Below are 144,179 nucleotides of genomic sequence, written 5' to 3' on the forward strand. Positions count from 1 at the left end.
TTCCAGTTTGTATTTGTCCCATGCACTACATGAGGCTTACTTACTAAGTACACTTGGTACATTCCTACTGAAGTTATTTGTTGTTTATCGAAAATGCAAATATAGCCAGGTGTCCCATATTTTATCTCGCAACTCTATGAAATTTACATATCCCCTTGGTAGCACTGGAATATTAATAAAACCAAATTATGGGACTATGAGAGTCCACAGGCTATTTAGATACATTAACAAGAGATCTCTAAGAATTACCTTGTTATACAGGGGTGGGCAAAAGTGAGGTTACAGTTGTTCAAATGGAAAATGACATGCAAGTTATGATTATCACACAGCTTTACTAACTCAAAAGACAGCGCACTTTGGTACAGTCTCATAAGAGTTCGAATTGCCGGCCTGCATTATTTACACATTCCTGCAAGTCTACTTGTTGTACTCAAGCACACTTGGGCACTGTCATCAATTTCTTGACATGGTTCTCTTAGGCAGTGGATCCTATCACCCAGCATGTGTGGTTTTTAGGAAAAGACTTCATCTTTGACAACACACCGAAAGAAGTCATCCAAGGGCTGAGGTCTGGTGACGGTGGTGGCCCTTCCACCAGCCCTCGTCGACCTATCCACCTGTTAGACAATTGTTCATCAAGAAACTCATACACTGTTAATGGTAATAATGTGGAGGAATTCTGTCTCATCCAAAAAACAAGTCATTGTTATCATGCTGTCTCTGTAATTGTGGTAAAATGGTGTCCCTTGGCATGGTGACATATAGGTCATGTGTAACAGCTGTATGGGAAAAATAGGTCCAGGTAGCCCTTTACATGAAAGACGGACCCAAAGTCTAATTCCCCAGCTGATTCAACTGCCCTTCTATCATTACATGAGGATTTTCTCTTGAGTAGCAGACACAGTTGCGCCAATTTATAGCACCAGAAAGTTTAAAATGAGTTTCATCGGGCCACGTAATTTGTTTCTTCATTCAGAACCACTTTGCAGAATTGTAAACATCCACATCATCCTCTGATAACTCATGATACAACACTGGCAGATATATTGTCCAACCTAAACATTGCATTAGATGACTCAAAGATCTACAGGATGTGCCTAACTCAATAGAAGCTCTGTTTGTTTGGTGGGGGACCCTCTTCATAAATGCCCGACGCACTGACATTTCATTTTCCTGGGTGGTAATACTAACTGGTCAACCACTTTTTGGAGCATTACAGATGGACCCAGTTTCATCAAATTTATCATGTGTTCTGTACATTGTCTACTTAGTGAAGATGTATCAAATTCTTTAGCCCATTTCTGTTGAATATTTTTGGCATTCTCTGTTTCGGTATTTTTTAAATGACTTAGATTTAATCATTGGAAGCAAACTAAAAGGAAAGCTTACAACTGAGCAGAATTGTGTGTCAGTGCCTTTTGCAAACAGAGCTAGGACAGAAAGGGACCGGTGCTGCCCTCTACCTGTGTCCGTGGTGATCTCAGGAAGGGGAAGAAGGTGGCTCTGTGTGTTGAGGTCGCCTTGCCCACCACTCACTCCTGACCAGCACCAGGAGCCCCACCCTGCCAGCCCTGATCATGACCCTTCTTTTTGTGGCCTGAGACCATGTCATCAATCCCCAGCAGCAGCACTGCCTTCTCCACTGCTGTCTTACATGTTTGCAGTTTCACAGCCAATGACTCCCAGATGCCCATTTCTTTCATGCCCGCCGAAGTATCTGTCTCACCATTTACACACCAGGTCCCAGTTCTCCCAGGTGTGCTTGGCCTGAAGGGAGGTCAATAGACAGATGGTGCTCATCCCACTGTTCTGCATGAAGAGTACTAGAGATGACCTCTGGGGCCTGGTCAACAGCCCTATGTGGCCACTGCTCCACACCGGCTATGGCCTTGGATGTTTCTGTCAAGGCGTGGACTACAGCCATCTCACAGCCCCCCACACTGACACCAGCTGAGAATCCAGGGGAACACTGTGGCACACTTGCGTGGCATCCTGGAGGTTGCCTTCTATTTCCAAGAGAATCTCTTTGTTGCCCTCCCCTCCCCTGTCCCGAAGCAAATAGTACAGGCCTTGGGGTCTTTACACTCAGTGATAAATGGAAAGTAGTTATCTCCAGTTTTCTTGATTTCTACCAGGCCCATTCCTGTCTCAACATCTTCTCTCACTTCCTCTGGCTGGCTGACTCTCTGGGCCCCACACATTAGAGCAATACGATGACTGTCTATCTTCTGGATTCTGCAGGTGGCTGTGGTGTCAGTCTGCAAGAGGCAGTGCTGAGGGCTGTGGTGTCAGTCTGCAGGAGGCAGTGCTGAGCTAAATCTGAGATGCCCTTTCCAGTGCTGACAACATCGGGCTTCAGATTGGAAATGCCGTCACAGAGGTGCTGGATGGAGCCCCAAATACTTTCAAATATACAATTCCTAGTGAGTACCCACTACTCCATAGAGTAATACTATAGAGTCACCATTCTATTTGTTGCCCATTTCCAATTATCTATACTAATAAAATCAGCAGTCATGTGCGGATATCTTTATTTACATTAACATAATTTCCCATATGACAAGTTCCAAGAAAAGGGGTTACTAGATAGAACGATTGTCAGATTCCTTTCTTGATATATTATACTAATTTACATTCCCACTATTACTGAAAATATATTGGAGGCCTACTTTTATAAGCCCCACACCTCCCTGTCAGACTTCTTGCAATTTTAAAGGAACAATTAATTTATGGTTATTTGGAGAGCATGAGATAACCTGTCTTTACCCCTATCCCCAGGATGATCTTGGCCTTTGCAGAATAGCACAGAGGAGAGACCACCATGACTTCACCAGTAAAAGGCAAGTGTCTGCTCTCCACCCTCTGGTAGCCTACATAGTTCTGTGGATGTCAAGTATAGCTATAATGAAACATTATTGGACTCACTCTCTGGAGCTGAAAGTCAACATCTAATCAAGAGTGTGAGAGTATGGCCAGCAATATAGTGAAAAACAGGAGAGAGAGCAGTGCTGGGTAGCCATACTGTGTGCTCAGATACTGGAGTTCCAATAAAACATCACCACATGGCCCATTCGTATTGCACTGTGTCCACTGAAGGATGGGCTCTAGGTAAACATGAACAGCATGGAGTTCAGACAGACAAAAATATAAGAGCGTTGATTCAGACTGGAATTATGAGAATCCACACGTAGGTCATGGGAAGAACCGAAGTTGTTTTGTTTTGTTTTGTTTTTGAATTGCAATGCAGCAGGCATATTTTAGTCTACAACTAATTCATTGTGTCTGACCAGCCAGCAACAAGGAGACATGTGGATTCGTTTGAAGGACAGGCTATATAACCTTCTATTGTAGAATGAAAAGAAACAACTGGTTTTAGTTAGAAAAGACTTGTTTAAAAAGTCCTTAGGACCAAACTAACTTTAAGACAAGAATCATGGGTCCTGGCAGTTATAGAAGGACCTTGGCACAGGATAAAGTGTCTTAAAGAAAATATACGCAGTTACTTCTACAACATTTGAGCTCTAAGAATAAAGGGAATGCCATATGCAAATGCTGAGATACAATTACTCAGAAGTCTAAGGAAGACGGTAAATGCTGGGGGGAGAAAGGACAAAGCCTTTTGGTTGATTCAGGAAGGTACAACTATCCCATGTAGTTACATAGCAGCATCCTATAACAAGGCAGGCATTTGCCTCACTGTGGAGTATTCTATAGCCTTCAACCTACCCCACAGCACACTGAGCTCTCACTAGGATCAAACAAGCTGTACAGCAAGGTGAAGCAGCCAGCCGGAAGAAAAAAGTCTACAAGACTGAAGTTTGACATCTGTCATTTTCATTTTCTACTTTGGGTTCCAACAAATGGATTCAAAAAGAGAGTAACAAATCACACAAACATCTGGTCATTGTGTTGTCTATTGATGCTTTCACCCAGCCTCCAGGATGTTGGAAGGAGAGACTCAAAAGTTTTGGCATAAATAAACCTTTTTATTTTCCATGATCAAACTGCCTATCCAGAAAGGCATCCAAGCCACAGGGCCTTCAGAGTAAGGGATAAATCCACCCCAGGATCACAGAAGGGTCACCTCGGCCATTTCTTTCCTTAACTTAGGAGAGGGGCAGGTGAGAAAAATAAGAAGACTACAAAACTTGACTGGCAAACAGAAAATGACACCACTAGAAGTTGTAGGATCATCAGACAACAGAAAATGATATATTAGAAATCAATTACGACTCTACAACTCAAATTGGGTCCATGGCCCAACACCAGTATCACCCAGGAGCTTGCTGGAAATACAAATTCTCAGACCGTACCCCAGACCCACAAAACCTGAGGCTGGAGCCCAGGAGTTCAGTGTAATGAACCCTCCAGGTGATTCTTATGCACAACCTCAAGGATGAGAAGCACTAACCAAACATCCCTACAGCATCCACAGTAGAACATACAGGACTCCAGGAGACCTGAAAGGCCCACACCTGGTCTTCTCCCATGGGCCTAGGGTTACTGCTACTTACATAAGCAAGGCAAGTTCACCAGCAAAACTGATCTCATACAGGAAGAGCCTGCTCATGAAAACAGAATGTTATAGTCTAAGAATTGACCATAGAAAAAACTGACCACTTCAATCTTCTTTCACAATTAAACCTTCACCTGTAGAATTTTTGTTCAAAAGTGGATTAAGCCATGGCTGGTGCAGCTCAGTGGATTGACCATAGGCCTACAAACCAAAGGGTCACTGGTTCAATTCCCAGTCAGGGCACATGCCTGGGTTTTGGGCCAGGTACCCCGTAGAGGGCGCGTGATAGGCAACCACACATTGATGTTTCTCTCCCTCTCCTTCTCCCTCCCTTCTCCTCTCTAAAAATAAATAAAGTATTTTTAAAAAGAGGGGATTAACAGTCTTTTTGAGTCCGGCTGCAACTCAGATCAGAGACCTAGTCCAGAATTTTAGGAGGTGGAAGAGCAAAGATGAGACTGAACTCTCTTTCAGGCATAGTCCATCTCCCCCATCACCATAGTTCTATCTCACTGACTGCCTAAAACCTGAGGCTATAGGGTGGGGTGCACTTGAATTTGTTATGTAAGTCTACAAAGAGCCACAATTACAAAAGCTACATACAATCATGAACATAATACTGGTTACTAAATCCCCTATTATACTGGGACACCCAGAAGAATTTAAATTGCTCATTATGTGCAGAGGCATTTAATTAATTTCCCTATTTAGAGATGAAATGACCAGGGCCCAGAGTAATAGCCCTACTTGACAAAAGCCTCAGACCTCAACAGCAGCCTCAGTGTAGAATCCAGGCTTCCTGACTACTAGAGGCCCCACACTTCCCGAGACGATTTGTTAGTGCTGCCCAGCTGATATTAAGAACTATTATCACCTTTTTCAATATATCTGAGGGATACCATATTTGTGAGACATAAGACTCACTGGCACAGAGCAGGAAAACCTCAAATTCTTAACAACAAGCAATGGGAAAAACTCAGCGAAGGCAAGGCAACAACACCAGGGTAAGCACAGGGTCACAAATATGGAGCTAAGCAAGAGGTAGATGCCCAGATGTGGGAAGCAAACTTTCCTTCTGGTATTCATCTTTCAGAAGGAACTGAGCAAGGGAAAGCAAAATATCCTAGCCCCAAAGGAAACAGTGAAACCAGTAAGGAATCCAGGAACTTACAACATATGGGAGCTGGAACACTGAGTGAAGTCCCACGTGCGCAACTCACGTTAAATCAGCAGTAAAGTTACGTGGTACTGAGTCAACTAAAGGTCTTCTATTTCTTCCTACGTATGGGGCAGCATCAATTCCTGTGACTTAAGTGGTTATAGCTGTGAAAATTGGCAAATAGTGGTAGGCACATTGCTAGAACAATAAGTCTCAAAGTGCGGCCCCATATCGGCAGTGTGAGCATCACCTGGGAAACTGTTAAAAAATATACAATTCTCAGCCCCACTCCAAGCCTACTGAATCAGGATCTCTGAGGATGGAGCCAGCAGTCTGCATTTTAACAAGTGCTTCTGATGCATACACAGAAGCACGAGACGCACTGCAGCGGTGTCTATTGAAAGTGTAAATAGAGAGACAAGGCCAGTGGAGTAAAAGCAAGTCATTATAAGTAGCCTTAATAACGGTACTTGGAAAGAGCAATGAAGACTGAAGCCATGTTACGTAATGGAAGAAAACACAGTCGAGATCATGTGAAAGAATTGTTAATAAAATGTGGCCAAGGATCAACAAAGATAGCAATGATATTCAACGGTGGAGTTTTAGCAATGTTGAAGAATGACCAATCGTGTGTATGATACTCATATTCTGATTCTGATAATGAGAGAAATTATGAGTGTCAAGAGGGGTCAACTCATACTATCTGTTTGAAACTTTTCTCACGCTGTCAAGACACTCACCTGAAAGAAGTACTATTTGGTGCCAATGCTTATGAAGATACCGTCTCAAAAATGGAAAAACAAACTTAAGCAAGTGAACACAGTGGTCTAATGCAGCGATTTCCAACCAGTATGACCCAAGAAGTTTTAAAATGTGCAATACCTGATATTTAGTCAGGGCCACTGACCTCTTTTCCCTTAGACTGTCAAATAAAAACATGACAAGAGCCAACACAACGATGGCCATCCAGTGTGGATGCCCTGTCAGGAACCATAAATACATAAGTCATATAATAGAGTTGCATCTTATTGGTCACTTCACATAATAAGGTTGCATCTGATTGGTTAATTCTTGGTATCAGAAATCCTATATTCAAGTATAAGCACCTGATTTTTAAAAAAAGTCACTTTCCTGGCTGGCATAGCTCCGTGGATTGAGCGCAGGCTGCGAACCAAAGTGTCGCAGGTTCGATTCCCAGCCAGGGTACATGCCTGGGTTGCAGTGTATAACCCCCAGCAACCGCACATTGATGTTTCTCTGTCTCTATCTCCCTCCCTTCCCACTCTAAAAATAAATAAATAAAATATTAAAAAAAAAATAAAAAAATAAAAAAGTCACTTTGACACAAAAAAGAGTAGGTAATTACTATTATGATTTTCTTTGTAAATCAATCAAAATTATACTTGTATTTGTCATATTGGTGAAAAATACATTTTTTGGTGTGCTGCCAAATTTTAGTAATTAGTTTATGTGTGCCATGAGATGAAGAAGGTTGAAAAATCACTGGTTTAATGTGATCTAGTTGACAAAAACATTGAGAAAGAATTATGTTTGAAATATGAACACAGGTGTTGAACAAAAAAACAAAATATGTGCAGGTTTTTAATTATATGGATTCATTCAGCAAATATGTGTTCAACGTCTACTCTATTTAGACACTAAGGATGCAAAACCGAATAAAACAAAATCTCATTCAAAATATTTTTAGTGTAGTAATAATGTTGGGATGGAGAAGACGGTAAATTAACAATTGACACAGCTATAGCAGATTCACCTAAGGAGTTTTGGGAGCATAGAGTTTCTTCAGAAAGTATGCCAGAACTCTTTTCAAAAGGGAGTAACATTTAGTTTGGCTCTGAAGAACAATGGACTGAAAAAACATCCTCGCAGAAGAAACGATTTGTGGGAAGATGTGGAGGCAGAAACTGACTTCAGGGAAATTCTAGAGGCTTCGCATGGCTGGGGCTGAAGCCCACAAAGCTAGACAACAAGTAGACAGTTCATGGTGGCCCTGAGTGCCATCCTGGTAATTTCGCAAGCCAGGGAGGATCAGGAATGGGCATGATCTTCAGATAGACCACTCTGTCTCAGTCATACAATGAATGGTTGGAAGAGAGAGCCAGAAAGGAGGCTGGTAAGATGAGTAAGGAAAAGGTCACAATTCAAGTGATTGGACTGGGTTCCAGGGGAATCCAAACTTTTTGTGTCTCTGGGCCACACTGGAAGAAGAGTTGTCTTGGGCCACACATTAAATACATTGGGACACGTAATCACAAAAAAATCTCATAATGTTGTAAGTAAATTTACAATTTTGTGTTGGGCCACATTCATAGCCATCCTGGGCTTCATGCAGCCCACAGGCTGTGGGTTGGACACCCCTGGCTAGGACATGAGAGCTCAGGAATGCAGAAATTATGTAGTTGTAAGGATGAGGCCTATGGTATGACAAAATTGAGACACACTGATACACCAGGATCAATTGGGGGATGGACCCCAGCAATTTGTAATAATATTAGCAACAAGCTGGCAATCAATTTTATTATTTTTATAAACCAGAGGTGATTTAAGGTGATCCCTGTAACGATGGCAGTTAAACATTTCAATCTGAATTTTGGAGTGGGAGAAGAAGGGCTCAAGGAGCCCACAATAATTGCTGAACATCCTCTCTGAACAAGACATTAGAGCACAGAGCGGCAACAGGGTGTGAATGCACACCCTCCCTCCTGGAGCTCACAGGATGGTGGAGGGGCAGGAGAGGGTGTATACCTCTCTTGGGCCAGGAATCAAGTCTGTGGTGACCGCCCACCCTCCCTCCTGTGTTCCAGCACACCACGGAAGGGAAAGAAAGGCAAGCCACGGCCCTCTGTTCTTCCCGGTAATCTCAAGGGGGAGAACTCTGGAGGCATCAGGAAAGTCAGTTAGGATCCAGCAGACCAGTGCTCTGGCTGTAGAGGCTTCCCAGAGAGGAATGACATAGGTGACCTTTTTCTTTCTGCTGCTGGATCCCTTGCCCTTGATGGGTTTACTATCAACATAAGGAAACTATGGGTGACTCTGGCTTAGGAGGGGGGTATCCTTAACCTTGGAAGGCCAAGCAGGGCCATGGAAGGGCTCTTAGGAAAAAAATATCAGCTTGGGGCTGGCCCTGCCCTGCGTCTCAGAGAAGAGCAGGGGTGGGGGCAGGATAGAAACAGACCTACTGAGATTTTGGCAAATGCCAGATCAGGTGACCAGTTAGGGAAGATGAGCATTTCAACACAGAGGTGTGGACCACGAAACTGGAATGAGCATATGACTCCGGTTCCTTTGTTCATATCTTAGGCCCACAAGCACAGGACACAGACACTCTGACTCTGCTCCCAAGAGATATGAGTCACACCAATAAGATCTAGAGAACAGACAATTTAATACTGAGGACCAAAAAAGTTTAAACATTATAAAGGCCCTGGAGGAATTAACAATAAAATATTAAATAGCAGTTTTTCCTATGTGGCAGGATTTCAGGTAATTTAAAAATTTTCTTCTCTTTGATCATCAGCAACTCCTATAATGAATACAATTTCCATAAGTAATAATAGAAATTAAAATTATATACAATATTATTATCATATTAGACAAAGAACTCACTATTTACAACATCAATATCATCCCACATATGTAAGACATGTATATGAGTACTTAAGATGTGAAAGCGATAATAGAAGTGCAGGTTTTAAAATAAGTGGTCATAATTTAAAACACTGTCCATCCTATAGCTCAAACATATGTAAAACCTACCTAAATGCCACTAAAAAGATTACTATCCACAGCTGAAAATATGTTGCAATGTAAAGTCTCATATGTAAACTCAGATATGTCAGAATCCCAATTCAAAGACTGAATTAGCTTCCTTAGGTGTAGAAGCTATAGTAGAAAATCAGCACCTCAAGGAGAGCAAAGCTAAGTTCAAAAATGGGAGAGGGTAGACTAATAATCATTAAATAAACTGGTCTATCCATACAGTGGAATATTACTCAGAAATACAAACATACAAACTATTGACATGTATTAATAACTTAGATCTGAAGGGCATTACAGTTCATGAAAAAAAACCACTCTGGAAAGGCTACCTAGTGTACGGTTTCATTTACACAATATTCTCAACATGATAAACCTGTAGAGAGACAGCAGATCAGTTGCTAGGACAGGCACATTTAAAGCGGCAGCACAAAGCTACTTCGTGGCGATGGAACAGTTCTGAATCCTGATTGTGATGGTGGTCACATGAATCTACACATGCAGTAAAACTGAGTTGAAATGTGCACATATACAAACACAGGCATGTACACAAATGGGGGCATGTAAAGAGGATGAAAATTGAAAACAATCTGTAGTGTAGTTAATGGTGTTGTACTAACGTCAATGTCCTCGTGTGATACTATGTGATATGTCACCATTGTGGGAAGCGACTTTCTGGGACTCTGTCATTATTTCAAGATAAAAATTTAAAAAAGCATGTCTGAATAGGTATGTGAATAACATGGACACATTTTATCTTTCTTCTTTAGCAAATGGGAAATTTCTCATAAAATATTTAATATTAAACTACTACAGTATAGTGATGACCAGCATACTAACTTTAGTACTCATAGCATAAGAAATGCCCCTTTAAGAATTGGTATGTGAGAACAAACATGAGAATACAAGAAACTGACACAAAATGCACCCACAGTAGAAATGGCCAAACACAAATAAAACTAACCATATATTTTTAAAATTATATAGTACATCAATCCTTCCTATTTTCAAAGTGTCCAGGTATGAAATCCTTATAGTTGTGGTTTTATCTCTGTACACAGAAACACAGTATACTATAGGTATCACCCTTCCTAGGAGAGGGTGGGTAGCAAGAAATATATGTTCTTTTAAAGAGAAAACTTGAGGTTGCAAAGAGAACAAAGAATTAAAGTGGATGGCAGACCAGGAGTGGAGGGCTGTGCAGGGAAGCTGGGGATAGATAAGGTAAACTGAGGGGAGGAAGACCTGGGCCCTCCAGAAGCATCTAGGAAGGAGGGAGCAGAGACATGCTTAGCTGCCTGGCCGGCAATCAGTTCTCAGGACTGTCTGTGGGACCACAATGGGGTCTTGAAGGAGTCAGAGAGGCAGCAAGCATTTCGGTGAAGAATCTGCATATTAGCCTGCGCTCTCCTCAATGGAAAGACAGACATCTTATTGAAAATGAAGTTCCACCTCAGAAGCAGTCCCTTACCGCAACTCTACACGCAGTTTTCCTGTGGTTCTCACTTTGGCCCTTCGCACACACCCTGGGAAGGGGAAGCGAGGTGGTGTGGCTGGGGCAGAAAGGCACGTCTCCTAGGAGACTGCAGGGCTCCTCTGGGAAAGTTCTCGGAAACAATACAGGGGGCCCTTGGCCCATCATTTCAAAGTGCTTTACCCTTAGTGGACAATAAATTCTGCTTCTCAACTTGAATCCCTGGTTTCTAAACATTATAAGAATTCTTAGCAGTAACCGTGGCCCTACTTTAATTTCATTTTTAAATGAAGGAGGCCCTGATTCGTTTTAAATTAATCTTGCCAGAACCCATTGGTCTTCAGCCTCAACATAATCCAGAAAGGAAACAAAAGGCACACAAGGAAGAATGAGACATTTAAAGGGTATGATGGGAAAAAATAATACAGGAACATTTATTTAGCACTTACTAGGTTCTGATTCTAGTGCTTCCATGTGTTAACTCAATCATCACAACAACCCTGTGATATAAGTATTATTATTACCACCATCTTCAGATTGTACAGATAAGGAAACTGAAGCACTGAGAAGATAAGCCACTTACCCTAAGTCACACAATAGTGAATGGAAAGGTTTGATTTAAAATCATGTCTCAATAAAAAGGAAATGGAAAAGCAACAAAGAAATAAGAAATGAAGATTCTCCCCTCAAACAGATATGGTCTTCAATCAAGTATTTGTCTCTGTTCTGGCACTGACATTTCCTACTTAATCCCAGATCTTGAATTCATAAGAGCAGTTCTGAAAATGTTTTCTGCTCAGAAAGCAACTTCAAAGAAAATAAGTGCAATAAACCAAAGATATAGGTCATGGGCAAGGTAACCAACATGAAAAAGAGGTATCAAATTGTATTTTTCCACTTTGAGTAATTCAGCTCCAAACAAGCCATACTCTCTTGAAATCTGGTATCCCGCAGCACACCCTATTCCCCAGTCCAGAAAGAAAACTTAAGAAATAGCCGACACACGTCAGATGGCATCCAGTGACACAGTGTGGCGTTGGTCCACAGCAGAGGTCCTCACCCTCAAGCTTGTGCCCAAATGCCCTGCAGACCTGATGAAGACCACAAGGCCCAATTTTGTTGAAGTGAGGCAGGGTATGCGCTTTGTTATTTTACCAGGTTCTGGGTGATTCTCACACCCACTGAAGTTTGAGAACCATTGATTTGCAAGGTTCTGGGTCCTGGTAGCTGGTAGAAAATAGCCTGGGATGGCAAAACTGCTCTTTTAGCAGATATAAGCTTCAAGCGTCACAGCTACATCCCACTTTCTCAGTGTGAGTGTTCATCTCGGCTTTCATCAGCCCTACATAATTGCAGCTTACTCTGTGCACCTCCCAACGTAAGCTCTGTCTTGCCTGGGGTTGTCTCCGGAACGGAACCCAATTGTCTACACATAATAATTACAAAATAAATATATGTTGAATGAATTAGCTGATGGAAATCTACCAGTATTAAAATTATAGAATGGGAGTGTTGCGGTTAGTGTTGAATTGTCTGTAAATCTAACTCCAAAGAGCATATGGTTCAAGTATTGAAATAGTTTTGTAATGTATGCAGCTACTCCAGGGGTTACTTTCTATCAGTACCAAGGAACTGGTTAGTGATGCTGTATTCTGAGCCTGCATTATCACTTTCAGTGGGGAACCTGGGTACATATTAACCTCCTAGGAGCTCTTTAGCTTCTCCCTATATAGATTATGCTATTACCCATTACAAAAAGGGTATGTAAACTAATCACTTAATGACCTGGCCATTTTTTAATATACCAAATGCTTTTCAGACTGCTTCAGGAATTTCTTTAATTATATATTGTCCAAATGTAAAAGAATGATCTTTTCATCATGAAACAAATGAATTGCTATCGACTGAACAAGAGCAATTTCTCACAGCCTGAAATAATCCAGTCTAAATAACCAAAAAAATACAAGGGATGCATAGAAAAATGGTAACACACTCATGCTGAACATGGTTTCTACTGAACTACAGGGAAGCTCCCAGCTCTGGTGCCACAATGGCCTCGTTATCGGCTAATAGTCGCGCTGTGGAGGGGGTGGTTTAAGGGCAAGGGATTAGAAGCAACAAGATCTGTGCTTGCTTCCAGCTTGGAAAGTCAATGAACTGAAGAAGTTTCAGTTTCTTCATCTTTAAAATGGAGGAAATAATCATCTTCCTTAATAGGGTTATCAGAAGAGATCATGTGTAAGAAGTGTTGAATCCAATGCCTTGCACAAAATACGTGTTTAGTAAATGTTGCACTATTGTTACCCTTGTTCTTTCCATGTCAATTGGTGTCTTGGGCTTGGATGGAATAACCACACCATCTCTCCGCCTTTTAGGTCGGTCCCATCATACTCATATATATCACAACCCCATCTACGTCAGTGCTATCCTAATACCATAAACTGTTAGGAAAAGATTTCTGTAAATGATAACCCTGGAACTAGATCTTAAAACATGAGGCCAAAAGGGTCCCCAATTTCCCACTCACACATGGTTTAGCCAGCTGCGGCCTAGGGGACACAGCCCCCTAGGTAAGTTTCCTTCAAACGAGGATGGTGTCGTTCAGGGGATATCTTAGTTATAGCACTGACCTGTCCAGAATGCCCCGCTGAGCCACCCTGACATTCTTAACAGTCTTTAAGCTTAGCTTTCCGTATTTCCTTGGACATTTGTGTACATGTGTGTGTAATGAACTGAAAATCCAGGTAGCCTATCCTTTTGTGTTTTACACAGACCCAAGGACCTTCTTTGAACCCTCAGCAGCAGGAAATGTTTCCATTTTCACTACTGGCCTGCAACCGGCCCAAAGGCTAGTAGCTTCTGGAGCACCACCTTTTCTCCACTGCTCTTTTCCACCACAGAGGTACACTGTCAGCAGTGTGCCTCACAGCACCATGAGCCGTAATAATTGCTATTTGCTGGGTACCTATTGTCAACCAGGCAGCTGACACACAATCTCTTAAGACACATATAGTTATCCCATTTTACAGATGAAGAGGATATTATAAACATTATAAAGCTTCCGTGTCCCTACTTAGGTCTCCAGAACAGAGCCCAATGTCCAGTTCCATTTCCATTGAATTGAGACAGGGTTTGAATCAAAGGTTTCCATTCACTATTGTGACTTAGGGGAAGTTGCTTAACCTTTGTGTGCTGCTGCACAATGAGGAGGAGGATGATAATAATACCTTGAGGTTAGGTAACTTGCCCAAGGTCAGACATCCTGTAAAGCTGAGCTGGGGTTTGAACCCAGATCTACTTGACAGTAAGCAAGGTCCCTAGTGCTCGAGGTGGGATAGCGAAAGGACATTTTGCTTTGAGTCACGCTTAAAGCAGTTTTTCAGCCTGCCATGTTGTGCTCATGTCACTTTGTTTCACCATAGCCACATAAGCAGAAATTGCTTCCGAGCCTGCTGTCCCTGGACTGGGCTGACATCCAGCTCTGAGCTACACTGGGAGAAGCAGTGCTTCTATTAAATTAATGTGCTCCAACACTAGTGCATCATTCCAGTCGCCTGAGAATAGGGAAAGCCTTATCGAGAACTCGCTATTCATTTTAAGCCACTTTAATCCCCTTTGGTTTGATGCAAATTCATTTCATTAATAATTAACAGCACTTGGCAACGCTTTCTCTCCATCTCAGTTCTCAGTCGGCATTCCACTTTGCTGAACCTGAGAGAAATCAGGGTCAAACCAAGGGAGAAAAGAAAATGAGAGAGCCAGGATCTAGCATTAACTCACCCACCCCGACCCTTTACGGAAAAGGCAAGCTAACTATTGAAGCAAGAGATATTGGCATTATCTGTGAGGCGGTTTTTGAATGATCCTTGTAATTCATCTTCTTAATATTACATCTTTAATGAGCTCATCCATGCTTTGATAGTGTGGCTTTAAACCTTCCTTTTGGGTGGATATTATAGATCAGTGGTTCTCAGCCTTGGCCAGGAATCAGAATCACCTCTAGAGCACAAAAAAAATACACATAAAATCTACTAAAGCTGAACATCCACATACCTTAGGACCCAGCAAGTCCACTCTGAGGCGTATGTCCAACAGAAATACACAGTAGCCCCAACCTGGAAGCCACTCAAATGCCCATCAACAACAGAATGGGAACTATATTTGCACACAGTGAAATAATATACACATTGTAAATGAATAATAGACAACTGCACATAACAATATGGAGGAATCCCATACATAATACTGATGAAAAAAAAAACAAACACAAAGGAGTATATACTGTATAATTTTACCTAAGAAACAACCAAAACATGCAAAAGTAATGTATGGTGTTAGAAGCCAGGACAGTAACGAACTAGAGTTGAAGACCTAGTGACTTGAAAGGGCTCCTGGGCAGCTGGTTATGTTCTGTTTCTTGGTCTGGGTGTTGGTTGCTTGGGTATGTTTGCTCGTGAAAATTCAATCTGTACACTTATGATGTGTAAGCGCCTTGCTATGTATATATTCTCCTCCTGTACAAAGTTTAAAATATAGAGATATGTGAAGAGGTCTGCCCAGAAAACGTCCAGCCATTGTTAATACAACAGGAACGGTTTACACTTAGATGTAACCAGCAGCGAAGGAGAGTGGACTGGAATGCGCATGCGTGAACAATGATGACTTCACTGTATTAGTCAGTGGGGGTGGTAGACATCATTGAGTAAGTGTGTGCACTGCGAGGCCGTCAAATTCAAAATGACTGAGCAAGTAGAGCAACGAATCTGCTCAAATTTTGCGTTAAGCTTAAACATTCCTCTGTGGGAACTATTCAGATGATTCAGAAGGCTGCAGCTATGGGCAACTGGTGATTGGCAGCTTCAGCAACACAACATGCCTGCCCATGCATCACATCTTGTGCAGAGATTTTGGTGAAACATCAAATCATCCAGGTGATTCAGTCCCCCTCCAGCAGAGATTTGGTGCCCTGCAACTTCTGCCTTTCCCCAAAACTAAAACCCCTTTGAAAAGGAAGAGATTTCAGACTGTCCACGAGATTCAGGAAAATACAACAGGGCAGCAGATAGCGACTGGGAGAACTGTGTGAGGTCCCAAGGTGCCTATTTTGCAGGGGACTGAGGCATCATTGTCCTATGTACAATGTTTTTTGTATCTTATATCTTCTTCAATAAATGTCTCTATTTTTCATACTACATAGCTGGATATCTTCTGGACAAGACTCGTAAAGCCCAGCAGCTTCCACACCAGCCCCAAACACACACATATGCAAACACCCACTGACTTCCCCTGAGGAGCCTAATTCCGCAGCCTTGGGGCCCACCCACACAGGTTCAGTTTGGGGTGTTTTTTTTTAGCTTTTCAAATATTTTCACACTATCACCATCATCTCAGTATCCTTAGTTTCAGTTGGCCTTCCAGCATTTGCAGTAAACTGGTAGGAAAACAATAGAATTCCATTACCATCTATCTGCACGATATTAAAATGTGGAAACTGAAAACCATCAAATCAACTTCTTGAGCACAAGTATAAGCTGAGAATCCTGTGAAGCTCCTTGTGCTCAATGTACAACAGAGGAGCCGTGGAAGAATTGAGCATTTTTGCTCTGTGGGCCTGATGAACATGACATAAGCCTGCCCTTCTTTCTCGTAACAGTCACAAAATAATAGCTAACACCCAAGGAAGGCATCGCTGTAAAGGATTTGCATATATTTACTCATTTACATTTCATAACATTATTTGAGGTAGGAATCATATCCCCATCTTATAAATGAAGAAAGTGAAGCTCAGAGAAGTTAAGTGACTGGCACGTTGCTATTCACCTAGTGAAATCTATAACCATGATTTGAATCCTAACAGTTTGCCTGCAGAATCTGTGCTCTTAAGCACTTGGCTATATTCCTGTTTACTTTATGTGGTTTAGAATCTTGTTGCCATTCTAAATGGATGATATTTAATATATTCATAGTAAGAGGTGAGCAACATGCACTTGAATAGTGGTGTGTCTGCTGAAAATTACCTGTGAGATGACTGGAATCGATAATATAGGTTTTACATCAATTCCTTTTTTCCAGCTTTATTGAGGTACTACTTACATAGGACATATGTAGTTTAAGGTGTACAACATCACAATTTGATACACATCTATTTTTCTAAATGTTCACCGCAATAAGGTGAGTTAACACTTCCTTCCCTTCACATAATTATCATTTTATTGTGGTGATAACATTTAAGATCTACTCTCTTAATGGCTCTCAAATATATAAATAATACGGTATTATGGATTATAATCAACATATACTATACATTAGATCCCCAGAACTGTTTCATCTCAGAGCTGGAAGTTTGTACACTTTGACCAATAAATATCTTCCCATTTCCCCACCCCCAATCCCCTAGTAACCAACCACCACTCTACTGTCTGTTTTTACAAATTCACCTTAATTAGATCCCCACATGTAAGTGAAAACATACAGTATTTGTCTTTCTCTGTCTGAACTATTTCACTGAACATACTGCCCTCAAGGGCCATGCATGTTGCCCCAAAAGGCAGGATTTCCTCCCTTTTTATGGCCAAATAAAAATTGATCTATTCTTCTGTTGATGAACATTTAGGTTGTTTCCACGTGTTGACTATTTTGAATAATGCTGCAATGAATATGGGTGTGCAGATAAATGTTCACAACAGTGATTTCACTTCTTTTGAATATATAGCCAGAAGTATAATTGCTGGATCTTATGGTAGTTCTACTTTTTATTTTTTAAGGACCCTCCACACTGTTTTCCACTATGACTACACCAAGTTCCAACCCCACCAAGGGCTCCCTTTACTCTGGAGCCTCACCAGTACTTTTTCCTCTTGTCTTTTTGACAATAGCCACTCTAACAGGTGTGAGGTGATATCTCATTGTGGTTTTCATTGGCATTTCCTTGATGATTAGTGGTGTTGAGCATTGTTTCATGTACCTGTTGACCATTTGCATGTCTTCTTTGGAAAAATGTCTATTCAAATCCTTTGCCCATTTATTAATCAGATTGCTTTGGGTTTTTTGCTATTAAGCTGTATGCATTCTTTATATAATTTGGATATTGACCCCTTATCAAATAGATGCTTATAAATATTCTCCCAGGATTTTCCTAGGATTTCTATTGGGGTTTTTTTTCATGATTTCCATTTCTTTACTAAACTTCTCATTTGTTCATGAACTGTTTTCCTAATTTCATTCAGTTGTCTGTGTTCTCTTGTAGTTCACTGAATTTCTTTAGGAGAATAATTCTGAATTCTTTGTCAGACAGTTCATAGACCCCCCTTTCTCAAGAATCAGTCCTTGGAGTTTTATTAGTTTCCTTTGGTGATATCATGTTTACTCAATTATCCATGATCCCTGCGGCCTCACATTGCTGTCTGTACATTTGAGGGAGTGAACAACAACTTTTCTCACCTTTACAGACTGGTTTGGTGGGAGAAGCCCTTCACTGGTCAGCCTATCCAGCGATTCTGTGTGAGCCGTCTGGTGGTGTCAGTAAGCAGGCTTGCTACTGGAGTCCTTGGAGCAGACAGGTCTGGTGTCTGGGTCAGCAGGAGGACAGGCCTGGTGTGGTTCCTGGACACACAGGGAGCAGCCTAAAGATTGGGTCTGTGGGGTGGGCCTGGTACTAGGCCTGCCCAGAAGCCTGGGTTCACAGGTGCTTACCTGGATTCTGGGTTCATAAGGACTGATTGGGAACCTAAGGCCAGAAAAACCATCCAGGGCCATAGGAGCTAGCTGATGCTGGAATATGTTAGGAGTCTGGTGGCATGGAAGCTACCAGGGGTCACAGCAGCCAGCTGGCACTAGGGTGATCTGGGAGCCAGGGTATATAGGAATCCACTGGGAGCCCAGTATCACAGGGGTTGCCTGGGAGGCTGAGTCTGCAAGAGCCCATCAGGAGCCTGGGGCCACTGGAGTCTATAGGAACTGGAGTGAGCTGGGGGACTGGGTGTGTAGGAGCCTGGTGCCAAGGACACCACCTAAGGCCGAGGGAACCACCTGGGCCCACAACAGTGGCCTGGGGCTGCTGGAGTCAGCATACACTAGGATGAGATGGGGCATGGTACCCCGGGAACCTGCTGGAAGCCTACATCAGTTCTTCAAATGGTAAGAAAAATAAGCACGTCAACCATGAAAAACAGTCCCCTGACCCCAAGGATGTTCATGTAAGTGTAGTTATTCGTTCATTAGCAAACATTGAGTGAAAGCCTCCAGCAACCACCCCATCCCACCCAACAGGCAAACACTGGAGGAATAGCAAAGGAATTAGAGTAAGTGATCACAGCACCACAAAAGCACATAAGACAGGGAAGCATCCTAGGGAGGTCAGGAAAGGTGTCCCTGAAGAAGTAATGATGACGTAAAACCTTAAGGATGAGTAGGAGGCAAAAGGGAAGGTGGGTGGGGCTGTAGAAATAATTTAATGTGCTTTCGTAAATAACTGTAATGCAAACCACAGTGAACAAGTACTATAATAGACACACAAAAAACGTACAATAGAACCTCAGGATCTTTTTCCTTTTTCATTATATAAATCACCTCAAATTATCATATTTCAAGCATGAACCCAGAAACCCTTATATTAGATTTGTAGTTGGTCTCAAAAGCCTGGAACACAATAAGAAAAAAACCCTGCAGGACGGGAATTTGAAATAGTACTTTTAATTCAACATACGTTGAAGGAGTCAAGACATCAAAGTGAAAAAGGAAATAATGGTGTTTACCCTTTCCGGAGAAAACTAGCAACAAAGAAGGGAAAAGAAAGGACCCTAAGATGCTAAACTCAGCAGTCATGGAAGGTATTTCTATAACACTGTGGGCCAGAACCTCCCCATTCCCCACCCACCTCTGCTGTACTTAGCTCCATCAGAAAACTAAGGGCAACCCATCAGACCAAAACAATGCAATATATGAAGAATATGGTTAAGTGTAAGTTCAGAGACTGCCCAACAGGCTCACACTAAAGAATGAACAGTCTTTGCAAATCTTAAACCAGCTCCATCGCACCTACCGAGATAATCACCTTCCAAACTGGCCCCTACTCACCGCAATCAACCAATCTGATCTTTTGAAAATGTAATTCTGTCATCAGCTGTGCAACCTTCCCCAAGAAACCTTCAGTGGCACACTTTGCTGGTCACGTGAAAACACAGTTCCTTCAAGTAGCCTGCAGGTGTCACCTGGTCTAGCTTCTGCCAACCTCTCCAATCCTATCTTGCACCCCACTGACTTTCTCTCTGTGTGTTTCCCAACACAGCCTGCTTTCCATCCCTCACATTTACCATGTTCCGTGTTACCTTAGGGCCTTTGCACATGCTTCTCCTTCTAACTAAAATGCTCTTTTCTGGCTCTTGGCTCCTATTTGAGACAAGCCATCCCTGGTCTTCCTCACTGAACTGTAACTCTTCCTATTACAAGCTCCAGTACCCCTCCTCCATGGCACCTGCTACAGATGCAATTGTATGTATATTGCCTTGATTCTTAGATTAGTATCTTTCAGCTCCCTAAACATGAGGGCTGGAAACTTGTCTGGTTTTGCTGACATGGTATACACAGTCCCAAGCACACTGGTTGACTCCCAGTAGGGGCTTCAGAAATATCTGTGGCATGAATACAGGGGTTTCACGAAGTCCTCCATTCCTGTGCCTCTTTGGTTAGGTATCACTATGCTTCCAGGTCACTCTCATTAAAACCATGTATAGAGAAATTGTACTTTTAAATAACGGTATTTTTATTCCTACAAGAGGCACAAAGGAAGGCAAATGAAAGTTGAGGGGAGTTTGCTACTCTCATCAAAAGGCATATTCTAATTATCTTGCTTACTCAGAAGGAAAGCACAGTCCAAAGGCTTACACTGGGAATGAGCAGGAAATAAATATTTAGCTGTTTTAACCTAATGTTAGTCAAACAATATTCTATCTATAACCAGATGTGGTAGTTCTTTCATGTAATGAGAAAACACTAAGTTCTCGCTGTAAAGGACAAAGAAAGCAAAAGAAGACAACTGGGATTCCAGAAGGCCCTTCGCTGCTAGTAATTTACATTTTAGACTAGTGTTTGTTTTCCTCTTTTATAAAATTAAACATAATTATCTGCACTCCCTACCTGTCCCATTGGGAGTTGGGAGGAATTAATGAGATGATGCTTGTGCAGTGCTCGGAGCCCCTTGGAAACACTATTATTACAACTGATAAGTAAAACATCGCTTCTGGTAACTTGAGGGAGACTTCCAGACAATGAAGGCTGATGCCAGAAAAAAACAGTCAAGTGAAACATGAAGGACAAAACACTGCTCTTTGGTGATTTTTCAGTGATGAAAATCTTCCTTTCTTTCTGAACTCCTAACAGTACTCCCTAAACCAGGAACCACTGGCCACATATGGCCATTGAATTTAATCTGAGGAACTGATTTTTACATGAAGTCCAATTTTAAGTTATTCCAACTTGAATACCCTCACGTGGCCAGTGGCCTCCTCACTGAATAGTGCAGATATAGAACATTTCTATTATCAAAGAAAATTCTAGGGGAGGGTCTGTTCCTTTCAACTCTTTCCATGTGAATCCTATTATTTGACACTTTTAAAACCTCACCCAGAGTGGGGATTTCAGAGTTTATCAGCTAGATGAGACATCGCTTATAGAGCTGAAGAGAAGTTGTTCTTCCAAGACAAATGGTTTCTTTTTAAACTCATTTGTTTTGCCTTTTCTGTGCTGCCTTCGCCTGGTTAGCACTAAGAACACGTGCAGTGTAGAATGGGGTCACGGTTCCCCATGTTTCCCCCTCTCATTTCTCTTAGCATCCTATCTGCATAGAAGCACGGAAGTCTGGGCAGGAAGTAAACTATCTGACTGACTGTACCAACAGAGTTCCACAGCTAAAAACTGCTGTATCTGGTTGTCCATAGGTAATTAATATATGCTCAGAGACAATAAATCCCCTCTTGTAGGAAATGCTGCTGCATCTCATTTTTCTCTTTATACTATTTTAATCTCATTGGATTGGGGGTGGGGTGAGGAACAGAAACGAGCCCAATGCATTCTAACTTTTGTGTGGGTGTCTCCCTGGCTTGGTTACCAAAGAAACCATTCTGTTCCACGCTATTCAAATAATGGCTCCACTAGTGCTCTAAATACTTCCTTCTTTTTTAACCTGACTGCACTGCAGATTTAGAGCCACCATCTGTTGGCCAGCAAAAACAAAGGGTTTCTGGAAGTGCCACGGCCCTTCCCACACTGTGTAAGCCTTGGTGTCAAGATTCCAACCTGAAAGGTCTGCTTCCACGGCCAATATTTTCCAAGCAAACCCAGGATGCTGTCTCTCTGCACCACTGTACTGCCAAACTGCGTAAGTGGAAGGTATTCACGGGCATCCCGTAAGGCTGCCAAGCCTCCTGCACCCGTGCTGGGAGGCTCAGCTCTTGTGGCAGTGGGTAGGGCACTGCTGCTCCAGCCCCAAAGAGTGGGGGATCCAGCCCCAGTGAATGTCTGCCTGTCACCCAGGGCATTGGAGGCAGTCATGTCACTCTGGATGCCCACCGCTGATCTCTAAAACAATGAATGCGGCAGTGGGGATCACCTGTTTCCATGACTGCGTGTCCTCCAGAACCTCTCACGAACCCTATGAGAGATTTTCTGCAAAAGGACTTGACTTTTACTCCCTATTGATGTTTGCCTCTCCCACCCACTTTTTTCCAGCTTTACTGAAATATAATTGACATGTAACATATGTAAGTTTAAGGTGTATAATGTGATGACTTTATGTGTCATCACACATATATTGTACACACACACACACACACACACACACACATATATTGCAAAATGATTACCACAGTTTAAGGTTCCTCCATCACCTCACAAAAAATATATATTTTTTGGTGAAAGCATTTAAGATCTACTCTCTCAGCAACTTGCAAATATACAATATAGTATTGTTAACTATAGTCACCATGCTGTACAAGAGATCCTCAGAACTTACTCATGTTATAACTGGAAGTTTGTACCCTATGACCAACTCTTTATGTGCACTGAGGCACGATGCACCTGGCAAATGCACTATGAATCTGAGGCAGCCAGGAACTAAGGAATGAAATCTTCTTGTAAACCTCCAGGTCTCTGTAACAAAGGCTTCTGAGCTACTCTCCCCCAAGCAGTGAGGCCATGCTTTTGGAGTTTTCACATAGATGCTAAAGCGTGTCCAAATTTCTTTCTTTTGAGCATTTAAGTATAAATCTGGTGAAATTTTACAATCTATTTAACCACAACATTGTTACTGATTACAACTTAAGAAAAAACAATTATTAAAGCTAGTAGTTGCTTCCACTAAGACAAATCCACAAATACACACACCCTTCCTAAAAGAATACTTTAAGCTAGGGATCCCCGAACTATTTGGGTCAAGCATCCCACCCATGCAAAAAATTTTTGCACACCCTCAAGTATATGTACCTTTATTATCTTACACTAATATATTATTACATTATAAAATATGTTCCCAAGATTGAAATCTTGAAAACATTAAAAGTGAAAATGCACCTAGCTGATGTGGCTGAGTAGACTGTGCACCAGCCTGTGAACTAAAGGGTCACTGGTTCAATCCCCAGTCAGAGCACATGCCTGGGTTGCGGGCCGGGTCCGCAGTGGGGGGTGCATGAGGGGCAACACTGTTAACCCTTCTCCCGACTGGATACATGCTAGGTGACCAAGTAACTTATAGACGGAGTGTGGGCATCTGTGTCTATATGCATATTAAAATACTAGCAGAGTTGCCATATTTTAAAAATAAAATTACTGGATGCTCCATTAAATTTGCATTTCAGATAAACAACAAATATTATTTTAGTATAAATATACTTACTGGGACATACTTAAATTAAAAAAAATGTTGTTTATCTGAAATTCAAATTTAACTGACAATCCTGCATTTTATCCAGCAACACTAACATACTAGAAAAGCTTAAATTGTTTCTTCTCTTTTTTTCCTTTCTTTAGCCAAAAATAAATATAAATAGCAGTTCTATTTTTTTTTCCCTCATGAGTAGCAATGGAGACCCCACCTAAGAAGCCACCAGCACAATCCCTGGACAAACCAGCATGCTCCTCCAATAGCTAACACTGTCAAATGCTAAAAAGGAAACCATCCCCCTTTCACTTAAGTTCCTGAAACTACTCCCACCCCAAACCCCTCACAATACTTCAGTAACATCCTTGATCAATATTATGACTGATAAGAAAGCTTCATTTTTTTGCTCTGGCCATTAAGTCTATTCGAGGAGAGAGAGAAAATTACAAGTAAAGCAGAAAGAGGCTTGAGCCACACGTGTGGGTGCATGTGTTGACTCACCCATTCCTGTTCCACGTCTGGTTTACAGGGGTAGCAGCAGGCACACGACCTTTTCCACTCCTAGCACTGGCACCCAGGAGGCTGAGCAAAGTCAAAGGAGTTCACATTACAGGAATGCAGTGACTGTGGCCTAAAGAATTCAAGGGCACACATGGTTGGAAGATGTGTCTTTGTACATTTATACTATGAAATTCTGAAAGGTAAATATAACATGCCCAGAAAATGACTTCTCATTCACACTTTCCTGTACGCTGTCACTGAGACAGCCCAGCACCAGCAAAGCATGGTAAACAACCTCTGGGGAGAATCGCTGGAAGCCAGGATTCATGGCAGCATGACAGCTGTGTCATGGGATGTGAAATAGACAGCATTACGTGAAGGGTTCTCGGGAACTGTAGGGCAAGAAGATCTGTGTTGTTCCAACATAAACAGGTTCCAAGGAACCACGGTCTTCCTCTTTCTCATGGAGGGAGCGAGGGGCAAGGTGATATCATCCAGGAATGGTGTGTTTGGCAATAAAGAGCACTAATGAATGACAGCTAAACCTGAACGAGACAAGATGATGGCTGGACACAACGAAGATTCTTCATGTGTATTGATTTGGCAATAAATAAATATGTAAATACCACATCTCGACCCACTGTCCTAAATCTTCATTGAAATGTTATACCTCATACGCATTCAGGAATAGAGTTTTCATTTAATTGCTTACATAGAGGCCCCACACAAAGTATTTTTCAGGAGCCCCACACACTTCAGCAGTGGCCCTGGGGCCAAGCGCTCCCAGAATTCTGTGCTGCTCCAATATGCAATTTCAAAATGGTGCATAACCTCCCCTGGAGCAACATCATCCTGCACATTAAAAGAAATAACAGTTATTGAGTACCAACTCTGTGCCTGGCACTGTACTCAGAGCTCTGCATGTATTATCTCATTTTATAGCCACATGAAACCATGAGAAATAATAAGTTACTTGGTTTTGAGCCACTACATCTGAGAACAATGTGTTAAGTGGCAATGTTATTGAAAGAGGTTAATTTGAGTTTTCATTTTATTCATTTCCCCAAACTGCTGTGGAGCAGGCAGATCTCAGACCTTTTCAGCTCCCTTTTACAACTGTACAAATTGGGTCCTAGAAAGAAACAGGAGGAAGAGTGGCAAAAGCAGGCCAATAGATTTCTCTCAAGGAGGAGGGAAGGCTGCAGAAACAGAACAATAGGCTTTGGCATCGCGGACCAGATCCAGGTCTCTGAACCATCTTGCATCACTAACAAAAGGGGGAAGTTCGAAAGTGACCTGGACTGTCTGGGGCTCTGCAATGCCCTAAACACACCATGCCTGGAGCAGGAAAGCACATCTTCCTTTCCCAGGAGCCAGAGACGGACAGTGCCCTGCCTGGGGTCATTTGTGATCTTTGAAATGCCCCTTGTACTATCAAACAAACCTTCATTCTTGTTGTTTAAACTCATGCCGTACAGAGGCAAGAGTAACAGAGAGAGCAGGCACTGAAAACACATCTGGGCCAGCTAACACAAGGTTGGGGGCAGGTGATGTGAATGAACAGCAAGATTCTTGCATGTTTCTCCATTGATTTCAGGCCAACATATCAGCCCCGCTTACTGCCAGCTCTCTTCAGATAGAGAATGACAAAGAACCTTTCTTCCCTCAGTATTTGATCTCTACCAGGGCAATCCAGGGAGGCCATCATCAGTGCCTGGCTCAGGAAAATAGGGACCATTTCCCTACAAGTTCACATCACACAAAGAGCTCCAGTGTGACAAGAGACAAGAGAATATCAGAAACTTTGTCTTTTCTCTTCCTCGCCAATTAATTTTTAACCTTTATTTCTAAGGTGTGTTTTAATACAGTGAGACACGGGCCAAAGAGAATGGAAGTCAACTTATAACAATATACACGCATAATGCATGTGTTTGTGTGCATGTGACAATAAGAGACAGAGGATGAGTGAGTGAATGAATGAATGAATGAATACAGGCTAAAAGAGGCGTGTAAGTGTCTCTGTCACTGTTGGCCTCACTATTCATTTATCTACAAGCTAAATAGCTTGGGAGGAATCAGAAGACTGGAAGATACAGCAGTAAATGAAACAGACAATTCTCATAATGCTTACTTTAAATTATCGGGAGAAAGCAGAAACAGGCAGTAAATACAAATACATTAAGTCATATGGTATGTTAGATAACGATAAGTGACATGGATATAGCATGCAGCAGTTACAAACTTGGCTGTCACACAGCAGCTCACAGAAGTTACAAGATGCTGTTTTAAGAAGTAGTTTCAGCCCTGGCTGGGTGGCTCAGTTGGTTGAAACACAACCAAAAGGTCAATCCCTGGTTGGGGCACATATGGGAGGCAACCAGTCGATGTTTGTCCCTTGCATTGATATTTCTCTCTCTCTCTGTCTGAGTTCCTGAGTTCAGGCTCAAGCTTACTTCAGGCCAAGACCATTGCTCTGTCTCCAGCCATCACACTTGTGTTCCAAGCAGAACCCTCCCTCTAACAGAGTCTTCTTATAGGTCCCACCCAACATGCTTTGCCTACATCTCACCCCTAGCAATAAGAAAAGCTAGTATTGTATTTTAGCCAGAATGTGACTTCCCATAATAAGATTAGCACTTTTTTTAACTGAGGAAAAAGAATGGCAATTAGCCATATGACTCAAGAAAGGAGGGAGGGTAAGGTGGAAGGAGTATTCCAGTGTACAAAACAACAGCTTCCTATTTTAACACAGTGGACAAAGCACCCTCCCACACATCAGTACCGCAGCTGCAGAGCCACGGTACCTACAGAAGCCTGTGGTTAAAATTTCATGGGACAGAGCCTCCAACAGCGAGACCACCAGGCTCCCATCACTTGGGTCAATGCCCCACCCAGCCCGTTTGGTCTTTCATTAAATCACTGGCCCTTGCGTTTTAAGGAACTTTATTTTTTTAATATTTTATTTATTTATTTATTTTTTAGAGAGGGAAGGGAGGGAGAAAGAGAGAGAAACATCAATGTGCGGTTGCTGAGGGTCATGGCCTGCAACCCAGGTATGTACCCTGACTGGGAATCGAACCTGCGACACTTTGGTTCGCAGTCCGCGCTCAATCCACTGAGCTACGCCAGCTAGGGCGCGTTTTAAGGAACTTTAAAAGTTTATGTGGACAAACCCTTACCAAACACTTGAATCCTCCCCTCCACATTCCAGAAAGATTTCCACCCAGTAGTTCAAACCAAAAACCTAAGAGTCACCTGCATTCATTCCTGTTTGTCTAATAACACCCTCCTGGCGCAACCAACTTCCCCCCCGCCCCAAAATCCATCCAGTTCTGTTGCCTTCTAACTGCTACCAATTTCTATAAGCTCCATCATCCTTCAGCTGCTGGTTAGCAGCCCATAACTAGTCTCTCTAGTTCCACAATTGCACCCCTACATGCCATTCACCACAGAGCAGCCAGAATCCCATTTTAAACATGTAAACCCAGCCATGGCACTTTCCTATGTAAAACTCTCTGGTAGTTTCTCATCACACTGAGAGTAAAATCCAAACACCTTGATGTGGCGACCACTCTTCCTCTTTGCTCAAGCACTCCAGCCACACTGGCCTTTTTGTTCCTTGAACACACCAAAGGCCTTCTCACTTTAGGGCTTTGATCTGGAATGCTCTTTCCCACATAGCTGGATTCTCCTAATCATTCAGATCTCCACTAAAATATACCACCTCCTCAGAAAGACCTTCTCTGATTTACCCAGTCTAATGACGTTCCATCCCCATTAGATACTCCCTAGTACGTCACTGTATTTTCTTCAGGCATTTGTAGCTAGTTAACTTTAACACACTCATGCATGTGTTACCTTGTTTAGTACTACCATCATTAATTCCAAAAAGGCACAAAGCCTGCTGCTCTTATTCTCCCTGTACCTCCCTCCAGTACCACAGTGAATGGCACGTGCTAGACCCTCAATACTGGTGAATGAATTGTGTGTTTGAAATGCCCTCACTCTCCTAGTCACTCTTCTCTGAACAGTCACCCCAGTTTGCTATAAGCCTTCTTAAAAGGCTCCAAAAAATACTCAATTCTTAGAATTGTATCATTAGCAAAGAACAGCATGACGCTTTTGAGAGTTATATAAAGTCCTCAGCCATGATTCAGTGGCCGATTCAGAAAATGAGTTTTTGCATGTGGATTTATGGATACATTTTGACAATTTTCAGGGGTCCTGACCCAGGTCATGAACCACTGGCCCATATCAAGCCACATCAAGGCCCCCACAGCCCAGCAGCTGTAAGAGTCTCCTGAAAACCAGACTGAGATGCATCAGTGTTACTGGACATGCCTCAAAGCCGAAATTCTTACCACATAACCATTCTTCTGATTTCAGTGGTGACTTTCTATCTTAAGAAATGATCCATACAATTTTAGACATTTTATTGAATATTATTCCAATTTTTTCAGGTGACAGATTTCTGTGCATTCACAAAACATCGTTTTTAATTCCACCTGGGCACACAGCTGGGTTACAATTAGGAGGGGCCGTGTCATTGAGTTCTGGCCAATGGAATGTGGGTGGAAGTGATTTATATCACATGATGGAAGGGGACTGGATCCCTGAATGATTGAGTGGAGTCGAGTCACCTACACCGCCTACGGAGTTGCAATGAGACATGAGTAACAAGTAAACTCTCTTTGTACGAAGCCACTGAGATTTTTTTGAAGGGTTTGTTATGACACGTATCCTAACCTTATTTATAAAGAGGAATAAAATAAAGACCCTTTGATAATAATCATGTTAAATGTTCAAAGAGAAGACAATTCAACTTTCTGCAATCTCAGCCATTTGAGGCTGTTACAAATTCTGTAGTTTAACATCAGTGGGTGACAAGCAAAGAGCTCTCAGCTTCTTAGATGACATAAACATACTGTATTTGCTTTTCAAGTGCTGGAAATGTTTCTAAGTAAAACATGAAAGAAATATTTGAACAGGCTGACTTGGGGAAAATGCTCAACACGAAGAGACCAAAATGTTTTCCCAAAAGGGAAACAACTCAATATGGTCCCACAGCTTTAATAGAGGAACATCCGAAGTAAAATAAAATTGCTGAACGTATTCAGAAATTTAAGAAAGATTTTCTCAAGAGGGTAGGATGCTATGTAGTTTTTATTGAATTTAACATGTGTTTCTCTAAAGTAATATTTTAAATTAAGGAAACTGTCCAAAGTCCTTTTCCTAACTTCCTTGGGATTCAAAGGATAAAACGGAAACACTCTTCAACATGACCACCCTGCAGATAGTTCTTGTTAACAAGGTCCATTCAGGCCATTAAATGTTCCTAAGAACCAGAACACATTTTTCCATGTAATTTTAGTTTTTCCTACATTGACTTCCTCTCCATGTATTTAGTAAGAATAATAGCTACTTCCATGTATATAGTAATAATAATAGCATTTGCAGCATACATTAGAATTGACAAAAAACATTCATGTCCATTATCAAGTTATAATACTTGATAATACTTTAATCTCTTTCTGTATTTCATATGTGGCGTTTGTAAAATTCTAATTTCCCAACTTCCTAATGTTTCCTGGACTTACATAGTCTGACTTACTAATTCTATACAGTAGTTAGTACGCACCTTATTTTGTTCATAAATAGGGATGTATTTTACCAGAAAAGCAGAAGTATCAATTATCTCTAAAAAAAATTTAACTTGCAATATGTATTTTCAATATACTCACCGCAATTCTGGGTTCCTTTTTAAAATCCTTTGTTTCTCTTATCATTTTCAGTACACCCCATTCTCTTCTCCAGTAGAATAGTTTCCAGATTCCCAGCCTCACATTTGAAATCCATGGCCTGCTAATGAATTTAAATAAAGCAGAACTATAGGAAAAATATTAAATGATACAGATGAGAGGTTATCTTCGGGTGGTGTGATTACTTACTGATTTGTGTTCATTTGGATTTTCCAAGATTTTTATACTAAGCATATAATTTCATTTTATAAGTAGAGAAAAAGTAAAAAGTAAATAATTAAACATAAAGCACTTCTTTTAGCCAGTTAGCTCTTGGTACATTATTATTACATGTGAGGTTGGTCTGGGTTCCTTTTAGTCTCAGTAGTCTCTTCACATTGGAAAGGAGGGATACAGCAAAACACGCTGGTATCAAACAGAATTATTTCTCCTCCAAAGGAGACTGTTCAGCAATAAACATCTTTTTGAGGTACCTGTTTCCTTTTAATGGCGATGACAAATAAACTCTGATTAAGAGAAATGCCAATTGGGTCAGATCGATTAACTTCCTAATTTTTCTTTCCTGACAGTAAATCTCAAGTTTTACTCCTACAGTTAGCAAAATACTTTGAGAAATATCATTTGTTCAATAGAGATGATGCATTTTACCACTTCTTAGAGCATACCATTGATCCCATCACCACAGCATTGGGTAGGTCTCACAGATCATCCAGGCATCTACCCTCAGCCTCAAATCAATCACTGGCAGAGCAGTAAAGAAAAGGCAAATGCCAATCGGAACTAGAGAGTCAAGAAGAAAAGATTTTACGTTATCTCTCTTTATGGTGTTTCCTTTCTCTTCAAGACGTTGGTTATTCTCATTTCTCCTGCAGTTTCCTCTTGAGAACTTCTATCGTGAAATATATTTTTGCATAATACAAATTTTCCCAGCAGGTATTTTTGAGTTTTTGAAAAATTCTATGCAGACTCATCCAGAGTAAATTTTAAAATAATAGTTCATCCTTGGCTAGTATGGCTCCTTGGATTGAGCACCAGCCTGCAAACCAAAAGGTTGCAAATTCGATTCACGGTCAGGGTATATGCCTAAGTTGTGGGCCAGGTCACCAGTTGGGGGTGTGTGAGAGGCAACCAATCGATGTTTCCCTCCCTCTGCCTCTCTGTAAAAATAAATAAATAAATATTTGAAATAGTTCAACCAATTATAAACAAAATGTACAAACTTTATATATGTGTGTATATATACACACCAGTATTTATTGATTCAATTTTAAAATTCCTATCTTAAAAAATTATCAATTATCCAGCCTAAAAATGCTCATTTAATTGTTTACATTTGTTTTATTATTGGGGAGACCTGGGCAAAAATCTTTAAACATATATGACTCCCTTCAATCTCCTTAGGGTTATCTTGCAATTGCTATAGACTTCCTACCTAGGCAAAGTAAATTTCTCCCCCTTTTCTTCCATCTTATTCTACAGGATTTTTCTCTCCTGAGGCTGGGGGAACACTATGCTTTTTGAGCTTTCTTAACACAAAAGGAAAAAACAGAGAGGTGCTGGCTCTCAAACCTTGGACCCATGACTGGGTAGCCAGGTCAAGGTTGGTGCAGGTCTGTCTGTGTTCCCAAACATGAGGATGTTTGGCCACCGATAACTGCCATCTTCCATCTTGCTTTGATAAAGAGTTTGGCTATAGCAAAAAAGGGCTCAGAATCTGCTTAACACCTGATTCTAATAATTTAACTTAAATACAGTTATTTTCTCTTATAATATCTCCACCAAACTCCACAGTAACTTTATTCCCAGGCACAAAAAGAAAGGTGGAAAAGAGAAAAGGAAGTCAAAACATGTGATAACCACAAATCAGAAAAGAACCAAAATTCTGATTAATAAAGGGAACAGTGACCAGGTGATGGGACTCCTCCCTTCAGTGAGCTGGCAGCCCTCTTGAGGGACATGAACAAGACAATTGACATTCTAGCCACCTTCCCTGGTGTCCATTCAAGCACAAAAAAACCCCAGACTCTTGTCACGCCTAAGAGTAGGAATACTAGCTACACCTGGCAGTCTGCCTCTCAGCTATGAGTTCTCATCTCAGCCACGACACTGTGCGCCAGAATCACCATCGCAGAGCATCTGGCGCTCTGCTGGTTTGGTGGCTCAGCAATGTTGGTTCAGGAGATTTGGGGTGGGGAGGTAGAGGCAGTTCTGTCACCCTCAATCTCCTAGGAGTTGACAAGTTGAATGCCCCATAGGGAGGGGAGGGAGAAGGGATGGTTAGCACTCCATGAATCTGTAATTGCCACCCCCCCCCCCAAAAAATGGCCTCATAGCCTATAGTTACATTTTACTTGACTGAGGGGGTAGCAAGCAGATGGAAGAGAGGCATCAATACCTATTGTGCTGAAAGGGTGCCTCTCAGCAGGCAGACTCTGGAGGGAGATGACTGTTCCTACAGATTGGCAGTTCTCTGAACTTGAAACACCAAGGCCTTGGTGCTTTTTGCTCTCAGATGTGAGTTCTAGTCAAAATTCCAGGAAAAAGCCTGCTTTACACTTCACACCATGACACTGAAATAATTTCTTTGTCAGTTGAAACGTTGACATTTGGAGCATTGAACTTGATTTCTGGCTGCCTAATCTGTGGGGTATCTCCAAGGGAAAAATAGCAGTTCCTTATCAAAAAAAGAAACTGCTCTGTAACAGATAATTCCTACCATCCCATCCAGGAAAACTGCTGACCTTTGGACATACAGCAACAACAACAAAAATCCAGAGCAGTTTTACTCTTGACGTTTTATCTAGGATAAACATAGAAATGGCTATGTGTAATCTGTGTAGCACATGCCTAGAAAATATCATTGAACTGAGCCAAATTATTTGAAACTGAAACTTTCGATTGTTCCATGTGATTTGACTATGAACACCTCCCCTCCCCAGTCATTTGGGAAGATACTTGCTAAAAAAATGTATATTCCTGGCTGGCGTAGCTCAGTGGATTGAGCTCGGGCTGGGAACCAAAGTGTCCCAGGTTGGATTCCCAGCCAGGGTACATTCCTGGGTTGCAGGCCATAACCCCCAGCAACCGCACATTGATGTCTCTCTCTGTCTCTCTCTCTCTCCCCCTTTCTCCCTCTCTCTCTCTCTCTCTCTCTCTCTCCCTCTCCCTCCCTAAAGATAAATAAATAAAATCTTAAAAAAAAAAAAAAAGACACCAGAAAATGTAAAAAAAAAAAATGTATATTAATACTTTGCTCCAAAATCAGGCCTAGGAAACACCAAATGAGGCTCACAATGAGGTTCTCATCGGAATTGCTTTGGGAAGTGCTCATTTTGTAGAGTAATGACAAATGGGCCGAGCATGCACACCCTCCCCGCACACACAATATATGAGTCTATATATTAATAAGAATTCTATTAAAAGGTAGAATTCTGTTATTTTTCATCTTTATTTTGTACTATTGTGTATCTTACAAATTTCTACAATCAAGATATTGGTAATGAGATGAACTCTTTTTTTAATATGAATTCTTTTTTTTAAAGATTTTATTTATTTATTTTTAGAGAGGGAAGGGGGAGATAGAGAGAGAGAGAGAAACATCAATGTGCGGTTGCTGGGGGTTACGGCCTGCAACCCAGGCATGTACCCTGGCTGGGAATCGAACCTGTGACACTTTGGTTCACAGCCTGCGCTCAATCCACTGAGCTACGCCAGCCAGGGCATGAGATGAATTCTTTTAAATTCTTACATCTGCCAATCATTGTGATATACTTCCTTATACATACTTCATTTAAACATCAAAATGGGACAATAAATTAGGAACTGTGACTAACTTCATTTTATAGATGGGAAAACGACAACTCAGAGATTTTTCACTGCCCAGCCAGAAAGATGAAACATTTCTATTATTTCCACTACACCCCGTCACATAACTGATGTGGCAGAAGCTTAGTTGGACCACCGGTCAAAAGAGGCTCAACTATGATCAATATGTCCAGGTTTATTCTCGTGCAGTAGGATGTGACATGGTGCTCTCCATCTGAAGGCAAAATAGGAGATAAGCAGAAGAGACACAAACCAAGTTTCTGAAAAGATGGCTTTGTTTCCCCTACAAATCACATAAAACAATGTGGAGTGAAGGGGGGGTGAATAATTTGGGTACATACTCAAGACTATACTAATGCACTTCTGTGGATGGCAGGCCAACAATCCAGGAAAATCTCACCTGCGGAGGTCCAGCTCACAGTAGCCTCAACCGGTTGTAACCCAGGGGACTCCAAACTTAGTAAGGACTTTTGTGCAGCACAGATGCCTCCAAAAGCTATAAACTTCATAATACTAAAATATACAGAGATAGCACTGGTCCCCTCTGGGAGACTATGTGTGTAAAAAAAGGCAGTGGATTAGACAAGACCCACTAATAGCTAAAGAAAGTCCACCAGGGACCAAGAACAAGATTTGAACAGAGTAGGCATAAGTGCTCAAGCATGGCAGTTGGGTGACATTCCGTGAATAGACCACCTGTATCCTCAATGTTTCAATAGCCCCTAAAGACATCATTGTGTGGCAGTACAATAAAGAAACAATATTAGAACAAGAAAGGATAATAGAGGTCACTGGAGCTCTGACTGGTATGGCTCAGGGGGTTCACCATCATCCCACAAACCGTAAAGTTGCAGATTTGATTCCCAGTCAGGGCACATGCCCAGGTTCCAGGCCAGGTCTCCAGTAGCAGGCACGTGAGAGGCAACCACACATTGATGTTTCTCTCCCTCCCTTCCCTTCTCTCTAAAAATAAATAAATAAAATCTTTTTTTAAAGGCTCTCTTTAAAAAAAATAGAGGTCATTATAGGCCACCTAGACCCCTCCTTATTTTACAATTGGGTTGATGAAGTGACCAAACTATTGTTGCTCATAATTACAATCCAGAAGCGTTTACTGAGAGCCATCTATGTACCAGGCTCAGTGCTCAGTGGTCAGAGTGTTTCCATCTAATGATTCAGTTAACCCTCGTGGTAACATTGTGAGTAAAGCTAGTACAAGACTGACCCCCATATTCAACCAATGGTTATTAAAGAACTAATTACATGCCAGGCACTGGGCCTGCCACATGACAAATACATATATGCCTGGTCCTCCAAAAGCTCACTTGCTATGAAGAGAGACAGATCTGTAAACAATCCAATTAAGGTCTAATTAGGTAAGAGTTTTGATAGGAGACAGTGCCCTTTAAAACATTATGCAATATAAGGTATTATCACTTAGCATAGCTGTAGGTCTGAACGACCTCATCCTGTTTTCACAAGTTCATCCTAATTTATCTACAAGGAACTCTGTGACACTGAGTAGATCTGAAGCAAATGAGAAGGAGGCATATCCTGACCCCAAACAATATGCCACCACTATTTCTATCTTCCTGAGAAAATCTGATTAAAAGAGAGGGGGGGAAAGCAGTATCTTGCCAGCCCAGCAGATAAGTGACAACCTTTGGAGATCTGAGTGAAGACTGAAGAAATATATGTGCCAAGGACAGGGAATTAAAAAAAAAAACAAGTAATATTTCAAAAAATCCCCAACATTGAGATAACGCAGGGCATGAGTCTGAAAAAGGAAAGTAGAGCAGGAAATGACCTTATCTGGGCATTGATTCTAATTTCCTTGATGTAAAAACTATGTCTGTGAGTTCCAGACTGAAAAAAAGAGTTTATCAGCTCTAGCACTTCACAAGCACTTGTTGAAACAAATAATCAACCCAGATATTTATCCTTCTCCCTATAAACTTCGAGACTTGTTTCCTTCCTTCCCCAAATATTTCCTAAGGTAAATCATGCTAATTGCTGGAAAGCACAGGATGATATCAGCCAGTGAGCCAGCTTATCTTATCAAAAACTTTCACGGACAAACAGAAAATGGTTTTAATAAAGCACATACCCTTGTATATACAAGGCGTTATTTATCACAAATTTAAAATCCCTGTAAAGCCCAATCACTGGTGATTAGAGATGTTACTTAGAATATCAGTGCCACAATCTCAGTACTGCTTTCATTAAATGACTTTGCCAAAGTTATGAAACCTTCATAATTCCATGAAAAATGGATGTCTCTAACAATACCATTTATAATTAAGCATATACTGCTTTGCAGTTGGAAAATTCCATTGTCACCTGCATCAGCCTCAAAGATCAATTTGCATACATGGACCAAAGGGAACCTTGCAGACTGCTGGTTCATTTAAAAGCGAACCAGGAAGATTTTAAGACCTTATTAAATCCCTCAAATAAATAGGAATAGGAATTTTTTAAAATATTTTATTTATTTATTTTTAGAGAGATGAGAAGGGAAGGAAAAAGAGAAGGAGACAAACAACAATGTGTGGTGGTCTCTCACGTGGCCCCCACTGGGGACCTGGCCCACAACCCAGGCATGTGCCCTGACTGGGAATCGAACTGGTGAGTGACCCTTTGGTTCGCAGGCTGGCACTCAACCCACTGAGCCACACCAGCCGGGGCAAGAATCCTTTGACTTACAAACAGTGAAGTATTTTATAAGAGATTATGAAGGAGATGTATTTATCTATTGCTTAAGTTAAACTTTTCCAATGTGTTCATTTTCTTTCCTCATTTTTCTCCAGCCTCAGTATTCTTGAATATTGTTGAAATTAATGATATATTTTAAAGTCAAATCAAAATTACATTATTCCATTCAATTAAATATGCAAGGCTTCAGCATGTCCTGAGAAGTGCAGCCATGGAGAAGACATTGCTGACATTAAGTAGAAACCAAAGCTCCCCCATCTTCGTTTGATGCAACAGCCTTCCCCCATCAGCGGGTGACATGCAAGGAACAGGATAGGCTGGGGAGTTCTTTGTGGCCAGGATAGAGGAAAGGAGTGGAAAGCACAGACCAGGGTAAAGGACAAAGGCCCACTGCTGTTGGTGACAGAGGATCACTGCGACTCTTTAATCTGTTGTCTCTCAGCTCTAAACAAACCTTTCTGTGAACCTGGAGCTGGGACTGTACAAGGCACATTTCCCGGGCCCCCATGCTAGCTGGCTTCCTCATGGGTTCCGCCAGTGAGAGACTGAACTTGGAGGATCTCTTGCAGGAAAGCAGAACATTGGAAGAGAGGAAAAAGGACTTCCTACGTCTTTCCTAGTTTCTGTCGGCATCACTCCAGAGGTGCCAGCAGTGGTTGGAGGGTCAGCCATCTGTGCTCTCTCACTCACTGGGTCACACCATGGAGACCGTAGAGCACCCACTGGACCAGCCCCTGGTGGGCCCCAGTGCCAACAGCAGGGAACCTGCTCCGCAGAGGTCCAGGCCTGGAAGGATCCTTTTCCAAGCTCCTGGGTTCAAAGATACCACTTCTTCTTATTTTCCCAGCCCAGGGTAGTAACTGCTTCCTGCAACTAGACATCCCTGGCTTCCCTAGGATTCCCCTTTTGCTCTCTAGCCCCCCAACACCTGTATAACCAATTCCTGTATTAAATCTCTTCCATTTAAATTCCTAGCGTAGTTTCTCTTTTCTTAACTGGATCGTGATAGTCTCAGCCAACCAGTAACTAACTATCAACGAAGGAAGAAAGTGGATTTTTCCATTACCAGTGAGGGAAAGATCGACGTTATTTTTAGAGGCTGTCGAGGTGATCCTAATAATAATATCACCATCCCCCACTTGTATTCTTTCTACCTTTCTTCCTCCTTCAATTGTAATGTGGTTTCCAGGGCATCTTACAAGGACCTATCGGCTACATATAAAGGTGACACCAATGAACGAGGTCTGTGGGAGTCCTCAAAGAGTTCCTTTATGCGTGAACCCCATAGGTAAATGCACCTATCCTACATGTCAACAGTGGTGATTTGTAATGACGCCAGGCCACGGACAATCATCCTTTCCCTCCCTACGCCTTTCCAATGCTGCCCTCACCTGCCAGTCACCAGAGGGGTGTACAAGGTACCAACCCTCACAGGAATTAGAGGCCACAGAAGAAATCACGCTTACACTCGGGCATGAGGACACAGTCAACCCCACAGAGGAGAAAAGTAAACAGGACCTTCGCGCAGGGTTTACAAAAAGGTTCCCAACCCTTCATATTTAACAACCCTGTCAGTAACTACACTTTCCAAACCAAACTGAGCTCCTTCCACCCTGGCATAAACCATAACCCAGACATGAATTCAAGCTACAAGGATCATTAGAAAACTGGAAAGTCTTCAGTGTGGGTTTTTACACATGAATGCCATAATTATATCGTTATATCTGTAGGGTATCTTTATTGCTCTACTGTTTTGGTCGGGTTGTATTGTGATTAAATATTAACCAACAAATATTTCAAGAAATGTAGGAAGATGATTCCCTAAATAATTAACTTTAGTTTAAAAAAAGTCACTTCTAAAAATTATTAATGTTATTAATGCAATGAATCGAGGTGAGCACTTTAAAACTAAACTTGGGCCGATGCTGACTGTATCAGTTAGCTTTCTTTCTGAGCATCACTGAGCCCCCCTGCCCCTGGGCCCCCGGGGCCCCCAGAGCTACTCCGACCTCAAGAAAATGAAGCCAGTCTTTGGCTCAGTGATTTCAAGGCAGTGGGGGGAGTTGGGAATAAATGTTAATGGGTTTCAGTCGAACCAAAGCAAAATACAAGCCCGCCAAAGTAAATATTTTTTTTTCTTACACTTCCAGTTGACATTTGTGTGACAGGATAAGGCCTTACCTTGATAAATAATTGTTTGAGTTACCAGCAGCCTCTGCTTCAGTTTACCTTTTGCAGGGGGAACACATGAAATCCTATAAAGAAAACGAAGTCTAAGACAAACATTTCACAATGGTTCTATTTTATTGACCAATTCCTTAGGCTAGCTGCTGGCCCATCTTAAATTCTAGTCTTTACCCCCATCTAGCCTCCAGCACACATGGCACACATCCCCTTCACACATACAGAGCTCTGCAGGGCGATCTTCTCCCCATTATTTACCACTATTTTTCGCCACTCGTCTTCATTATGTGCCTTTCAAGTAGGGCTGGTATTATAAACCCTAATTTATAGGGCAACCTGCATTCAATGTAATGGCTCTTAAATCTGTATCAAACAGGCAGACAAAAATATTTTTGATAAATTTGTCGGATTAAATCCATTCATACTTTCCCTGTCAATTGTCAGAAAGTTACATGTAAGGCATATAAATGTAATTATGCACATTTTTCTGACAATCGTGTTTTGATGTCTTTGAGATTTCTTAAATCCCCCCGCTACAAATCCTACTAGTTTATCTACAGAATGGGAAAGGAATTAGTATTGACTGGTATAAATGCCAGTTTGCATAAGGGGACACATTCCTTCCTAATCTAGCTGTTTGTATTTGCTGAAGATAGCCATATATCTGAGCATTTATTGTATATATCCTAAGCATTTATTGTATATATCCTATTTATCTCCCTGAATTATCAATTTGGACTTATAGACCTCCTGCAAAATATTTAACGTTCTGCCACCCTTAGCAATGGGATACACGCACAGAGATCCCCAGTATAGCAGATATAGTAGAAGCTGTTAGTACCCTGGCCACGTCCTCTTGCCACACACTTCTTCTGAAAGCCCTCTCTAGCCAATGGAGCATGCTCTGTCCAACCATGCGGGGAGCAGGAAGGGCCAGGAGCTAACAGCCTCCCCAGTGGCTATCAACCAATGAAGAATGGGAGTGGGTGAATATGCACACCCCAGCTTTCTCACCCCTTCAATGGAACATCGAAAGCTTGTTGTACACAACCTCCCAGAGGCCCCCAGCAGGACTGAGGGGTAGTCACCCACAACAGTAATACTCTCATCAACATGTGTCCTTCCCTTTCCTGTCTTACTCCCCACTCTCCTGACAGTGCTTCCTGGGATCACTCCCAAGTAAACTACTTGTATCCATCTCTCATTTCAGGGTCTGTCTAGGAGGGGCTCTGTGCTAAAACCACCCAGCAGATGTTTCCAGTGACATGCATGGATCTGTCTACCCTACAAACTTGAAGAATGGAAAGTCCCACATTTGGGAATGAGGGGATAAAAATAACCTTGGAACTTTGTTTTCTAAATACGCCACTCATTCCTCTATAGGAATTGTAGGCAGGCCCCGAAATCATACCAGTTCTTACTATTAATATAATCTCACTTTTGATCCATAGGCCAGTGAAACATTTTGATCATGAAACACCTTGACTAAATCAGAGCCTGAGCAAATAGGGCCGAGTAAATCTCCCCACAACCCCACCACCAACACAGACAGTGGTAATACTGCCTGAATCAGTGGTCCCAGATCCTCAACCCATGTATCAATTCATGTCCAGAAACAAAAAAGCAGAAGAGTCTCCTAGAGAGAACAGTCCAAGATCCCAACCCTTTCTGTGTAGGGTTCACCATTATTAAAGTGGCCCATCAGGGCCAAATAACAGAAATATCTGGGGAGCTTTTTAAAATAATGACTCTCGGATACCCAAAACCAATCAAATCAGAAACCCAAGCAGGTGGGATATAGGCTTGAGTATTTTTTTAAAGTTCTCCAGTTGCTTTTATTTGTGGCCAGCTTTGAGAACCACACAATGTCTAAAAAAAAAAAGAGAGACTTTATTTATTTTTGGAGAGGGGAAGGGAGAAAGAGAGGAAGAGAAACATCATTGTGTGGTTGCCTCTGGAGTACCCCCTACTGAGGACCTGGCCTGCAACCCAGGCATGTGTCCTGACTGGGAATTGAACCAACAACCCTTATAAAGGGTTCACAGGCCAGCACTCAATCCACTGAGCCACACCAGCCAGGGCAAGAACCACATAATGTGTTAACATGATTTAGCTTATTGTGAATAGCTTATCCAGACTGTCACTAAACCAGGCCTTAAATAGCCAGGCAGTGGGTTGGCCAAAAAGTCTATTTAGTTTTTTTCCATAAAATAAAATACACGCTTTTCATTTTCACCAAAAATTTACTGATTTGGATATTTTGAGTATGTTGGCTGTCTCCCACATGGTATAATATTGCTGTCAACTTCAACTGGCCCCAACTGTGGAGCACCATCCAGCGAGAAATCTCCAACACAAAACTTTGCAAACCACTTTTGACACATTCAGTCACAGCACCTTCTCTATACACACTAATCTTTTTTTGCATTTCAGTGTTTTTACCTTTCTTGAAATAATAAAGCATAATATGCCAAAAATGATGCATATTTTCTTCCATCTACACTATTAAAATGGCTACACAAAAATTCACCAATTTTGATCATTTTTCTTAAATGCACACTGATGTGACAGCTGTCACCATACAATCTAACAAAATTATTTTGAATGAAGTTAATGACAACTAAGTGCTACTAGAGCCAACAATGGCTCTAGTAGCACTTAAATACAACGAACTTTTTGGCCAACCCAATGAATTGAATGGAAGTTGGAATGGGTTTGCTGAGAACCTGCTCTGGGCTAGGCACTTTTTCATCCACTGTGTTTGTTAGTCTGTATCCAAAAAACTCTATGAGGTAACTCTTTTCATTCCATTCTATAGATGAAAAACACCCGATATTCAGAGAAGCAAGTTGCCTGGGTCACACAGATAAATGAGAAGGGGAGCCAGGAGTCAAACTCTAGTCCTTTGTTCTAAACCCTGCCCTTCATCTACTACCCCCTACTGCTTTCTAAGAAAGAGGTATATGGTTACAACCCTTGAGAAGGCAAAAAGAAAATTAGATTGAGAAGGTGGAATAGTCAAAAAGGTCACCGAGGGTGTGGGGGGGGGGGGCTATGTCAGAGGACACAAGACGAATTGTACATAAGTCATCATTTTCCCCTTGCTTAGAACCATCTCCCCACATTACTGAAGAGCCACCCCTGATGCCACTCTCTCTCATACCCTTATCTAATTCATCAGTACATCCTATTGGCCACGCCTCTAAAATATTTCCAGGATCTGGCCACTTCTCACCACCTGCACCGCTACAACCCTAGTCCAAGTCACACGACTCTCCACCAGGAGACTGCATCCACCTCCTTCCCACTCTAGCCCTCACCAGTCTGTCTGCACGCACCCAGCAGACAGAGCTATGATGGGATACAGACCACAGAGAGTGCCCATAGAGAGGCTGCTCTGTCTAAAATCCTCCAGAGCCTTCTGCTTTCTACCTGACTTGCAATCCTGCCTCCTCCCTGTGACCTCCGGGGCACTCCAGGCGCTGGGCCCCCTTTCTCTTGGGCTCCACCTCCTGCAATCCTCCCTTCTCACCCACACTGGCTTTCCACCTGTCTCCCAAAGCTTGCTGCTCTCCCAGGGCATTTCCGCACATCATTTCTGCCATCTGTAGTGCTTTTACCCAGATCTTTGCGTGGCCGACTGCTTCTCCTCACTTTGTTCTCAACTCCAGCGGCACCCCTTCCGAGAGACTTTGCCTGGCCATCATAACTGTACAGGCCTCCACCCTCCACCCTTACCTTGCTCGTCATGTGCCGGGCATTCAAGAACGACTTCCTTACTGGTGCACATGCTTTTAAAAGTGTAACTAACTGCATCCACGGCCAGAAGGATTGTGATTCTTTGGTTGAAAATTCTATTCATCACACTCTGACATGCTTCTCAGCCTTGAACTCATCGCTAGTCCTCTTTCTCTGTTTGCAAAATGACAATAATGATTAACATGAGTTTTGAGGCAACCTTCTGACTGCGGGCTCAATATGTGTTAGCAATTAGGCTCCCAGTGCCATATTCAGAAAGGAGGGTGACCCAAAGCCAAATCTTTTTCTTGCCCCTTTCCTTTGCATTTGATGTTGGCTTTTCATTTACATTTAGCACACTCAGCTGACATCGCGTGAATGCTCATCAGAGCCAGTCAGGGCAGGAAGGCTGGGAGCAAACCATCACCAGAAGCCCTCACAGGTTTGGACCAGACTCCAAGTCCATTAATCTCCTGCAAGATAACCAAGTCCACTGCCAATAAAAAATTAACAGCACCATTTCCTGGACTTGGCATTATCTAAGAGCCCAAACAGACCCAGAAAATGGAGTGCAGCTTCTACACCAGCCCCTTCATGAAAGGATGGACAGTGTCCAGGACAGATGACTGAGCTGCTGCCACGGTCAGTGTCTGGTCTTCCGCCTGCCCCCCTTCACCGCAACATTAACCTGCCACTGTGTAGTCCCCTCTGTCTCCATTCTGTAGCTTTTTCTAAACCTGTGGACTCCCGTGGGATCTATGCATAGAATTCAGGGGATCCATAACTTGCATGGGAAAATTTTACCCTTCGTTTTCAATCTCTAACTGAAATTTGGCAGTTACTTCAACTCAAGATAGGTAAGAAACCTCAGCTGTACTACCAGTGCCTGTGACTTTGCAACCAATAAAATTCACAGTTGTCCCATATCACATTTCAGCTTTTGCAGATATCTCAAAATACTGTTAACACTCCTCACATCACTACTTCAAAATTACAATCACTACTTCAAAATGACAGCAGTTAATTCTACCTCTCACTAGATTTTGTTATTTAGTATGTTAATAAAGAAGTGGCCCAGGCTGGGTAACCCAGTTGGTCACAGTGTTGTCCTGATACCCAAGGTTGCGGGTTCAATCCCCAGTCAGGGCACATACAAGAAACAACCAATGAATGCATAAATAAGTGGAACCACAAATCTATGTGTCTCTCTGTCTCTCCCTTACACACTGTCTCTCTCAAATTAATAAAAAATTTTAAAAAGAAGCACATTCATTTATCACAAATCTAGTTCTTTAATAGTTTCATAACTGTATTTCAATATAATTGATTTCTTTTGTTATCCTATTCATGTGATTTTATGCATTTAAAAAACATTTTCTCCTGGCTGGTGTAGCTCAGTAGATTGCGCTCAGGCTGCGAACCAAAGTGTTGCAGGTTCGATTCCCAAGTCAGGGCACATGCCTGGGTTGCAGGCCACGGCTCCCAGCAACCGCACATTGATGTTTCTCTCCCTCCCCCCCTCCCTCCCTCTCTCTCCCTCTCTCTCCCTCCCTCTCTCTCTCTCTCTCTCTCTCTCTCTCTCTCTCTCTCTTTCTCCCTCCCTTCCCTCTCTAAAAATAAATAAATTTTAGGAAATCTTTAAAAAAATAAAATTCAGTATTCTATCAAAAGAAAAAACCTCTCTAAAAAAAAAACATTTTCTAAGAGGGGGTTCATAGGCTTCACCAGCCTCCTAAAGCTCAAAGCCTAGCTCCCGCCTTAGGTCACACATCAAAGTGAGCAAGTCCTCTCACTGATACTTCAGAGAGGTTCTTGTCTTAGGCAACTCCTCAACGTGGATCCGGTTTTTCTTACTTGTCTCCACAGGATGCCCCACTCTGTCCTGCATCACTGTCCCTAGCAGGGTTTCTCAGCCTTGTGGGCCATGCCCACTTTTGATAGTCTCTGAAATCCAAAATAAACAGTGATTAAAAAATACTCAATGGGGCAAGTGCTTTGTTTTAAACGATGATCTGTCAGCTTCAGCAAATTTTCTGATTCCCCAATCTTACCAGCAAACTTGGCTGACAATCACTTCTAAATGTACGCCCTTATAAAAGGACAGTAGAAATCACCCTTGTCCTTGGCTACCCTCTCCAAGGTATTTCCTCACTACCTGCCATGTTCTTACCAGAATCACAGGCCAGGACAGGTTGGCTCCTCCTATTCCTGGCCTGGGAGGTAAGAAAGAAGGCCTTATTGGTGTGATGTAGGCAATTCCTTTTTTCTTTTGGTTCTGAGATGACAAGTGCGGTGTTTCTGGAAAAGTTTAGCAAGACACTGAGGAGAAAGGCAAAAACCATGGAGAAAATGCATTAAGTCCAGAATTAAACTTTTCTTCAGAAAACAGATTTCTTTTCTTAACTCCAGTCCTTCCACACTGACTGGCCTGGCACAATCATCAGGCACTGAAGCCCCCTTATTTTCCTCTTCTCTGTCTGGCTGGGATATGATACTTGGCAACTGCAAACCCTACCCAGAGGGAGCTCACGACTGGCACAGTTTCTAGGCCTGGCAGGAGTCTCAAGCCCCGTCAGTGTTGGCTTCCTGACTTCTCTCCAGGTGTGGACAGTTATCCAGGTCGCCAATGACAAAATCGAAAAGAAAGCAAACATCTGAGGGGCAGAACGAGGATATGGACCCAGGGGAGTTATACAGAATCAATGATGCTGGACAGGAGTGACCCCAAATAGTCATGAAATGAAGCACTATGAGGGGCTCAGCGGCGTGGCTTTCTCTCTGGTTCCCCCTTGAGGCCGTTACTGGTACTGCACCTAGCCCTGTACCCCGGCCCAAGCTGTAAGTAGCCCTAACAACATACACACATGCACATGTGTGAGCATACACACATGCTTCTGACAGGCTGAAATCCCTAATCTCTTTCTGAACCTGTCTAAATTTTGTTTTGTGTCCATCTGCTACAGGTTTAGCCATTAACACATAAGAGAAACTCTGCAGGGATGCTTCCGCAAAAAATACTTTCCTTATTAAAGGAACAGACATAACTTTGCACCTTTTTCCTGACTAAAATGCATATCTGATGTCTAGAACTGTGACAGTCATATTTCAGTCATAAGGCAACAAACATTAAAAGAAGGCCATGAAAATGGCAGAGAAGCCATCTGCAACATTCTCGAGCCATTGAACCAGTACCCAGTGTCTACCACCAGATTTTGCATTCTGCAGGAAAAATCAGTCCTTTTTTTGTTAATGCCACTCTTAGTTGAGTTTTTGCAACTGGCAGAGAAAACCTTCATACATCATACACCAGAATTGACTCCTCCTTCCAAATCTATCCATCAACTCAAAGTAACCACACTGCTTCATTCCAAACCCACAACATGCAAGGTACACCTCTCCCTTGCAACCCCCCAGCTGATACTAATACTGTTGACACTGGTGACACCCCTTGGAAGCACCACTAGCATGTTTGTATTCAATGCAAGTCCTTTTCTGTTTTTTAATTTAAAAAATATGTTTATTGAGTTTAGAGAGAGAGGGAGGGGAAAGAAAAACAGACGAGAAACAGATGTGAGAGAAACATCAATTGGTTGCCCCCCGCCCCGTATGCAGCCAGACTGAGGATCGAACCAGCAACGTAGGTATGTGCCCTGACCAGGAATTAAACCCACAACCTTTTGGTGTACAGGAAGATGCTACAACCACCTGATCTATACCAGCCAGGGCTCAAAATCCTTTTCTTGTGGTTAATTATATCTAGCTCCAACCTCTACTACATTCCAAGCTTGTCGCATCACACTAACTCCCTACAGAGAATTTCCACAATACACAGTTGAAGAGTGGCCCAAGGTGTGCACTTTTTGACATCAACTTTCAGTTTATCTCAAACCCCACTCCTCCATGAAGTCCCTCCTCATCACCCCAGCACAAAAGGACTTCCCCCATCTTTGAATGCCCCTTACACCTGGCACCACTCGCTTACTGCGGAACACTAATGGCACTACTATGCATTGGTCTTAGTTACCTTCCACCTCCAGAAAGCCTCCCTAACTCTCTCAGTCCGAGTTAAGACACTCCACTACCAACTCTTGCAATGTCCTATGCTTTCCTCTATTAAAGTCCTTGCCATACTCCTGCCACCTTCTGCCACCTTCTCTACATTTTCCACTAAACTATAACCTTCTTGAGACAGGGATGATCTCTTACTAACAACATATACCACTTCTCAATTTGGAGCTGGCACATATTAGTTCTTAATTAATTTTTGCCGAATGCATCAAGAATCTTCTCTCCCCACCAAGATATCAAGTTTGTTGAAAGCAAGAATCTTGATTTTTGCCTCCTTGCACCTCCCTCTAATGATCCACACAGTGGATTTATAATAAATGTTTAGTCATTGATTTGTATAGAGAGAACTGTGGTTTACTTCAATCGTTTTTTTTTTTTAAGATTCTATTTATTTGTAGAGAGAGGGGAAGGGAAGGAGAAAGAGAGGGAAACATCAATGTCTGTGGTTGCCTCTAACACACCCCCTGCTGGGGACCTGGCCTGCAACCCAAGCATGTGTCCTGACTGGAAATCGAACTGGTGATCCTTTGGTTTGCAGGCCTGCGCTCAATCCTCTGAGCTACACTAGCCAGGGTTACTTCAATCGTTTTCACTTGACAAATAAGGAACATGATTTTGTTTGTATATGCACACATATAAATATCTAATCATGAAATGTGTGTGTATATATACACGTAACACTTAACAAAGAGGTACCAAAAGAAACCTTGATGGTGATGTTTTTCCCACCAAACAGTCCAGTGGTTTGATTCAATCCTCCAATTGTTCCTGCATCATACAAATGTAGCCCGTATTATTTTCTCATTAAAAGCTTTACAACAAAAATCATCAACAATCAAAAGAAGCCACTTCTGAAAAAGCTCTCAAAGAAAGCAAGATGAGAGGGTAGACCACAGGTAAGTGCAAGGTGATGTCTAAGAGCAGTTTCACACTGATGCAAATATCCTGGGACATTCCTCACCAAAAGTCTATCAGAGCATTGCTACGATGTCCTCAAGAAAGATGGCCTTGCAAAGCACAGTCCATCGCTAATGGCAGGGGCTGACCAGACAGACATGATGCGTCTAGCCTCAGTGTTCAGGATATTTAAAAAGATGACGTCTATCCCCTTTCTTCCAGGTGGGAAATGGTAGCCAAGTGATTCTCCCAGATCCAAACAGAAAGTCACATCAGGTGAGGATGGGGTGGAGATGGCCATAGTATTGGCTGAGGAAGGGGATGGGGCAGCTAACTTTGGCAACTAGAGCACATATTTTCAAATAAAGTAGAAAGGGAGACTCCTAAAGGGCATGTGTTATGTTTAAAATATAAAATACAGCCCTAGCTGGTATAGCTCAGTGGACTGAGCATAGGCTGTGAACCAAAGGGTCACCAGTTCAATTCCCAGTCAGGGTACATGCCTGAGTTGCAGGCCAGGTCCCCAGTGGGGGTCACATGAAAGGCAACCACACATTGATGTTTCTCTCCCTCCCTTTCTCCCTCCTTTCCCCTCTCTCTAAAAATAAATAAATAAAACCTTTAAAAATACAAAAATTGGAGGGAGAATGCCTCCTGTGGGAGAGAGTAATTTTATAAAAAGTGAAAAACGTGTTGGACCCCAAGATCTAAAGCAATTCTTAATCCCAGTTCTTTAAATGTATAAAGGAGGCATCAAAAGGGCATTAACTGTAAAATAGGCTGTGCCCCTAGCACCTAGTTGACAGCAGATTTCTACTTGCCCTTATCTTAACACAAAAGCATCCAGTCAAGGATGACTTTTGCCAGACTTCACAGAGACTCTGGGCCTCTGTGGAGGCGCTGTTGATCTCTTACCAGATGTTATTGGCTGAATTGTGTCCCCTCAAAATTCATATATTGAAGTTCTAACCCTCAGCACATTATGTGGAAACAGGGTAATTGCAGATGTAATTAGTTAAGATGAAATCATACTGGAATAGAGTGGACCCTTAATGCAATATAACGGATGTCCTTAGAAGGACACACACACACCCCGAGGAAGTACACCATGTGAACATGATGAGTGCAGACTAAGGAATGCTAAAAGTTGCCAGCAAACCACCAGAAACTGGGCGGGAAGGCTGGAATAGGTTACCCCTGCCAGCCCTCAGAAGGAACCAATCCTATGGATACCTTGATCTCAGACCTTCAGTCCCCAGAACCATGAGACAGTACATTTCTATTATTTAAACTACCTAGTTTTTCTGTCTTGTTATGGCAGCCCTAGGATACTACTAACACACCAGATTAATAATTGCACCCCCATTTGCACTTTCAAGTGCCACGTCTTGCACAAATTACTTACCAACACTAAAGAATTACCACTACCCCAGTTTTCAAAATCATCTTTAAATCATCTTGCTTTCTGCCTCTAGCCCCTTCTTATGTTTTTACTTCCTTTCTGCATTTTGAAAAATCTGTGTTTACTAATTTCTAAGTTGGGATTGATACAAAGCCATCTGTTAAATGAGAAAAACTCCTATATATGAAGTAATCAACAAATATGGTTCTAATTAATGATTTTTTAATTACTATTTAAATATTGACATGGACTGTGCCCATAAGATGTCAAAATAACTGATTTGCATGTGAATATTTCAGCCAGACAATTGGCTGTTGTGCCTGCATAATGCCAAATAATGTGGTTGATTGTTGTTCTATTATCAAATTGACTGGATTGATCGATGGTTTTTGGCATCATAAAGCATAGCCTACACTCCTTTATGAGTACTGGGAGACCAAGCCAGAGAATAGAAAGGTATTTCTTTTCTTTTAACTCCCAAGGGCTGCTAATAATGAAATATTACAGTGGAGGGAACTCGCAGTTAGAAAGCATCACTTAGTAACATTAGTTAATAGTCCCTCCTGTAGGATTTTGTCACCACCTTATTTCACCTTTATTGTTCTACAGGGGAGTTCATTGCCGGGGCCCCAGGTGATACTACTGCTTTGTGGAGACCAATGTGTCATTGTTTCGGGTGAGGCAAATTAAACCAAATACCTACTGAACTAATAGTAAATAGGAGGCAAACAAGTGGGGGAAGGGTCCTGTTCTCCTTTCTCTCTTTTTCCCATTTCCTACTTTTCCTCACCACCCACTGGCCAGAGTGATGGACACTGGATGGATAAAAATGTAGGCTGGAACTGGAAGGCGTCAATAGGGGAGACTAGTTTGAACGGGGATAGGGGAAGAGAGACCTGGGCAAGCTTCCAAGTGGGTCCAAACCAGGCCCACTATCATGTCTCTCACTACCGTGAAAGGTACAAATAGCATGATGTCTTTATGGCCTTCCCGCCACTCTGTCTGAGACTTTCAGCTCCTTGTGGCCTCTCCCACTTTCTCTCCCCTTCTGAGTCTAAAAACAGAGAGCATCAGGGTGGTCCTCATATTCCGTTTACTGGCCCATGGCTTAAAAGAACTCCCCCACATTGCAGATTCCACAGGTGTGGGCATACACAGCAGGGTGTGATTCTCACAACCTGAAATCCCTGTATCTCTGAACAAGAGCTTCCCACAGCTACCTAAGCAATACACTGGTCCAGTCTGGTATATCCTCCAGACAGTCTCGTTATCGTAATTCTTACCAGGATTACTAAGGGATTTTCAAGGAACATTTTTATATGTTAAAAAAAAAACATCTTTCACCACAAAGGAGAATTTAAAAGACAGACAAATCAAGAAAGGTTTTCTCAAACTAACATCTAATAATAAGTAGAGAAAAAAACTAGCATATATAATGATTCAAACAAACAAAGCACATTGTTGTTGGGAATGTAAAACGATTCAAGCTCCTTGGAAACAATTCAGTAGTGTTTCAAGATGTTCAGCACAGACTTAGCATATAACCCAGCTATTCCTCTGGTAGGTGTATACCCAAGAGAAATGAAGGCATATAGCCACACAAACCCTGGTACATGAACGTTCATAGCAGTACCATTCATCATAGGACTAAAAATATTGTATTAAAGTAGTCTCATTTTAGTGTCGCAGGTTCGATTCCCAGCCAGGGTACATGCCTGGGTTGCAGGCTATGACCCCCAGCAACCGCACATTGATGTTTCTCTCTCTCTCTCTCTCTATCTCCCTCCCTTCCCTCTCTAAAAATAAATAAATAAAATCTTTTAAAAAAAAGTAGTCTCATATTTATAGTGCCCCCACACAGGTGTCCATGAAAGAGTGTGTGTGTGATATGTACAACAATGGTGTCTGTTTTCTTCTATGTGGTTTCTAATTGTGTAAATTAAAGTATGTGCATGTGGGTGGTGTGTGTGTTTCCTAAGAGAAGTGTAAGCTGCTGCCAGGGAATGGAGGCCTGGGTGTAGTGAGTACGTCTTTGGTCATCCTCAGAGGTAGATGGGTTCTAGAGGGTCAACAGAAGGAAAACCCCCAGTGTACATTATAAAGATGAAGAGAATTAAGACAAACCAAAGAGGGAAGTTTCTGGGGAATCTCGCTCACTAAGTCCATACATTTCACTTTCCTCTCCCCCCACCCATTCATTTATCTCCTTACCTTGTCTTCCAAATGAAGCTGTCTCATTTAAGCAACTAGCCCTAAGATATAACTCAATTCCCTTGGGAGCAAGGACATTTATAAATCCCCATGAATCAGCATGTGATGGATTTAACCTAAAGGATTTTAGCCTCCACCTTGTGGACTCCTTCAGGTCACTAACCTCTCTTGTCCAGCTCTCACATCCAAACCATTACATTCAACCCTACGATGTTGTAACTTAGAGCTTAACAGAGTTCATCTTTTCTTCTTCCTCACCCTGCTAAGCTCCATTCTCCAGTAGAATTTGGCAAAAATAAACTAACATCTCTAGGGTTGGATACGGTCCAGCATAGCTCTTTGGAATGATACTATGTCTTCAGAAACCATGACGCAGAATCTCAGCTCAGTTCTTCAATCACCTCAGTCCTGCCATTGTATCTCCCGAAAAACATGAGTCCTTCCCTTTCTCTCCCTCCTACTAGCCTCTACCTTGCTTCTGGCCCTAATCTCTTCTTGTCCTAATTAGTAACATGACCTCCTAACTGGTCTCTTTGCCCCTAGCCTTGCCCTCCTTTTACCCACCTTCCGTGAGGCCGTCTGAGCAGCTTATAAAACACAAACCTGGCCGTAAACTCCCCTGCTTAAAGCCCTGAAATGGCCCCCTGTCACCTTCAGAATAAAACCCTCAGCTCTTTATCCAAGCTTACAAGACCCTTTTTAACCCAGCTCCTATCTACCTTTCCAAACTGCTGCCTATCCAATCTGGACAATTTGTAGTTCCCAAAACAAGCTAAGTTCTCTCTCCCGTCCTTATTATTTCAAATGCCATTCCCTCTGCCTGAAATATTCCTCTCCTCCATGGTGGGTTGACTCACTTTTTTTTTCCTCAAAAAGCTTTACTGAGGTATAATTTACATATCATTAAACTCACTAGGCTTCACTAACTGCTAACCTCTGAGGCTCCATCAGAATGTCATCTCCTGTTTAAGGTTGGGTTCCCCCAAAGACACACCCTGAAACAAAGATGTGGGTGCGAGTGGCTTATTTGGGAAGGGAGTCCCGGCAAACAAAGTCGGGGAGCAGAGAAGGTGGACAGAGAGGAGAGAAAAGCCAACACAGGGTGTGCTGGTGAGCAGCTCACTGCAGCGGGCAACCGAGGGACAACTCTGCTGAGAAGTCTCCGAGAGCCTTGTGAGGCACACCTCTGAGGTGTTCCACAGAGAGGCAAAGAAGTTTGGGGGTTTCTCTATTTCCCCTGCCCCTCATTAACTGAGTGTCTCTCCTAGAGGTGCGATTAGCTCCCTGACACTTCCTGCCTTCTCCGTGGCCAGAGAATCTCTCAGAGGCAGGAAACCATCACCATTTGTGGGAACTACCTAGAGTGAGCTCCTACAGGGGAACAAGAAGATAAGGAAGGAGCGCCAGATACAATCTCTACAAATCCTCTTAAAAGCTTTCCCAATCCCTACCTGTGCTTTTCAGGCTGAGTCTGGGGAAGCTTCTCACTGGCCCCACGGCACCAACGTTCTTGCCGCACTACACGATTTTGTTTTCATTGGTTGGCCTCAGTCCACTCCACTGGGGACACCTCAAAGGCAAGGTCTTTCCAAGTCTTCCAGCTACACATTTAGCCAAGGGTCTTGGCACTATCTGGCCCAATAATGGATGTGGTGGTTTCAAAGTACTTTACATTCATTAGCATGTTTTGCATCTGAAAGTCTTCTTAACGGAGAAAAACCCGTCATCGTCTTTATTATTCTGATTTTGTGAAAAGAACTCGGAAATACATGGAGGAGACTGGGCTAGAGGGGAGACCTTGTTTGCTAATGGCCTGACTAGTGACCAAACTGGTTTCTGTCACTTGGCACCCTACAGGAGGTAACAGCATTCACCTGAGGCTAAACCTTGCCACCCGTGGTGGAACATACTTTTGCAAGTGCACAATAATCCCCTTTGTTATATTCAGAAGATGCCTGAAGGTGGAAGCAAAGCAGCCCTAGAAATGCAAAGTCCTGTGCTTTGTCTGAAAAACGAACCCTGACTTTTTTTTTCTCTTTTCTCATTTAACCTCTCCTAGGAGCTGCCTCCTGATGCAACTTTCCTACAATTCTAGTATTTTTTAATACGTAAATCAGATTCTACTCCTAATTAATTCACCAACATAATGCCATTCACTAGAAGGAAGTGATCAGCCATGGGGAACAGAATGCCTTGTAGCTGTGTCATTTTTAAAAGTCAAAGCAAGAAGTACACAGCTCTAATAACAGAAGGGATGAAGTGCTTTTGTCTTAGGTTATGCTCTGGAGTACAATTTTTAAAGGGATTAGATACATAAACATCAAACAGCAACTGTCCTGAAGCTAAAAGTTTTACCAGAAAACCCCCTGCTTTCTTAGGCCCCCTATGTTCAAGCATAAGACAATGGATGGGGTGATTATAATGGTCTCTGTTCACTTTACACAGTAAAGGGAAAGAAGTAAAAAAAAAATCTCACCCTTTGCAATATAATGACTACTGTTGAACCACTAAAAAATGGAAGAATTTCAACAGGCATAAGGTCAGAGTCTATTTGGTTGCTTTTTCTGTTATGTATTTTGGAACTACTTGACAGTTTTCCATTTTAACATTTTGAGGGATTTTTTTTTCGTGGTAGAATCTAGACAAGGACTGCAGAAGTTTTGCCATCTGCAAAAAGAGTGGGTTGGATCAGATCAGCAAACACTTTGGGTTCCATAACAATCTTTTGTTGGTCCACAGCCTCCACTAAGGAATACCAACATCAGAAATGAATTCAAATACTGAAAAACTGATTAGTGGATAGGTAACAATACTGCCACTTTACAACACTATTAAATGAATAGCAAATGCAGCCCTGGCTGGTGTGGCTCAGTGGACTGACTGCTGGCTTGTGAACCAAAAGGTTGCTGGTTCAATTCCCAGTGAACTCACATGCCTGGGTTGCGGGCTGGGTCCCCAGAAGGGGACGCACGAGAGGCAACCAATGGACTATATTTCTCTCCCTCTTTCTCCCCCCTTTCCCCTCTCTCTAAAAATAAATAAATAATATCTATTTAAAAATAAATAAACGAATAGCAAATACAGAAATAACATTAAATTGTTTATAATATTTGTGGCATATTATGTTATATGATTAAAATGCTTTTGACACATTATGATATCCAGTCAAGCATTTTATAAGAGGAAACAAGTAATTTTCTGCTTAAAAGAAGAATGATTGACAGAAAACCATGGATTCTTATTTTTTTAATTAAATTTATTGGGGGACATTGGTTAATAAAATTAAATAGGTTCAGGCACACAGTTCTATAATACATCATCTGTATGTTATACTGTGTGTTCACCACCCCACGTCAAGTCCCCTTCCATCACATTTATCCCCCTTTTATCCTCTTCTGCCTCCCCCACCCTTTTCCTCTGGTAATCACCACACTGTTGTCTGTGTACACTTCTGGGCTGTAAAAAAAAGTAGTAAATCTTACCTTTTGCAACATGGATGGACCAGGAGAGCATTATACTAAGTGAAATAAGCCTGTCAGAGAAAGACAAATACCATATAGCCTCACTCATATGTGGAATCTAATGAAGAAAATAAACTAATAAATAATATAGAAACAGGCTCATAGATAGAGAACAGACTGAGAGCTGTCAGAGTGGAGTGGGGTTGGGGGGTTGGGTGAAAAAGGTGAAGTGATTAAGAAAAAGAAAGAAAAACAAAGATTCTGATATCAGATAGGCTGGGTTCTATTTATGCTTCCATTATAGGTAACTCTATACAAGATATTTAATCTCCTTAATCCCCAGTTTCTGCTCTTTAAAATGGGTTTGAAAACACTTAATAGCCTACAAAGCGGTTTTGCAAATTACATAGGCCAAGATACTTACTGTATATGAAAGTGCCTAGGGTTAAACTTAGCACATAAAACACATGAAAATGGTCTTTCCCCCTTTTTCTACCATTCCTGTAAGTCTTTGGCACAATTACTCCTAAAATTCAAGAGGTTATATTTTAGAGTCAGTTCTAACATTTACCTTTAAATGTCCTCCTCCCCCCACACACATATCACAAGGGCATAAAAGTATTGGGTGCAATTATAAATATGAACATATTGGATTTAGTGATCCACTAATCTAAATTTCTTTCCATTTTAATTGTCCTGGATTAGGCAAAGATGATTAACCCCCTGGATTGTATTAGTCTAAGTAACCTCTTTAGGTCTAAAATTTCTCTGAAACCAAGTGATGGGGGCTGGGAGGGGGAGGAGTAACTAGGTGTAAATGGCTCTGTCCCTGGTGCTGAAACTGAATAACATACCTAAACTGTCCTCATTTAGATGCAGTAGAAGAAAAACTAGTTTAACTTAATGAAAAATCTCAGTGGCACTTACTTTACTATCAAGAAAGTGACACTGCTCAGGAAATCCCAGAATGAGTTATCACGTTCTTTGGCCAAGCTCAGAACTTCAGGACTGTACCAAGGGAAGAGAGAAGGGGACCTCAACTAGTCTGGCCCAGTGATCAAAAGGCTATCCAAAAAACCCGATATGTAATATTTACATATCTTACATTTCTAGATATAGATATTTCTAGATCATATATATAAAACATCATATAACAAAGAAGTCACAAACAGCAAGTGCTAACTCTAGGCTAATGGTATTCTAAGACTAGAGAATAACCAGATATTATCTATGCCTTTTTGAGCTTTCACACATTGTTGTGACCTCTCCTCTAGCATTTCCTCTAGTTGGACTTATATTTTAATCCTCAGTACACTTATTCAACCCTATTAGAATTCAAATTCTTCGAGAGTGGGGAATCCCTTGCTCAATTTCTCCTAGTTGTCGGATACAGTAGGAACTTGCTCACTGAAATCATTCAAATAAAATCACTCACTAGAGTTAAATTAATTGATGTTGGTGTGGCAGTCAGTGAAACCTTATTAGATATGTGAGCTAGGATTTTAAGAGAACTCTGAGGGATGGAAGGATTTTGAAAGGTGGAAAGAAGGTAAAGCCATGCTTTCTGTTAGGAGAAGAAACACAAAGCAAAGATTTGGACCTGGCCACCTCGACCTACTGGTGACGTGATGAGCACAGACACCATGAAATATACCTCTCTTAGCCGAGTCTTACGTTTATTCAGGAAAATGATTTTGCATTACTTTTTTCCATATGGCATGATGGATCATTCTTCTGAAAGATTCATGATAACATTGAGAGCCACTGAGTTGGCAGAATATCCTGAAAGGCTCGGATATCCAATCAGCACACTTTTGAGTAGGAATCATCTACATGTTTCTTCATCTTAAGCAGCCTATTAACATTTCTCACACATGTGTTCGCTTTTCAATGGCAAATTGAAACTATCTTCAGTAGTCTCCTTTTGGGTAAGTTTCTGGGAGTATAGTGTTGCTCTGCATAAAACTGCCTCTTGGTCGGTCAAAAAGGGTTCAGTCCCAGTACATATTTTGTGGAAGCATCCCCACTCAAGGTAATGCTGATGTTTGTCGGGGGAGCTTCCCCACTACAAAAGAGTAATCCTTGTTATACTTTAACCTTCCCTGCATATGTTCCTATTCTCCAAAAAGATCTTACCTAGATCTTTTAGAATGTCAGAAACACTCAGCACTTTTAGAAATATTTCAGTGTTCAGAGATCAGGAACGTTTAAAGTAATGATAAACACACTATCCTGAGGGCCACGCTCAACTGCAGCTACCCAAATACTCTTTGCATGGTCCTGCTGTGCACAGGCATGTCACAGTTGACATAGATCTGTTCTGACTTAAGATATGTAGGTGAAAAATATTGTTTTGTTTTTCAGGCAGAAAATGCTGGTGGGATTGATTATGGGAAGGTAATGACAAACTTGCTAGACAAATCAGACCCTTGGTTCTAACCTTCTCTTTTGAGTTCCCCGCTCTCCACACCATGCTCGATCTCCTTGGCATCTCTGAGCAAGACTGAGTCAAGAGACTGATTCCAAATGTAACAGGGGATAGAAATCCACCCCCAAGTGAGACTACTTCATTTATTTTTGTTAACAAATGTAATCCCTGTGAAGGAATGCCCTTGTCCCTTACCATCTAACAATACTTAGAAAGGTATCTGTTAGGAGCAGTCTATTTAAAATGTAGTGCAGGATAGCTGACCCTAAGGAAATAGAGATGCAGAGATTTATGTACAGGGTGTTCAACTCAGTGTTATTTATATTAGTGAAAATTTTAAAAAACTAAACGTGCAACAATATGGTATATATTACACAAATGAAGTATCAGCCATATGATGGAATTCTATGCAGCTATGTCAAATGTTCAATAGCAATATTAATTGACATGAGAAAATGTTCATGATCTGTTTAATGATAAAAATGGCTGCCAAGCAGAATGTTTATTATGGCCTTCAATTTTAGGAAAAAGAAAGTATATAAACATGTTCTATACATTGCCAAAGCCCTCCTGCCAAAGAGTACCAAGAACACACCAGTAGCTGAACACCCTGGGTTTCTTTTTTGTTGCAGTAAAGGACAGCATGCACCATAGAGAACCGAAGGGTGTCTCCATAAAGTGTTAGAAGGGGCTTACAGGATTTGAGCTTGCCTTAAGTGATTTTAAGGGAAGGGTTTAAGGCAGCAGGGCTTGCTCTGGATTGGCTGCTGCCAGGCTACAGAGTAGTTTTATGATTGGGTGCCTTCATAAATCTTTATCTAGAGAGAAAAAAAGACTAGACCAGGACTAAAGCTGTGGTTTGTTTGTTTGTTTGTTTGTTTGTTTTGAAAAAACTACAACAGTCACTCATATTAGCCTGGATAGGGGCATGTTTGGTCATTTTTGTGGTTTGAAGGTTCTCATTTTGTCTGTGTTCAAACATGATTTTCAAGTGGTCTTTAGTCTGGACCCATCACAGTTACAGAATGACCTTATCTGACATCCGTGTTGCCATGAATGCTTTTCGTTCAATAAGAGACCAAAGCTTAGATGTGAGTCCCAGGGCAGCTCTTAGCAACACCAAGCCCCAGCTGATAATACCAGGCCAGTTTCTGGATGGCAGGGACTGATTTTCTCCTTCACAACCACACATTTAGAAAAGACGAGAATGATAGCAAATATCATTTACTAGGTGTTTATGATATTCCAGGCCATGTCCTAAGTGACTTACATCTTTTAATCTATTTAATCCTCACCACAACTCTGTGGGGTAGGTACTATTATTATTGCCATTTTCCAGAAGAGAAGAGTGTGGCATAAAGAGGTTAAGTTACTTACTCAACTCATCATAGTAAGTAGTGGAGCAAGAACTCAGCTTCAGGGCTATGGAACCAATAGGCTAACCTCTGTATTATGCTGCCTATGGATACAGTAACTTACAGAGGTTACCTTTCAAAGCGGGTGGGGGAATACAGAGGCAGGTGTCTTTTGGTTTCCTTCCTTCTCTTGATATTTTTTAATTTTTCTACACTTAGTATGCATTGATTTTTAATCGGAAAAATGAATATTTTACAAATGTGCTAATAGAAGCTCTGTTCTCAAGGTCATTGTCCCAAATGCCAACTCAAGTCCTGGGTGGTGGCAAAGCTCCCCTGAACGCCTAATCAAAACAGGAGAAACACTGGGAGGAGACAACGCCCTCTCTCCTGTCTCTCTGGCTCCAACTCAATTTTGACAATACTAACTGGACTGCAGGCAATAGAAAGTGGCAGAAAGATCAACTGGCAGGCCGTTGGGTGTCTCGGAATTAAAGCAGACAGGGTGGAAGTTTCCCCAAATACACACAAAGGCAATTAGGAAGAGTTGGGAGGGCTGGAAGCAAATGCCTCGGTCTCAACGGAAAGGCCCTTTCCGAGTGGGAGGACAACACTCCCACCCCGGCCAGCTGAGCAGTGCTGGGTTTCTCCCGCTCTGAGATTCAGCCCAGGCGCGAGAGAGGGGACGCCTGCGTGAGGGCTAACATTAAACGGCCGGAAATTCCAGGGATGAGAGAGATCCAAGGTTAGGAGGGAACCATTTGGAGGGACAAAGACTTCAGAATAAAGAGCTTCGGCGAAATGTGAAAGGCTCCCAAAGAGACCTGTGGGCTGGTTTCCTTTCTCTTACTTCTGCCGCCGGCATCAGGGCACATGAAACACCTCTGTTCGCTCCCCGCGCAGAGACCGACTTTAGGCCTCCTGAGAAGTGCCCACCCACCAGCTGCTGCCGGCTCAGCCGCAAAGAACCAGGCTCGCAGCATTTCCCACCGCCGCCGCACCCGCCCCCCTTCGGTCTTTCAGTCTGCCCCACCGAGAGCCACGCAGGGCATCCACCCTGCCATTTAGCACCTTGGCTGCAGAGTGGTGGGTGCTTTCCGAAAGCCCGTGCCATAGCAGCCACTCGCGCTCGCCTCGCCGCTGGCCGGGGCACAAGTCAATGAGGCTTTTCCCTCCGCGAGCATCGTGAATCAGCAAAGCGCTGCAGAGCAGCGGCGTATCCGCAAGCAGAAATTAAGATGCTGGGGGGGTAGGGCACAAGTCCAGTGTAGCTGGGGAATTTCTAGCCCCTCCCAATATGTACCTCCTGGGGAAGACAATACGGAGTGGTTGAGGGAGGTGTTGGCTGAAGCTGCTGGTGAACCTAAGCGCCCAAGGGGAGCCTTTGGAAGCAGTGTGGGGAACAGCGAGGGTGAACAGAGAAAGTGGACAAGACTACGGATGGATAGAAGGACCCAGGGAGCGCAGGCAGAGCAGAGCGGTTACACCCCCGGGTTGGGCCGTGCAGCAGGTTCAGGTGTTTCTGAGGGACTATAGAAAGGAGGGTCTGGTGTGGGGGAAGGGAACAGAGAAACCAAGAGGAGGATTTCCCAGCCCACGACTTCCTGTTTCCAACGTGCAAGTTCCCAAGTTCAGTTTGAGAAGTGCAGGGCCGCTTGGCTTTGGGGAGTAATACCTCCCAGAGTCCCGTTCTCCCACCCATTTCCCTCTCCCTCTCCTCCTGTTCCCCTCTCTTCCTCTTCCCCTCCTCTTCCTCTTCCTCCTCCTCCTCGCCTCATTCCATCCTCCTTCTGCTTTAATTAATATGCATGTCCACGCTCAGTAGTGCGGGCCACAGACCAGGAACCGCGCCTCTATTCCCAGCCGCCTCTGGCTTGACCCTTGGCACTAGGAGGCCAAGCAGAAGCGACCAGAGGCTTAGGAGGCGAAGGCCGAGCCCTAGCCGAGTGAAACCTGGGGACCCCTCGCCACGCCCCAGTCCCCACCCCCATGGCCGGACAGAGCGACTCAGTGGCCCAGACTCTTGAGATCCGGCTCCATCTGCGTTGCAAAGGATGGACCCCGGGGCTTGGAGAGCGCAAGGAAAGGCGCTAAATTGTACCTGTGCATGGCCGTTCCCGCCGCCGCAGGTCTATCCCGGGCCCGAAGCCGGCGCCCGCCTTCTTGGGGAATTTTCTGGAGGGGGAGTTCGAGGGGAACCACAGTGGCTGCCTGCTAGCTCAAGGCTGGCGCGCACACGTACACGCCCAACTTTGCCGAGCCCTCGGCGCCCCCGAGCTCCCCCGCGCCCCCGGCGGCTCGGCAAGCTCACAGACCAGTATCTCTCCAGGTCTGAGATAAGGTGTTCCCCACTCCCCACACTCGCGCGTTTGAGAAGGAGAGGGCGGGGTGGAAGAGAGAAGGGGAGTAACGCTCCCGACTCCCTGACCAGCTGTTCACAAGCACTCTACGCCCGCAGGGGCGCCCGCTCCAGCCCCGCCGCACCAGGTCCCCCAGACCCGCCAATGACGACAGAGGGGGGAGGGGGAGGAAGAGGAGGAGGCGGCGGCGTTGGCAGGGCAGAGAGCCGGGAGCCCGAGAGCACGGGAGCCCTGGTGACCCTCAGCTCCATCGACCTACCATCATTATCAGCACTTTTATTACTGGGGGACGGGGTGGGGAGCTTGAGGGGTGCGCAGCAGAACTGCCCAACCCGAGTCCGTCTGGAGCGATCCTAAATGAGGGCTAGTATATTCTCCACAGGCGCTTTTTGGGTGGACGCGCCCCAGACGCACACCCGGACCCCGTGGTCCCGCAGAAGCTGCAGTGTTGGGGATATTTTAAATGGCTCTTAGTTGAGAGGAGGCGTGATTTCCACGTTCGAGCGTCTTCGCTCCCCACCCCCTCTCCGCACCAGCCAGTGCGCGCCACCACCTGAGCTAGGCGAGAGCCAGGGCGCACGCAGTCTTCAGCCTCTTCCTTTCCCACTCTGGGGGGGATCGGCTCTGAGCGGGTCTGCCCGACGCCCCCCGGGAGAACGCTTTACTTTTTGTTTGGGAAATCGGGGCCATTTCTTTATTCATCTCTGGGTCTCCCCGGAGGATACAGGGGAGGAGAAGGCGTGAGCGGGCGGCGGGCCGGGGGAGGGGAGCAAGGGGAGGGGAGGGGACTGGGTGTAGCCTGGAATTCTCTGTCCTCGTGTTCCTAGGCTGGCGCGCAGAGTCTCCCCGCGATAGCGCCGCCGCCGCTCCCCGTGCTACCCCGTCGTTGGCCTTGGGGGTCGGGTGAGTGGGGTCATGACGCGCCGCGGGGGCTGCCCCGGGCCCCTTCCGCGCTGAGCCGGGACGCAGCCCAGCCGCGCAGAGCCCCTCGGGCGGGGAGGCGGCGGAGGGTGGGGAGGGCGCACGGGATAGGGCGGGGTGGGGGCGGCGCGGAGACCGCCAGGCTGGGGGGCTCTCCAAGCCGACGCGGGCAGGAGGGCGTGTCTCCGTCCCGAGGGGACCCTCCCGAAGCGCGGCGCGGGACTCCCCGATGGTGGTGCCGCGGCTCCGGGAAAGCTCCGGGTCTCGCCTTCGCCGCCGCCGCCGCCGCCGTCGCCACCGCGGGCGCCACCACCGTCGCCGCCGCCGTCGCCGCCGCCGCCCGAGCCCGCGCCGAGCGTGCGCCTCGCCCTCCTCCCGCGCCCGCTCTGCTCTAGGATGCTGCGGCAGGTCCTACACAGGGGCTTGAGGACGTGTTTCTCCCGGCTTGGCCACTTCATTGCCAGTCACCCGGTCTTCTTCGCCTCGGCGCCCGTGCTCATCTCCATCCTGCTCGGCGCCAGCTTCAGCCGCTACCAGGTCGAGGAGAGCGTGGAGCACCTGCTGGCGCCCCAGCACAGCCTCGCCAAGATCGAGCGCAACCTTGTTAACAGCCTGTTCCCGGTCAACCGCTCCAAGCACCGGCTCTACTCGGACCTGCAGACCCCCGGACGCTACGGCCGGGTCATCGTCACCTCCTTCCAGAAAGCCAACATGCTGGACCAGCATCACACCGACCTGATCTTAAAGGTGAGAAGGGGGCGGAAGCGGGCAGCCTCCACTAGCGCTGCTGCCGCTGCCACAGCCGGACTGGCTGTGCGCGGGGTCCGGGCTGAGAGCGCCGCCTCTCCTATCCCGGGCGCCTGCCGCAGGGGCTCCCCTGCACCGCGCGCCCCTCGGAGGCCGCCCAGAGCCTCCCAGCCTCCTGGGTGGGAGCGTCCCAGTCCGGGCCCGGCCCTGCCCTCGCCGCCGTCGTTGCCACCCAAGCAGCTGCTGCAACAGTTGGGGCGGCGGCATTAAGGGTGCTGTGGTCAGTGCGCTGCCTTTGGTTGCATTGGCCTTCGGGGCGGGAAGGCTTTGGGGTAAGTGGGCCAGGAACGAACAGAATAAGAAAAAAGTCCTGCTAGTTGAAAACAACATACTATGTATGACAAGATTCAGAGACCCCTCTCCCCTTCTTCTCCTTTCCCCACCCCTTCCTCTGGCCCCCACAGTGTTTTGGGAAAGGCAGTTTGGAGAGGCCGTGAGGTGGCAGAGGAATGTGAAGTGAGACGGTGGGGAAAATGCCTCCTACCTCCCAGAAAGAAGTGCGGTCCCTGACAAGGACAGGGGTTGCCCTGCCGCCCTCCTCCCGGGAGCGAGGTAGCCATCTCTGTCTTCTAGGGTAGGAAATGATATTTGTAATTCACAGTTATTTCATTTTTCACAGTATCTCCTCTCGTCCAAAATGCAAAAACTTCTTCAGGCAAAGAGGGGTTCAATTGATCCACTTTTATTTGGGTGCATTTGCGCTCCGGGGTGAGGCACAGAACCTGAGAGTGAGAACAGACGCCAAGCTGTATAGTCCTGAGAAGAACACAGGAAAGCAAGCAGCAGGTTAGAGGGTGACTCTCGCAGAAACAGGTTGTGCCATCAGCCTGAGGGGAGAATTTGATGTGAAAAGTGAGGTTAATGATGATAACTTTCAGGAAGTTCCTAAGAAAGGCAGAGGAGTAAGGACTAGAGATGGAAAAGTGGAGACCTTGGGAGAGAAGAGCAAAAATATGTGAGAATGTTCTGTCCAAGTCCCTGGTGGAGATTATGGAGTTTGTTTACTTAAAGTGCTCTTCTGGGGGTGGGGGAGGCAGACAGGAACCAGTCCCAGATGTAGCCCTGGGGCTCAGGGATGAGAGAGGTGCTGCTTTTGTGTGGGTCTTTCTGGTCTAGAGCCAGGATTGGAGGCTCATTAGATTTCTAGTCTTATTCCAAAAGGAGTCAGCCCATGAACCTGGGGAACTCTTTCTTTCTCTTTCCCTCTACAGGTAACCCTTTATCCCTAGGGGCAAGCTCATTTCCCTCCATTTGTTGACTTGTTGTCAATTAGTAATGATGGGACTCTAACTAGAGACTCAATGGAATTGGAACATTCCCACATTGGGTGGCTCATCATATTTTTAATGGCACGCACATATCACACATACTCATCACAGAACCTTGGTAACATTAATCTCGATATGTTTGCTTTTTCTCATCATTATACTTCCAACATCAAAGTGTTTTTTCCCCAATACCTCAGTGAACATATGTTGGCACACAGACAAATATTGCTCCAAATGCTTTCTCAAGAAGACACGTAGTAGTTTCATCACAGGCTTAAGGAAACTAGAATTTAGCCAGTCGTGACAGTTGGAAAGCTGCCCTGTGTTTTGATAGATGATCTACTCTATGATATTTCTCTTTGTATCCCCCACCCCCGTCCCAGGAGGTATTCCCACTAGGTTTCTTTCCCCCTAACAAACCCTAATGCCAGTGTGATGGGCAATCACCAGCTACATTCACTCAAGGTTAATGAGACATCAACAGGCACATCAGATCTCTTCTCAATTCGATTGTTTTTCTCCTGTTTGATTTTGATCTGTTCAAAACAGAAAACCGTATTATAAGGGAAAGTGGGAGGGAGAAGGAGACTGGCTTTGCCTCTGTGTCTAAAGGGCAACTTTAAAGGACAGCGGTCTCGACAGTAAGTTGTTTTAAGAAATGGGATGGTTTTCGTGTTCCAGGTGTCTGGGGAAAATCACAGCCCTGTCAAACAGTGTGGTCAGAGCTCATTTCTAGCTGTTGGCTCTCTAGTCAAATAAATTCATACAGTTTATAAGGACCCAGACTTAGGAAAGGACTGCCTTTGATTTTATGTATCCATTTTTTTTCTTTCTACATCCATCCCCTATATTTGGTAGGTATGGAGCTGGGGGACAGAAAAGTAGACCTTCAGTACTCGTGGTAATGTAAAGTGTGAGCAGGGGCACTTATTATTTTTTTCCTTTTTTCTATGAGAGACACGGTGAAGACTTGTTCTTTATAAAAGGTGTTAGGAGTGAGCATCACTATTGCTGCCCCTTACTAGTGTTATTCCGATACTTGGTTGCTGGCATCAAGGATAGTGCTGACAGTTAACATTGTACACAACACCAGCCAGCCTCTGCCGGCTTTACTACATGGCATTAGAAGTGAAGTGGACAGAGCCTGAGCAGGGCTCTAGGCTTTTTCAGGCCCTGCTAGGAAACTAGAGGAAGTAACTTACAGAGCTGTGTCCTTTACTCCTCATAGTGCTCTTGGTTGTACCTGAATATTCAATGAAGGAGATCCTTCTTGGGATATTAGTCTAGCTACTTTCTGACCAAACATAGACTGGAATAGGATGATGACAAAAAACAAAACCCCAGGCTTAGTTTTCAACAAATATACTTGAGAGTATGACAGAAGAACAATAATCCACATTTGAAAACCCAGTTGATCTGGTTTGTAGCTTTCTCAGATTTGTGCAAGGGACGGGACTGCCATTCTCTGACTCTGGAGCATAACATCTGATGCCAAACTATGAGGGGGTGACTCTCCCTCACGATGGTTTCCGCTGAAGGCTGTGTGGCAAAGATGTAATTTTTAATGAAAGTGGGTGGGGCCTCATGGTGCTGCTAGGGGATCAACCATTAATTTCCGAACCTGTTTAAATAAATGTTGATCTTCAAAAGTCTTCATTTCACTAGAAGATTAAATTTAGTTCATTATCATATTTTAATAGAAAATCCACGATGTTTCTCTCAGAGCAAATTTCCGGATAGTGTTTCATGAGCTTTTATAGATAAGATTTTTTACTTAATCACCTAAAATGAAGTGTAGGAAGGTCTTGTTGATAATTGACCAAGACAATACCCAAGCTGTGACCAAGACAATACTTGATTTACTCCAGAAGCATCTGTGTAGAGTGTATACTGAAGAAACAGTTTAACCCAGTCCTTAGAATAATGTTACCCCCTTTATGACACTGTAACATGTAAACATACAATATGTTCTAGATACAGTAAATGCCTCAGGGTGGGCAGGACAGTATTATGATCCCATTTTACAGATGAGAAAACTGCTCTTTAAAAATTAACTGACTAGTCCGTGGAGAAAAAAAAACAAAGACAGAAACCAGGACCAGGACCCAGGATTTTTGACTCCCAGCAAAGTGCTCTTTTCACTATAATTTCCTGTCTCCCATGTGACAAACTACTTGAATTATTTAAAATGTACATTTTTGTTATCCAGATGAAGCATATTTGACCAAAGTCTCATACTCATCCCATACTATTGTTCCAATAGTGATAATTAGATCATAAAAACATCCTCTTAACTGATCCTTTCTGATGTCAATGAAAATCCACATACAGGGTAGGGCAAAAGTAAGTTCACGGTTGTGAGAACGCAGAACACAAGAGTTAATTTTTCTATTATTTATGAATTAGTGTATCATGTTCCATACAAGGAATTATAAACCTACTTTTGGCCCCTCCCTTATAGAAACTCTTAAGTGCTCAAAGTAAACCATAAAATATTTGTTATTGGTAGTATACAAAGATAGAAAGATCAAATATTTTACTGAAAAAATACCTCTGGCTTTTTTTTTACTGGAAAAAAACACTCTGGAAGATTAAAGGTGGCAATTTCATGTTGGAGCGCTGTTCACTGGCCAGGTTCAAGTGGACTCAACTCCAGTGCCTCACACAGTCCCTGGCACACAGTGGACCCTCAATAAACACTTATCAAATGCACATGCCCTGGATTACTCAGACCCTGGTGTGGAGGGTAAAGAAAATTCCACAGAAACCACTTTAGAATGTATTTTCCAAATGACATTTTTATTTTTACAACTATACAAGCAGTTTCCAGGCTTGTCTTTTTCCAAGATACTGTTTTTCTTTCCTCATTAACCAATGTGGTCACATCAAAACATATTTCAGTCTTGAAACTAGGTAGGGGCCTTTCCTATGCATAATGTCCCCTTCTTCAGAGGAACCTCATAGGATTTTTTTTTCAAACCAAGGGAAGGACACATCATTGTTTTGCAGACACTCTTCCATTTACTGGGGAATCTCACTGTGTTCAAATATTCAGTTTCTATTTCATTAAACTTTTTTATGTTTAAATACATTAAGTAGAATTAACTAATAGAATTTAACTTGGAATTATTTAATTCGGGTTTTCCAGGAAGGGGAGAGTAATTGCTAGCTCAGTGTCACGAAGACCTGGTAGCTGGGTCAGGATCCCAGTTTTCCCAAATACTACCTCAGCACTTTCAGTCATTACGGGAATCAGCATCATTCCTTTCTCTACAGTGTAAGGATCAGCATATTCCGGCCTATTTTCAAGCTTGGAAGTTTGTACATTTAAAAAAAATGTATCAAAACAAAGACAAATAAGGATATGAGGCAGAGATGGTACGTGGCCCCCAAAGCCAAAAATATTTACTCTTTAGTCCTCTACATAAAGAAGTTCCTAGACTGTATTCCAAAACTTTGCTAAAGCATTCTCAGGAAGTTACTACTATTAACCTCTAAGGCAGTGGTTCTCAACCAGGGGTGACTGTACCTCCCTAGGCAACATTTGGCAATGGTTGGAGACAGTTTTGATCCTCAGAAATGGTAGTGGGTTGCTACTAACATGTCCTGGGTGGCAGGCATGGATGCTGTTACCCACCCTGTGGGCGTAGGATGGCCTCCCACAGCAAAGAATTGCCTGGCCCCAAACCCTGCTAGAAGGGGTTCCTTTGTTTGTTTCTTCTGTCTTATTAGGATTTTTTCTTGCAGCTGCATTGATTATGTAAAATGAAAAATGCCAAACTCTTAAAGAATTTTGGGGACAAATACTGCAACCTCTGAGGAAACGCTCTTTTGGGCAGTTGAGCAGAGACCAGATATTCCAGTGCGACCTTCCCCAGGATGCAGTTATCTTGCTCTCTCCTATAGCCCTGTCCGTTCTGGTCTAAGTCCTGCTGTAGAACAACCCAAGAAACTGAATGCAGTTTGACTGCATGAACAGCAAAGCTTTCGAATTGACCCTGGCCTTGAGGCTTCACGGAGTGCCCATGATCAGCAGGTCTGACTACCCTTCTGGCAGTCACCCACTAGGCTGGCCTTCTCCTGACAGTAAGACCTTACTAGGAGTAGTGACCTGCCAAGGAGGTTGGGGGCAACGCTTTGTTGCCTAGTCCAGTTGCCTTGTCTTTCTGAACATAAAATGTCAAAAGAAGAACTTGCATCCAAGGAACAGGACATGAAAGACCCTTGGGTTCGGACGGCACCTTAAAGGTCATGTCTGCAGATGCTGATGCTGGAATCTGCTCTTAGCATCTCGGTGCTTTGTCTGGGGACAGGTGCCATAGCACCTTGGGAAGCCCTGTCCCTTTGGTGAGTTTTCTGAGGCAGGTACTCTTAGGAAATGTTAAGCCCAGGCCTGAAAGGGCAACATTTGTGCATCCGCTGGATCAGCCAATTGCCTTTTAATTTTTTTTAACTTTTCAATTACAGTTGACATTTGTACTTTATTTTTGTGCAGGGGGGAAATTAAAAAGAGGTCAAGATTGCTTTTCATTCTCCTTTCATTTCATAGGAGGTACATCCAAATAATCCAAGCATAATATTCTTTTTGGGTTGTCTAGTTTCTAAGCACATTTCATTTGTGTGACTAATATCTTCAAATGCCCACCTTGCTCATCTTATTTAGATTTGGGAAGCAACCTTTTACTTCCTCGTGCAGATAAGCATTTGGGAGAAACTCTGGGTAAACTGCTAATTAAAACTGAAATTTAAATATAAAGCTGTAGTGTGAGAAGAAGCCCACCATTTTAATGACTCATAGTATCTTGATAGATGCTGTATGACAAGGATGATTTGTTTTAATTAACACAAGAAAATGAACCTCTCAGGATTCACCAGACTTAAAACCTCACGAAACAGCTGAACATTTAACTGGTGACTCCTTATGATGATTAAGAGGAGAAGTAAGGTAAAAGGAACTGTTTGGCTCCTGCCTGAGAGGTTGCGGCATCTCTTGGCACAGGAGCTAGAGAGATGCAAGGTGCTAGGGATCTGATCAGCTTTGACTTTGTGGGATGAGCCATCTGGTACCTGACTTTGGGGCTCAGTATGAGCCCCTAGTGATTCTTGAGATAGGCTTGAAGCAGCCTTTTGAAGTCACCTGCTCAGTAGCACATCACAGCAAGCAGGCCTGTCTGCAGCACTGCCCGTGCTACAGCCACATGCCCGGAAGGCCACAGAACTTCCGAGGAGTCCTGCCAGACTGATTTAATGACCAGCAGGGGAGGTGAGTAATCTCTAACCTTTAAAGGGAAAAAGAAAAAGGAAATCAACACCAGTTATTATTTCATATGGGAAGCCCTGAATATTATGCTGTGCCTTCAACTTCCAAATTCAGATTGTTGAACAAAAGAGGCAATGAGGAAACTGGGTAGCTATTTTTATCTTCTCACTCTCTAAGAAACCCTCTTGAGAATATTGTTTCTGGCATTTTAAAAGATGTCCATTGTTAGGTCTTCTACTTTAGGTTTCAATTGTGGGCTCCATGTGGAGTCGAGATGAGGATTTGAGTGCCAGCAGCTACCTTGGGAGTTAATATCCGGAAACACCAGTAAGGAAATGGGGACATGAAAGAGGGAATATTCTCAAGCAGGTGTCCACTGTGGGCACCCAGGGCTTGGTCTCCCTGGGGAACTCTGGGAGACACTGTAGAACATGTGTCCAGGTTATCCCAACTGTGGTCGAAGAAGCTAGATATTTATTCCCCAACTCTCCAGCCATCATTAGTTGATCGAGCTCCATCCGGGAGCATTAAATAAATACATGGCAATTCCAGATGCTCTCTCTGTCCCTATAATCAGAGTTGGTATTGTTGTTTTATGAAAGCCTCAGGCAACAGAGCTGCAGGGCTTTGCAGTAAGTGGCCTTGGCATGCAGAGGTGAGTATGAGCTGAAAGAATATGGGCAGGGACCCTGACAGCAGCATCGGCCTAAGGGTCTTACGCCTACCTGGAGTCACGCATCTAGAAGTTGAGAGCCCAATTCCCAGGGGATGGATGTTCATCCCTTCACTCAATAAGATGGCCTTGACCCCAGCTCCATGAAGTTTACAGGCAAGAATGATCCAGCATAGTCGTTTGGTTTATTCTTGAACTGGATAAGCAACCGCTGCCATTTTCAGTCCTGTCACTGGTTGGTGGTAAAGATGATTCCAAACAGGGCCTGGCCACCACCAGGACTTAGGGGTTTATATTGCCAAACCCGCACATCGGAGTATCCCGCCCCTCTTCCCTTTATGAATACAAAAGTCTATAGGTCCCCATTTTCACACATGTACTTTTTAAAACTCTTTTAAAAGAAATGTATTGGGGTGGCCTTGGTAAGTAAAATTATATAGGTTCCAAGTGTACAATTCTATAATATATCATCTATGTATTGCACTGGGTGCTCACCACCCAAAGTCAACTCTCCTGTCAGCATATATCTGCCCCCCTTTCCTACCCCCACACCCTCCCCTCTGATCACCACCACAGTGTTGTCTGTGTCTGTAGTTTTTGTTGTTTTCTTCATTTGTTGCTTTCAGTTTTATACCCCACATATGAGTGAAATCATATGATTCTTGACTTTTTCCATCTGAAAGGTAACAAAACATAAAGATGGTCATTTTACACATCCACTTTTGTTCTCCTCTAGAAATGCACTCACGGCTTACTCTGATGTCAAACTCACATGTCTCCTACTTTACGAGGTCCTCCCAGAATGGCTTCTTCCTTCCCTTAAATCCACCTGGCTTTCAGTCGTGTTCATATTCTTGAATGCTTAGCTATACACTATTATATAATTTGCTGTATTGCCAGGTGATAGTTTCTTCTTTTTAGCAAGATCATAAGCTCTTCAAGTGCAGGAACAATGTCTCAGACTCCCAAATCTCTCCTAGAACCTAGCATAATGTGGAGTGTGTAGTAGGTGCTTAATAAATTGTTGCCGGTCGATGGCTTATAGGATGAAAAATGTTCTCTTCCTTCCCTGTTGATTTATTTTGGTCAAATACAATTTTGTCTGGTGGCATGACCATGTGATTTCCTTAGATCTGTCTTCACTTTTAATCCTTGATAAATCTTGGTTCCAAACTTGATGATAAGCAATAATTACCCATTCTGCCTCAGAATCTTCTGACATTTACTTTGTATGTGGAGAAATTTGTAGGAAACCAAACACTTGACCACCTTCTCTGGTCCAAATACAGTTTGGAAAGGCATGAACTTGACCTCAGCCTTCATTCCCATATAGGAAGGCAGAGCACTGTGCCGTTCCCAGGGAGCACCCCAGAAGTCAGCTCTCTACTACGCATGTCCTTGTGTCCATGAAGTCTCAAAACTTTGACCACAGCCATACTCAAATGTAAACATGAAACATTTTTTCAAAAATCAAGGACAAATGGTTTTTGCCAACTGTAGCATCAGTGTTCAAGAGATCACCATCCTAATGTTGCTGAGCCTCACTCTTCTGAAGAGGGAGCCCATGGTAACAAAAAGATTTGTTCTAAGAGGTGAACTTAAAAACTGATACTGGCACAAAAATCAGTGTACCTCTGTGAAGTTTAACAGAAACATTACAACTAATTTCTCAGCATTGAAGGTGACGTTCCTTTGCCCATTATTCCATGGACTCCACACATTTGTCCAATACCATAGCTTTGTGAATTCCTTCTAATTGTGTCTCAAGAAAAAAGGCATCGTGCTGAAAAGATCTTTGTGATATTCAGTACCTTAATTTTGTGTGGTTTCTATTGCTGTCTTTTGTTTTTGTTCTCGTTTTGTTATAGCAAGTGGTCATACTGAGGGAAGATTGATTGCTCTTAGACTCTGTAGGTCCCCACAAAGCACCTGGGCATCTAGTGAAAATACAGATTCTTACTCAGCCTAGGGTGGGGCTGTGATTCTGAATTTCTAACAAGCCCCAGGTGATACTGATGCTGCTGGTCAGAGGAGCACACTTTGAGTAGCAAGGCTCCAATTCACCTGCTATGAACACAACACTAGATTTGGGGTCAGGAAATCCAAGCTCCAGCCCCAGTTCGTGTTCTCTCTCCCTCTCTCCCTCTCTCCCTCTCTCCCTCTCTCCCTCTCTCCCTCTCTCCCTCTCTCCCTCTCTCTCTCGAAAGAGGAAGGAAAGGAGAGAGGGAGAGGAACATCAATGTGTGGTTGCCCCTTGTGCGCCCCCTACTGGGGAAACCTGACCCACAACCCAGGCATGTGCCCTGACTGGGAATCCAACAGGCGACTGTTTGGTTTGTGGTCGGCACTCATTCTATTGAGCCACACCAGCCAGGGCTCAAACCCCTGTTCTTTTAAGTATGTGACCTTGGGTAAGTCAACTAACGTCCCTGAGAAGCCGGCTCCTCATCTGCACTGAATGTAATAGCATCCCCCATACCCACTTACGGTAAGGATACAATGAGATACCGTATGTGAAGGCACTGTGTAACCCTGTTCTCCCGTGGCTTGTAAGGCGTGTTATCATTATTGCTATTTGCTTTGAAAATGACTGTTACTTCCTCATATGCGCCAGCTCTTTCAGAGTCATTATTGCCTGTTGAGTAAATACACATATAGGCATTTTTTTCTTTGATCCAACAGGCAATAATGGGTGCTCAATCTGCATTCTCAATACTCAGATTGGCAATTTGTTGGTCTTTAATGACTCCATCTGAGTCATTATAGACGATTGGATTCATCCTACTGCTGAGCATGCAGCTCCTGAGTTCTTAGGCAGGCAGAGCTGTCGGTGGGGATGAGCGCATTGCATTCCAGCTCATCAAGGTGGTTTCTCCAGGCTCAGAACCTCATCTTCATGCTTGACAGTGCTTTGCACTCAAAGGCAGCCTTCATTTCCTGCCTAGAGAAGTGTCTTTGCAATTAAAAGTTCTGGGAGGCGGTGGGCTTCTGTTTCCAAGTTCTCTTCACCACTCATCACAGCAGGGCAGGCCAGAAGAGATTCTCCAGCAATGTCAGTTAGAGAGTCAATAACAGATAACTCCTCTCTCACTTAATTTACATGACCACAGTGTTTCCCTAGGAAATCTCACAGGCATAAATAGATCTGTGAGCACATGAGCACTTCAAAGGAAAGAGTGGGGTCAGAATTTGCCAGAGATCAGGAGGACCAGGCAAAGTGATAATTGTAAAGCCCCTTGAAATTCTGAAATGTAAGATTTTGCTTAATTGGGGTCTTAATCGTTTAGCTCAGTGTGTTCCCCATCTCCCTTCTAAAAGTTGTTTTCATGGGATATAAAAGAAATCTGTAATTATTTAGGATCAAAATCAAATCCACCAAAAAATCTTCCTGCCTACCTGGTTCTCTTCAAACAAAACAAACCTCTGGTGTATGTGAGGATTAGCAGTTCTTCTCAAATGTGATTGTGCTTTCAAATTCCCTGGGAATTTGATTAACATGTATATCCTCATTCAGTAGGTCTGGAATAGGCCTGAGGTCTTGCACTTCTAACAAGCTCCCAGGGCTGCTGCAGCTGCTGCTGGTCTGAGGACCACAATGAGTAAAGCCGAGAATTGGTGGGCCTCAGGAACATTTCTGTACGTTTCTGTATCCTGACTAGTTAATTACCCAGTGCCATTTAATTGCCTCCATACTGTAAAGCAGTGTTTCTCCAACTTGAGTGGATTTGTCCTGGAGGACTTGTCGAAACACAGATTTTTGGTCTCACTGGAAGAGCTTCTGATTCTGTAGGTCTGGGTTGCAGGCTGAGAATTTGCATTTCTTTTTTTTTACATTATTTTTATTGTATTTTTTCCAGAGCATTTGCAGTTCTAACAGGTTTCCAAGGTGTTCTGTTCCTGCTGGTCCAGGGGCCACACTTTGAAAGCCACTGCTATGCAACACCCTAGTAATTGGCTGCCAGCACTGATCCCCCCAAAATGCAGCCTCTCACTCTCTGTAGGACCTAAGCAACACACACAAGCAGGGCACAAAAGTTACTTGTGCAGCAGTTAATTCCGAATGGTGCTGTAATAGCTACTTGCAAAGGGTACTACATAAGTCTGAACATTTTAAGTTTGTAGTTTAAGGCAAGCATATTGGACAGAGGGGCCTGCTCTGTTGCCTGTCTCCAGGTACTGGCATTTAGGAGAAAGGGCCTGAATAGAACGATGCACACTTTAAGATGGAGGGGAGAGGCATAAGCCCCTGCCCACTCATACACACCTATACTGTGGCTATAGTTGCTGCCTTCACTGTGTGATTGCCAAAGCTTCCTTTCTTCCAAAGACTTCCCACACAGGGTCACCCGCCACTTGCCTTTACAGTAACTTTTTTTACATCAAACCAGAAGGCACAGCAGGGACAAAATAGGAGGGACATGTTGCATTGCTGAGACGAGGACCCAGCCCTGTGGTTGCCAGAGGTACGGTGTCCACCACAAGGACTCTCACAGCTAATGTTCAGTTTCAACTACTGTCTGATGTCTGTGCTGTTAGAGAGAGATGAAGCCGAACTACAGTGAAGTTCAGCAAGTGCTGGTTGTGGCATAGTGGCCTAGGGGTTCTTTCAGAGCCCCAGGGTTCTGTGTTTGAGGCTGTGAACCACATATGTCCATGATGAAGTCAGTTAACCTCTCTGGGGTCTTCATTTCCTCACTCAGAAAATGGGATCAACAATATCACTATTATGGGGTTGGAAGATAAAAGGAGATAATGCATGAACAAACTTTATAAAGCGCGGTGTGCCTACAGCCACACAAATCTCATAGTATCTGCACTGAACGAGGATATGTTGGTCTGGGGCAAGGATTCCCAGGGGAGAAGAATAAACACCTTCGTCACCCAGTTCACCTATTTCATATCACATCTTCTTCTGTTTAAAAAAAAGTGCCTTTACAGTCAGGGACTACCTTTTGCTAAACAGAAGCTTGGCTTACATGGCCTCATACTCCCAGATGATGCAGTATTACATCAGTCTGTATATTTTACTTGGAATGACCCAAGGAGAATAAATAGCATATTTGATCATCCACCGTCTACACTTGCAAAGCCTTGAGACCTGCACTATCCAATTCAGAAGCCACTAGCCATATGTAGCAATTTGATTCACATTTAAGTTCGTTAAAATTAGAAATTCATTTCCTCAGTTGCAGTAGCCACTTCTCAAGTGCTTAATGGCTACATGTGCCTGTAACAGGCGGAAGACATGAAGCACATTTTCATCATTGGAGAAAGTTCTAGTCGACAGTGCTGCTTTTCCCAGATGAAATAACTGATACATCTTAACCAGTAAGCAGTGGGATCAAGATTCAAACAGTTCTGGGTTCTAAAGCATCATTTTAAAAATAACTAGACTAGACTGCCTCCGTGAAATACAGAAATAGATGAGTGAGGCATGGCCCCTGGTGTCTGGTGGCCTTGAAGTAGTATTTCAATCAGTAACAGAGTAAGGGGGAACTTTCAGTTGCAGCTTCGACATGTAAAGACCTTGGGAGTTATCACTCCAATCTTTACAACAAGAAAAACCGAGATGAACTGAAAACCAATGACTTTTCTTGCACACATCAGAGAACTGAGGTCACGGGGCAGACTGCTATCCCAAAATCTGTATAGGCAGGCACATCTATAGGACGCAGGCACAATCTGCTTACCTGGAGCAGAAGCCTTGGGTAGAAACACTTAAAAGGTAATTTGGGCAAACTGCTAGAGGCTGAGTGTGCAGTAGCATGAGAGTTCGAGACTTCCAAGGGGCTGCAATCACTACCTTTGCAGGAGGAGGGGTCAGAGGGCTCATACTTTCTTGGGCTTCCCTTCCAGAAACCCCACCAGATTCCCAAGGTGAAGATGGGGCAGGGAAAGGTGGAAGAGTAGTCACTGTGAAATCTATCCAGTCTTCTCCACAACAAAGGCCTTCCTCTCCAGGGAAGAAGATGTGGCCAGAGCACAATTCTTAAACTTCATCCTAGGTTCCTCCCAGTAAAGCCCCCTTCCATCTTCTGAATGTAATGGAGGGGGGAAGAGTCCTCAGGTATCAGGGCTTCAAGGAAAGAGATTAGAAGTGCTGCAGCCAGGGAAGGGAGTGGGGGGCAGGGGGAACTATATCACAGGAGAAATACCTGTGAAGGTCACAGCCTCAAGGCACAGGCCCACTTAAAGACTGAGATTTCATCAGCAGATTGTAGGGCATTTCACTTCCTTATACCTTATCACTATATCAACAGGCCTCTAGTATAATAATAGTAGATTATAGGTGAAAGCTGCAAAACACAGTCTCTCTGAGGAGGAGTACTTCGAGAAGTCCAAAGTCAAAAGGAGAGACAAAAACAAGAAATGTGAAGTTTCTGGTACCTATTGCCACAACAAACATTAGATACATCCCAACTCCTAGATTAATATAAATCTTCACTGTAAAGCCTATATACCTCAGTTCCTATTAACTGATACAATATGTCCGATTGGGGGGTAGGGGATTACAAAGCATGCCAAAAGAAAAAATACATACTCTGAAGAGACAAAGGAAGCATCAAAACCACACTCAAATATGACACAGATGTTAGAACTGTTAGGCAGAAAACTTAAGATAACTATGATTAATTTGTTATGGACTTTAATGGAAAGAGTAGACAACAGCAATAACAGACAAATACTCTAAGTAGAGAGATGGGAACTCTGAGGATGCATCAAGAGGAAATTCTAGAAAAACTGTAACAGAAATGAAGAGTGGCTTTAATGGACTCATCAGTAGACTCAATGCAGTCTGAGAAAGAATCAGTGAGCTTAAATATAGGGTCACAGAAACTTCACAAACTGAAACACAAAGAGACAAAAGAGTGAAAGCACCCTAGAACATCCAATAATTGTGGGACAATATCAAAAAGCATAGCTACAGTGGTCCCCAATCTTTTTGGCACCAAAGACTGGTTTAGTGGAAGACAATCTTTGCCACAGATAGGGGGAAGGGATGAGGGAGATGGTTTGGGGATGATTCAAGTGCATTACATTCAAGCTCACCTCCTGCTGTATGGCCCAGTTCCTAACAGACCCAAACTGTTCTGCAGCCCAGAGGTTGGGGACCCCTGATATAACATACATGTAATTAGAAAATGCTAGAAGGAGAAGACAGAATGTAGCAAAATAAATGTTTGAAGTAATAATTGCCAGTAACTTTCCAAAATTAGTGACAGACACCAAACTACAGATCCAGGTAGCTCACAGAAACACCAAGGAAAATAAGTATCCATAAAACCACATTGAAGCATATCATATTCAAACTGGGAAATCAAAGACAAAGCACATCTTCAAAGAAGCTGGGGGGTAGAGGGAGACACCTTACATGTAGAAGAACAAGAATAAGAACTATATCAGACTTATCAGAAAACACAAGCAGGAAGACAATGGAGTGAAATATTTAAAGAGTTGAAAAACCTACCAACCTAAAATTCTATGCCCAGCAAAATTATGCTTCCAAGTGAAGGAGATATAAAAACTTTCTCAGAAAAACAAACACTGTGAATTCACTGCCTGCAGACCTTTCCTGCAAGAGATGTCCTTCAGGCAGAGGCAAATTATATACGTCAAAATCTCAGATCTATGTAAGAATAAATGAAGGTAAGAGAAAATCTTTTTTTGTTTTCTTATCCTTAATCTAAAATATAACTGTTTAAAATAGTAATAGTAGCAATGTATTGAGAGGTTATAACATGGATGAGTGCAATAGATGTCAGCCATGTCACCAGGGACAGGAAAGAGGAATTGGAAATAATTATAACTGTACTCCAGGTGAAGCATGCAGTATTATTTGAAGGTGAACTTAGATTAGGTGTAACTATATATTGTAATTGTAGGGCAAGCACTAAAATTAATTGAAAAGTTTAATCAGTATACCAAGAGATAAAATGGAATAATATGAAATTCTCAATTAAAACCAGACAAGGCGGGGAAAGAAGGAACAAATGCAACTAGAGAACAGTTAAAACCATGGCAAATATTAATCCAACTATATCAGCGAATACTTTAAATGTGATATATATATATATACACACACACATATACATACATGTCTGTCCATTAAAAGGCAGTGACTATCAAAGTAAATTAAGAAAAATTGAGGCTCAGTTTATGTTGTCTACCAGAAACACTTTAAATATTAAAGACTCAGGTTAAAAATAAAGTGATAGAGAAAGTCTATCAATGCTAACACTAATCAAAAGAAAGCTGAGGTAGCTATATTTCAGATACAGCTGACTTTAAAACAACAAATTATCAGGAATAAAGAGGGACTAAAGGGATCGGTTCCCCAAAAAGACATAGCAATCCTAAACATGTATGCACCTCACAACAGATCATTAAAATACATGAGAAGTGCCAGAACTAAAAGAATGAGGAGTGAAAAGTAGCCATTGGATTGACCTGCTTAGAAGTCACTGTTGAGCTTCGGTTAATGCTGGGACATGGTCTAGACTGGAGTGGTTTGAGAAGTGAGTGGGAGGTGAGGAAATGAAGTTAGCAAGCATGAATCTCTGAAGTATAGCTGGAGACAGCAAGTGGAAGGAGCTCCGTAAAGAAGGGGAGATGTGGCAGAATTGGAAGGGAAGTGGGAGCAATGAGGCCATTTTTAATATGGAAGAGACAGAGGCATATTTCAGAGCACATGGGAGAAGGGGGGATAAACAGTACCAGCAAGAAAGAAAGGAAAGGCAGAACCCAGTGGAAGGAACCGATCTTAGAGAGAGGGTGAGCCGTGTCCGTGATTTTCAGGAGGATTGAAAATACAGGTAAGGGTATTTTTATGAAGATGTTAGCAGATTAAGAGTAATTTCCGTATGATGACTTGGTGTTTTCAAGATAACAAAGTCAGTAGCTGAAAGTGAACCTTTAGCACTTGAGAGTGCTAAAAAAAAGGTGAGCACCTGTCTATCTATAGGCATGGAGGCCAATTGACAAGGGGATGGAAAGAGACCAGGTAATTAATCTATAAAGCAGTGCCTTTTGCAGAATGTGGATATGAAAGCAAAGGGATAATCTCTCCTTCCCTTCTGTGTCATTATGGACAAAGGAAGAAGACATTGAAGTGGAAGTGAGAGACAAGTGGACAGAGTTCACACTGGGTAGATTTAAATTTCAGAAGAATATGAATTATACAGAAGGAAGGATTTCTTAACTCCAGGAGCTTTTTGGCATTTGAATGGCTTGTCAGAGGAGACGGAAATTATCAAGAATGGTTCAGCTAGACGTTGGGATGGCATGACCTCCAAGGGTGACACAGACTCCAAAGTCCGTCACATATCTCAGTGGTTCTCAACCCTGGCTACAGGCAGAATCACTGGAGGAAAGAAACATACCATGCCCAGGTTTCACACCCATAGATTCTCATTCCGTTGGTCTGAAACAGGGTGGCCTGCTGCAAACGTGGCCCACAGACTGGCAGCGACGGCCCCTGAGACCTTGTTAGAACTGCAAAATCCTAGGCTCCACCCAGACCTATGAGGTCACAATCCGTATTGTTACAAGATCCCCAGTTGAGTTGTGTGCACATTAAATGTCTGAGAAATGCTGGACCAGAGGATGGTCTAGAGCAGAGCCAGACATGACTATTTTTTAAGAGCTCCTTCAGGAAATACTAATATGCAACCAGAGTTGAGAACCACCCTAAGTAGAAAAAGAGATACTTTTAAAACTGTAGTAAGCTCCTATGATTGAAATGTCATAGTATTCTACAAACACACACACACAGAGTACATGCAAAAACTGGTGAAATCCAAATAAGGCATGTAGTTGAGAGTTCATACAATGCTAAAGTCAGGTTTATGGTTTTGACCATATACTGTGGTTATGTAAGATGTTATCATTAGTGGAGCTCTGAACCATATTTATAACTTCTTGTGAGTCTTAAATTATTTTAGAATAAAAAGTTAAAAAGAAAAATGATAAACTAAATGAGGTCCTGCCTGGAATGAGGGGTAGCCATTCTCCATCATCATCATCTAAGAAGTAAACGAGCTCCATCATTCATTCGGAGGGATGCCACTGGAGAATTGAAAGCAAAGGAGTGACAGGTTTGGATTTGTGTTTTAGAAAAATAAATCTGGTGGCAGTTTGGAAGATTGACTAAAAGGAAAAAAAAAAGATGTGTTAGGAAGCTGTTTCTGTCATCCAGATAGATTATAAGGGCTAGAACCAAATCAGGAGTGATGAAAATGGAGCACAAGAGGATGGATTTAAGAGATGTTGGAGGTAAAAATCAACAGGACTGGATGAATGATTCACACATTGTCAACCTTGGCTGTGTGCATTGGCCCCCAGAAGCTTTTTAAAATACATATGCCCTGGCGTTCACCAAGAGATTCTGATTTAAAGGTGTGAGGGTGAGCCCAGAGAGTTCCACACCTGGTGCACATGGGCAGGGTTCACAGCAGCTGGCTCGGGCAGAGGGGGAGGGAAGTGCAGGGTCCACCTCACAGGTTTCCACTCCCCTCATGCCCCAAAACTCAGAGGGTAACAGGAGGAGGTAGCATAGAAACAGCCCTGATAAATTAGAGAAGTAGCCGTTTTCCACTGGTTTTATGTTGAGTAAATTTGTAAAAATTTAAGTTAAAACGTGTAAATCCATTATCCTTACAGCCTAGCTATCTTCCCATGGCTTACCTAAATATGTATTTTTAAGTGAAAATAACACAATTCAGTTGTGCCATCTAAACAAAACCTGATCTTACTAAAACAACAGCAACAACTTTCTATTAACCCCAAATTTTGAAGTATTTATTCTAACAGAAAAATCTTCAGGAAGCTGGGCTGAATGCTTTGCGAGTAAGGTGGAATTCTTTGTTTTTGCTGCTGTCAGCCCCTCCCAACCTTTCTCCTAAACCCGCCTGGATACCATTTCTGTCTTCTCCAGGGAAGTCTTCCATGTTGGGTTGGTTGGTTTTTGCTCCAGCGAGGCTGTTGTTTGGAATCCATCCAAATGCTACAATAGGTGTGGAGTGTAGTGGCTCACGCCCCTGCTCTCGTGAGTCAGCAGGGCAGCAGGCAGAGCAAAGCCTCACATCGCCACTCACCCTTAATAAACCCCCGGATTCCATGAAAAGTGTACTGGGAGCATGCACCATGCCCTCAAGAGCCTTGAGCTGGAATGGCTAATGGATTGTCTTTTACAGAGTAACCTGCCAAAGCCACCAGTCTCTCTTGTAAGAACAATCTGAGGTTTCCCCACTGAGAGTTGCTTGCTACCTATTGGAATCTCTCTTTCTAAAGTGGTGTGCAAAGCACCGTGACAATGTTTCCATTTCAAAATGGTCTGATCTTTAGCACTTCAATTTTCCCCTTAAAGGACATCTTTGTCCCTTTTTACTTAAAAAAAGAAAAGTTACAAAGCTCGCTAGTATCCATTGTTATGATGCATAAGTACCTCATAACGTAATAAGCATGGTGCAGCAAAGTATAACAATTTAACTGGTTACTGTGATGTAGAAAACATTAAAATGGCATTTAGAGGGATCATTCTGTGTTCCAGGTTCTTCTGTTACATTGTCTCAGCTTTCTATGACCTGTGTTATTTACAAGGTAACAGGGTAACACCTATGCTCATCCATTTCTTAAATGAGCCAAAACTTAGTTTGAGATCTGCAGGCTGCTTTACATTGATTTTGATAAAGCTACTTCACCTTGGAAAAGGAGAGAGGAAATGATAGACTGAAAATTTAAAAAACCCCTTTATTCCTAATTTCAAGGTCCTATTCTTTCCAGAATTGCATCTATTAATATCCACCTGTGTGTTCCCTTGAGAGCTGGGCTGGAAAGCATTATTTCTGCTGGTGTGTGTGTGAGTGTGTGCATGTGTGTTTAAATTGCCACAGCATCTTTACTTGTAGACATATAAGTAATCATCTTATCCTACATGTTCTGATTCCAATTATTTATTTGTCTTGCTTCCCCCCAGCCCTGCAAGCCTTTGAGAACTAGCTAATACTCTTGCTCGATCACTTCTCGCTATTTAACTAGGCTTCAGGGCATGCAGGTGGCAACTGTCTAATGCATGCTGGTAAAGCCTGGGTGATTGGACAAGAGCGTGCTGACTTGTGCAGAACGTTTCTGTCCTGAGTGTGTGCATGCATTGTGCTGGGAGTGGAGATATAACAAAGAATAAGATACAAAGATCTAAAAGAATATGTCCTATAATATAGCAAGTGATGAGACAGATGTATTCACACACAGGAGACCAGAGAGCGCTTCGTCTGCATTTCCAGGGCAGGCTTCCTGGAGGAGGTGGTGGCAGAGCTGAGCCCGTCAGTTCCAACAAGTCCAAACTCCTAGGAGAGAGAGCTGGGCATTGCGACTTCACTGTCACCCTGCAGCCCTTCCCGAAGCAGCCGCAGTTTCTTATTACTGCTGACCTGCAGCAGCTTCTCCCCTCACATAGAGGACAGGGCTCTATGTGCCCTACAGATCCTTCCTGCCTCACAGCAAATAAGGCACTGCAGAATGTCATGGCTGTGCTCCCCGCAACCCAGAGAAAGATAAATTCTTTATCACAAAGAATAAAACCCTCGCCCTGACTGATGTGGCTCAGTGGGTTGGGCACCATCTTGCAAAGCAAAATGTCGCTGGTTTCATTCCCAGTCAGGGCACATGCCTGCCTTGCGGGGTCAGTCCCCAGTTAGGGTGCATTCCAGAGGTGTTTCTCTCTGGCATTCATGTTTCTCTCCCCCTCCTATCTCCCTCCCTTCCCCTCTCTCTAAAAATAAATAAATAGAATATCTTTTTTAAAAAAGAATAAAATCCTCACATCATGAGACAGGCAGTTGCTCTATGGCAAGAGCACCACTTGGCAGCCAGGAAGAATATGGGATTTCTAGGCATTTGGGTTAAAACCATCATGTGCCTCACGAATAGAAACTCATGGGCAAAGGGGCCGGCCACACTTACTGATTGAAATGGGGAGAGGTTCCAACATTTACGAAGAACCTGCAATGTGCTCCTCCGCCAGGCATTGTATCTATACTCTTCCTGAAATCAACCACACCTCTGGACAGCGATCCCTTTTTGATGATAAGGAAACTGAGGCTCAAGAAGGGGGATTTTCTCAAGGCTATCACGTGGTCACTTAGTTGCATATAAACACAAGTCTGTGTGACCCCAGTGTCAGGCTCTTTCTCGCATGACAGGCCACCTCTGGAGCTCTTTTTTCTTGCAGTCTTTACAGCCAGTCTCACTTGACTTGAATTTAGATATTCCCCCACAAATCAATAATGAAAGGACAAAACAACCCAATACAATAATAAAGGGGGCGAAAGATTTCAGAGTGGGCTGTATCCTCAGAGGATACCCACGTGTCTAATGGGCGCATATGAAGTGCTGAGCTTCATGCATCATGGAAATGTGCATTAAAACCCAAATGAGATACCAGTACGTGCCCACCAGAATGGTTAAAAAATTAAGAAGATTGACGTAGGGCAACTGGAACTGTTGTACCTTGCTGGTGGAGATGTACAATGGTACAATCACTTTGGAAAAATTAAACTAAATGTATGCCTCTTCTGTGATCCTGAAATCCCACTCCTGAGTTGATATACACAGTGGTATGTTCAGGCTGGCGCCCACTGGCTCCTAAAAGCTGATTGGGCACATCTCTTCCTAACGCACATCCCCCTGGCAGTTTGAAATTGGCTGTGGAAGAGGAATTTACAAATGCTTATAAATCAGAGCTATTTTTGTTACAGAACTTATTGTTAAACATTTACCAACACATCACTGCATATACCTGAGAGAGATGAGTGTATATGTCCACCGAAAGATTTGTACAAAGAATGCCCAAAGCAGTTTTATTTATAAAAACCCAAAGCAGAAACAATGTAAAAAGACCACCAACAGGAGAATGAAGAAATAAATTATATCATCATATAATAAAACACAAACAGCAAAACTAAATAAAAATAGCAAACTACTGATAAACACAACACAGGTGAATCTCATGGGCCCTGGGTTGAGCAAAAGAAAGCAGACACACAAGGGGAAAGCTTAAGAGTAAGCCAAGCTAATCAATGCTGACAGAAGTCAATCATTTTGCTTCAGGGGTTGTGGGAAGGGTCACGAGGGGCCTTCTGGGTGCTGTAGATATTCTGTATCTTGATCTGAGCAATGTTTCTATGCACATGTACCTAGAAAATGCATTGAGCTGTACAGTTCAGATTTGTGCACTTTACTGTACAAATGTTATACCTCACTACCAAAGAGTGTGCACACACATGGGTTCTATTCGGAATCCCCATTAATAAGGTGGAAGAGTTAGACCCTCACAGCAGTGCAGAGCACAGAGCACCCAGCCATGGTGAATAACGACAAGAAGAAAGGCAGCCTGAATCTTGGCAGACAAATCGGCTCAGTTTTAGTAGCCCCAGAGCTGATGCAGGGAGAGTTTGCCTCCACCAGCACACGCTCCCTGGGCACATCACTACCTGGGAAGGAATCCAGTGAACACATCAGCTATGTCTCCCACACACCTACCGTCTTAACAGCACTAATGCAGAAACGGAAAGATAGGGACTCTCATCCCATTTCGGCAATATTCTAGCATTTGCTGTCAACAGAGAACACCGAAGCCTGAGGCCTTACCTGCCGAGATGTTCCAGGAGGATGCAAAGAGTCTTCGAGTGTTTTTTTTTTTTCAAATAAAGTAAAAGCCAAAGAAATGCCTGTCTCCTTTGTCATCAGCAAGAAGAAGGATGAGAAAGCATGCCACCTCCCAGTTCTCCACTCCTGAAAGGGTGCAGGCCTGAGCCCTTGAGGAGTCACAGCGCATTTTTGTAATCAGAACTGTAATGCATACACTGGGCTATGCCCCAAATGGGGGAGGTGTACACTCGATAACACCTGGCCATTTAGATTCATAAACTTACCAGAACCACTTGAGAAATTTCTTGTATACTTACTGTATACAAGTTGGTCTCATCAAAAGAAAAGTGTCCACCATCAAAAAACACTGAGTATGAAGAGAGGCTCCAAAGATCCTAACTTTACAACCTAAGGCTTGAGTGTTGTTTTATTTCAACCATACCATAGTTGAATATACAAGAAAGTGGGGGGTTGGTTTTCACATGGTGTAATGTTTTCAGGACACTAGGAAACTCTAATTCCAGGAGGTTTTGAGTAGCAGATATCTTAGTTGGGTTTTCCCAGAAGTGGGCCTTGAAACAAAAGGGCAAGTAAAGGCAGTTTATTTGGGATGTGACGGGCAACCGGAAGGGGAGCTGGGCAGTGAGACAAAAAGGGGAAGGAGCCTAAAAGGCAGTGTGATCAAACAGGCCATGGCTGCAGGCAACTGGAGTCCAACCCACTGGGGAAGCTCTGGGAATCATCTGAACACACACTCACCCGTGAGTAATCCCACCCATGGGGAGGGAGCTGGGTATTTATATGCTGACTCCCATCTGTCATTGGTTGAGTTGTGCTCCCAGGGCATGTTAATTCCCCAGAACTGGCTGCCAAGCAGATGGCACAGTGGGCTCTCTGACAGCGAATTGTGGGTGCTGGAATTCAAAGGCAGCCAGGTACGCTCTCAAGAGGTAAGGGCTAGAAGATAAGAGCAGGGTGCCAACTGCATCTGCTACAGACGAACTTGAGGCCACTGGCCAAGAATGACTGTACTTGTATGTTCTATAGTGCACTTTAGAAGCATACAAGTACATGCAGAGAAGTGAAAGGCCAGACACTGGTTAGATTTGCACGTCTATAAATCTACAATTGATGGGCAACGCATTAAGACCCAAACCCAGGAAATGCAGTTCAAATGTTGAACTGGTACTATGGATCGGAAAGTTTTCATCAAATTCTACTGCCTGGCTTCCTCCCTGGGCTCAACTCCCCAGACGTGTAAAAAAGCAGACATGTCAGTTGTCTCCTCCACGTCAGCGTGATCGCCATGGTTCAGATCTTCACCAATGAATTCATTATTGCATTCATGTTTTAATCCACCTCCCAGCCTCTGATCTCCACCCCTGCGGATCCAACTTCCACACTGCAGGCAGAGTGATCTTCCCCCAACATAATTCTAATCATCCCGTCCCCTGTTTGAGGTCCTTCACTGGCTGCCAGCTGCCCACAGGACAAAGCCCGCTTTCTAAGTTCAGCAGACAAAGCCTTGTGTGAGCTGGACCTTGCTTGCTTTAGCTTTCCTCTCGGTTCTCCCACCGGCCTGAATCACTTCCATGTCCCCCTGATATCTGTTCTGTGCCTCTGGGATGTTGTCTGTGCTGCAATGTCTGCCTAATATACTCTGTCCACCAGTTCATACCCCCGTGCTGAGCCTCTGCCCATGGGTGATTTCTCCTCATTCTTCAGGTGCTAATTTAGAAGTCACTTCCTCCAAGAAGTCTTCCCTTGTGCCTGCAAGGTTAGTGTAGGTGCTCTTCCCTTAATATCCAGCACATGTCCCATCTTAGAACTCCATGCAAATTTTGTAATTGCTTCATTGCTCATCTGTATCTGCCAAAGTTTCATTGTGCTGTGAAGACACAGCCATCCCTGTCATGTTCATATGGCATTTACATAAGACCAATAGTTACTAATAAATACAGGGGTGGGCAGACGTAGGTTTATGGGTGTTCAGTATGAAAATAATACAATAATTAATAAATAGTAATACAAAAATCAACTTTCACATACAATTGTGAATCTATTTTGTCCCCCCACCCTTGAATGGGAAGATCCTCCCTCATCCAGCCCTTGTCTCCTCTTCGACTTTGTATTTCCTTACACCACAAACATGCATGCGCACACGCACATACACACACGTAATAGACTAGATTCACTGTGTCCTCATTACATCCTTTAGCTACTCCTATCATAGAACTGTGACCCCTTATTTCACTTTGTTTTTTGTCTATGCGAACCAGTTCTGAAGTCCAGAATTGGTTCTGGCCTGAAGTCCACCAGACTAAGTTTCTCGAGGGTAAAACTGTATCCTAGTGTTCCTTATCTCCCCGGGGTTTGTCCAACATACTGTAGACACTTAGTACATGTTGAGTAAATGGTTCACTGCTGATGAAATGCAGAAGACTTTCTTGGCATGACCCTAACCCCCAACAGAGTAAAACTGCTCTGGCCTCTCACATGCTGCCCAAGACCCATTTCACATCAGCAAACTTTGAAAAATTGCATCTGCCGAGTTTGTGAGGCCCTGTCAGCATTAAAGCAAGATAGGATCACCCAGAGTGACATCTTTGGACATGAAAGCAACCTTTGCTCCTGGCTGGGCAGAGCCACATGTCAAGGAGACAACCAAGTGGAAACCATCTGTCAGTTCCAGCAGGGCCAGTGTGCTCAGGGCAGGTAGAGGGAATGCTATGAGGGTGCTATGAATTCCTTCCACCTCTGCAGTAGTAAAAAGAATGGGGCTCTATGAGAGCTGAATCCTACAAAACATCAGAGCCTTGGCAAGAATGCAAGTTGCAATGGAAGGAGGTTAGATGTGGTCGGAAATCATGAGACAAGTCTTTCCAGAGTCCTTTCCCCGAGGCCCATCTGATGACAGCACAGCGTCACCTGCAACAGTCAAGGTCCCTTCAGCAGTGACGGGTCTGCACAGCAAAGGACTGCCATCTCACGCCCACTGTGAGGCAGGAATGGGTGAAGTCACATCAGCGTTCCCATCCTCTGGGACACCCACAAGCAGAGAGAGCATCCTGTTTTGCTTATGATGATCCCATTCCATGCCTGGTGTCCCTGTAAATTAAGTGTCCTCTCGCACTCTCAAAGGTGTTCCCATGTGGATGATAAATTATATGGTCACCCTACCACCAACAGCATTAACAGCAGGCAAAAATCTTCACAGGGGCATGACAGGCATTTTTATATTAGTTTCTAAACTTTTCCGTGTTTTTAAAAAACTTCCCCTCCAACAAAAGAAATCCAACAAACGCACAAGAAAAAAACAAACTGCTCTATAATTAAGCATAACACATAATTATTTCAGTACCCAATCTCCTACCTAAATTGTTTTCCTGCTCTTATATTTTTAGATTATAGCCTAACCATATCCATTTGTCTAATGAGATCAGCCATTTGTCTGCAGTGTGTAAACTACAGGACTAAATTCAATGTCATCTGTTTATTTAAGATGGAAATGATATGCATGTAGCACAGTAGCCTTTGGGTACAAATGAAATATCATTCAGTATCACCAGAGAAAATATAAATCAGCAAGAAGGAATAAACATTGAAGGCTCTCAGTCAGCACATCTTTGTTGGGCTTCCTCTATGTGCCAGGGAGACAGGATGGAGTTAAACAGTCTCTGCCCTCATAGAGTGAATATGAACATTTGGGAAGGGGTGACACCCAAATCTGGTAGCAGCCCCAACTTCAATGTGCTATTTTACAATAAATCCCCAAATTGCCAGCCCTTTTCATGAGTATGTTCTATAAAGTATTTTTCTTTCCTCGCGCGCGTGTGTGTAAGAGAGAGATGGCAGGGGAGTCACACAGGAAACATGCAAGATGCAAAGGACGCTATTTGGAGTGATGAAAGTCATCTCCTTGCACATCTGTTTTCCTCATCTCCAGCTGGTTGCACGTGCTTGTCATTGGAAATGGGGTTACGGCTTCTCTCTGAGGTCTCTGTGGTAGATATCTGGCATTTTCTGGGCCTCACTATTCAGTATGGGTCAGAGCCTTACTGTTTCTCCTAGGCTGCTTTGTCATGTTTGACCCCTTGACTTTGCTATGTCATCACCACTTTTAATTCATTACTGCTGCTAACATCTCATGCTGGGGCTTAACTGTGCTAAAGCCTAATACCCCAAAACAAGTTTATCAATGTCCAGATGGCCAAAGCAGAGAGATTAGGGGGTAAAGTCTTCACTTTACCAAAAGAATCCCCATTAGGGAACAATCTTCTGAGCCCAGGATTTAAATCAGAGCTGATCCACTTATGAATTTTTTTACTATGGGCAAGTTACTTAAGCTCCTCGAGGCTCAGCTTCCTCACCTGTAAACGCAATATGACATCCACCTCCCGGAGTTGCTATGAGGATTAAATGAGATGGTAGATGCAGCATTTCTTGCACTAAGCCCCAACACTTTGAGGGTACTTAATACTTTTTAGTTTCCTTCTATCAGCCCCTTCACAGTTCCCCACCTAGTCTGAAGCACATGGTAACCTAAATGGGCAGCTAACCTGAAAAAGGTGCGCAGGTTTCGGGCTTATCTTAGACAGTGCCACGTTCTCAACACACACCAGCCAGCTGTTCTCCTCAAATATTTGTATTAGTATATACTGTTAACCCCATTTACTCTTTAGTCTCTCAGTAAAGATGTGAGCAAAAATCTTTCATCTATACATGTCATTGACTATAATTTTCAAGAATAACTGAGGAAGTTCTATGGATTAAAGAAAAAAAGTTAAGGAAAATCAGGCCAAACAGAGGGTAGAAGTGTCTTTTTGTTTGTTTGTTCACTTTGTTTTTGCTAACAACCCTCTACTGGGTACCAGTTGTGTGCCAGAGACTATACTGATCGCCTTATGTTCAATTTCTCATTTATCCTCCAACAACCCTAATGAGATAGTTACTATTATTTTCCCCCATTTTAAGATGGGGAAACTGAGGCACAGAGCAAGCTGTTAAGGAACAGCTTAGTGTCCAGGATCAAACATCTAACTGCCAAAGCTAGCAGTGGAGCCAGACAGTCTGTCTTCTCCACGCCACACTATATATCAACAGTACCACCTTGTAGAAGGTTCAAGGCCCTAAGAAGCTGAATTTGCCCTATAAGACTTCTTTTCAGATCTGGAACAGGGCAGCAGTTAAGACGCTCTTGTGACTTTTTAGGTCAGGAGCTTTGTGTGAGAACAGAAAAAAAAATATTTCCAGGGGAAACTGTACCATCAGGTAATAATAACATGAATTATATCAACTCATTCCTGTAAAGCTGGTGGTCCGTCATTCAGGAGCATCATTACCAGGTCATTAGGTGGAGCTTTTTTCTTGTTTCTTCTTTTATAAGCCTTAATTTTCATTGTTCACAAGCTCAGCACCCATTAGAAACTTAGTAAATCCACTGAAGGAAAAATAATTGCCCAGGAGCTCTTCTGATGGAGACACTTGTTCATAATTTTATGAAGTTAACATTGCTATGGATTATTTGCAGTTTCAAATACTTCATGGATGTGGTTACCTGGCACTTCTCTTTTTGTCTGAAGCTGAAGCCGTTACCGGTGTGAATGAGAGCTGCATGCAGGGGCTAATGCCCACACTATCCTCAGCCTTATTTTTGCTTGTGGAAAAGGGGATGAGTGGATATGTGAGATCTTTCCTAGCCCAAAACTGTTGTTTTATTCTTAAAAGCCTGTCTAGTACCTCCAGACTGTCCCTTGAATATCCAATTAAATTGTCCGACACCCCCCTATGAAAGCTCCAGTTCTGATGGGACTCTTGGGAAGAAGAGGCTAGGAGGGGAAAGAACAGACCCTTACTGAAGATCAGTTAGGTGAATCACATAAAATTGCCAACACTGAACCACTTTTTTACCTATAAAAATGGCAATTTCATATGGTTTAACCCAATGCTAAATGCTAGGCCAGACACCTTTTATATGTTATCACATGGGATCCTCATAATGATCCTATGAGGTCAGGTTTATCCCCATTTTACAGATAATGAAATTGAGTTAAATACCTAGAGTCATTGTCTTCATTTGGATTTCCCCAAAAGTTGACCCAAAGGCAAGGACTCAATGCAAGTAGTATATCTGGACAACAATCCCAGAAAGCACTGGTAAGAGAATGGCCACATGAGACAGGGAAGGGAAGTAGTAAGTTATAGGGACATTGTTACTCTGGAGCCTAATCCCTCTGGGGAACTCTGGGAAATGGTGCGGAACACATGCCACAGAGTCTTCCCTCTTTGGGGACAAGGAAGCTGGGCTATTTATACAGAAACTATTTTTACTTTTTTATTTATGTTTTAAAAGATTTTATTTATTTACTTTTATAGAATGGGGAAGAGAGGGAACGAAACATCGATGTGAGAGAGAAACACTGATCAGCTGCCTCTTGCCTGCCCCAACTGGGACCAAACTTGCAAAGGCAGGGATGTGCCCCAACTGGGAATTGAACCCGTGACCTTTTGGTTTGTGGAACAACACCCAACCAACTAAGCCACACCAGTCAGGGCTGCACTAATTATTTTCAGTCATTGGTTCAGGCCGATTGGTATTGAGATAGTATGTTAATGCCCCCAGTTTTCCGCGTCAGGCTAGAAGACTTAAAGCAGGTAAATGGCATGGTACGTGTTTGCTGGTGTGCACTGAAGTGTGGAGTGCCCAGGTGTGTCTGACATAGTCTGATAACCAGAACCACAGAGGCAGGGTTTGAACTTGTGGTAGTCTGACCTCATAACCCATGTCCTTCCCACTAACACACAAGATGTTGGCACAAACTGGGAAAGATCCGGGGCTCCAGGAGAATCAGGAGTCAGTTCTCGGATTGTATCTGGCCAGCTGTAAGACACAGAGGAGAGACCGTTCCATGCCCCCCTGCTCTACAACCACAGCTGTGTAGCCCTCTAGCTTACAAAATGCATGCATACCCATCACATGATTTGTTTCTCAACATGCCCCTGAGACAAACTAAAATCCATCCACTTACAAGATTATTGTAGTCACGTGTTTACTCCATAACTGTTGAGTGTATGTCCCAGGAACTGTTCTAGATAATGGAGATGTAGCAGGCCAGACACACTCTGGCAAGGCAAAACTCATGCTCCAGTGGGGGCAGCAGAATAAAGAAACAAAGAGATGGATAACGGAATGTCACAATTGGTGCCATTAGAAACCTGAAACAAGCAAAGATGATGGTGATGGCAAGAGATGCGATTTTTTTTAACTGGAGGTGGGGTCAGAGCAGAGGATTACATTTGAGCTGGGACTGGAAGGAAGTGAGGCTATCTGGAGGAAGCACATTGCAGGCAGAATGAAAAGTTGGGCAGCGTGATTAGGGCATAGTAAGACACGAATCTGGAGAGATCAGCAAGGGCAATGTACCACCTTGTGGGCTACAGTCAGGACGCGAGTTTTGCTCTAAGACCAGTGGGAAACCACTGGAGGATTTAGAGCAGGGGAGCAGCACGGTATATGTTTTCAAAGGTTGTTCACTTATATATCTCTAACCCATGTGGTCAGTAAGACCCAGAACCAGGACTCGAATTGAAGTCTTCTGACTCCCGATCCAGTGCTCTTCCCACTGAGGTCCGCGGCTGTTCTCCAGACCTGGATATCCTTGGTATCCTGTTTTTGTTTGGTTTGGCTTTTATTTTTTGTTCAATTATTTTTTAAATTGAATTGATTGGGGTGACATTGGTAAATAAAATTAGATAGCTTTCAGGTGCACAATTCTACAACACATCATCTGTATGTTGTATTCACCCCCCAAGTCAGGTCTCCTTCTATCACCACTTATCCCCCTTTTACCCGCTTATATCTCCCTGACCCCCTTCCCTCTGGTAATCAGCACACTGTTGTCTGTGTCTATGAGTTGCTTTGGGCTTTTTTGTTTGTTTTTGTTTTTTTGCTTAATCACTTCACCTTTTTCACCCAGCCCCCTTATATGTAAAATCTAATGAGCACAATAAACTAACAAACAAAAGAGAAACAGATTCATAAATTGGTATCCTGGGTTTTTTTCTGTCCATTACATAGTTATTTGTGGTTTCCTAACCAAATCTTCAAACTGTTGTTACCTGCTCCTGAGGCATTTGGCTCCTTACGACTTCTCTTTGCCTCTTGGCCAACCCACCTTTAACATTCTTCCATTTCTGAGAGCATCTTGTCCATCAAAACTTATGACCCACAAACCTGCGTGACCAGCGTTTAAACTTGACCGTGAAAGTCAGGATTGAAAAATAACCACTCTAATCCAGAAATTTAACTTCACAGATTCCCAGAGGTCTTCAAGATATCAAGGAAATTTTTTTGTGCTCAAGACCAAGTACTGGACATGTGCTTCACTGCATTCTTTCTCATCCAGACCAACGTGGAATCAGGCAAAAGTTGCAATGAGATATCATAGTTGCCTTTTCCTTCATCGTTACTACTTTTTGTTTCTAAAATCTCAGACTTATTTGCTTCAGATCCAAAGCTGCTTTGTTTTTTCAGCCAAAGCTGCAGAGACAAACAGCCCTGTTTGGGGAGTTACAGTGTGGGGTTCTCTTGGCTGCTTTTTAGTGTCAGCAGCCACAAAAACTGTGTTTACCCCCTGGTAAAGCAAGGAGAAAAACAAACACCCCACTCACCCAGACCCCCACTAGCACTACATATTGACAGAGGTACCCATTTGTCTTTTGTCACTATAGCAGGTCAGCATGACACTAGGCACAAATGTACAGAAGTGTGTGGATAGACATTCACTTGTTTGGCTACATCCACAGTTTAAATTTCGTGTCCTCCGAACATTCAACGTTTCAAAGGCAGAATGATATTTCGGTTTGCTTATTAAGGGATGACTAACTTGCTTTTGGCTGTACTACAAATGAATCACGGTAACAATCCCCAACTTGCAACTTCTGGTGTTCTGATGTAATGCATTTCTATTAAAAGAAGAGGAAGGAGAGTGGGTGAGAGTGAGATCATGCAAAGATGGAACATAACACTGAGGGAGCTAGCGTAATTGATGAACTTCAGAGACCATATCCATCCACTTCAAGGTGTTTTCTTGTGTCTTGGATCAGGATAACTTGCTGGTCAGTTCCTACACATTTATAGTTACACAATATAGACCCAGATCAAGATCTGGAATTCAGAGGGACTCAGTAAAAAAAAAAATCACTTGGGGGTAAAAAAACAGACATTCCTTGAAAGCATTTTTAAGCACTTCTCACTTAGTGTCACTTTGAAGGTAATATTAGGGAGCACATGATATAGGTTAGAAAAGCAAACCAACAACCTCCCTTTTTAAATTGTTTTAATGCTATGCAGCGTATTTGGGAGAGGCAGAAGGAGGGAGTGGGAAGGTGAGACAAAGAAGGGAAGGCAGCCTAGAAAAGATGAGGTGGTATCATCGGACTAACTGCCCCTGGGGAAGCCCCACCTCCTCTGAATCTCTCCTCACAGGTGACGTTGCTGGGGGACAGCTTGACATGTTAATTGCCCTGCCTGGCAGATTGGCCTTCCTGCCTTCCCTCTCCCCCTTTTCAACAAGAAGCAAATACAAAAAGAGCTGAAAGGTATTGTAAAAGATCCTCCTCACAACCCACAGGTATTTTTCCTATGTTAATCACCTCTCAGGAGCAGACACTTCCTTCCTCCCAGATCCCTTCTGTACTCTCCTCTACAAGGTGCCCCTGCTGTCTTCTGAGGAAGATCTGAGTGTGCCAAGGAGAGGCAGAGAGGAAATTAGACTCTGGCCTGTCGTGACCGGCAGCCCACACTGGCTTTGTCCCAGGCCCTGGCAGAAGGGGATTAGAAGAGCCAGAGTGCCTCCCCAGAACGGGAAATCACTCCTAGAAGTGAATCTTTTTTTCCCCAGTAACCCTATCTTCCCTACCCTGTAGTTTTTCTTCTGGGTTTCATTTACTATCAGATCTGTCATTGACCTAAAAAAGAACTTCAATGTGTTGTAAAAGCATACTTCAAGTAACTATAGTAAATCTCAAATTGATGTTTATGAAGTTAACTTTCTCTGTCCCAGGATCTGATTGTATAGTCTGTGGGTGTCACTCAGTTTAGAATTATGTAGTGTCAGAAGCGAAAGGATCTGTCCCTAAGATTAGCAAGAGCAACCAACCTCCTTGTTGAATTGAATAATCTGAGACCTGAAGCAGAGCGATATTCCTAGGGGCTCTGACACTCCTTCCTAAGTGGCAGAAGCAGACTTAAAGCTAAAGCTTCTCATTACCGGATTCTGTGGTGCCTGTGCACTTTTTTTTCTTGCTAAGCCTGTCTTTGAAAAGTTTTATGTGGCAACTACAGAGGCCAGATGGAAAATAAGAAAAATCAGTAATCTCAAAACCCATCCCCTTCATCGCCTGTTAATATTGCCATGTAATGTTGCTGTTTGAAGAGGAGGTTTGTGCCCTGGCCAGGTGGCTCAGTTGGTTGGAGCATCGACCTGTACCCCAAAAGGTTGTGGGTTCAATCTCCAGTCAAAGTACTTCCAGGAGGCAACTGATCAATGTTTCCCCCCCACCACCAATAAATATATCCTCGGGTGAGGGCATTTTAAAAAGTCTGGTGTTTCAGATCATTTCTGGTCTCTCTTAATGGAGCCCGGATCCCCAAGTGTGGCCATCCCACAGCTCAGCTATATCCACAGCCGACCACTGAAACAAAGTGGGCTGATGACTCTTCATTCTTCCCCAAGTCCTCTTCATCCTCACTAAAGCTCCAGAGTCGTGCTGGTCTGTGGCTAAGTGTCCCACTGTGGAGAGAGGCCTAATTGAGAACCCTGCATCTGCCCCTTCCGTACTAGGTCACATTAGGTACATTATTGACATTCTCTGCACCTCAACTACACCCACTATAAAATAGGAATAGTGATTTAACCATTCCCACAGAGTCCTGTATTGAGTAAATTTTTGAAACTATAGAAAGCACTTAGCAGACTAGTCACTATTACTGTCATCATTCTTAACCTGAAGAGTGATGAGTGCAAAGAAGCTAACAATTTAAAGAGTACATTCAGAGCCTTAGAATGAATCTCAATTTAACATTCAGTTCTGGCCTCTTTGGCAGCAAATACGATATTAGTAAAAAAAAAAAAACATTGTGATCAGGATTGACACTGGTTTGGTTTTACTAGTACCAGAACACCTGTCATCGTCTGCTATTAGGATCTTCCCATAGTTTTGTACATTGTACCTCTTAATGTGATTTTCCACTTGGTGAGTATGATGTGAGAACCCTAAACTTGGAAATTACCCCATTATTGATAACACAGTAGATTTGATGTTAACTTATTGAATGTATGTTGATGGGATAATTCAAAATCTATACATATAGAAACATGGATTATATGTTGATGCACACGACAGAGTGAAACTATATTAAGGGTCAGGACTACTATTATGTGCTGCTTTCCCCTTGTTTTCTTTTTTGAGAAGAGGGTCTCTTGCCTAGCCCAATAACAAGCTTGTGTGGATTGAGATTTTCCATTTTGTTGACTGAGGTGTCTTGGTCACCATTTCACTGTCATGCTTTAATGTTTTCCTGTCCTTCTTTCCCCCATCTATCCCCAAGAGCAAAAGCCAATTTAAAGGCAAAGATGATGTCATTGTAAGCTAACTTGTCATCATGTTTCCTCTCCTTTTCTTTTTCAATGCAGAAATTAAAAGTAAGTATTCAGCCCTGGCTAGTGCAGCTCAGTGGATTGAGTGCTGGCCTGAGAACCAAAGGGCTGCTATTCCCAGTCAGGGCACATGCCTGGATTGTGGGCCAGGTCCCCAGTAGGGGGCACAGGAGAGGCAACCACACATTGATGTTTCTCTCCCTCTCTTTCTTCTTCCTGTCCCCTGTCTCTAAGAATAAATAAACAAAATCTTTTTTTAAAAAAGTAAATATTAAGCAAATGAAATCATAACTGCAATCTGTGGTTCCTTTTTTCCCCTGTGAATTTCTAAGAACAGCCACTAATATTTCCGCTGTTCTGAGTGGGGCTCCTTTAGGAAAGGAAATCAGGGCATTTTAAAACCCTGTACAGGCTGATGTCCAAGTAGCCATGGGCAGTGTGTCTGCTCATGGCTACATGGATGGCCAAGAGTAGATCATGCCTGTACTTGCTATGTAGGCATAAGAACCGAAGATCAGAAGGGAGTCTTAATTCTCCTTTCCCATGCCTATTAGCTCTCACCTCTTATCCTGGAGACTCTCCCTGCCAGGTGGGTGGCCTCAGCCAACACCCCCTCTCTGGCTGCTTTGTCACTCAGCATCTCCATGCCACTCAGAAGCAAAAGTGACACATGTTCTACCCACCTCTCCATCAGAAATTCAAAGCAGCTGCAATTTCACAGCAGCTCTGGTACCAAGAGTTAAGAAGCCTTCGCTGTCAAACTTCAGTGAGGTTCTCATTTTCCAAGCCTCCCTCCTATGATTTGGTGGTACAGGGGTCAACAAGGTGTCTGCCTTCTTTGGTCAGTGGTCCCAGGGGTCACAGCCGTAGATCAACAGAGCTGGCAGATCACTAAATAGTTTACAACTCCCCACCAAGCAGGGCATGGTCGCCTTAGAGAATGGATGGAAAATATCCCCTTGCTATAATTGGGTTCAGCCCTGTGGCTTAACAGCATCTTATTTGGCAATCTTTTCTCTTGACATATTTAGTAATCACTCTAAGGGAGATTTATTAGACTGTTCATGGGAACAAACAATGCACTAAATATTACACATATGCATGCTTCCAATACCACTCCTTTTCTAGCCTATTCTGAATCTCTCCCCAAAGTCTTTTAACTCTTATCGAAACTCTCCCTTGTATTTAAATTCCTCTTGATTCTTCTCTTCTCTCAAATAACCTTTTACATTTTGGAATGTTTTTGTAGTTAGGAGTCCTTGTAATAAAAATTCATTGGGCCATGCTTAGGGAAAAATGGATGAAAACACATTCTCACAGTTTAAAACCAATGAAGATACTTGCTCATCATTAATCTCAAAACAAAAATTTAGCATAGGGTAAGAGTTTTGTGAAAATAGTCTCCTGGGTGTCTCTGGGAAAGAGGGAAACAGAGATAAGGAAGGAACTCAGAATGTTCCAGCCAAACGCAATACATGCATTGTTTCCTGAGCCTGAGGCTTAGGGCCCGTGAGGAGATGTGGGGCAGGGGCACACTGAGAACCAGGATTAATAACTCATGCTCTGTGCTGAGTAAAGGACTTTGACTGCTGGTACCCCCAAGACATTTTCAAAAAGCATAATAAATATCCCACCTACCCTGGCACATGCACAGCAACATGTCTCATTAAATAATCCATGTAGAAAGATTTAAGATAATACATATCAGGGTCACAGGGATGCTCAGCAGTCTACAAGTTACAATGGAATAGATACAGTGTGGCAACTCTGGATGCTCACCTTTACATATGAAATGTTCTTCAGTCATCAGATTTGCAATAATGGCTGTCTCTGCTCTTGGAAGAGCCCACTCAGGGCCAGGCCCTGTCCTACATGCGCTCATTTCATTAACACTCAGACACACCCACCACTGGCCTGATTTTGCACACTGGCCACAATTCACAGACAGAAGCCCTTATTTTATCACCTTAAACTGTAGATTACACATACTTCTACATATGTGAACTTGAGCACTTGTGATTTTTTGAGGGGCGGGACAGTGAAAGCACAAATTCAAGAATGAGTTGCTGGCAAGAACCTTCATTCACCTGCTGGCATTGCCAACCGAGAGGGGTGTTGGGAGGGGCCGGGAACACAAGTTCTGGAGCTGGACCGTCCACTCCATTCTCTGTTACTATGTTTGTGATGTTGGGCAAATGACTTGGCTTCTCTGTCAGTTTCCTCGTGTGTAAAATGAAGCTAGTTCTTGCACTTTATAGTTTCTTATGAGAATTAAATGAAATAATCTGTAGAAAGGGCCTGCAACTATGCCCGGCATGGCCTAGGGGCTGTAAAATGTGTTTGTATTCCCAGGTGCACTTGGAGCGTAGGCATGCAGACCTGGGCCTGGCAAATGGGACTGAGGGTGAGGTGTACAGAATGAATCCCACTGTGCCCCCTCAGCGTGAGTCCCAAGGACCCCAGCCTGACTGTTAGTTACAGTTATGGCTCCCTTTCTATATAAGCAGACAAGGAAAGTCAGAGAATAGGAGGGCCCTCAGGGTGAAGCACTTGTCTTTTATGGCACAGAGTGATTGAATTGGATGCGGAAATCGCTTAGCTGCCCAACAAGTCAGCGAGGGGTGGGCCTGCAGAGACCTCTGTGCGTGGAACTGCACCTCAGTTCACTTTTTCCTTGACATTTTCAAGAGGGAGAAGCTGAACAGTGGGCCTTTGTAAGATTTTCAGACATTTCTAGATCAATCAAGTCACGAATAAAGAACACCGCTTATGGAAACAGAGCTGGTATTTTAACCCAGCACTTTTCAGACTTTAGCTGTATCAGAATCGGCTGGAGAGCTTGTGAAAACAGACTTCTAGGCCCCACCCCAGAGATTCTGATTTACCAGGCCTGAGGTACAGCTTGAGAATTTTCATTTCTGGCAAGTTCTCAGGTTGTGCTGATGCTGCTGGCCCAGGGATTACACCGTGAGGAACATGAGTCCAAAGTGCATTTTGCATCCTTACTACCTATTTCTGATGTAAGGTTATAACATTTAATTGGAACTCCTCAGCTTAGAGATGGCAGGAGGGACTCCCCACCCCCCAAAACACCTATATTTGAATCTGCAGAGCGAATGGCAGTTACTAATGTCTTATTTTTGGTAATAAACGCTGACTTACATTTTCTTTCCCCATAGTTGCATGCTGCTGTGACCAGGATCCAGATTCCGAGACCTGGTTTCAATTACACGTTCGCCCATATATGTATCCTGAATAACGATAAGACTTGCATCGTGGATGACATAGTGCATGTTCTGGAGGAGCTCAAGAATGCTCGGGCCACCAACCGGACCAATTTTGCTATCACATACCCGATCACTCACTTAAAGGACGGGAGGGCCGTGTACAATGGACACCAGCTCGGAGGCGTCACCGTGCACAGTAAGGACCGGGTGAAATCCGCAGAGGCCGTCCAGCTCACCTACTACCTGCAGTCAATCAACAGTCTCAATGACATGGTAGCTGAGAGGTGGGAGTCCAGCTTCTGCGACACTGTCCGACTATTCCAGAAATCCAACAGCAAGGTCAAAATGTACCCTTACACGTCCTCCTCCCTGAGGGAAGATTTCCAGAAGACCAGCCGTGTATCAGAACGTTACCTGGTCACCAGCCTGATCCTGGTGGTCACCATGGCCATCCTCTGTTGCTCTATGCAGGACTGCGTCCGCAGCAAACCCTGGCTAGGCCTGCTCGGGTTGGTGACCATAACCCTGGCCACTCTCACCGCGGCCGGGATCATCAATCTTACTGGTGGGAAATACAATTCCACCTTCCTGGGAGTCCCTTTCGTCATGCTAGGTAATTACCACCCTTCATTTCTCTGGTTCCTTCTGCTGGGAATGGTGACTGGGTTCCAAAAAGACAAAGAGTAGCCACCTAATGACTTGGTTTCATGTATAGTGTCTTCCTTTTGCCCAGAACTACTGGGACCAATCACATAAAGTGCTGTTGGTCAACAAGAAACAACCTTATCTGGTAAATGCACCAGAAGTCCAAAGTCCTGGGTTCCAGCCCCAGCTGTCCATTAAGTAGCTGTGTGGCATTTAGCAGGTATTAATCTTTGTGCCATACTGTCTCAGGTTGAGCATCCTCAGAAACAGACCCTGAGACAAGGATTTAGATACAAGTAGTTTATTTGAGAAGTGAGCCCAGGAAGCCCCAGGGTGGGAAAGAGAACCTGAGACAGGGAAGGAAAACACTTCAGTACACGTTAATGAGCAGGTTACTGCTGTGGGCACCTGTGGCTCAATCCTATGGGAGACCTTTGGGAGACCTTGGAGAACACCCCTCGGGGAGGCCCTCCTTCAGAAGTGAGGAAGCAGGAAGCTGGGCTGTGCATGCAGAAGCCCTGCGTATGACTCACTGAGGGCTCTCCCTGGGGTCATTAACACCCCAGCACGTCCCAGAGAAGATGGGGGAGCACATTCCAGCAGCTGCAGAAATCCCTGCAGTTACCAGTATTTGCAGTCAGAAGCCTTCAGGGAGCTCCAGAATGGTGAACATGAGGGTGTATGCGTGGAGCACTGACAGTGTCCGCTACCCTCCGTTTCCCCACCCTAGAGATAGAATGGATGTGAACATCACACAAAAGGACATACGTACATGCCTGAGAGCTTTAAAAGCAACAAGCGAGACCTAAATAGAACAAAACTTCTCCTGTCCCTGCTATGAACTCAGGAAAATGTTTTAAAATGATGGTGTGACAATCCCACTATATTCTCTCTTGGGGCTGCAGGAATTTCCTGATAGAGATAATGCTCAAAACAAAGGCATAGTGGTCATACTATAGCAACAATGACTGTCCATCTGGTATTGAAAATGACATGCCCAGCAAGCCTGATGGCAGAGTTCTTCCGGGCCAAGGATTCAGATGGTTAGCTTTCCCCCCTTTTCAGCGGCAACTTCTCATCAATCCCTTTAGCAAAATTAAAATGTCATTTGGAATCAGATACTGATGTGACAAACTGTGGCCCTTTTCGTTGCTTGAGAAATAACTATGGTGGAGTTCACTAGTATGCCTTGTGCCCTGTTGGGGTAGCCAAAAGCAAAAGAATTTACTTGGGGAATCTCAGCTGTGTTCTGGTGAAGTGATAAGCAGGGCTGGCGAGGCTGCAAGGCTGCAGAATTACAGGCTGCCCTCGATGCTCTGCGGCCTATGGGAATTTAGACCTAGGCAATAAACATAGATAGCAGCCTTTGTGGGAAAGTGGGGCACTGTGCAGAGACTGAGCAAGCTGTGGATTTAGCAGGTTGGTTTACTTATCACCGCTGAACACAACAGAGAAGGAGGCTGCTATACTTCCGACTTCAATCTCTTAAGAAGGCAGCAGAATTTGCCTCTTTAAAATAATCCCAAGACAAAGCGAGTGGATTGTGGAATACAGGGGGCTCCTTGAAGAGTGAGTAAGGACTGGGTATTAGCTTCCACAGAGGCTTGAGTCAAGATTTAAATTAAGATGTTTTGCTCATCATTAGTCATAGGCTTGGGGTTGTTGGTTTTTTTTTTAGCTTTTCATTTTAAAAATAGTGTTTTTTGTTGTGATTGTTTTTGGGGGGGGCAAGGTAGAGATAAACAGAAGTAAGAAAAGGGTCGGGAACTCAAAGGAGACAGTAAGATTCTGAAGTTGAAGGAAGAAGAATGTCAGAACTAGAAAAAGGACTAAGAAAAAGAACTAGAAAAAGAACTAGAAAAAGTTCCTGGTTTTTTGACACTCCAAGTAGTTACCAGTGAGCTCAAACTATGATACAATATGTCAAACTCCCTAAAATCTGGATCAAGTAAAACAAAATTACAATCTATAGTGCTTAATATTAATTTTAAGTTAAAAAAATACTAATATTCAAAGCTTCTTAACATTAGCTTCACTAAAAAATCAATTTCACTAAAAAAATGAAATTAAGTATTCAAAACTTATTTAAATTAACTTATTAAGCAAAAGAAAGTACAATATTTAAAGTTTCAGAAAACTTATTTTTGTACTTTTTAGAAGGGTTTTAAATATTGTAAGTAAAAGTCAACCCAAAAAGAAATATACCAGGTAGTATTGGGGCCAAGAAGGACGTAAAAGATGGAAAGATGCTGTTAGCAGGGGAGAGTCTTTTAAAAAACAAATTCAGAAATAGTTGTGTCACACCCTGCAGAGGCTGAGTATCACTGAACTTGTACATCCGAGTTCAATTCAGAAAAATCTGCCACTTGCCATGAAAGAGACCAAGCACTGCGGGTGCCCAATACTCCCTTGTTGGCAATTTGTGAGGAATGTTACAGGCATTGATTTGATGGCAGTTTTCCCTGCTGACAGTCAGTATGCAACCTTTCTGTACATTTTCAGTCCAAAGAGATCACAAATTACTTAGTCACAACATGAAAGGAAGCTATGCGTTTTAGTAGCTAAGGCCCATTTGCAATAAATACTTTGCACCATGTAATGGGTGCTTAATATGTTCATAAAGCCAACAGTGCCTGGATTTAGGATGGTTGTTGCCCTTCTGTATTTCTCAGATAAACTCTTTGTTTTCAGAGTTTGATTGCAAAATAAAATATAAGCAATAGCACATTTGAAAAAGTCGCATTCAGGGCCAGTGTTAAATTCTGTTTTTTTGATGACCAGTCCTAAAATGCCAATAAATATATCAAATGACCAAGAGGAAATACTGTGCTAAGGGTTTTGCATGAAGTCAATAAACTGTCCAGTTTTTTTAATTGGCTCTCTATAACATAAAATGGCTATGCTTAAACTAAGCAGATTTAAGCAAAACTTCTTGATTTTATGTTATCTAACTACAATATCAAATAAAAATTTAAAAATATATGGCCTCATTTAGAAGGAAAAGTATCTTAGAAAAAGCTTGTAAAGCAGGCATTTCCTTAGCTGACAATAGGTCTATAATATGATAAACATTATAGATTTTAAATTCAAGAAACTAAACATTCTCAGTGTGATGCCGGTCACATAAGGCCAGCCCCAGCCAAATGCCAAAATGACAGTACATTTAGAGTGGAAAATTTTAAGACCACGTGTGTCAAGCAGTATTAACCTGACAAAATTCCAGAATAGGAAAGAATTTGGATAAACTCTTAGAATTCACCATAATGGGATGTGACTGTGTGTTTCTAGCCAAGACGATACATGACATCTCTGGCAGTAAGAATATATCCTACACAGATGAGTCATTTTGGCAATGATGTAAGCATAGATACATCATGATTTAGAGTGTTTTTAATCAGTGTCACACGTATTAGACAATCCCACTTCTGGCAAACCCCCAGTCCATATGAGTCAGATCAGTTTATTTAGAGCTGAAATCCTTAAAGGTCTACAGTATTATACATGCTCATTGACATTTTTTAGTTACTATAATTTGGAGAGGAGTTCATTGCATCCTTACCCATTATGCATAAAGTACAATAATAGCCTTTATTTTCAAACTATATTGATAGCAGGTATGAAGATATTTGAACTGCCATTTGAAAACATATCACACTCATTTTGACCCACTGTAGAATTTCCTTTAAAGGATGAGGATTTGCACCACTTCCTACAGTGGCATATGATTTAAGAATTGGCATGGGGTTTATACATGCAAGCTCTCCTTACAGGCTTAATATTTCCACAGCTTTGCTGATCAGACACAAATCAGGAAAGGAATGGAATGTTGGAGAATATAGCAGGGAACAGAGGAAGGTTTTCTTCCTTCTTCATCTGGCAAGTTTGTTGCTCCGTGTATATTCTGATCAGGTGAAAGTGAGGAATTGAAGTTGTGGTGAAAGGTAGTTTGGATATTAGTTTATATTTGGTAATCTAATTTATAAGGGTCACTCTGCATTTATCAAGATACAAGAGTCTCGAAGCATGGATACAACAAAAAATATTCTTAAGGAAAAGTATTCTTCAGCTCCTTTCAAATGTTTGGGATTTTGAGAAGGTCAAATGCCAGATCCTTTTCCTTCTGAATTATCTAGTCAGGCCACTCGTATTCAAAAATGGGAAAGGAAGAAAGGATGTGATTAAGCATGAGGAGGAAAGGAATAGCAGGGGTGTTTGGCTTCTTTCAGATATATACTCTAAGATTATCCGTATTTAAGATCAGGTTTGGTTCTCCAAGAATTTGTTCTCATTTGATGCCACCTAGAATATGATGTATTATATGGAGCTCAGGCTTGTAAAGGGGTAAAGTTTCTTGTGCAATAAAATGGGTCTAAATGAGAAATTGCAACTCAGTTATTTTTGCTCTTCAACTTAAGCAAACCTGAAAGGTTTTGTTTTCCTGATGAGTATTCTGGTATATTTTTAAACTCATGAGAAACATGGCGGGGGGGCAGGTAGTGGGATCAGCCAGATAATAATAAAATCCAAACCTTATGAAATTGCCAATATTCGGCCATTTTTTACCTAAAAAATTGATACCAATATCTGGCCGTTTTTGAACTACAAAAGCAGTACATTCTTATGGTTCAACCTAATACATTTTGTAGAAGTCCATTGTTTGCAACAATATGCCAATCTACATCAGGGGTATCAAACTCATTTTCACCATGGACCACATCAGCCTCCGTTGTCCTTAAAGGGCTGAAATAATTTTAGGACTGTATAAATGTAACTACTCCTTAACAGTTAAGGAGTTGAAATTACATTGGGAGTTGAAATTAGATTCTACATGATGAATTAGAAGTGTATTAGAGAGCTGTAGAAATACTCCGCTTAGATATAAACCTCAAAGAGGTTCAGTAGATTCTAAGGAAAAAACTGGTTTAGAGGGGCTTTGTTGTCCCCATGGTTTGTTTACATCTGATTTAAAATAAGTAATTCCATACAATATTTTCACATTTTTTTCCTTGAAAATCCTATTTGTGATGCTCTGTGGTCATTGTGGGACTAATTTACAAGATTGTTTACTCTAGTTTTGCAGATAGTTCTCATCCTCTTATTGTTATGCTCCACCAAAACAGATATCACAGTAAGGGGCGGGTGGGGAGCAATTGGTTTGGGGAGATGGAACAAAATACATTTTATTCTATTCTTAACCATAAAGGAAGCCAAGAACGGGACTAGGGTTGCAGGTCTAGAAAGCCAGAGCTCAGTTAGGTAGAGAAATGCTGGGGCACCTCCTTTTTGACCCAGGCCTCCTTGAGTACACTCTGGGTGGACTAGCCACCTACTTTAGGCAGTGGGGGAGTGACGGATTCCACGAAGGTCAGGCAGCAGGAGACAGCATCAGGACACCGAGCTAGTAAAAATCAAACCATGAGGAGAAACACCTAGTACGGTGTTGAATTTGGAGTAACATCTCAGAAAGTAAGCTGGGCCATGTAGTCTTGACCAGATGGGTCTACAGGAGTTCACAGCACAAGTAGATTCATAGTCATTGTTAAGGAAACCCTGCATTTCACCTAGGCTACCTCAGCCAAGAACCAAAAGGTAGGCTGAACTGAAGAAAGGGTAGATTCCAGCCCATTTTCTGCATTGATTGGTGTAGCAGCACTAGCATTTCTTTTCCTTACCAGTACAATAAATTTCACATCAGCCTGCTGTTCATTGTGGGTATGGATGTGCATAATCTGGTGCATAATATATATTATCACATAAGCTATTTTATATATCATATGAAATATTATATATTATGCAATAAAGTTGTGTTATATATAGATATATTTTATGTGTTTTTATAACATTTTGTAGTGTGTATGATTTAAATGTTTAAATATAAATAGTATCTATCTATTATGTAGTATATATTCTCACATTTATATGTAAATATATAAAATATATTTGAATGGGATAATCCATATATACATATATTTATATATTTCATATGCCTTCCATATGACAAGATATTCTACAATGAGCATAGCATATATTATGGGTCACATTTGTACACACCTATTTTATATAGTGCTGCACACACACACAGTATCTAAATATGTTCTCTTTAAACAAGGAAGAGCTATTAGCAAATTCATTTCTTGAACTCTTATTTGCAGCTCATTAGTAAAGGAAAATGATTTCTCAGATTAAAACCCAATACTGTGACTAGAATTACCAAAATATGACAAGACTCTGGCAGAGATAATAAGATGTGTGTGTTCTGATGTGAATATCCATCTTAACTTAAGCAGAGTACACCTTTACTCCACTCTGAACTGTGAGACAAAACAGGCTGTTATAAACCAAACAAGTCAGCACAGAAAGTAAATGTTTATAACTGGCAAAGTGTAAATGTAACCCAATTAATGAACTTCCCCCTGAAAATAGATGTTACTCAACCCAAAGATATCTACAATTTAAATGTCTTCTCCAAATAAACAAAAATCATACATTTATGTGGATGTCAGTCAAAGGAAAGCATTTTATAAACACAAGCTACTCAGTAAAGCTTGTGGAAGAATAAAATATGTTTTAAGCAGATTTTGCTCATGTAGTCGTTACACCCAATGGATTATCTGGAAGAATATAGTAATTTTCTTTCCATATATGAAATTTGGCACTGCCCAGGCTTCACTGTCACTTGATACTGTTTTCGCCTTGAAACTGAAGGATTGTCCATCAGCAAGCCATCCCATTTCACCTGCTCATCCTGTCAATCAGCAAGCCATCCCATTTCACCTACTCAACCTGCCAGCTACCTCTTAATTTCAGGAAGTCAGGGTGAGGAAACCCAACCAGTGTGGAAAGGATTAAAACGGGTGGAGTGCCTAGGGGCACCAGCCTCTGGGCCTAAAGAAAAATCTGCTTTACAACATCCAGATGTCCAAAATAGATCAAATTGCCTGTGGTTGTTCATTAACAAAAAATACTCAAGTCACTCACACTGCCTCTGATAGCAAAACCATTAAATACATTTAACATATGATTCACTTTCTGAACAACTTTCCAGCTGTGTACCTACTGGTAAAGTTAAGTTAACTCTCAAGTATTTGTTAGCAAATTCCTTTCGTTAGTGGATTATAAACAAGCCTGAAGGCTTTGCTCAGGCCCAGGCCCAGAAAAGGGTCTGGACAAGAGTGAGATTTAATTTGAGTGTTCCTGAGACTCACCCTAAATGGCTGGAGGATTAGCCAGCTGAAATTGTTCCACGATTAGTGTTATTTATCATCTGTGCCGCTTTTTCTCCTCATTGGCTCCAAAGTCTGAAAGTTAACTGTACGTAAAGATATAAAAATCTTTGGAAAAGAGGAAAAATTATTAGCCTCAATCCTTCAGTATTTGAGTTTACTAGATGACAATCCCAAAGTCCACTGCTAATAAAATTTAAATTGCACTCCCGGTACAAATTGTGTCCGAACATCTGTGAAGAGCTCTGCTATCCCCCAGGGCCTGGCTAACGGCCCGCGTGGCCTTTAAAGCGTTCACTCATGAATAATCAAAACTTGGACCCGAGCGAGCATGCGCATGCGAGCACGCTCACACGCGCGTGTGTGTGTGTGTGTGTGTGTGGGCGCGAGAGCGTTGACAAGCACTGATATGCACGTAACTCTTTAGGCAGTGAAATCAAAATAGAAACAAATATTTTGAATGTGCTTTTAGAAGACAAGTGAATACTTTAAAAGCTTCTTTTTTAATATTTTGCTTTTTTAAGATTTTATTTACTTATTTTTAGAGAGGGAAGGGAGGGAGGGGGAGAGAGAGAGAGAGAAACATCAATGTGCGGTTGCTGGGGATTATGGCCTGCAACCCAGGAATGTACCCTGGCTGGGAATCGAACCTGCAACACTTTGGTTCCCAGCCCGCGCTCAATCCACTGAGCTACGCCAGCCAGGGTAAAAGCTTCTTTATCTTCAGAGTTTGATAGTATCAGTATGTGTTGTTTAACAGTTCCCTTTGGCAACTAACTGTACAGCCTTAAGTGCTGTGACTATAAGAGGGAATGGCCTGGGATAGTGGTCTGTTCCTGGCATGCTCACTATGATACAGTCTTTTACTTCCGGATCTTGAGGTATGGACCTGCCCCTCCAGTGATGAGCCCTGGTTCCCATTACCACCGCAGGGTCTGTGGTCAGCAGGGGCTAAATCAGTTTGGAAGTTCCTGTTTAGGTAGCTTCCAACATGACTGTAGCTCCCAGGGAGTCCTCGTAAACAATGGAGATGGAAAATAATGCTTTGTGCCGATGACATAGGCCCCTTGGTCAGACTTAATAGGGAAGGTTATAGAGCTCCAACTTCATGGAGAAAATTTAATATCTAGAATTCAAAACGGACGGCAGTATTTCTGCTCTTAAGGTACCTTTTAAACATGGGGGAAACAATAGCCAAACCTCTGAAAAGTCTCTTCAATCCAAATGTAGTATCTGTTCACCTACACCTATAAGATATGGCCTGAGAGTCCTGCTTGCTGGACCCCAGCCCCGCAGTTAAGAGAGTGATGGATAGTGGTGATGCTAAAGAAGGGAGGCAGCTGCCAAGAGAGGGAGGTAGAAAGGAACAGAGCCTACTGAAATCTTTCTTCCCTGCCTTTCCTTGATTTTACTGGCCCACTTTCTGAAGTGGCTATAAAAGACAAGGCTGAAGCTGGCTGGAGGAAAAGGTAGGAAGGGGTCTGTCTCTGAAATCCACCTACCTATGATTTCCTCTTCAATTCCTCATCTCTACTCGCTGTCCCATTCCCCAGACCTAAGGGAAGCTGCTTCAGTAGATCAGTGTCCCAGCGGGGTTTGCGAGTGAAAGGACACCCTTGAAGGCCAAAACCGAAGGGAATGAGCTATCATGGGCAGAGCAGGCATCCCAGGGTGTAGGGCATTCCTCACGTCCTAAGGGCTCTGGGAATAGTCTCCCCTTGAGTACAGGCCAGGAAGCAGAGGCCCTACAGTTCAGCTCACCTTTCGGGTAATATATCAACCTCTTCAACATAAATAACCAGCTGTGCCCCAGGTCTAGTGCCAGCTGTTAACCCCTGGGAAGCACCTGCAGCTGTGTTGGCACTCATCCTTCCCTCGACTGACTGAGCTTCAGGAAGGAGGCCCAGTTATGGTGTAGGCAGTTGTCCCTGAAACCCAAAGAGCTCTTCAAAGACAGTGCACAACTCCAGTTCGGGGTTTAAGGTAAAGGTATCTGTTAGGTGTGGCTTAAGAAACAATAATCCTGGCCTATCAGGAAGGGTGGCAGGGGGTGGTGCCCAATGCTAACGAACAACAAAGGCTAAAGGATCAGTGGAACAGATTCCTTTCCAGGGCCTCCTTTTCCAGCCTCTGTGATGGTCTGCACGCACACCCCTGTAGCAATAGGAACAAAGGAAAGGCACAGTTTCCAAAAGTCCCTGAGAATAAAATCTGAATTCTGTCTGGAACTACCCCCAGAACCAAGAGCATATACGAAAAAGAGTTAAGATTCAATTAAAAAAAAGAATACATATTGATCACAGGAAGCATGTTAATTATTGAGTGATTTATTCACCTTGTATTCAGACTGACAGTTTTTCTTTTATGAAAAATGATTTTCACAGCTATAATTATTTTGATTCAGGGTATCTTCTTTATTTCAGAACAATAAAATGGAAAAATGTCAAGTTTTAGAAAATAAAGAGATATAGCTTTAAAAAAAGATTCAATAAAAATAATCAAACTATAGGACAGGGCATTTCCAGTGCAGCAACAGAACTCAATAGGCAAGCAAACAGCCTACTTCTACCTTTCCTTCTGTTTATTTTCATTCCGAACCCTCAAGCCCAACACTTTTCACCTAATAGCTCTGTTAATTCACATTTCTTTTCTCCATTAGCTTCTAAGATTATTCAACAGCAAGGTAAGAAATGGATTCTTACTGTATTTTCCAATCAGGGTCAGATAATGTCATTATAAAACACTACACTAATTTTTTTAAAGGACTGTAAAACAGATTTAATTTAAATTCTACTATATGGCTAATTCAGATCCGTCTATATGCATCCTTATTTTCTTAGCATATTTAATGATTCAGCAGTAAAGCCCTGTTTGAAAACTTTCTTGTTTCTAACACATAAATACTGTAAAAAACACTTCCATTTGCCATTTTCAGTGAAACTCTAAATTATGTTTTGCCCATCAGAACTTATTCTACATGGCTCCAGAGGAAATGGTCAACGCTGTTTCCCCAGGTGTAGATGCCTCGGAGATAGTAATCCTCCTTTTACCTTCATTGTCAAGGGATCAGTTACTTTTAACCAAAGGTCGGTTGGTCCTTCCTGACGACACAGTAGAAACAGACTTAACAGTTCTTGCTCCTGAGCCTAGATGTTAGCTGTCTAAAACATAATTAACAACAGGCTGCCAGTCAACGAGTGCATTTTTTGCTTCATCTATGGGGAGTTGGGGTGCCTCCAATTTAATAGGGGCCACAGTGCTAGTTATCAAATTGACAGTTTTGACCTGACCTCTACAAGTAGCTGTGAAATTATGCCTAGTAAATTAAGATAAATGCCAAATCTCTCTGAAGAAACAAGCCTATGTAATAACTATAAGATGGGCATTCGGGTCTGAGGCCAAGATTTCTCAATAAGGATATAAATACCAGCCTGCGCACAAAGGAAGACATGCGCTCAGTTATTGTATACACAAGATAACAGTGACTCACTTCACTCAGCATTACGCTTGGCTGGAGATTTTAAATTCCTTTTTAAAAAAACAAGACTATTGTACCACAGGGTAAGGATTTTATTACCCTCAATAATGGGATCGAATATGCCAAGGTATAGAAGCAGAAAATTAGATCTGCTGATCCCAGTGCCGAGACAGGGGTTACTGAAAGCCACGATGGGTCACTTTGGTGGGCTCTTCAATGTTGCAGGGGCCTGGAAACCCGGGGAGACCCATCGGGGAAGTGTCTGGCTCCAACCAGGAGAGGTGAGAGAAGTCAAGGTAGATCTACTGTCAGGGAGTAGAATGGAGTTACAACATGGGCATTCACAGTCCCTCTGCTATTCCGGTGGTACTGGAATACTACCCCAGGAGGCAAAGGCACTGGGCAGTTAAGAAAAGAGGTTACTGATCTGGCTCTCTCCCTCAGGGGCCATTGCCAAATAGTGCCAAGAAGCCAAAAGAGTCACTGCCTGCTTATTCGTCACCTTTCAATAACAAAAATTGGTCACACAGGTCCCTGAAGACAAAATATAAGCCATCGACCTTCAACCTGAATTTTAATTTTTACCCATCGTAGGGAGAGTTCATGTGACTCCTATCCCTTCTTTTGTTTTTCCTATTCACCCAAACTTGTTTCTACTTTTTTTTTGTTTCTGTCTGTTTCTCAGATTTATTGCTTCGTGCACTGATACTTAGGGAAGGAGAGGGGTTAAAGAGGCTGTGATTTAGGTTCCTGTCAAAGCTCAAATTACAGGGCCTCTTTCTCCCTAAAGCCCTCTGCTTAGCCAGACTTAGATGAGATGATGAGATGTAACTCAGAACCCTATGCCCGCTGCCTTCCTCTGTGCTGACCTCCAGCCAGACTTGTGGGGATGACAAGCAAAATGATGAGTGACCGGGCATCTTATGTACATAGTTCCACCAACCAAGGGAAACAGATACTCTGCAGACTACACCAACATCCTTAAAATATCGATGTTATCCAATCCCCAAGAGACATAGGCACAAGTCTACTCAGCTTTCTATAGGCAAAAGTCTGCCCAGCTTCCTTAAGCCAGGAGGGAGCATGAAGATTTTAGCTCCTCTAGCTGCCCTTTGCCTACCCATTAGCATTTATGATTTACCAAAACACGAGCTTCTCTCCCCACAGGAGAAATCACTGCATTTACCTGTCACCTGTCACACTGAGACTGGTTATATTTCCCTTGACCCGGTAGAGTTACCATGACCAAGTTGCTTCCTCTCTCTACAGAGATTAGTCTTTTAAACTTTTGATCTGGTCTTTTTCTGTCCCCTCAGGTCATGGATTATATGGGACTTTTGAAATGTTATCCTCCTGGAGGAAAACTAGAGAAGACCAACACGTTAAAGAGAGAACAGCAGCAGTGTACGCAGACTCCATGCTCTCCTTCTCTCTCACCACTGCCATGTACCTGGTCACCTTTGGCATAGGGGCCAGTCCTTTCACGAACATTGAGGCAGCCAGGATTTTCTGCTGCAATTCCTGTATTGCAATCTTCTTCAACTACCTCTATGTACTCTCCTTTTACGGTTCCAGCCTGGTATTCACTGGCTACATAGAAAACAATTACCAGCATAGTATCTTCTGTAGAAAAGTCCCAAAGCCTGAGGCATTGCAGGAGAAGCCGGCATGGTACAGGTTTCTCCTGACAGCCAGATTCAGCGAGGACGCAAGTGACGGTGAGGAAGCGAACACTTACGAGAGTCACCTATTGGTATGTTTCCTCAAACGCTATTACTGTGACTGGATAACCAACACCTATGTCAAGCCTTTTGTAGTTCTCTTTTACCTTATTTATATTTCCTTTGCCTTAATGGGCTATCTGCAGGTCAGTGAAGGGTCAGACCTTAGTAACATCGTAGCAACCGCGACACAAACAATTGAGTACACTACTGCCCAGCAAAAGTACTTTAGCAACTACAGTCCAGTGATTGGGTTTTACATATATGAGTCCATAGAGTACTGGAACACTAGTGTCCAAGAAGATGTGCTAGAATACACCAAGGGGTTTGTGCGGATATCCTGGTTTGAGAGCTACTTAAATTACCTTCGCAAACTCAATGTGTCCACTGGCTTGCCTAAGAAAAATTTCACAGACATGTTGAGAAATTCCTTCCTGAAAGCTCCCCAATTTTCGCATTTTCAAGAGGACATCATCTTCTCTAAAAAGTACAATGATGAGGTCGATGTAGTGGCCTCCAGAATGTTTTTGGTGGCCAAGACCATGGAAACGAACAGAGAAGAACTCTATGATCTCCTGGAGACCCTGAGGAGACTTTCTGTCACCTCCAAGGTGAAGTTCATTGTTTTCAACCCATCCTTTGTGTACATGGACCGATACGCCTCCTCTCTGGGAGCCCCCCTGCACAACTCCTGCATCAGTGCTTTGTTCCTGCTCTTCTTCTCAGCATTCCTGGTGGCAGATTCTCTGATTAATGTCTGGCTCACTCTAACGGTTGTGTCCGTGGAGTTTGGAGTGATAGGTTTCATGACATTATGGAAAGTAGAACTAGACTGCATTTCTGTGCTATGCTTAATTTATGGAATTAACTACACAATTGACAACTGTGCTCCACTGTTATCCACATTTGTTCTGGGCAAGGACTTCACAAGAACTAAGTGGGTAAAAAATGCCCTGGAAGTGCACGGGGTAGCAATTTTACAGAGTTACCTCTGCTATATTGTTGGTCTGATTCCTCTCGCAGCTGTGCCTTCAAATCTGACCTGTACACTGTTCAGGTGCTTGTTTTTAATAGCATTTGTCACCTTCTTTCACTGCTTTGCCATTTTACCTGTGATACTGACTTTCCTGCCACCCTCTAAGAAAAAAAGGAAAGAGAAGAAAAATCCTGAAAACCGGGAGGAAATTGAATGTGTAGAAATGGTGGATATTGATAGTACCCGAGTGGTTGACCAAATTACAACAGTGTGATAGTGTCTGCTTGTTATGTTGTCACCCTAGGTCTTATCAAGAGGAAAGAGATTATGGTAAAGAAGCAAGTTTAAAGTTTTTCTTTCTTTTCTAAGGATAAGAAACAGGCATTGATTGCCAAAAAAAAAAAAAAAGTAAAGGACAAGGGGGGGAAATGGGCATTGCATATTTTCGATCTTTAAGACAAAAGATTGTTATCAGAAAGAATTTACACACACACACACACTAGGAGACTTATAGTCTCTTAAACTAAGATCAAATAGAAGAAAGCGTATTAGCAAGCAGAATCCTATTTTATTCACACTGCAGATGTTGCTGGTATTGCGACAAAAACCTACTGATTGAAAGGTCAGCTGCCAAGGCAGAAATAGCTTTAAGCATTGTTCAAACAATAAGGCTTCCAGAACTTCCGCAGAGCAATAGCTCCAGGCAGGTTCTGTGGTTTGAGGTTTCAGCCACCTCATCTAGCTCCCCAGCTCCCCCAAAGGAGATGCTTATGAGAGTTCTGGCCAGCAAAAGCAAGCTAGAACCTTAGAAGCAGACATATGGTGGAGTGGCCATCACCATGGACTGAACTAGAGTCATCCCTAAATTCACCCAGGTGAGGCAGTTTTGTTGTCTAGAATGAATCTATCCTATCCCCCCATCAATATGCTTTTAACATTTGTATGGTTTGGTTAATATACCTTTAAACCAGTGACAGCTCTAGCATTGCAGAGTTGGGCGATTCTATTTTGGAGTATCTTGTTGCTTGTCACCAAATGGATCTGCTTTATTAGTTACAGCTCTTGGCAGGAGGCTCCGAGTACACAAAACCACAGAGCCAAACCCAAATACCTGGCACAATGGAGGAAAAGCAGGTGTCTTCTTGAACCCAGAGACACTATTTCCATTTTAATAAAAAAATGGCCAGCTGGTACAGCTGTTTGTGGTCTGGCCCTACATGCATTTTTTGCGTGGGTGCCCAGAAACAAAATCTGCTCACGCCTAGCTGAGGAAGGAGAAAGGCACACTGCAATGGTTATTTGCTGTAGCTTCCAACTTGTAGTGTCGGTCTGCCTTCGTTATGATACACGCCTTCTCACAGACACAGAGGAAAAAGGGTTCTTTGGTGGGCGCAAACGCTGAAACAGAAGCTTGGTTAAAGTGCAGGCAGGGAGATTAAGGGCTGAAAGGGAGATAGATACAATGACAGGAAGATTTACAAATCTATCAAGGACAGCGGTCAAACTTGCCTGCTAAACTGGCTGCACTTTCATCTTCCTGCCTCACCCCATGCCTTTGTTGATGCCCCTCTACTTCATTGCATGGCCCTTCTGCACGTCAATGGGCCTAGATGTTTATACTGTTGACTTGCAGTATCTGCAGGATCTAAACAGAAATGGTTTGATCTGCAGAGGCTATGTATGTTGCCCCAGACCCCTGCATTTCTTTATGTCTATAAAAATGAAGCTAACAGCTGGTCACATTTGAGGCAACTATCTACAGTATTTTCCCCTTTTAGAGATGTAGCTTTTGTAGACATCTATAGCAGTAAGCATTTCCCAAAAGCACCTTACCTTTTTGGACCTTAGCGGATGTACTGTGCAACTTTCCCATCCTCCACAGAGGAGGAAACAGACCTAGGAGGAGAAAGCGATTCACGCAGGGTCACACCACCAGAGGGTTCTATCATTGTAGCATGCCTAAGACAGGGCAGGCCATTTTTAGATTTTCTCATAAGAGGGCTATTACTCCCTTCAAAGTACATTTCCAAGGAAGGAACACAGGACTTTGTTGGCCACAGGGCAGACCTTTTTAAAAAATGTCTGGGGAATTGGGATGTAGATTTGCCATTGTCTTTCCAAACAGCAAAAATGCCCAAATGATTCAGATGTAACCACACCAAGTGCAAACCTGTGCTTTCTGTTTCATGTACTGTTGTTCACACAGTTCTAAATATGTGTCCAGTGCATTACACACTTGTTCAATCTCTCCTGCAGACACACTAAGCGATTGTCCCAACGTGGTATGTACTCAACTAGAAGATAATGAGCTTTAATCTGAGGACAAGTACAGTTCTCAAAAAAGGGCAAGTTCGCATAATGGATCTGCGATCAATTCTCTCTCCAAGGGGCCTACAACTAGGCTATTATTTATAAAACACAGCTGAAGAGGGGATTGGTTTTATTCTTAAATCATATGTTGCTAAATCATTTTCTGAACAGTGTGTTCTAAATCAGCCATTGATTTCGTGTCGGCCACATGGAGCACCTCGGGTTAAAGCGACTCCACAAAACTGATGTGACACACACACCAATTAAGTGGATTTCGTTGAGAATTTCATCATTCAATTTGGTCAGCTGGAATGACTTACTGTGGAACTTTGTTTTACGACAGAGAGTAGTTTTCCAACTTGATTGAGTCTCTGTATTCCTTGGGATATTGTATTTTTAAATGAAGGGCATTTTCAACCTTGTCAGCTTCTCTTTTCAACACTTGAAATCAAGGCTTATGAAATTCTGTCTGTGAATGATTTTTTTTACTGGGGGACTCTGCATGCCAAGATTTATTACTTATGATTTATTGTTAGATCACTATTTATCTGTTAATATTGATTATTGATTATTGATTATTGCTCTGACAGCATTGGTTTAGCCCCAGTTCAGCCCCACCATGGAGAAGACACCTTAGAAGTAACTCACAATCACATCCCTATAAAATTTGTCTTCACTTCATGAACTTTTACTTTTCCAATTGCTGTAAAGAGGGAAGGAATGGTCCTAGCAAACACTTGCAAAAGTTTTGTTTTTCAATTAATTCCAACCAAGACATTCATACTCACTTTACCAAAGAAACTTATTTGGTTGGTTTTGAGTTGGCATTTGGTGTTTGTTTACCAAAGAAAATATTACATTCATCAAAAACATTTCTCCTGGTCAACTCAAAAGAAAAAAAAGACTGTGATACTTGGGCTTTCCTGACCATTCACAAGGAAACAACAAAAAAAAAAGTCAGGGTAAGGGCGATATTCTCTCCTTGAGTGAAACTCAGCAGAAGATATAAATTCACAAGAAACTCTGGGTTTACAAGAAGGAAAATGATACTTGAAATGGGGCATCATTGTTTAGTCCTATGTCAGTGGTCCAATAAGCAGCATAAGGGCTTCTCAGGCTAAAAGGACGACATGCGTTCTACAGAAAACAGACAGATCGTCCTGAAACTCCCTCTCCACTGTTTCAGCGCCTAAGTTTCATGCTGGTTTGGTTTAGCATTTGGGGGTTTTCTGGCTTTTGTTTTGCTATGGTTCCGTTTGTGGTGTGTGCTTGTGTTTGCTTCTTTTGCTCCTGCCTTTCCTACTACTTTCACCCCTCAACTTTTGTCAAAAGTGAGATAATCTGAACCCAGCCTCTATGGCTGCAGTTCTTTGTGCAATATACTGCTCCAGACAAGACCCTTAACTCTCATTTGAACTCTCATTTGAACTAACCGCCACCCAATTGTTCTAAGTGGTATTCTGGGACCCTGACACCACCTTCCTCCACCCCCAGCTTGTCTAATCTCCAGAATGGGTGGGCTGGGCAGCCGCCTTGCAGGTTTGGCGAGAAGCAGAACCTATGGACACAAATGGTATCCTCCTCCTAATGGCTTTATTCCCTCGGATCCTATTAAAGTAGTCCTGCAACTTGCAGTAGTGTTTGACGTCTGTGAATGTCTGCTTTCTCATCTGTAAAATGGGGATAATAACAGTCACTATCTTCAAATTCAGCAAATACTTCCCGAGTGCTCAATATCACCCAGATACTCTTCTAGAGACTGGAGACAGCAGTGAACAAATCAGATACAACCGTCTGCCGTTGAGGAGTCTTCATTTGCATGACAATGCAGACTTCCTACAAGTGAGATGAGGCACTAATGGCAAGACCTGGCATAGAATTATTTGTAATTTGTCTGTACCACAGTGTACAGTCACATAGAAGTGGATTTTTTGCAGATGTGGGCCCAGGATTTGGGCTATATAAAGATGCAATCAGTTGTCCTGGTCATTTTAGGGCATTAATATTTGGCTTGATCACCACTTAGTAGGACAACTGTAAAGGGAGCACAAGCCCTGCATGCTGAGTTGGGTTTTTTTCTTTTTCTTAAGAGTTTATTTATTTTTAGAGAGAGGGGAAGGGAGGGAGAAAGAGAGGGAGAGAAATATTAATGTGTGGTTGCCTCTCACACGTCCCCTACTGGGGACCTGGCCCGCAACCCAGGCATGTGTCCTGAGTGGGAATCAAACCAGGGACCCTTTGGTTTGCAGGCTGGCACTCAACCCACTGAGCTACACCAGCCAGGGCTGAGTTGGGTTTTAATCCTTGAAAGATTGGGACACAGGCACTTAGGAATGGGGGCAGGGAGAGGAGGGCGCTTACTATTTAACTACTATGCCTGGCTTGTCTGGGGACATTTGAACAACTCCTTTGGGGTAATTTGCTTTTAAGTTTGTGCTACATAAAAAGCACCAGGTATTTGAAAATAAAGTTCCTGTTTTTAAAAAGCATGGTAAAGTTGCAACACAATGGAAAATATTGAATTAGTACTACTGCAATCTCTGGCAAAGAACTGAGAATTGGCTTTGGCCAGCACATCACAGGGTTCCTCCCTGTGGTGATTAAAACTGCTTATTTCTGTGTCGTGCCAGTCTGGGAGAAAGCAGAGAGGAGAGAGAATAAGCTAAAATCCGTGCGCCGGAATAGACAGCATCAGGATGTCCTCCGCAGCCTGCCTCTCACCTGCCCCGCTTCTGCCTGAGAGATCTGTTTGAAGTCCTCTTTGATATCTATAAAGGTGCCATGCGAGAAAGAGGAAGTTAGGTGACCAGAGAGCTGCGGCCTCTGTACAGATTTTCAAGTTAGATTAAAATGAGCACAGTGAGGATTTGCAGGAACCTACCTGGTGGGGAAAGAAAGCTTTTTTCATTTTTTCAAAATACAAAGAAAACAATGTATACCAAGGAAGCACCCACAGAGGCACCGTGGTGGAAGGAATGCTGTTTCTATGGAATGTGCTGGCCTCCCCGCCCCCACAATGTTGACGCCAGGGGAACGTCAGGCTAGGATTAAGTTTACCCACTTGTTTCTAGCATGAGGAAACTGACACCTGGAGAAATGAAAGTACATGCACAGAGCTGGTTGGAAGCAGATACAGGACTGTAACTGAAGTCACCTAGTTCCTAGTCTCAATCCTTTCTCCATCCTGCCACTTTACTGCCAAATTCTGTGTATCTAAAATCTGGGGTCTTAACCTGGGGGCCATGAATGAGTTGGTGGGAGGGTGGGACTCTGAACTCCCTAAAATTAAACTACATGCAAAAATGTGTGAATATGTTCAATACATGCACTTCCCTAAAAGAGAGAGTTCATAGTTGTCATCAGATTTCAAAAGAGGTCTGTGACCCAAAAAGGGTGAAGAACCACTGTCCTAAACAAATAAAGACCTCATTGGGAGTGTGATCCTGGTGTCCTCATTGTGGCTAGTGGGCAGTCAAGAACTTCTCAAGAATCCTTTCTCTAAGGAGACAAAACTGCTTCCAAATATTGGTTTCTTCATGCCCAGCCAAGTGCCTACTTCCCTTCATTTATTTCTCATTCAATCATTTGCTTATTTATTCTGCAAATATTTTCATTGTCCCATTTATGTTCTAGCATGAGCCAAACATGCTCTCCAGGACAGGAGTGGGAAAGGACCCCTCTGCACTGTGTTCTTGTTGGCAGAAAGAATATCAGGGTGCTACCACATTCTCGATGTTGGAACAAAGTATATGTAACTTCACAATTATAGTAACCACACCCCTCACACATACATACATGGTGGGGGGCAGCCAGCAAAGCCAACATGAAGAAGTGGGCCCTGTTAAGGAACCAGGGCAGAGCTGCCTATTTCCAAGTTACTTAAGTATATGCTGCGTGGCAGTAGCGTATCATATCTGTGGAAGGGCTGCTCCCAGGGGAGCCCTATTCTGAGACATCTGCAACAGACAGGCATGCACGCACAGCATCTGACTCTCCAAAGAACAAGGAGACAAGGTGCCTCATTCATCTTGATATTTCTAGTGGGCAAATAGGAAATCATGGCCATGGACATATGGTTATATTTTAGGGCAGGTGTGTCTTAGACACAGATATATAAACAGAAGTCCAGCTCTTTGACTCCTAGCCATAAGCGGATACAGTGTATATTGATGGAGGAAGTTGGACAATAAATGACTCCATTTATTCCTGTTTGTGGTGCTCTTTCTGGTGTAACTTTGGGCACAATGGAATGCCCCGGGGTAGTCCTAAGGGCAACACTGGGGGATCACTGCTTGGCCTTCCCTGAAGTCCAGTGGAGGCACTGGCTGCTTACTAGCGCCATTTACATAACCTTCTGCCCAGACATGACAAAGAAAACCTTCAACTGAGATGGAGAAACATTAGTCCCACTATGTAGCATGTGAGTGAAGTTCGAAGACTCTGTTCACTGAGATCTATCAAATGCTTCATTTAACTCCAAAAAAATGGCAAAGGCTTGGCCCATTTCCATTATCCATTCCCTGTTCATCCTTGGAAAGACCCGTATGATTCCGTTTGCAAAACAATGTATTTAATTTCTAGGGCAAACCTTCAACATGTTTGACTCAGACTTTCAGACCTTTACTGTTTAAATTAATATCTTGCCAAAACTGTCCTTGCTCCCTGGCCAGAATCCCCAAGGCAGAACCCACACTGTCTCCCAGGACCACGGGTAACTGTCACAACTGGTAATGACCCACTGGCTCTGCTTCACACACATGCACACATAATACATGTACATTCAATACACCTATAACACATGTACAACACAAACATACATGTATATACATAACACACACACACCCATGCACACTGCCTTTTATAACACACCTGACACATTTAAGGTGTATTTAAAATGCCTTAGCAGGCCCAGCCCTGTGGTGCTGTGGGGTCTGACAGGCGAAGGCGTCAGCTATCTGCAGGAAACCATAACAAATATTACCTTCCCTTTCTGTATGTTTCCTGTGAGCACGTCTGAGACCAGCCAACAGTACACTAAAAACAAAGACTGGGGAAGTGAATGTTTCTTGGAATTTACAAGTTGCCAATTAACAGCTTTATAGTGGGAAAGTGCATTTGATGGAGTTTTCTAAGACAAAGATGAAAATAGCAAAGGCCAAAACCACAGAGATCTCTCCACAAGGTGTGGAATTGTGGAAATGTATCTAGACTTTTTGCTCTGTGATACAAACAAGGGGAAAGAGGGCAGGAAGGGAGGAAGAAGGACATATTCGATGCTCATTCCATCTTGCCAACCTCCAGTCTTAAGGAGCGGGCATTTTCCATGTAGTCCTAGCAGTAGTTTGACAGGAAGCCAATGTCTTCTATGCACCTCAATGAAAGAAGGGGCCATCCAAGGAAGTCTGGTGACAGGAAACATCAGTTTGGAATAAAAGTCACACAAGTATCAGAACTATCCAAGACCATAAACTTATAGGTCACACACATACACACACACTTAGGGAGTGAACATTAAGAGGAATTGGGGGAAGGAGCGCTGGTGCAGTTCCGAAAATTTCAACGGTGCAACAGGAAAAAAAGTAATTAATAGGAAGGTGAATGAGTCGAATTTGTGTGAAATGACTGAAAATATGAGCTGAGAATAATGGAGTTGTTCAGGAATCTCTATGAGATAAAGATATAGGGCCCGAGTTTGTACTTTTTTGAACAAAGTAAGAGGATCCCACCTTTTCTACTGAATTCCATAATTCCTCCCTAGTAACTTGGCAAGAACATACTTAAGTTCCATTCCTTTTGCCTCTGATCCCATAATTCAACCACCCACTCTTGGTACTCTCAGTTGTGTATTCACACTCCAGCTTAGAGGTGTGAGCAGAATTATTGAATGGTAGGCACAAACAAGGAAAGTTTCATCTTGGGTTTAATCATTCCTTGGTCAAATTTCTCTCATTCCTCTAAATATGCAAGTGTTCTAATGCTATAAAAAAATGTGTCTAAATAGCCAATGCATTTAGTTTTTTTTAATATCAAAGATGACCCGTGCCAATAATGATTAACAATGAAATAGTCATAACAGTTAAGTGTTCCTTTAGTAGTTCAATTTTAGTGGGTGACAAAAGGAAAGAGTCCAAATATTTAGTGATAGCAGAAACAATCCTCACCCTTAAACATAATATAGTTTTAAATAGCAAAATATGGTCCCTCTCTTATTGTCATGGCTACTGAAAAAAATTCCTGAAATTGCATATTATTTTCTAAAGCTCTGGGCTAACTCAGAATGAATTCTTAAGTTGTATCCATGTTAGTTGATCATAAGATCATACTTTGTCACTCAGATTAATCACTAAGGCAGCATTCAGAAATTTTATCTATTCCTCCAAAAGAGATCCCAACATTATGTGTGTTTCCCAGGATTTTAGTTGGGTTTCTTCATACTAGCAAATAGGTAATTCTGGGACTAATAAATTATTTGTAAACTAAGAAAGAATATCTATATCCTAGAGCACATAATTAGTTCAGCTTGGTCAGTTCTCAGACAGGTAAGCACCCCGAGCTTCACGAAGTGTGAGTCACACCACTTTGACTCACGACGGGCAGCATCTGCTCAGGTGGAATTAATCAAAAACTTGACCAGAAATAATTCCCATAAAGAGTTAAAATGTCTGTCCATCAAGGAGCATTAATAAACTACCATATTTTTGCACTTTCTTCCCCACCCACCCCCACCAACTTTGGGAGGAATAATGGTTGTTAATGCTGCTGTTGAGTTCTGTTTACATTTACATTGGTGAAATATTACATTTTTTATGTTATTAAATATTTTACCACATTTTTTGCTTCAAAAATTTTTTTCCTATTTACCTCCTCTAAAACCTAGATATGTCTTATGGTCCAGAAAATACGGTATGTTTCTTACCTAAAGTCAAGATATTTTTAAGGTGCCTAAGGAAAATCAACATCTTACAAAATGACGAGCTCGGGAAGCAATGATGGCCTATATTTTGGACCACTTGAGTTTCTCTGACACCTTACATCATCCCACACCTATGCAAAAACAAAATCGGCCAAGAAAACCAGCCCACTGATGACAGGCAATCCCACGGCTTCACTCCCTCTGACCAGCTTTCACCAGAGGGCAGTGTTTCAGGCGTGAACATAGCATTTACAGACTGCAGAACCCCCAAGCCACTTCAGCACACTCAACCTGGAAAACGGCTCATGTCACACACAGCGAATCTCTAGTTGACTATCCTTTCACATTAAAATTCTGTATTTTAATAAAGCATCCCATTTTCAAGCTAGATGTCAAATTCCAACTGTAAAGGAGATTTCAAACTTGTTGCTTGTACTTTTTTGTACAGTTTTCCAATCTTCTGATGGAAACACACACTGAAAAGGGAAATGGCAGTGGGCCAGGGGAATAGCTTCAGTTTTACTTTTTCCCCCTTTTCTTTCTTTTTTACATTCAGATATCTTGATGCTCTTCAACAGCAATTAGCATGTGTTCTTTTTTGTTGTTCTATTTTTTCCAGATGAGCAATCAAAAAAGTTTATATGATTTCATTCCTTACAGAGAGGGATTTGGGTGTTTGTTTAGCAGCAGATGCCATTTTATAAAACCTTGCAGATGGTGCTTCTTTGGCTTAATGGTCACAGTGCTATACCTCTGTCTCTGAAGAAAGAAAACCCCATGTCCTGGCCTTAGTTTAATATGTAATCACAAACAGGGAGATAAAATTGTAGCTGGAAGCAACCGATGTACCTAATTGCCTGGGTTTAAAGAAAGTGAACAAAAGCCTAAGAAAAATATAGGTTTGGCCTCTCTTTTCTGTAGAATTCTGGTCTTCCACAGGCATTTAGGATTGAGGAGAGAGGAAATGCTAGGTGTGTTAGTGATAGGTCCATAGCTGGATGGAGAGGGAATAGGAAGGCCTGGGAGGGGAGTAACAAAGCAGTATATATGCAGGTGGTGTCCAATCAATTGTTGGGGGGGGGGTTCATTTTTAGCTTATTTCGCAAGGCTAACTGAATGGATGCATGGTTGTGACTGTCACAAAGTTTGAATCCAAAATTATATGGCACAGGTACCAAATTACAATATTGATCTCATAATGTAAAGGACTGGAATGATTTCAGATTTTGTCTCAATAGTTCTGAGCTGGGAATAGCAAAAAAGTTATACTCATACTGCTGTCTGTTAAAGTCCTTATTTAGCCTATTTCCATGGAAACTGAAATCAGATCTCAATCTCTCTCCCCCCCAACTCTCTCTCTCTCTCTCTCTCTCTCTCTCTCACACACACACACACACACACACACACACACACAGGAAAAAACTAGAGTTTGGGGGGAGATGTATATACAGCCACAAGATAATTTCTGCATGGACACTCTCTCATCAGTGATCACTCCCAAACAAATGGAAGAAAAGCCAGGTTGACTTCCTTTTTCAGAAATCAAACCAGATGAAAAACCCAGGTCAGAAAAGTAAGCATATCACACGAGGCCTTAGCTACCAATTCCTTGGAGAACTCCATTTCGTAACCACATGTTCAATTAATTTAGTTAACTAACCTGGAAATATTTTATGGTAAGAAGACATCCACAGGAACTAAATTTAGTCCCTTGGATTTTTGCACACTTTGCTTTACTCTCAAACATCGACATTTCCCTAAATAGCCCAGAAAATAAGAGCCAAGGGAAAGGAGAAAATGAATGAGTTCATTTTAATATTTCAACATATACTTAGTTAAGTTTCCATCCTAATGGCAAAATAATATGAGCACATTCCAGATTTATGGGATAGTTAGTAAATGATTTTTATTCCCTGTCTCCCTTGAAGAGAGACCAACACTCAAGTTTCTGCCTATAAAAAGGGCACCGTTAAAACCTACAGTGAATTCGGAAAGAGAATGGAGACTGCCTCTCTTTATATCCCTGAAATGATGTCATCAGGCAACCTGGATGCCTTCTAGAGACATTTTTTGATAGGCGGAAATATTTTACTTTCCAATTCTGTTCCTTTTTTCCATAAGAAAAGATCATTGGAATTCTTTTTAAAGAATTTCGCTTTAAAGTGGATTACAGATGATGATTTTGCATCTTACATTAGATTCTCGTACTATACTCCTCAGCACAGTTGGTGAGTTTTACAACTCAAGAAGTATTTGAGCTTTTTCTGGAATCCAAGACAAGATGAAGAGCTGTATGTTTCATCTGGTCGAGACCAACAGGGCAGCAGGACAAAATCATGTCTGACCTTAAACATAAGAGATTTTTTAAACCTTACTGCAGCATATTCTCCTTTGTGCTTCATTCTTGAGTGAGTAGCCTTATGTAGGGACGAGGGTGATGACAGTCTGTATTCAAAACCTTGGGGGGTGGGCAATGATTTTACTTTATAAATTGGAAAAGCCATTACTTAGGATTAAAATATCAATCAAGAGTGAGGAGTTAGGTAGGGGTAGAAAAACTAAAAGTTTTCATCACCAAGGCATGGCTCAAGATGTCAGGCCCCTCCCTCTTGGGGGCAAGTGCTATGTTCCCCAGGGTACTAAATTAAGATGACATTTCATCATCTACATGCAAATCTTCATTTCTGCAGAGAGCATCACTGATTCACAAGCATATAAAAAATGTCATTGAATCATAGCAATTAAGTCACCACATTCAAAAACACCCATTGAGAGGGAGTCCTAAAAGAATGTGTAATAAATACCCATCAAAACAGCTTGAATAGGATTATAGACGTTGAAACTGTAAGAATGCTGAGTTCCATTAATTGAAAGCCATAAAATAAAGATCCCAGACTGTTATATTTGCCTGATTATCTGAATTAAGAAATGTAAGGGTGTGAGCAAAGGGGCCCACTTAATTTTTCACTTCAGCCAACTTTGTATTGTAGAAAAATGACCCAAAAAACCTGGAAGTAGTACTAAATGTCACTAACAGGCCTTGGCAATTGACCTTCCATAGTTAAAAAGTGAATTTTAAAAAGAATGAGTACTACTAAATAATTGTTATAAATAAAAATACTGAGTCTAGTGCTAAAACTTGAAATAACTATCATTGTGGTACTCTAGATTTATACCCCTGCATGTCTTTTATGAACATGAAAAGAAAATCCTCTCTATCCCTTATTCTTTTTCTTCTTTTTAATAGTTTATTTTTATTGCATTTTCCATCACCATTTATTGTCTTTTTTTAAAGATTTCATTTATTGTCTTTATACCCTCTTCCGCCTCTACCCATGTCCCTCTCCCCCACAATTACCACACTGTTGTCTGTGTCCATGAGGTTTGTTTTTCCTTTTTACTCGATCCCTCCATCCCTTAACCTCACCCCTCCGAGCTGTCATGCCGCTCTCCATCTATGAGTCCGTCTCTATTTTGCTTGTCAGTTCAGTTTGTTCATTAGATTCCACATATGAGTGAAATCATATGTTGTTTGTCTTTCTCTGATTGGCTTATTTCACTTAGCATAATGTTCCCTAGGTCCATCCATGCTGTCACAAAGGGTAAAATTTTTTTTCTTTTTTATAGCTGAGCAGTACTGCATTGTGTAAACACACCATAGTTGTTTTATCCACTCATCTACTGATGGACACTCGGGTTGTTTCCAAATCTTGGTGATTGTAAATACTGCTGCAATGAACATAGGGGTGCTCATATTCATTTGAATTAGTGTTTGGGGGTTCTTTCAGATAAATTCCCAGAAGTAGACTCACTGGGTCATAAGACAGTTCCATTTTTAATTTTTGAGGTGTCTCCATACTGTTTTCCACAGTAGCTGTACCAGTCTACATTCCCACCGACAGTGCAAAAGGGCTCCTCTTTCTCCACATCCTCGACAGCACTTGTTGTTTGTTGATTTATTGAGGAGAACCATTCTGACGGATGTGAAATAATATCTCCTTGTGGTTTTAATTTGCATTTCTCTGATGATTAGTGGTTTTATGCATCTTTTCTTGTGGTGGTGAATACACAATTCTTTTTACTGTTTTAGATGTTTCCAAAATAGCCCTAGACTTCAACCAGCATGGCTCAAATGCTTCCCAGACAAATTTTTGCAAGTGTAAGCACTCAGGGGTTCCACTAAAAGGTGGTTGATACAACTTCTAGATGAATTGTATTTAAACAATTATAGAATTATGCACCAATAGCTAAATGACACGATTACAGGCTGAAAATATTAAGACACACTATGTAATGTCATATAACCAAATGCAATGTTTAGTAAACATACCCCTTGTCATTTTGCATTTATTTATACAGAATTAAAAATAAAGCACAGGACTAAAAACAAATACATGTGTGTCCCTTTTGATTACCTGGATGATAGCAAGGGGAAAAGTGCAATATGCACCACTTGTTGAACCACATTCTGAAAAATATCTGAATTAGAAGATTCTAGATTGGCAGATGCCAAGTTGAACATTTCTAAATATGTGCTCTTCCAACCAAGAGTCTTCAATTCAGATATTTTTCATAATATGTGCCTTCCAGTCTACTGTTGACATAAAAACAAGGGTTATGAGTGTCTGAGGCTGGGTCTCCCCCAAAGTCAGACCCAGAGACAAGGATGTATGTGCAAGTAGTTTCTTTAGGAGGTGATCCCAGGAGCACCAGCAAGGGAAAGGGAGAGTGATACAGGGAAGGGAAGGAAAACAATAGGGTATCTGCTAATGAATAGGTTACCTCTATGGGCAACTGGGATCCAGTCCCACTGGAGATGTCTGGGAAATGGTTGTGGAAAATGCATCAGAGCTGTTCCAATGGAGGGATAAGGAAGGCAGGTTACTTAACTACCAACTGCCACTAGACATCGGATAAGGGCTCCTTATGGGGCATTAATCTTCAGCCTTCCCTATCTGTGACCTGAAGAAGAGTCTTCAGGGAAAAAACTGCAGGTGTTCTGTAGATACAGTTGGCCTCTAACATGACATCACTAAAATGGTGAGTGCCAAAGGATAAGGAGAGGGCACTGGCAGTATCTGCCACAATGAGAAATATTTCTCAATATATATACAAATAATTAACTGAATCTTGCATAATTCTCTGAGACACTATGGGTGTCGGAGCTTCAGGGCCACAAGTCGGGACTGAAGGTAAGTAAACTGAGGTCTGGTTAAGGCCTCCAGCAGAGTAACACCAAGGAAAAACTAAAAGCTGGTGAAGGATATGGAAACACTTAGGCTATAGACATGGTCAATAAAGATAAAGATCATAACCCATCACGCGCTCTGGAAGCCAATTCATGCTGAGGTATAAAAAGAATTAAGAAACCAGATAACTTTAGTATTAGGACCAAAAAGAGCTCCAAGTCTAGGTTTATCTTAGTATATACAAGAAGCTTTGTATCCACTAGTGTGCTGACACACTTTGGCAACTGGCATTCTGGGGAAGAGGGGACATAGCCAACTTTAAGCTACTCACAGTTTAATGTCTGGCTCACAAAATTCCTAAAAATGTAACAATTGTCTCATAAGCTGGCATGAACCAGCTCTAGCACATCACTGCCTGGAGCTGTCCACCCAACATCCAGCCACTTTCTTGAAGTTTGAAAGGCCAGTGGCTAACAACTAAAATATTCAGTTCCTGATGTTGGAGGTTACTGTCTGTAACTACCTCGGCACCTGTGAGGGTGGATAACACTATTAATATGGGTCTCGGGGATACTAAGTGGATGCTGATTTCTTGGCACCCTCTGAACCCCCTTCATTGTTATCTTCCTTAGACCCTTTGTATCTGGAATTAAGTTTCTGGCAGAAATGCTTCTGGGCCAGACTTAAGCATTCCTTGACTCCCACTTGCACATTGCTATCTATAATGTGTCTACAAGATTGTCCAGAAAAAGTCCAATCATCAATATAACAAAAACAGTTTGTGTGACATCAATGTAACCTAGCAGCCAAGAAGAGTGGACTGCAATGCATATTCATGAACAATGACAACTTCACTGTAGTAGTTAGTGGGGGTGGTAGATGTTATTAAGTGAGCATGTGTTCTGTGTGGCCATGGCATTCAAAATGGCTGAGCAAGTAGATCAACAAATCTGCATCAAATTTTGCATGAAGCTTGAACATTCCTCCAAGGAAACTATTCATATGATTCGGACTATGGGCAATAGGTAATGAGCAGCTTCATCACAACATGCCCACTCATGCATCATGTCTCATGTAGAGTTTCTTGGTGAAACATCAAATCACCCAGGTGACTCAGCAACCCTACAGCCAAATTTGGCACCCTGCAACTTCTGGCTTTTCACAAAACTAAAATCAGCTTTGAAAGGGAAGAGATTTCAGACTGTTGATGAGATTCAGGAAAATAGGACAGGGCAGCTGATGGAGATTGGGAGAGCTGTGTGAGGTACCAAGGTGCCTGCATTGAAGGGGACCAAGGCATCATTGTCCTATGTACAATATTTCTTGTATCTTCTTCCATACATATCTATTCTCATGGTACATAGCTGGATACTTTCTGAACACACCTCATTTCTCCATTCCATGTCAATTCCAATAGCATATTCACTCACCTTTGCACCATGTATTTTTAAAATTTTTAAATTTATCTTTAGAGAGAGGTGAAGGGAGGGAGAGAAACATCAATGTGTATTTGCCTCTTTCACACCACCAGCTGAGGACCTGGCTCACAACCCAGGCATGTGCCTTGACTGGGACTCAAACTGGTGACCCTTTGGTTCACAGGCCAGCACTCAATCCACTGAGACACATCAGCCAGAGCTGCACCATATATTTATAAGTAAAATCAAATGACACTTATATCCAAACGCAGAACCTGCAACTATCATGAGTACTAAAGGTAATGAGCGCTTATGGCACCACAGCCCTGTGCTCAGCCCTCTTTTGGATGTTGTTATTAATGCTGATTTTGCCTACCTCAAACCATGAACAAAATGCTGCACATGAAATTCAACAGAGAGGAATGTTGATAAAACATCAAGCTTCCTCTTCACCCAGAGTTCAGGGATCCCTGTCTCTCCTCAATGCATCCTAAAAGAGGTCACTGTCGGTCACAGCTATACAAAGCTGCCATTTTTCTTCAAGGAATGGCACAAACAGCTGTACTACTGATTGGAATTCATAATAATCTTCATATTTTAAAAAAATTACTGCCTTCCAAGTGATTTCTACTACCTAAAACTGTGTTTCTTTAACTAAGTTCTACATTGTTATAAATTCCCTGATAGCTATACAAGTTCTACTCCAGATTCATGCTCAACTGTGTTACCATTTCTTGCTTATTTCTTCAATATTCAAAAAGAAAGATAGATCTATTTTCAAAGTGAAATATTCCCCTCTCCCTGTCTCTCTCTGGTGTTTAAAGTTACTAAGACACCTGTCACATACTCTTTATATTTCTTTGCACCTCAGTAAATTCTCCCCATACCTCTCCACTGCTAAGGTGGTAACTTGGAGTTGAATTCTTCGGTTCCCATGTTTTATGACAAAAAACTTCTTAATTATGTCTCTTGGAGTTCCGATTATGGGCACTATCTGGAAGTTCTAGTACTCAAAAGGCATCTCAAGGAAGACCTGGAAAAGAAGGAACCATCCAGCTCACCATTTTTATCTTTCTAGGGCTTCTCTTTTCAGTAGCTGCCCCTTGGCTCTGACCAAGACTATGATTTTAAACTCCCTAGTATCATTTTCTGCTCTCATCTGAAACAGAAAACAGCAATGTGAATAACAAAAACCTTTCAATATAGTTCCAACATTTCCTCAAGAAGTGCTCAAGTAGAAGCACTTCTTTACTATTCCATCGCAGAGTTTCCTTTGGAGAAATTATGATCTACAAAACACTTCATTTTCTTTTGTTTTAAGATCGTATTTATTTTTTAGAGACGGGGGAAGGGAGGGAGGAAGAGAAGGAGAGAAGCGTCAATGAGTGGTTGCCTCTTGCATGCCCCCTACTGGGGACCCGGACTGCAACCCAGGCATGTGCCCTGACTGGGAATCCAACCAGTGACCCTTTCGTTCACAGACCGGCACTCAATCCACTGAGCCACACCAGCCAGGACAAAACACTTAATTTTCTACTATATCTCTCCCATCATTGTGTCCACAGCAGCCAGATGGTACTTTTTATTAGCAGGAGAAATAATCAGACAAGAACAATTGGCTGTTGAACAATTAGGAATACTGCCTGATGCATTTTCCCCTCTTGGTTCCAGGTAGCAAGAATGTGTCAGCTTTAACATTTTCCAGAGTCTTAAGTCCCAGTGCAATGTTTCTATACCCTCAGCTTCATCTCAGAATTGAACTGGGCTCCAGAGACAGTGATAATATTCAACATGGCAGGCTGTCATTTAGGAATCACCACTGAATTAGAGTACCTGGATAGGCAAAGAGGAGATGAGATAGGGGGTGGGGGTGGAGTGGGGACAGGAAGAGTGGAGTACCTAATCTGTATATTTAAAACTTAATTTCCACCCTGGCTGGTGTGGCTCAGTGGTTGAGTGCCAGGCTGCAAATCAAGGGGTTGCCGGTTTGATTCCCAGTTTGGGGCACATGCCTGGGTTGCGTGCCAGGTCCCCCGTAGGGGAAGTGCAAGAGGCAACCACACATTGTTTCTCTCCCTCTCTTTCTCCTTCCCTTCCCCTCTGTCTAGGAATAAATAAATAAAATCTTTAAAAAAAACAAACTTAATTTCCTTAACACAGTATTTTTTACAGTGCTTTTTTCTCATCGGGTATTTGGCTGTTTGGAACTATCATTTCTAGCTATCTTATAACTTATAAATGGTGGAAATATATCTTTTTAAAAAATACATATTATTAAAAGGTCCCTAAATGGATCTGTTTGCCTGTTGAAACCCTACTGATTTATATTATCATTCCAGAAGGTTTGTTTCTTAACTTCAAATTAATTTTCTTTTCTTTTTTTTTTAGAGAGAGGGAAGGGAGGAAGAAAGAGAGAGAGAGAGAAACATCAATGTGTGGTTGCTAGGGGTTATGGCCTGCAACCCAGGCATGTACCCTGGCTGGGAATCGAACCTGCAACACTTTGGTTTGCAGTCCACGCTCAATCCACTGAGCTACCCTAGCCAGGGCTTCAAATTAATTTTCAATTGAGTTACTCTGGGGTTTAAATTGTTCTGGCCACCAGTCTTTCGACTAATGATTGCCAAATGAATCCCTTAATGAACTAGGGAACCTGCTATTTCAAGGAACCTCTTGGTTAAATGGGATCACAACATATGGTATATCACTATAAAAGAGAGGCCAGGTAGCTCATTTGGTTAGAGCATCACCTTGATTTGCCAAGGTTGTGGGTTTGATCTTCGGTCAGGGCATGTGCAAGAATCAGCCAGTGAATGTATAAGTAAATGCAACAACAAATCAATGTTTCTCTCTGTCTCTGTCTCTGTCTCTAATTAATTTATAAAAATTTAAAGAGAGGTTCTGTGGAGCAAAGTTATTTCCACCAAGTCACAGGGAGATTTTTAAAAAACATTTTAGTGACATGATTACAAATGTTATATCTTAATTGGTCCATGTGAAAAACAGTATCTCTGGCAAAGTGATCCTCTATAAAGAATGAACTTGATTAAGTTGTTGAACACAAGTCATAACTTCTGCTACTAGTAATTAACAATTCCTCTTAAATGCCTTGTATCCACTCACCTAACACACACTCCAACATCCTACACAAAAGTCAACTAAATTTCCCTTAAAATCACCCACCAAAGAAAATACAGAGGATACTCAGAATCTAAGACACGAGTAGGGAAATGTGGTGGGAAATTGGGTGGGATTTAATGTTTCTCCTGCCCATACTAGCTTCTAATTGACTCCTAAGATAGTAAGTTGCTTCAGATGATGAAAAGTGAGAAACAATTCCCTAAAATCAAAGAAGTTTTGATTTCTTATGGAAATGGATATTTGTAAAAATTGCCACTGCTTGAAAACTCCAGATGTAGCTCATTTAATTGCAGTAATGGTAGCTTTCATGTCTGCCATCATTTTTCATATATTTGTATATAGCTATGACTATAACATAAGAATTCAAAATGAATTTTAGAACAAATGAATCATTAACAATTTTAGTTAAATCTTGTATAAATGCTTTCTCTGCTGCATTTTATAAATGGTTTATCTTGTATAGAAGTAAATGTATTAAAAATTCAAACCATGCAGGGATTTTTTTTGATACCCTACATATTAAGATTTTAAATTGTTGCTTACCTCTAACCTAGTGATTCAAAAATAATTGATTACATCCATTGCGGCAATAACTTGGAGACCTACTGTGGCATCTGTTTTGGAAACAGATACTAAGTAAATTAGTAAATTTTTAAAGGTAAGTCTACTCAGATCAGCTTTCGGTTCTACATGGTGGTGGACATGACTTGTGATGGGACCCATGGTGAGGACGACAGGGTAAAAGGGGTAACAAGGGGACCCCCTTCCTCAAGAGAAACACATCTCAGTCATCTTGCTGGCAGTAAGCATGTACTGTCAGCATCGTATAGGAGCGAATGGTGTGTTATTTGTCTTGACTGGTTTTACAGAAAGGGGAAGTTCCCTGACACACTCATTCAGGAATAATGAGTATCTAGCAGAAGCAACCCTGAAAGATGAGGGGGTCAATATAGCTTGGAAAAGAACTAAAGGGGACAAGGGAATAACAAAACATTTTGGAAGCAACTGCAGCAAGAATGAAGGCTTAATTCGTGCTGCCTGCCCTTCGTCTGCTCTGTGGCACTATCTGTTTTCAGGGTCTCATAAAGGGTCATCACTCAGAATCCCAAAGATCTGCTCTTCACTAAAAACCCCAAATGACTCAGGATCCGATGGATTGTGGAAATATGGCCATGACCTCTTTGGAACACTACTAAATTAACTAAGTGAATGGAGAGGGTATACATGCTTTCTCAGTAGCATAGCATTGGTTTAATTTAATTACATTTGCTAGTCATAGAGTATCTGCTCAGTAACAGGCAGCTGTGAGGGAAACTCAGCCCACAGGGAACTTACACCTAAACAGAAAAAGATGATATCCACATCACTACTGGCATCCAAGAAACTCATGTATGCAATGCCTTGTATCCACCTCTGAATTCTACCACTCCCAAGTCGTCTCTTCTGTTAATTTGGCAGCATGGTGGAAAATTGTTGTAATTTAACTGCATGCCTCAAACCCTATTTCCACTAACTGAATTAGGATGAATTAGATTGCAAGTAACTGAAAAGCCAACTCAAAATAGTTTAAACAATAAAAGGCTTATGTAATTTGAAAATCCAATGTTAGGGCTTGCTGATTTCAAGGCAGGTTTGATTCAGTGGTTCAAAAATGAAACTGAAGTTCTAAGTTCTTTGCTCCATGGGCCAACTTTATTGTGAGGCTGCTTTCCTCCTTTCTGGTCTCAAAACAGCTCTAGTATTAGTAACTCCCATAGCTACATCCTTTTCAAGATAGGAACAGAGTCAATCTAGCCTTAAAGAGCTTAGAAGTTTCTTACCCAAGAATACCTAGTATTGTGTCACAAATCCTTCCCAGAAGCAGTATCTATGGCCAAGGAACAGGATTACTCTGAGGAGTTCAGGCCTAAGGGACAGATCTCACCCTTAGTGCCAAGGGTAGGGTCAATTCCCCCCAAAACCAATTGGGGGAATAGAACTAAAACTCAAAGTTGAGGAAAAGCTCCACAGAAGTACGCCTGTGGTTACGAAGCTGGAGAAGGACAATCTTCCCCTACGACGAGAAGCTGCCATCCACAGTTCAACCTTCCTCACTGCTCTTCTTCGTCAAGGAAGCTCAGACTCTGTTTTGTGTTTTGGAAGACAAGAAAGGTGAGGGGTGTTCACAGCTTTGCCACTCTGCCATCGATTTCTCTTTAACGCCAGCACTGCCTCTAGCTCTCCAAGCTCCAGCCAAAGGAGATGGGGGGATGGTAAGTAAGGAGGTCTCTATAGCATGGCTCCTGGAAAGCCCACTGCCCATGACAAAAGCCGCTCACAAGAGTGCACCCTCTACTGGAGAAGTGAAGAAATCTCATCGTTACAGGCCTGGTGCTGTGTCGCCCAGTGAAATTAGCCTTCATCAGAAGTCCACTGAACTTCTGGTTTACAAATTTCCCTTCCAGCAACTGGTGCAAGAAATAGCTCAGGACTTCAAAACAGATCTGCACTTCCCGAGTGCAGCTATTAGTGCTTTGCAGGGGCAAGTGAGGCCCATCTGGTTGGCCTTTTCAAGGATACCAACCGGTGCACTATCCATGCCAACGTGTAACAATTGTGCCAAAAGACATCCAACTAGCATACCACATACGTGGAGAATGTGAAGGACACATGTACAAAACCAAGGGGGAGGGTGGAAGCAAGGGAAGGAGGTGGGTTTGGGTTTGGAGGGGATGAGGGGAAGGGTGGGAAGAAAATACAGACAACTGTAATTGAACAACAATAAAATAATTTAAATTTAAAAAAAGAATCCACTATGATATAAAACATCATTTTTTAAAAAAATTCTTTTTCCTATTATTGGTAGTTCTGAACATTACATTTTTTCCCCATGGGGTCAAAAGGTACCTAAATATATGACTGTAAATGAAAAATAGAGGACAGAAATCAGTACTGGCAGTTTTTCCATATTTATTCATGTGTGGATTTTTAAAGATATAAATAAATGCAGGAACATAAAGCATTAATGCAAGTCAAAATGTTCCAGTGAACAAGTTTAAGCAGTTCGATTTATTAGTAATTATAAATAAACCTGTTAAATTTTTGTGGACAATGTCAGCATTTGGATTTTTTTAAAACAAGTAAACTTCTTAACTGATGACAACAAAAAAAGAAAAAGAAACCTGTGAGGGCATGATATATATAACCTGAGTTTTGAAATATTCCTTTCCTGTTTAACAAAATAAGCCACTTTTTAAAGCTAGATAATTATAGCCAATAGTGGGCTACAAGCTAGACCAGTGTCAGCAGGGGCTGTGGCTACCGCAGGACTATGATTAACACACCCAGCACACCAGACAATTCTATGCAGTAGTGATTTGGGAAACATGAACATGCAGAAGAGAATGGCCCAGCGGAATGGTGGTCAAAGGACTCAAGAACATAGGGCAGTTCTATACCACAGCCAAGGACAAGGGAGAGGACCCCTGATAAGTAATCATCAAAATGCACTGCTTGTGTAGGAGCCCACCGCTTTCACCTGCAGCCTGCATCTAGTCTCCACTTCCCTGCCATCCTCATCTCTTCCTGCTCCTTGTGCTTCACCTCTCAGTAGCAAGGAGGGCAAGAGCACCCTCATCAATAGAGCATGCACCATCCTACTGCTACTCTGCTGTCTTCTCGTCAGGCACAGATCCATTTCAGATCATTTATTCCTTGTACTTATGTTTCAGGCAAACACTGGAGGGCCTGTAGGTACCCCATTTCATGAACAGATGAAGTGACTGAGGATCAAGAAGCTATAAAACCAGTCGTAGGAGTATCTTATTGACAAGAAGGGTAAAGCCAGGCCCTCTTGTGGTTTCTGCCTGACTGTCATTTCTCCAGTGCCCACAATGCATCTCAGACTTTGCTTCTGAAATACGTCCCATCTGAAAGGAGTTAAGCCATAATTTACCCCTGTAACTCTGTGCCCTAGCTCTGGAAAAGCTACTCAAATGGCCTGTCCTATGGCAATGAGTAGATCATCAACAGTATCTCTCCATATGGAGGCCGACATGTTACAAGGCCATAAAAGATTACTTCCTTTAGGGTTTTTTTTTCTATGTTCTCTTGTCTGTGTCACTCAGATCTTTGCTTGCCTTTCAAGCTTGATAAATGAAGGGGCTCACGGTTAGAACAGTTATTTGCTATCAGCAAACTTTGATAGCACTCAGTTAATTTATAGGAAACAACAGGCTTCATTAAATGCTGAAGTCTGCCTGAATCATTCACCTCTGCAACAGAGGTGCGCTTGGCAGCTAAGAGTTTATTTTTGTTTTGGATGTATTATGGCAGGTGGCCCTGACATTACATATGCCACCAAAGGAGTTAAAGCTAATTCAAGAAGGAGCTGGACCATGGAAGTCCAGCAGACTGTGTATTTATTGGGTCCCACTCAGACTTATTTATCATTTCTGGTGTATGAGGAAACGCTTTTACATTAAGAAATATAATGGTACAGATTACAATTGAGCATGGGTTCAAAGAGAAAACAACAGCACACATCATGTTTATGTGCAAAATTAGTGATACAATCATAAAATTTATCTGGTCAATACAGAGTACAGTGATTCTCAAACTTGCAAAGTTTTGGCACCCTTTTGTTTGTTTACTTTCCAAAGACTCTATATTATGCCCCTAAGTGGCTTATTTTTAACTATATCAAAATTTATTTTGTTTTGAAGGTTTCAGATTTTTTCAGGATTCCATGACAACCTTCCAGTCACTGAAAGACAGCTCCAGCATTGTAATAAAGTCTGAAGTGAATAATCAGTGATTCAGGGTTTTAAGAATTAAACAACATGAATTTAAACTAAGCCAACATTCTTTAGGTTTCCATGGCTAAAAATAGAGTTCGCCTTTTTTTAAAAGCATTTTGTTACAAGTCACCCAGATTTAGCAAGATCCTGGATCATTGGGCTTCTCAGACTTTGGCACAAGAAGCACCTGGAGGGTTTGAGAACACAGATGGGTGGGCCTCACTCCCAGAGATGCTTCAGTAGATCTGGGGTGCAGAACAAGAATTTGCATCTGTAACAGTTCCCATTTGGTACTGATGCTGCCAGTGCGTGGATCACAGGATTCTTCACAAACCTGAGGTCTACATTATGTGATAAGACAAAACCCCAAACTCCTTACTTTTATTCGTGGTATATAATAAAGACAAGAAAAGCAACCACAATATTTGGTCTCATTGGCATCATTGTCACAAGAGCTATCGGGATGCATCTAGAGACAAGGACTATATCCACTGAGGATGTGGAAACCATGGCAAAACTAAAATCAGGTTCCAGAATAAGTCACTTAGGTTAATACCATGGTCCCACAGAGCAGCTGACCGTTTTGGTTCTGGTTGACTTTGACTACCTACTTTCCTGCCTCCAATTCACAAATACCTATTCTTTAAATTAGGGCAGGAAATTCTGTGGACACAAGAATATTACCTGGGAATGTGAATGGTCCATAGGAAGAAGTAAACAAACCTAGACAATAATGCAAACAATGTGAATCAAGCTGATTACAGAGCGAGAAATTTAACCAGCTGTGTGTTTTCTCTCCAAGATGCTGACTACAAAGGTTGATTAATTTTTTTCTTTACAAAAGTTCCTCTAAATTAACTGATTAGCAGAGGTTTGGAGGGAATGAGGAAATAAAATACTATCTTGATTAACATATGCAGTTGGTTTTCTGTTGACAAGTTAGGAAGAAAGAAACAAACATTGGTCAACACCTCCAAGTACCAGCCCTGCCCTCATTCCATGAGCAGTTCAGCCCAGAAGTTGGTATAATTATTATTTTTCCCACTTACTATAAGAAAATTGAAGCCCAGAAAGCTCAAGTAACATGCCCAAGACCATTATGCTACTAAAATGCAGATCTGGGTTTCAACAAAATCATGCCTTTTTCTCTACACATACTAGTCCTACTGATGCAGCTTCTCTTACTACTACTAACATTTACTGAGTGCTTTATGAGCATTTGATATATACAGGGGTGGGCGAAAGTAGGTCTACAGTTGTGTGTAGAAAACAGTGCATTAATTAATGAATAAGATAAGAATAAACTCTGTGTTTCACATACTCACAACTGTAAACCTCCTTTTGCCCACCCCTGTATTGTCTTCTGATACTCACAACAATACCATAAGACAGGCCCTAATATTATTCCCATTTTACAGATGAGAAAACTGAGATGCTTAGAAGTGAAGTAACTTTCCCAAAATCACACAGAGAATGAGTGGTAGAGTTGGGATTTGATCCTTGGCAGTTAGAATCTAGACACATGGTCTCAACTATTTCTATGTTGCCACACTGGACAACTGCAAAGAAAGAGCTTGGGAGTTATTAAAAACAATCAGTTATCAATTATATACCATCAACCAAAGACCTGAAACACAGGAGGACTCATGTTTAACAATGATGGAAGAGAGGGGATTAATTTTGGAAGGCTTTGTGAAGAGGCACATTTTTGACCTGGCTGTGGGAGAACTGAAGAACACGGTGAGGTAGGGCAAGGCCCAAATGCAGAGAAGGGAGTACATGACGTTTGAAGGAATATTAAGGAAGTAAGGAACCATGGTTATAGTGGAAAGACAATTCTGGAAGACATCTTGGCTTCATCAGAAGGGTACAAAGTGAAGTAGAATACATTATTGCAGCAGCTGAGGAAGAAATATAAGACTACCAACTCTCCCAAAAAACAAAATGTTTTGTATCCATTCCATTAAGGTGTGGCCAGTTTCTGTACTGCAAAGTTACTTTTCAATACAAACAATAGCTTACTAAGAAAGACACCTCTGGCCTTTTCCTAAGGGGCCGCTTAGATGAAGCTGCACGCGTTAAGAATATGCTATACTCTGTGTAAGATTCAACAGAAGCAGACTCACACTAAATGTCCAGAGCTCTGATGTGATTTGTCAGTAAGACCATCAGTTGTCATATCTTTGGGACCTGTGCTTTGACTGTCAAGGAGCACTAATTTCTAATTTCCTTAAGTTGTTTTACTCCATTGTTGCTATCAAATCCCAATTTTCACCTCAGAAGCCGTTTCTCTAAATCATTTGAGTCCTCATGAGACGATTACCTTTTCCCTTAACCTTCAGTATTTGCATCCTCTTTGTCTGGAATGTCCAGCTTCAGGAAGCTGGAGACTTGATTACACAGTCCAAGTGGCTGGAACAGAAAATCAATACCCAATATGGCAGGGAAAAAAGCATGAAAACATTCTGCAATGCATACATATGAAATAAAGACAGGATTCATATGGCAGGTCAAACACCTAGTGGAGATACCTTGTTTAATGATAAACCATTAACACCAGAATTCAGAATTCAGCCCTACCTCCAGCCTTGCTCACGATCCTTCCCCCATGCTAATTAACTCACTTGGTTTTCTCCCACAGAATCTAATTTTGCTTGCCCTGAAATTAGCCTTTGCCCTAAAGAAAGCGCATGTAGACTTTTGGTTGGAGCAAAATTTGTCATCATTCCAGGATCCCTTACCATAATATAATCTGCTGCCTTGACACCTTGCCTCCATCTCTGGATCCTGTCCATTCCCAATCCCTGATTGCTCTCCTAAGTTACTTTATAAATTTGCTTTACTTTTTTTAAGAACACTTTACATTTTAAGGTCCTATGTTTCCATTATTTTGCCTTCTTAGTCATAAGTTTTTGATTCCCTTTTCAAAGACTTCATGTGGTGACTGATGTATTCAAATTTTCTTCTCTTTAACCTTTTTATGCTATTTTTCTCACCAAATTTTGATCATATTACATAAATAATTGTGAATTTGACTTATTTTACTCAGACTTACAACATGAAAGAGTTTTCACACTTTCGGTCAAGATGGCAACATACGTAAATACAGGCTTGCCTCCTCACACAACCATATAAAAATTACAATTAAATTATAGAAAAACCATCACTCAGAACCATCAGAAATCATGTTGAATGGAATTCTGACAACTATGGAATTAAAGAAACCACATCCAACCAGACTAGTAGGAGGGACGGAGATGTGGAATGGGCTCGTCTCACATCCACGTGTGGAGGGTAAAAATTTGGGATGGATATCTCAGGAATAAGGAGCCCCAGCCCCATACCAAGCTCCCCAGTCCAGGGTTACAGTGCCAGGAAGGTAAGGCACCACAACTTCTGGCTACAAAAACCAATGGGTTTGGGGACTGAGTCGGTAGAAGAAACTTCTGGGGTCCTAAGCAGTTCCTCTTAAAGGACCTGTGCAGAGACTTACACAGACTCACTCCCTCTGTGTTCTAGCACTGAGGTAGCAGCTTGAAAGGCACCTGTGGAATACAGGGAGGAACTGAAGTGTCTGGCACCAAGGCAAGAGCTGGGGGACAGCTTTCTCCCATACAGAAAGGTAGGCAGAGGCCATTGTCCCTTTTCTGAACACTCCCCCCACAGAGCCACAGAGCAGACAGGTTAGTGCCATACCTGGGACTCATCAACCTAACACTGTTTGCCCCACCCAAGATTCCCCTGAAACTCCACCCTACCCGACTTACAGGCCCACCCAAGCTATCAACAGTGACTTTTCAATATGAATGGCTGGTCTTGGCTCAGGCTTCACAACTTCATAAAACCTCTCAAACAAGCAACAGTCAGCCTCAGTGAGCCCCCAGCCCCCGTACCTCTAGCTAAGTGGTCCCAGACCTGGCACTAGCAGCAGCCAGCCTAGATTCACAGCTTGGCTTCACCTGGGAATCTCCAAGCCCAGCACAAGTAGCCACCATCTCAGATTGCTTTATAGCTCAGGCATGGTGGCCCTGTGCAAAACACTGGTGAGGGCTGACCTTGGCCTGAACCACCTGAGAAACCCCAGATCTTACACACCCAGTGGACAAGCCACAGACCACATAGGAGCACCACCATCCTGTCCCTGCACAGTTGATCGTCCACGGAGGGCAGAGGTTGGTAGTCAATGGTCACAGCCAGCCCTTGCAGCTGACTAGCCTGGGTAAATCCCTACCATTGCCTGCCAACAGCAATCAAGGCTCAACTACCAGAGGAGAGTGTACTCAGCCCTCACAAAGGGAACATCTCAGGTACCAAGCTTGGGTGATAGGGGAGACTGTGCCACTGGACCCTTCAGGATACCTACTACATTAGGCCATGCTACTAAGACAGGGAGTCACAGCAGCTCTACCTAATACACAGAAACAAACACAAGGATGCTACCAAAATGAGGAGACAAAGAAACACGGCCCAAATGAAAGAACAGATCGAAACTCCAGAAAAAGAATTAAACAAAAGAAAGATAAGCAATCTATCAGATGCAGAATTCAAAATACTGGCTATAAGGATGCCCAAGGAACTTAATGAGGACCTCAGTAGCATATAAAATATGCAGTCAGAAACAAAGGGTTCACTAACTGAAATAAAGAACAATTTACAGGGAAACAACAGTAGAGTGGATCAAACCAAGAATTGAATCAATGATTTGGACGATAAGGAAGCAAAAAAACAGCAAACCAGAACAACATAAAAAAAAAAAATAGGGATAGTGTAAGCTGATGGGACAACTTCAAGTATTCCAACATCTGCTTCATATGGGGTGCCAGAAGGAAAAGAGAAAGAGCAAGAAATTGTAAATCCATTTGAAAAATAATGAAAGAAAACTTTGCTACTTTGGTGAAAAAAATACACATGCAAGTTCAGGAAGCACAGAGTCCCAAATGAGATGTATGCAAAGAGGCCCACTCCAAGACACATCATAACTAAAATGCCAAAGGTTAAAGATAAAGAGAGATTCTTAAAAGAAGCAAGAGAAAAGCAGAGAGTTACCTACAAAGGAGTTCCCACAGGATGTCAGCTGATTTCTCAAAAAATACTTTGCAGGCTACAAGGGACTGGCAAGAAGTATTCAAAGTGATGAAAAGCAAGGACCTACAACCAAGATTACTCTATCCAGCAAAGCTATCATTTAAAATGGAAGGGCAGATAAAATGCTTCCCAGACAAGGTAAAGCTAAAGGAGTTCATCATCACCAAACCATTATTATATGAAATGTTATAGGTACTGATGTAAGAAAAAGATCAAAACTATGAACATTAAAATGGCAATAAATTCACAACTACCAACAATGTAATCTAAAAAACAAACTAAGCAAGCAAGCAGAACAGAAACAAAATCATGGATAAGGAATGCATTTTGATGGTTGCCAGATGGGAGGGGGGTGTGGCAGAATAGGTTAAAATGTGAGGGGATTAAGAAGTGCAAATAGGTAGTCACAGAATAGCCATGGGGATGTAAAGTATAGTATAGGAAATGGAGTAGCCAAAGAACTTATATGCATGAGCCATGGACATGAACAATGGTGTGGGGATTGCCTGAGGGAATGGGGGGTGCTGGGAGGAGGGGAGCAATAGGGGAAAAATTTGGACAACTGTAATAGCATAGTCAATACAATATAATTTTTAAAAAGAGGTACAACATAAGTATTTTGCCATCATGATGTTTTTAAAATATGTCCACAAATTCTTTGCTACTCTTACATTCAAAGGGTAGAAACTAACCACTTGTCTCCCTAGAGTATAGGCTGTATTTAGGGACATGCTTCCAAGGAATAGAGTATGGCAAAGAAAGGTGTATATATCAGAGACTAGGTCATAAAAGACTGTGCCTTTATCTTTGTTCATTCTTTCACATAACTCCCTTTGGAGGAAGTCAGCTGCCATATCCTGAGGACACTCAAGCAGCCCAATGGAGAAGTCTCCTGACAACAACCAGCACTAACTTGCCAGGTATGCAAGTGAGCTACCTTGGAAGTACATCCTCCAGCACCTTTTAAGTCTTCAGATGACTAGAGCCCAGGCAACACCTGGACTTCAGCCTCAAGAGGGACCCTAAGTCAGAACAATCCAGCTAAGCTGCCACCAGACTTCTGATCCACAGAAACTGGGTCTGCTAATAAATGCGCATTGTTTTAAGCCATTAATTTTGGAGCCATTTGTTATGCAGCAGTGGATAGTGAACACAGAGATGTTATAAATTTTTCATAAATGTTATTTTAATAACTGTGCTTTTTATGTGTTTTATATGTGCATGTAAGTATACAGATCTATTTTGACAGGAAAGTAATCTATTTTGACAAGTGTAATGTCAACAACATGAAAAAACTCAAGTCTCAGTTTTTTACTAATACCTGTAGTTTCTTGTTCAAATCAAAATACTGAAGGGTACTTCTGTAGCTATTATAAAATGCTGGCTTAGATCTTCAAAGTCTTTTTCTTCCCATGCTACACTTAAAATGCAAAAAAAACCCCACAAAAACCTGTAATTGTCATATATGCAAGGAGGAAAAATTAAAAGAAAATGAAAATAATACCTCTTACAATATATCTTTCATGTTATGATCACAGAAATAATCTATTCTTTCTATTCTCTTTCAAGAATTGAGGACATATATGCTTTTTTGATAATTACATTGTAATTTTGATTCATTTAATTTATCGTAAAAAAGAGGAAGTATGAACCATATGCATACACCACTTCTGGAATTGTTGGCACTTTTTAAAAATATTTTATTTATTTATTTATTTTTAGAGAGAGGTAAAGGGAGGGAGAAAGAGAGGGAGAGAAACATCAAGGTGTGGTTGCCTCTTGTGTACCCCCTACTGAGGACCTGGCCCACAACCCAGGCATGTGCCCTGACTGGGAATCCAACCAGTGACCCTTTGCTTCACAGGCTAGCACTCAATCCACTGAGCCACAACAGCCAGGGCTGGAATTGCTGTTGAAACATATCTGCCACATGAACTACTGGGATAAAACATTATTCAGTCACACAATCATCAAATATCTTTGAACACATTTATATGACAGGCACAAGGTATAATTGTGAGCATGGCAGACATGTTGCTGCCATCACAAAGCTTACAACTGAACATGATGTCCAAACAAGTAAACAGGTTACTAAAGCACAGAGTATTGAGCCCTGACCAGTGTGGTTCAGATAGGCGAGCA

The 144,179-nt window shown here is 42.4% G+C and overlaps 1 protein-coding gene and 1 pseudogene across 1 annotated transcript; one reads left to right on the forward strand and one right to left on the reverse strand.

Annotated features, from left to right (window-relative positions):
• Positions 1-1,493: 1,493 nt before the first annotated feature.
• LOC114505589 lies at positions 1,494-6,174 on the reverse strand (annotated as a pseudogene).
• Positions 6,175-60,902: 54,728 nt separating this feature from the next.
• Positions 60,903-116,415, forward strand: PTCHD1 (patched domain containing 1). Its single transcript, XM_028523073.2, has 3 exons — positions 60,903-62,366; positions 99,113-99,773; positions 111,823-116,415. Exons 1-3 carry the CDS (start codon positions 62,016-62,018, stop codon positions 113,475-113,477), a joined length of 2,667 nt encoding a protein of 888 aa, XP_028378874.1. The 5' UTR covers positions 60,903-62,015; the 3' UTR covers positions 113,478-116,415.
• The last annotated feature ends 27,764 nt before the right edge of the window (positions 116,416-144,179 follow it).

Source organism: Phyllostomus discolor, chromosome X (genome assembly GCF_004126475.2).
Source record: "Phyllostomus discolor isolate MPI-MPIP mPhyDis1 chromosome X, mPhyDis1.pri.v3, whole genome shotgun sequence".
Classification (NCBI taxonomy): Eukaryota; Metazoa; Chordata; class Mammalia; order Chiroptera; family Phyllostomidae; genus Phyllostomus; species Phyllostomus discolor.

What these genes read in the sequence shown, in the direction of transcription:
- PTCHD1 (XM_028523073.2), top strand. Translation starts at nt 62,016, where the DNA reads ATGCTGCGGCAGGTCCTACACAGGGGCTTGAGGACGTGTTTCTCCCGG. An exon ending in ACACCGACCTGATCTTAAAG is followed by an intron (nt 62,367 to 99,112) that starts GTGAGAAGGGGG and finishes CTTTCCCCATAG; the next exon opens with TTGCATGCTGCTGTGACCAG. An exon ending in AGTCCCTTTCGTCATGCTAG is followed by an intron (nt 99,774 to 111,822) that starts GTAATTACCACC and finishes CTGTCCCCTCAG; the next exon opens with GTCATGGATTATATGGGACT.